Here is a 144,179-nt window from a genome sequence, read left to right as displayed (position 1 = left end):
TTGAACTCCGATCACCACATTTTCCACAGACCAAAGCCGGACACATTTGTCACTCAGCCTACATGTATCAAAGCTTGTGCAATATACTATCCGTGTCAAAAAGTTCAACACAACTGTACTATCAGATTTGTTATATAAATCAACTCCAGTCACCCGACTGTCCGAGTCAAACCGGGACAGGTGGCAACCTATACATTGGCTGGGTTATTTGCGCAGGGTGCTAACCACTGCACCACCACTCCAGCCTGTAATGGTATATAAAACTACAGTATCGAGCTAGAGATGTTCCAAAAATAGTGACTTAAAAAATTCAAACTAAGTTTGGCAGGACTTTTTTGTTTTCACATGGGTGCAGTTTTTACATTCTGAAGGAAATGTTTACACTTCATGGGGAGTAGTTTTGCGGTTATATAAGACACGCCACAAAAAGAAGCTTAAGTGCCACCGAAGCTACGAGGTGTACACTGCAAGTTGGGGTTTAATTTTATTTTGTTTTCCAAATTCAACTCCCCTTTCGCCCGGAGATAATCCTTCAGCACTGCAAAGACAATCGCCCCTTTAAACCGGCACGCGAGTGCTTTTCGTCGTTGTTACAAAGCACAGATAACCAGTTCTGCAACTTCTCAACCTTCTACACAACGGCGGTCATTTTAAATTCCAAAATGGCCGCTTGAGGACAGGGAAGGTCAAGGGCAGAGGATGTGGGGGGGGAGTGAAATCATATTTATTTTATACCAGAGGAATCTGATGAGCTACAAAGCAATTTTTTGTTCACAGACGTCCAGTAGGGGGGATTACAACGATAGTAGTATACCTGTCACACCCTTTTCAGTGCCTACTTATTACAGACCAATTCAGACATTATCGGTCACCCCTTATAAATCTCAACGTTCATCCTACAAAGTCCCATCACAGGGGAGAAACACAAATAGACCAAAACAATGTTTGCCCGTATGGAAACGGCTGTCAGCCGTATGGACATGAAAACTCAATTCCCATGTACAAGAATACGGGTAAACCGTATGGGTTGACAGGTACGTAGTAGTGCAAAGCACAAGAAAGATAAAACAAATCACCCGAACGCATACAAATACAACTAAACCATTCCCCATCCGAGCAGGCAAAGCCCACTGAGATTATTAACTTATGTTTTCCGAAGCGACCTGGCTATCCCGAATGAAAGCCACTCAACAAAGTGGCCCATCAATTGGACATTCATTTTATAGTAGGCTGCAAAATAATGAGGTGGGGGCAATTGTGAGAGGCGGGGGTGGGTGAGGTGGGGTGGGGGCTGGTGAGGTGGGGGCTGTGAGGGGTGGGGGAGGGTGAGGTGGAGTGGAGGCGGGTGGGCGAGGTTGGGGCTGTGAGGGGTCAGGGCGGTTGATTTGGGGGGGAGGGTCGCCGAGAGGGGGGGGGGTGTTAACTTTGACATGCCATCAAGAAAAGAGGCGTGCGCCGATCAACGCGCACCAACCAATCACCCGCGTCGCTTGTCGAGCGGACCACGCCCATACATGACTATGTTTGGAACCGGAAACAACGTGGGCGTCTGCCCCATCTCCAGGTGGTACGACTCACGTGGTTTGTGTGGGGGTGAGTTGGGAGGGGGGAGCCACTGTCCCCACTGTAAAGCATAGGTGGGCACAGGTGAGCACAGGTATGCGTGTTTGTACCCCACCCAAGTGAAGTATTCGCCCAGGTGTGTTTGTTGCACAGAGCGTGCTCGTGCGCAGTGGTGAGCGTCACACTGTTCAATGTGAGGCAGGTGAGGTCTGTGCGTGGTGTGTGAGGTCTGTGTGTGTGTGGTCTGTGTATGTGTGAGGTCTGTGTGTGTGCGGTCTCTGTGTGTGTGTGGTTTGTGTGGTCTGTGTGGTCTGTGTGTGTGTGGTCAGGTGTGAGCGTCACACTGTTCCAGGTGAGGCAGGTGAGGTCTTTGTGTGTGTGTGAGGTCTGTGTGTGTGTAGTCTGTGTGTGTGGTCAGGTGTGAGCGTTACACTGTTCCAGGTGAGGTGTGTGTGAGGTCTGTGCGTGGTGTGTGTGGTCTGTGTATGTGGTCAGGTGTGAGCGTCACACTGTTCAATGTGAGGCAGGTGAGGTCTGTGTGTGCGTGGTAAGTGTTGTGTGTGGTGAGTGGGGGAGCGGTAGTGACACGAACCCGTTGGGATACCCGGGTTCGATTCCAGCTCAGGGCCAAGAGCAGTGGCGATTATCTCAAATTGTCGTGGGCTTCCTCTAAGTCTACTCGGCTTCAAATGAGTACTTAATGTGGTGCGTCAACATCAACACTCGGGACTCAAAGGCGGCCGTGCTTGGTTCTCGCTAACAACACTTGCCCCAAAAGTATTTGGTGAGTGACACAACTGGGGTGTGCGTGGTGAGTGTGAGTGACACGGTTGGGGTGTGTGGTGAGTGTGAGTGACACGGGGTATGTGTGGTGAGTGTGAGTGACACGGGGTGAGTGTGAGTGACACGGGGTGTGTGTGGTGAGTGTGAGTGACACCGTTGGGGTGTGTGTGGGTGAGTGTGAGTGACACGGTTGAGGTGTGTGTGGTGAGTGTGAGTGACACGGTTGGGGTGTGTGTGGTGAGTGTGTGTGACACGGGGTGTCTGTGGTGAGTGTGAGTGACACGGTTGGGGTGTGTGTGGGTGAGTGTGAGTGACACGGTTGAGGTGTGTGTGGTGAGTGAGTGACACGGGGTGTGTGTGGTGAGTGTGACACGGGGTGTGTGTGGTGAGTGCGAGTGACACGGTTGAGGTGTGTGTGGTGAGTATGAGTGACACGGGGTGTGTGTGGTGAGTGTGAGTGACACGGGGTGTGTGGTGAGTTCGAGTGACACGGGGTGTGTGTGGTGAGTGTGAGTGACACGGTTGGGGTGTGTGTGGTGTGAGTGACACGGTTGGGGTGTGTGTGGTGAGTGTGAATGACACATTTGGGGAGTGTGTGGGTTAGTGTGACACAGTTGGGGTGTGTGTGGTTAGTGCGAGTGACACAGTGACAGTTGGGGGATGTGTGGTTAGAGTGCCATAGTTGGGATGTGTGTGTATAGTGTGAGTGACAAAGATGGGGTTAGTGATCTTGTCTTTAGGTGTGTGTATGTGGTTAGTCTGAGTGACACGGGGTGTGTGTGTGTGGTTAGTGTGGCACAGGCGACGTGTGTGTTATTGACGAAGCGGAGGTGCCAGTGGTTAGCCATGTCATTCATGGTAGTACATTGTATTATACCTTACAACACACCTTGATAGAGGCAGTTGTGCCCCGCTTATGAGAAACAAAGAGCAGATGTCGCGTTCAATGTGGCGCAGGTGGCCAAGTTTGTTACAGCAGCAGCTTCTCTAAAATAAAACCTCTCCGACCCAGATGGATGGCGTACTGCAAATAATACAATATGACACATCATAACTTAGTTTGAATTACAATATTTAGGTTTAATTAATCTGTTTCAGTAACGCTTGAGTCAAATAAATTGATGACTACTCTGTGTGGATGAATACTCCTAAGCAGTGGAAGGGATGAGATGAGATTCACTGATTGTGAAGGGCTAATGAGATTTTCTGACAGGCTTGAAGACATTTACAGGGTCTTTATTTTTTTAGTTTATTATTAGTCTTTCACGTGGTCTGATGCTGACCTTGTGTTCACGTTATACGGTCGTATTAAATTTCTAATAGGTTTTAACAAAGATAAAAAAAATACTAATTTTATGTATATAGCCAACCTGCGCTAATCAGCAGTGCAGGGGGAAAAGGACAACACACTTAAACACACAAAATATTCAGTTCTAAAGATATTAGTTTGTCAAGCTAAATGATTTAAACCCGCATAGCTCCCATTGGCTTCCTAATCTCGGAAGGGCAGAACATTCCAGACGGCCGCAGAAGCACCGCGCCGATGCCGGCGACTGCCGTCTTTGTTTCGATGGCTTCGCTTAAAAACGACTGCTATTTCATGTATTTGTAGTGTCATTGATGAGGGCACCGTAGTGTAGCGACAGTACAGTGTGAGTGGTACTGTATGGGCAGAGCCTCCTTCGGGCACCGGATGGGCGTACCAAGGGAGAGGCTGGGTAAACAGTAAGGGACACGTAACCGGATGAGGTGGAAACGGGGGACCAGTGTGAGGGTGAAATGAACACGTGATGTGGGTCCTGAACCCTCGGGAAGGATCTGGGGAAATGGGCGTGGCCAAGAGCGGGGCGTGGCCAAGGGAGGGGCCGCAAGAATAAAAGCCGAGCCCGGGGGGGGGGGGGTTCGTCCTGGCTGAGAATAAACCTTCGTAGTCTCTGGGCGTCATGCACGTGGACCAGGCAGCGTGTGTTGGCTGTGCTGGTCCGATTTAGTAGTTGTCCCATCCAAAGTGTATATAGTTAAGAATAGGAGAGGTGGGTTACCACCCTATGTCGTTATCCCGTTAGTGTTAAGAGTTGTGTGATGTTAGTTAATACGTGTTGCCTCCAAGTTCTAGTGTGCGCCTCGATTGACCCCATTGCATATTTCTTCAAATAATAATCAGCGCAGTAGCAAGGACAGGGCAGCTGGGGGCAGCCGCCATAGGTTGCCAAGGGGGGTGGGGATAGCGCGGCGTGCTCTGTGAATGGCTGATTGAAATGTTGCAAAATGAAGCGAGTGGTGACGGACCGAATGGGCGGATGTTGGTTGGTTTAAATAATGACCGAAGAGAGCAGAGTGTATAGCCTTGTATCAGCAGTGGACCCACGTGGTAGAATGATGCATTCGAATTGACCACGCAGATAACATTGTTATGCTGTCGCGCACAGAGAATCATTTGTGTGCCCAGGTGGTTAATTTGTTACTTTATTTCACTTAGTTTGGTAGCCTTTCTGGCTTGCCCCAAATTTCCGGCTCGGTCAAAGTGCTCGACTGAAGGTACTGTTTCATAGATAACATATCAAAATACAGATTTGAAGCTTTCGTGACTGCAGAAATCCATACTCTTTGGTTCTTTCGCTAAAGTCACGTAGTTAGAAATAAAATAAAAACAAATCACGACGTTTCAATTGCAACACAAGCAATCATCACCAGGTGGGAAAACCACAGCAAGGTTTTTTTTGCTGAAGTGGGAGAGAGTTGCCGTGGTAAGAGGTTATATAGGTAAGAGAGGGGGGGTCAAGGGGGGAGAGAGAGAGGGGGCGTGGGGTAGGGGGAGGGGAGCGTTGCGTGGACGCTAGGAGAGGGACGTGAAGCTAGACGGGGGGAGGTGGGCGGGGCTGGAAGTGGGAGGCCGAGAGAACTGGGGATGCAGGGGTGGGCGGAGTTAACTCGGAAACACGGGCAGTGCACGAGTGTCAATGCAGCAACAACGCCAATGCAGCAACAACGCCAATGCAGCAACAATGCCAATAAAGCAACAAAGCCAATGCAGCAGCAATGCCAAACGCTGGGGATGCGGGGGGGGGGGGGGAATTAACTCTGCAAAATAGACTAGTACCCAGCAAATATGATGAGATAACCATAAACAGTTAAGGTTTTACCTGGTTAATAACATCCTTCCAATGCTTGCTCAATTTGTATCCATCTTCTCGGTTGAAGTTATGTCTATGTTTATATATCTGGATGGCTTCATGAACAAACCTTTGTGATTTGTTTTTTTAATTTATTTCTAACTACAGTACGTGACTTTACCGAAAGAACCAAAGAATATAATAATACATTTGTAGGAGATTTGGAAAAGAGAATCCTCATCATGGGAAGATAGCCCATAGATGTCCACTGCACATTTACATCATTTGTTTCCACTTTCCTCTGTCTTTGTGCCAATATGCGTCAAGTAGTTGCCACATCTTTCTGGCATCAATCTCTTTTTATCGTTGTCCAGCCATTCTCTGTTAGGTCTTTCTCTCTTTCCGGTTCCTTTCATTTTTACGAACAACACACTTTTAATTTTCCTGTTGCACCCATCCTGTGTGTCCAGATATTGCCAGTTTCCTTCTCAATCACTGCCTGCATCAGGTCTTCTTTTATATGCAACCTTTTTCTTACTTCTACGTTGGTCGCTCTTTGGGTCCAACTTAGATGCAGTAGGAAAAGAGAATACGGGAAGGAACTTCAAAGGCTAGCGATACAAGAGAAAATATCTGAAAGACAAGTGTGTTTGAACTGCAGTATAGTGGTTGAACATAGTATGGATGAGGTGAAACCAGTCAGTCTGGTAGACCGAATGCTCAACATGGGTGGAGGGTGGCTAAGTGACTGGAGTGAATTGGTTAGTGTTGGCCCGCTTTGCCTCACATAGGCAATGTTTACGCTCTGGCGGTCCCTAACCTCCTCCCATTAACACGTATTCCTTTGGGGGAAAAGTTCCCGTTTCCTATATCTGTAATATGTGAAGGGAATGAAACCGCATTTTTTGTCCGATGAAAGAGCATGGTCTTCATCTTGGGGGGGGGGGGGATTTAGGAGCAATTTAGTGATGACAATTGATGGTCAATTAAATGGAAAACATGTTTGGAGACTCTTTTTGACTTTGTTTGGAGATTTACCCCATACTAGCATGGCAGTTAGATGTGTAGGGCACGGACAGCGGGGGACAAGGACAGAAGTCAAACGTAGTTCTACTACGACTACAAAAGTAATTATTATTTTGCCAGGTAAAGCCCACTGGAGTTATGAGCTCTTTTTCAGTGGTGACTTGGCCCACATGGGAAGTGGCTTATCGCATGTGGGGAATTTATAGTCGCCAAATAATCAAAAAGAATGGTTCTAAACGTTGAGGGAAAAACCAAGAAGATCCGAAGAAAAATCCACACGACCACCCCCAAAGGGATGATGAACCGAGTCTATCCCCACCCAGGATTTTTACTTGCAACCTTCCGATTGCATAGCACTCACTATACGGCTGAGCTCCCAGGGTAAGTCAATCAGTTTAACATCTTTTTTTTTGACAAATGAGAAATGAAATGTATTTTATTTAAGAGAGTAGTGTCCAAAAAAGGGAATTAATATCATCACCAGATGGCTTACTTGGTAGACTGATGCTTGCAGATCGACCACGGAACACATCCGACTACACGTTTTCATTTATTTTTGAAAAATCATTTCCCACATACCCCGAATTCCGGCTTACTTGAGTCCGGTTTTTTGGGTTTCGACATAGGCGATGTGTACTTTGCACTACTGCTGTTGACAACGATAACTTGCCTTGTCAATGGAACTACTTGTCTGTTGCATGTAACGTGAGTTCGTGACACAGGTGAGGTATGTGGGTGTGTGCTTCTTGCAGCTTGTGACACTGGAGCTGTTTGGTTCTTGCCAGTTATAGATTGAGTTGCGGTGTTCTGTCTTACGCTAGTTGCTTGACACGTGCATTTTGAGGGCAAAGATCGTGTCTCCATTGCTTAACAATGACACAGGTGGGGCGGGTTTGTTCGATGCGTTTTGTTTCCGTTACAGTTGTTGAGCAAAGGCCCAAAACGCCAAGCGGTTTTACAGCAAACGGCACTTTTAAAGTTGTCGTATGTAAGAGTTTCATACGTTTTCTTGAATGTAATTGAGCAAGTTTGTACGAACTTTGGAGAAATTAAGAAATATAAATGTTTTGACCTTGTCAGGTGGTGGTTGAACTCTGTATGGATAAGACTGAACAGTCAGTCTGGAGGATCGAGTCCTCATCGTGAAAGGAGGAAGCCATATCTTTCTTTCTTATGGCAGCGTGATAAGCAACGTTATATTTTGATGTTCAGAGAGCCACTTGAGGCCTTACAAGAATTATGTTGTGAATGTCTGAGATGTTGAAGAGGGCATTGTTGGTTGACGTGTTCCATCACCTGGCTACGAACAGCCCCAGTTGCAATTCGTGGGCTGTCTTTTCATCTTTCACCGGAGTAATCGGTGGCCACCTGCCTTTCGATGTTCCGATGTGGTTCAAAGCAGACCAAATGATCATTGGCAAGTCCATTCGAGGGAGGGCTCTGTAGTGCAATCGACGATGAGGCTGTTGTGTTGGACCATTGCCGTCATTGAGAGCTTTCACCTCTTTCCAGAGTGGAACCAATGTGTGAAGTTCACGGGAACAGTAACCACACTAGCAGCGGTAAATTAATGAAAAGGACGCTACTACTGACCATTAGTAAATCGGAGAGCACTGGATCATCAATCCATGCGTCTGCTTTACATTGAGCGCTGTCGAGTACGGTGAGGTAGGATCTAGGTGCTCCATCTCGGATATATAATAACATTATTCTAACTTCAGCTGCATTTTAGCTTTTTATATGAGATATAAGGGATAATTGTTCAGAGTTAAAGATGACATTTGCTAACAAAAGTTAAATCAAGTTTTTTCGATGCCGCATTAGCCAAATCAACAATATAACCATCTGTGAGAGGTCAGAGGAGATTGTTTTGTGAATCAGATAGTTATTTTACTACGGCTAGGAATGTAATTAAGTATTATTATGTTTGTTTACCTAGGAAATCTTCGCTGTCCCAAGACCCTTTTTCGAGAGGGCCCTGTCAAGTTTTTGCGGATGTGGGCGATGTTATGTATTATCCCAAATTATTCACTTGTGGGTAATAGTTCAATGGCCTACTCGTGTAAATCTAATGCATATTTATAGGCACCTTCACTCAGGACGCTTGACATAGCTTACAATATTGTGACAGTATAAAATTATTTAGATGTCAGGGGCATGCACGGATTTCCGAATGAGTGAGAGCGATAGAGGGCTGCTTAGGGATCACGAAAGGTTTGGGGAGGGACGGGAAGGAGTGGAGGGGTGAGGGGAGGGAAGAGAATGAGCAATAGAGAAGAGGTGAGGCTTTAAAGAGAGGAACGGAAGGAGGTTAAGGAGGGGGAACTGCTCAATGTACAGGGGCAATGTTGAGTATGGGCAGTGTTGAACCTACGCGCAGTGTTGAGCTTACAGGCGGCGTTGAGCCTGCGGGCGGCGTTGAGCCTACGGGCAGTGCTGAGTCTATGGGCAGTGTTGAGTCTACAGGTAGTGTTGTTCAATGTAAAAGGGAAGTTTATTCCAGTGGAGAGGTGCAAGGAGGGAGAAGGACCGAAGACGGGATTGGGCACAGGGAGGAAGGACAGAGTAGAGAAGATTGGGAACGAAGAGGACGAGGGAGGGAACATGGAAGGAGGTGAGAGAGGCAGAATAATGTGGAGCAAAACAATGAGGAGATTGAAAAACTTTTGTCAGATATTTGAAAAGGCAGCGGTAGTAAACGGGAAGCCAGTGGAGTTGAAAGAGGTGAGAATTAAAAGGGGGTTGAAAATCACTCGTGCAAAAGCAAATGACATATCGGGATCTTAAACGTCCACTGTAAAGCAGACAGGACATTTCTTTTTACGGTTAATGCCCCTTCCTGGATAATTCAGGGCGACTGCTGGATTTGGACCGTGAACCTCTGTTATAAGCGACGAACACGCCATACTACTAGGCCGTGTCACCATAGGTTCGACGCTTCCACGATGGAGGAGCTGATTGTTGGTGATCGATGGAGACACTTTGCCAAGTAACGAAGTCAAGGTGATAGGCCGATACTTACTTGCATGATATGGATCGCCCTTTTTTGTGTGGACTGGCAGTCCCCTGCCTAATTTCGCTGGTACAGCCTTGGTGCTATATGAGAGCTTGAAGAGCCTTTTAAGAACTGGTGCAAGTTATGGAGCACACCTATTAAGCACAATGCTTGGTTTACCATTGGAACTGCAAGTCTTAGGGGGGTATTCAGTTTCGTATTGTAACCCCTTGCTTAATACGTGTTCACACAATGCCTTTTCGCTGTGATGCCGTTCTTCCGTGAGGGAACACTTCGCCCAACATGGAATGCGCACCATTATAGCGCAGTTTCTAAGTCATTGTCGACGACCTACTTTCTTGAGCTATGTGGCTGAACGGAATGATACAGTAGGCAGAATGATACAGTAGGCAGAATGATACATTTCCCTCATACTCAATTCTTTTTCCCGCCATGGGATGACTGAAGGCTGATTTTGAAGTGCAAATGGGATTCGGTAGCAAATGTGATTCCTCGCTTAACGCGGTTTTACGTGTTAATGCGGCGCCTTTCAGGAACGCATCTTGTGCTAAAAGCGAGGAGTTACTGTTTGCATGCATTGCAAATCTTAGTTTCATCTTTTGTAAGGAATCGTATTAGAAACACATGTTCTGCTAATATATGAACCAAAACGATTTGCCATGTCTTTTATGTCAAGAATGGCAGTTGAAGATCCACCCCTTATTGGTGTAATCTTTTTTAAATTATCAATGCTTTTCTAGGAATGACCGAGTGCCAGCTAGGCAGGATGCCAGCGTCCACTGGACAGGATACCGCATTTACAAGCGTCAAGTTTCAGTGACTGGCGACGCGCGCTTCGCACTGTAAGTGACGATGCAACAGAAGCATGATGTCTGCTGTGTGTTCGTTGAGTTGTTGACGCAAGTAAGGCATGTGTGTGTGGTGCTGTTGAGGTTAGTAATGAGTGTATGTTAAGTATGTACAGTATATGTCTCTTGGAGTTTGTGGTAGCGGTTAGTACACTGCGCTACGAACCTGGAGGCCTGAGTTCGATACCTGCTCGTGGCTAATATCAGCCATGATATCTCAACCAGTTCTTGGCTCTCCCCTGGGTTGACTCTGCTTAAATGAGTACGAAGTGCAGTGCGTAAACATCAGCACTGGGTAGGGTTGGGGGAAAGACAGCCGGACATAGTGCTGACTACACCCCCCACCCCTTTGTGCACTCTCCCAGCCTAACTAGGTGCTCTCTAACAGCACTTTCTCCAAACAGTCTATGTATGCTACTCTGGGGGGTAATTGTCCTTGTATCGGTTAGTGTGTTGTGGACCAGTGCAAGTGGCTGGTATACCCACGCCCTTAAAATGGTTTGCCAAAGGACCATGAGGTGAAAAACCCAAGCATGTGTTCCGGAGGCCCCGATGGAGCAGGTGTCCCTAAAGTCTCCTGGTAAAATTCCTTTTTTGGTGGATCAAGGGGACTGACGCTCCCCCTTCAAGAAGCTTCCAGAAATAAACATATAGTTGCTACGGCTGCCCACGTGGGTATGTCTGAAACCAGGGGCGGTTTCTTCATTAGGGCGATTGGGCGACGCACCACCAATGTCATTCAACCACAGAGTCACGCTAGCCGTCACTGTGCCTCTGGATATAGTCCAATCAGCGTCATGCTACGTTCTGTGGAGTACCGCCTCTTTTTGGGCGATTTCCCTCCAGCTGAAAATCGCCCCGAGTGGTCCCATAGACTTATATTCAAAGATGTTTTTTTTCAAACGGGGGCGCTGCAATGCATTCTCTATGGCTTCCGGGAGGGCTTGCCCTAACGTGCTTACGTCATCATACGTGCTTACGGCATCATACGTAAGCACGTTTCATCCAACAATATAATTTGTCACCACCTAGTGGAATCTTTAATAAAATAAACTTGAGTGGTTTGTTTTAATAGTGAGTATAGAAACAAACAAGATGTATTGTAAGAGTCACTTTATTTTTCATTAATATTAAAGAAGTGAAGTTGCCTTTACATGTGTAGGGCTGTTACGGGAGGGCTGTAAGTGCATACGATCCAATGGGTAACAAACACAGTGGGCGGAGTTACGGGAGTACACGGGGGGGGTGCCCGCAGCGACGTCCGCATCAGGCAGCCTGGGGGGTTGTGATCCTGTTGGGGGGTATAAAGGGGGAGGACAAAGAGAGCTCGGGGCTCAGTCTGGGAACGAAGGAGGAAGAGTGAAGATCCTCTAGCTAGAGCCCTGGACTCCCCTCGACGCCGCCCTTGTCAGGGCTGCAGAGGAGCGAGCCAGAGGCGTGGTTCCGTGAACCAGGGTTAGACCCTGGGACTCCGGAGACCGTAGCCCGACTCACCAGTGTCGGGCCAGTTAGCCTCCCCTAGCTCGTTAGAGGAGGACTTGGGGATAGGTGAGATTAGCTAGGGGGTATCCCCAGTTATCCGGGTGAGGGGGCCGCTACCCCCTCTAGTGTTGTCCTGTACCGATAAGCTGAAATAAATATACGTGTGCCTCAACTTGGGTGTCCAGCGTCTTCACCGGTACTTCATCTGGTGTCAGAAGTACTACGGACATGGAAACACGTCAGACAGCTCGAGCCAGAGTACCGGAGGAGGACACTGCTGAAGTCGTTGAGCCCGAGGCGGCTCACCAAGACATGGCGCAGCCGGGGGCCGACGCGTTCCTACCGGGGCATCGGCATGAAGAGGGGCCGCAGCCAGACGCGCTACGGCTGGCTCACGAGAGACTGGCGGAGCTACTGTACGCCGCTGCCGCCACGCTGGAAAACATCACGCGGCTGGGGGCTGGTGGTCCACCACGGGGCGAGGGGAGTCGTCAACCTGAGCGCCTTCCCGCCATTTCTGAAAACTCAAACTTTGAATTTCCCGCCATCGTCACGGCAGCTGCGGAGGGCGTGGCCGGGCTCAACCTTGGGTCCGACACCGCTCTCGCTGGGACAGCTGCGTCATCTCCAGCGGAGGGAGCGTCATCACATCCGCGACAGGCGATTCCATCTGCCATTCGCGCCGACGCACAGCCGAGTCCCGGGGATAGCAGCCTACAGACGTCCAAGGCGAACGCTGCGCTACAACAACGGCTGCCTCCGCTGAAAGAATTTGTTGGTGCAGAGGGCGACTGGGGCGGCTTCCAGCGACGCTTCATCGCCCACCAAGAAATGGCAAGGTGGTCCGACGATGAAGCCCTCTGCGCGCTGCCGGCGCTCCTCGACGCAGACGCGCTCGCCGCCCTCACATCGGCGCCGAAAGAGAAGCGGTCTACTCTGCCGAAGGCACTACAGCTGCTGGCCGGGGTCTATGGACCTTCAGCGGAATGCAGAGAGCGGTTCTACGAGCGCAAGCGGGGTGAGAAGGAGTCGCCCCTGGCATACAGGACGAGCCTCCTAGCGCTGGCTAAGACGGCTTTTCCCCGTATGGACGACGATGGCGTGGACGCGATGGTCACGGAGAAAATACTCCTCCTGGCAGACGACCTGGACATCGCTGTCGTCGCACAGGAGGACGCCGAGATGACCTCTCTTCAGGCGGCGCGCCTCCTTCACGCCAACCTTCTGTCCCTGCGGCGGAAAGCCAGCAGGGCATCGGCAGGGCGTGCGGTGGCTGCAGCCACCCTTCCGACGGAGGAGCTCTTCGCCGTCGACCATCGACGGCAACAGGCGCAAGAAGTACGGTCGGCCCGGGACGGGTCAAGCCGTTTCAACCGCCCGTCGTCTCCACCGGGGCTCCCGCGGTGTTTCAACTGCGGCGTCCGGGGCCACGTCGCCTCGGGGTGCCGCTCTCCTCGACAGCGCGGGACGACGGCTCGACGGGACGCCGGGCCTCCTCCTCCCAAGCTCCAGCAACATGACCCGGTGCACCGGGAATGACGGGCTCACGCCCTGGAACCCCCACAGGTGATGCCGACAGTCGCGCGACTTCAATCGCGACCTCACCTCGCATGGGACAGCCGCCACCGGATGGTCCGCCGTCCGGGGTTGCCCCGTGTGACGGGCCTGCGGCAAGGACGCGCGCTAAAATGCGCAGACTCTTATAATATACAGCAGGAAGAAAAAGAAAAAAAAAAAAAAAAAACTTTTCTTATTTATTTTCCTTCACGTGTCATGGTTACTGTATGCTGCGTCGGTGGTGTGCTCCTTGCACACTGAGTGTGTTGTGTTGTGTGGGCGCGGTGTGTGTGTTGTGGGTGCGTTGTGTGTCGTGGGTGTGCTGTGTGTGATGGGGGAGTTCCTGGCTAGTTGTACATACGTGCTTACGGATTTCGTATTTATGCGGGGGGGGGGGTGCGTCGGACATTCCCTTCGGGGGTATGGTTGTTGTTCTTGTTGTTGTTCTTCTATTTGCATTTTGTTGAAAAAATGAGGCACACACGGGGTCGAGGGGTAATTGTTCCTTTATTTGGAATTGTTGCAGCCGGGACGGCTGCGAGCTGTAATGGGGGGGGTGATGTAGGGCTGTTACGGGAGGGCTGTAAGTGCATACGATCCAATGGGTAACAAACACAGTGGGCGGAGTTACGGGAGTACACGGGGGGGGTGCCCGCAGCGACGTCCGCATCAGGCAGCCTGGGGGGTTGTGATCCTGTTGGGGGGTATAAAGGGGGAGGACAAAGAGAGCTCGGGGCTCAGTCTGGGAACGAAGGAGGAAGAGTGAAGATCCTCTAGCTAGAGCCCTGGACTCCCCTCGACGCCGCCCTTGTCAGGGCTGCAGAGGAGCGAGCCAGAGGCGTGGTTCCGTGAACCAGGGTTAGACCCTGGGACTCCGGAGACCGTAGCCCGACTCACCAGTGTCGGGCCAGTTAGCCTCCCCTAGCTCGTTAGAGGAGGACTTGGGGATAGGTGAGATTAGCTAGGGGGTATCCCCAGTTATCCGGGTGAGGGGGCCGCTACCCCCTCTAGTGTTGTCCTGTACCGATAAGCTGAAATAAATATACGTGTGCCTCAACTTGGGTGTCCAGCGTCTTCACCGGTACTTCACATGCTTAAGTTGTTAATTTATCCATTGCATGGGTGGACCTTATCCTTATCAATCATCCAGACATTTGCCCCCCCTGAGATATTTTGCAGGAGCCGCCACTGTCTGAAACCCTTGCTGGGAAGGAGAGGCTTCCGTTACTCTGGTATTGCCTGGATCTGTCTGGACTCTAGGAGGTGCATTTGACTTGTTGTAGCTACTGTCACCACAAGAGGTAGACAGTCCTCTGTCTACTCAAGAGCCAACAACAGTGAGGGCTCTTTCAATCAAGGGGCCTGGGAGTATGGTGGTGGGTTACGGGAGGCCGTGAACCCCCAGAGATGTTGTGCTCACCTTCCCATATATCAGCACGAAGCAAGCAATGCTGGTAGTTGGTGGCCTTTGCCCTCACTGAAGACGGACATTTGTCATTGGATGCAGGCAAGGCTGATGATTTGGATGTCTTCTTTGACCTTTCCTCGATATTTACTAAATTGGTTCTACAATACAAAATACAGCAATCTTAGTTGGTGTGCCCAAATGGATAACAATACTTGTACTTGGGCAGGAGTTATTGGAAGGCATGGGGCAGATAAACTCAACAATACTTGCAGGAGGTTGCTAGATTCTTCTGCAACCCATGGACTTGTAATTCCCTAACGTGGTTCCATCATTGGCACAGTCACACATTGGACCCATGCCGTGTCCGAACAAGAACATCTGCTGGACTATGTAGTGGCGGAACGGTGAATGTGTAGCCATGTCCTTGACACCAGGACCTATACCATTGAGGTGATCTGACAATTGACCATCATCGGCTTGACGCCATTATTTTACTGTGGCGGTGCGCATCCCACCCTGGATCCCATCTAAATTCCAAGATACCGTGGTCTCAGCTTCTGTAAATTGCAAGTGAGAATTTGAACAACGCTTTCAGTTGGGATTGGCATCTGATACCAAGAGGAAATGTGGATGAGCTTCAGGATTCCTGCCGGAGTAGGTGTGCAGATTTTCTAAACAAATTTATGAGGACTTAGGGCTGAGGATCGGGGGAGAAGAACCCCAAATAACAATGGGACAAGGGTGGCCTGACTGATGGTTGTGGAGACATAAAGGTTGGAGTAGCTAGCCAACTTCAGCTCACGAGTTACTCGATTGATGTGCCATCTGCTGAAGCGGTGTGAAGAGCAATCGAGAGTCTGAAACCACATACAGTAAATCACTGGAGAGGAATGTCTCCCAAGCATTGTTCTAGGAGAAGGTGGTGATTGTGTGCAGTCTGCTTTACCTTAATATTCCTGTAAATTATTGGACAACTGGCTGAGTTCTGCAGGATTGAGAGGATGCTGTAGTTGTGCCCAATTTATAAGAAGGTGAACCCGTGCTTATTGTAACAGCTATCAGGATATCGCCCTGCTTAAATATGTCAGGGAAAGTCTTGCTAAGTGTCACCCAGCATCATCTTGCGAGGCACACAGAAGCTTTGCTGAGCCTCATTGTGTGATTTTTCACAGAGGGTTGGTCCTGCATGGGTGCCAAATTCTCTGTCCACATGCTCTACAGCAGAGTGCTAGGGAAGTTCAACAGGGCTTACAGCTTGATTGACCTCGCCAAGGCCTATGATACCATCAAGGGTCAGACCTTTGGGTTCTTCATGCTTGTCGGGTCCCTGAAAATTAAGGATCTTCATGATGGTGGGCTGATCTTGGTAAAGCTTAAATGGCTGCCAGTTTACAGATCTTCCCTCTTCACTCTGGTTTGTGACAGAAACGTCCTCTGGCCCTTCTACTATTTAACAAATTTTCTCACCGTATAGTTTGACAAGCTTACCATGTCTGTGCAACTTTCATCTGTACCAGTGGAACTTCCATCTCGTACAGACACGGTGGCAGGCTGATCAATGCCTCAGGTGAAGTCTAGGGATGGCTCCCTACTGGTCAACCATGTTAAGTATGCCGATGACTTGGTACTTGCTGAGAATGTGTTGGAGACTCTGCTGCTGAAGCTGTGGCTCGCCACAAAGATGCAGTGCCTTACTATCAGCCCCACTCTTTGAGTGGTGAGGTGGTGTAGAAGGTGAAGAAGTATCCATACCCAGACAGTGCTCATAACCAGCTGCGGTTTGACAGCAGAACTCTCACTGTGAATCAGTCATATGACATTTTTATCAGTTGCGGAACATTGTGGTCTTGTCACTCAACACAAACTGCTGGGTCTTTTTGGCCACAATCGTACCCTATCCGTCCCTATCCGTCCCTACGCTTATGAAACACTGACCCCTTTACATAAACACAACATTCCTGCCTGCTTTCCCACAGTCCATCCTGGGTTCATCTGGAGTGGATTGTGCGAAGCCTTTTGTCGATCTTTTAAAGATACGGACGTTGTCCCATGAGTGAGCTTCTCCGGCAGAAGAGGATGTGTTATTCCAATTATCATATGTGTTTACCCAGGCGAGCCTCATGACTTTTTTTAGGAGAGTTTTGCCAAGTCTTCTCTGTCGGCAGTGATGATTGCGATATATACACCCAATTAGTATTTTGCGGGTAATTTATCAAATTTAGCAAACTTGGACTATGACCTCGGCACACAAATGGTCTGCTCTTGCCAACTGATACGACTGAATCTTTGATGTCCGCTTTGAAGCAGAAAGTGTTCGTGAAAAATGGGTATTAAATTAATCATGGCGGCTGGTGGATCCGAACCGTGCATCTCTGCAATGAGTGGTGAACATGCCAGAACGCCATTTTACCAGGGTACATACCATGGAGCCATGTTGTGGCTGATTCATGTAGCCCACTTGCCCAGCAATAGCATTCCAAAATAGCTTTTTGTTTCGCCAGATAGAGGGGGGGGGGGGCTAAGTTGACAGTATGGGCTAGAAAGGAAGATGGGCTGATGTGGTGCCCGTTGACCTGGAGATGTGTGGACTTACTATTGACTGGTACCAGTGATGTCAAGGTTGACCTTGTGTGGATGAGGCTTATAAAAAGATGCTGCTGGGAAATTGGACGTAGTTGCCCTCCAGCAGAGGGTCGGGTGGATAAAACATGGCAAGGTATCAAAATTGGGGTGCGCAGGTGGTGGTGCATCTAGGACATTTTACTTGTGACACCTGAGACTATTGTGACCTGCCAGCAAGCCTTCAATACTTATGTAGTGACACAGTGCTGACTGTTGTACAGCAGCTGCAACTGCAGGTAGACACTTGGCGAACACTCCGTTGAACATATACACGGATGTGCCGGCAGGGCAGAGTAACTGGGGCAAGGGTCATGGTAGACCTTCTGGGGAGGCCCCTGGAACCCTCTGGTGGCTTCGAGAAGGGAGGCACGGCTAAGGCGGAGCCAAGCCGCACCGAGGGGAATAAAAGCAGCGGAGAGCAAGAGCTCCGGGCTGCCGGTTCTGGGAGTGGACTCGTCTCTTCATCGCTGTCGCCTTTGTCGCTGCCGCCTTCGCCCGATCATTGCGCGGCCGGACAATAGTTGGCTGTCTCGGTCGACGCAACGCAGACATGGTCGTGTCTGGGCCGGGTCGTACGGCAGCGTGGTCGTGAGAGAGGGGGCCGGAAGTTGGTGGCGTGAGCACAATAAAAGGGAAGGACGGTGCCTCCTACGACTACCTTGTCTCCAACTGAGTGTGTGCGTGGCACACGCCACCCGCACACACACAAGCCTCGAGGAGGAGGAAGAAGAGACTTACACTTACACTGGACATCTGTGACAAAAGAGCTTTCTAGCTCATCGGATTCTTCCAGTACAAATATATATTCTGATTCTGACTTCACGTGGCCTCACAGTTGCACCTAGCCTGGCACAAGTGCTGTGATGATATCGCTGCCACTTTGTGGCAAATAGAGTGTGTTCCTGTTGATAGTTATAATAGAGGGAGAATATTGCAAATTGTCTTGGACCGCCCCTGCCCAAAACCACAATGTTGCATAATCCTTGCCGGGACCTCTCCCGACACACTTGAGGGGAAATGCCCTGGTTATTGTTACAATAATCTCGATCGCTTCTTGTAAAGAGGAAAAACTACCTGAGTTAGTGGTTCATGTGAATTAGTGACACAAGTGTGTGTGTGTGGTTAGTCTGAGTACGAGTGTGTATGTGTGATTTGTGTCTGTTTGTCACACAAGCGAGTGTTCCTGTGCAGCCCAGGTGAGTGATGCTGGTATGGTCAGGAGCGTTTCCTGCAGATTTCGCAACACACCCAATGTCTGCTGGTCTTTTTTCAGGACACAAAGATGAACACTGTTGCACGTGTCGTGCTTGTTGCATGGGCAGCTTGCCTTACTGTGATGTTTGTAAGAAGCATTCTCTATTAATGTGTTGTTGTTCTGCACTTCAATTCCAGCTTTGGTCGTGTGTGACATTGGCAAAGTCGAAAAGGGTTCAAACTTCTACTGAAAACTTCCACTGGGGTGGGGCGGCGGAATGGCTTGCACGGTGTCCACCCCGGTGCTGGAGGCAAGTGGGGACTTCCCGGCGTGGCTGGAGGCGCAGGGCGTGAACGCGGAAGTGGCCCGGGCCATGGACTCTGAGCTGGGCATCCGGGACTACGGGGTCCTGCGCGCTTGCGTCGGGGATGGACTCGTGCGGGCCGAGCTGCTGGCCGCGGCGCGCGACCGCCTGCCCTTCGGCTTCTACGCCGTGCTGCGGCAGGTGGTGAAGGCCCTGCAGGGCGCCGAGCCCCACGACGGTGGGACACCGTCTATGGAGGCATTCCATGGCGTGGACGCTGTGCTGAGCAGCCTCGTGGATGTGCTGGTCATGCTGTTCAGCGGCCTGAGCCGCGAGCTGTCACTGTCGGTGCATCGTCTCGGTGCCATGGAAGGATCCGTAGGCAACGAGGGAAGCACCATTCCCACCAGGGTCATCCGATTTGGGCACAGGTGCAGTGAAGAGCAGCAGCAACAGCAGCAGCTTCAACCACAACAACCGGTGCAGCAGGAAGGACTGGCGATACAGACCAACCAATGTGAGTTATCTTCGATTGGAATGGCGCCGCGTTTTATCTGACCACTTGGGTCTCCTTTTCAAATGCAATAAAAAAAAATACTAGTTGGCCTGTATGCCACATCTGTGTCATTAGAAGTATGCTGCCTGCCGCACGCATTTTATTCTATGCTTTTATTATCTTAAATCAACAGTGAAATGCAACCTCTGTTGGCCCTACTTCTTCCTCTGTCAGACCCGACCCATCCTCTTTATGCCCCACCCCCTTATTTTTTAGGCCCCAATGCTTTCTGACATGGGACCCCCATCTCTTCCTCTTCCGGCTTTGCACCTTTCCTTTGTAGGCCCCACCCCTTCTTTTGTAGGCACCACCTCTTTCGGTTCAGGCTCTGTCCCCTCCCCCAGACGTGGTGTTGAGCTGGTTTTGGTAGTTTTGGGGATTGTGGAAGGGGTGGGAAAGTGCGTCGGGAGCAGTAGCATAACGGTTAGTGCGCTGCGCTACGAACCCTGCGATCCGAGTTCGATGCCTGCCGACTCACGGCCAACACCAGTGACGATTATCTGACCCGGTCATGGGCCTCCCCTAGGTCGACTCGGCCTCAAATGAGTGCCTGGTGTGGTGTGTAAACATTGCCACTGGGGAGACAAAGGCAGCAGGCCGGCCGACCAGGAATGGTGCTGGCCACCCACCCCGTCATGTGCCGTGCGGACCTTCATAGGTGACCTTCATAGGTTCTACTCGCAAACAGCACTTACCCCAACAGTTTGTTAAGGCTATACGGGGGATCTTTGTCTTTGGGGGAGTGTGTACAGCAGTGGTAGTGGTGCGGGGAGGGGAGACTGTAGGGGTCGAGTTGGGGTGACTTCACGAGATGACCAAATTCCCTCTCAAGAGCAATATAATTTTTTATATTTTTTCCCCCCACAGTTATTTTTTACTATTACACACTTGATTGAACTTGCCGTGTTGTCCGTTTCTATTCTTTGGAATCTTTAACGCTTAATATCTTGGGATCTACGAAGCCTAAAGAGCTGAAATTTTTACACAGACTCGCCGCCTCGCTTGACAATGAAACATTTCGTAATAAGTATAACCCGTAAAAACAAAGTTTTTCACTATAAATCCTTTATATGCGTGGCAGCGAACTTAATATAAAGGATTTAAAAATATATTCGCCTGTGGAGGACGCGGGGATCGATCCCACGACCTTTGGCATGGGAAGCGAGGGCGCTACCAACTGCGCTACTCCGCCACGGCCTGTGGAGGGGTTACGCTCTGGGCTCTTACAATGTGACGTTCAGCCAAAGCCATGAATGAGTTCTATTTGAATATATGTAAAATAAAAATTTTTTGCCTAAAAGTGTAAAATTTTGGGAATTTTTTTTCACGAACATTAATTGTCTCGCACAACGAGTCTGTGTGGAAAATGTCAGCTCGATTGGATCACGGGAAGTGGGTTAAAAAACGACCGAAAGATTTGCACGGTCGTAAGCAAGCAAGCAAGCACGCAAGCAAGCAAGCAAGCGAACTTAATATAAAGGATTTTAAAAAAAGGTCCAGATCCCGCCCATCGTGGTCCTATTCGTGTTTTTAACTACATTTTAATCAATAATTGCACATTCCACCCCAACTTTTTTTAAATCATGTATGGTCGCGCCCACACCTACGACGGCAAGCGTCTGGTCCAATCACAGCGGCTGTTGCTGGCCAGCCTGTAACCAATGAAAGGAGCGCTTTTATCGCCACTCGTCATTGCGCCGGAGCGGCGCTATGGCTTGGTTGTTCCTTTGTGCGAGAGCAACAAGTACACAAACAAAAATTGGTTAAAAATAAGATTTTCAATGCACACACTTTTATTTGCACTACAAAGTAGAAAATACATTATTTTGTCCCCGGAATTAATCAAATTTCATGTGCTCACTAAAAGTGGGTGGTCTTCCTTTTGATGTGTATAATTTTCTTTATGCGAACCACACACTTTTATTGAGCACATCAGATTCGATTAATTCTGGGGTCAAAATAATTATTTTCTAGTTTTGAGCGCAAATAAAAGTGAAAATCTGGGGGTTTTTTACAAAAAATTTCAGATTGCGCTATCGGTGGTATGTCAGGGAATTAAAGAATACCTCTTGGGAATCCTCATTGAGCAGCGCAAACCCTCTCGTTAGAGAGTGACCCACCGATGCAGATATGACCAGGGCTCCCTTTGAAAGTCTAATCTGGTCCACACTGTAGTGGGGAGAAGGGAGGTGGGGGGGGCAAGACTTTCCCACCTGCCCTGCCACTCATCGATGACCAGACTGAGACAACTCCCTCCGCTTGAGAATTTAGTTTAATGGCAGGCAGGCGGCTTCCTCTTTTCGACAAAAACATGTTTTAAGCATAGATTTGAAGCTTTCGTGACTGCAAGGATTCATATTCTTAGGTTTTTTCGGTAAAGTCACGTAGGTAAAACATTAAAATTAATGAAAGTAAAATAAAATAAAAATCACGACGTTTCGGAGGCAACACAAGTCTCCGTCATCAGGTGGGACCGTCACAGCCAGATTTGCTGCATCAAGTGAGGCAATGATTCAAGATGTAATCCCTTAAAAGTAAGTTGAGGGGGAAGGAGAGGGGGGCGGAGCTCATCAGAATGTGGTAGCCAATGAATGGAACGTATCGGGAGGGAGGGGGGCGGGGCTCAAAGACGGCACGACGTGCCACGTAGAACGCATCGGGAGGGGGAGGGGGGGCGGGGCCAAAAGAATACACGACGTGGTACACGTCGACGGTGCATTATTTTGGCCCCGCCCCCCTCCCCCTCCCGATGCGTTCTACGTGGCACGTCGTGCCGTCTTTGAGCCCCGCCCCCCTCCCTCCCGATACGTTCCAATCATTGGCTACCACATTCTGATGAGCTCCGCCCCCCTCTCCTCCCCCCTCAACTTGCTTTTAAGGGATTACATCTTGAATCATTGCCTCACTTGATGCAGCAAATCTGGCTGTGACGGTCCCACCTGATGACGGAGACTTGTGTTGCCTCCAAAACGTCGTGATTTTTATTTTATTTTACTTTAATTAATTTTAATGTTTTACCTACGTGACTTTACCGAAAAAACCTAAGAATATGTTTTAAGCATTCCCAGCTCAGACGCTCTTGATCTCCGAGCCACCCACGTAACTCTCACGTGTGCAAAGACATTGAGGAAGTAGCCACGCATTGTCGCAGAACCCTTGGGGGGGGGGGGGGGGAAGACCTGACCTCGTTTGACACTTCCCTCGATCAATAGTTGTTGATAATGTGTTCGCTGTTAGCTATGGACGTATTGCACTACGTTGTGATTTGGTTAGGGCGCTTACTTGCAGTTTGGAATCAGTCATCCTCTTTGCAGTGGCTTTTAGTTGGCCATCGAACAAAGACAGTCACTGACATTGCGCTTTCGGATGCGCTTCTGCGGCCATCTGGAACGCTCTTCCTTTTGATATTAGGAAACTACTGGAGCTACGCACTTAAGTCTAGACTAAACACCTCCACTTTTAAGTCTAGATTGAAAACGAATTTCTTGGAAACTGCTTTTAGTGTTTAGTTTGTTGTCCTTCCCCCACACCTCCGATTAGCACTATTGGCTATGTACGGTTCCAAATAAGTTCAACACACATACATTGCAAGTTCAAATGCCAGTCGGTTCATCATTTTCTCACTGTCATTAAAATGAGTGCGACTTTGTGGGAGTTCAGTGGTGGCTGTCCCGTTTGTCACTCAACCGGGCTCGTAAACCTTTCCTTTCGTTGTCCTCCCCTCCTCCACGAACTCACCACTCCAGCAGCCAAGAAGACAGCGAGCCCCCAGTCAACCTTCGCTCAGCAGGTCACTCATTCCTCCCTTTGTTTACCTCAAGACTTGTAACCTCCCTTCCTCTAGCAATCCATGCTGTTGACTCCAATCCTCTGTTTAAATCCAGGCTCCAGACCTTGCTTTTCACCTCAGCCAATCACCGAACAAACACTTTCTGTCTCATGAATAAATATGCCCTCTCTTCTCGTAGACACGACAAACCTCCAAATTTGTATTGTAATTTACATAGTATGTCGTGATTTACCGCATGTGGGTTTTGCCACTTTGCTCACAACGCTGTGTAGCCATAAAAAAGTCAAACGCCTCCCCACTGAAGATGGAGGTTGCTGCTCATTGATGTCGCATTTATCGCTGCTCACGAGTGCAGCATGGCGCGAAGCCGTGAGATTCCGGTTTGGCGAGGAAACGAGTGTGGCCCCCCCCATCTCCTCTGGGTTTTACAGTGTCAGGTGAAGGGTGTGGGTTGTTTGGAATGTGCACGAGTTGACGTGAGCTGTGGGGTGTGTACCTTCCTCCCCCTGCCTCTGCAAACACTAAGCCACTGGCTGAATGAGCCCCCCCCCCGCTCTCAATGTCATGTGAGCCTGTAGGGCTTGTTTGACTGTACCTCACCGGGGGCTGGTGAAGGTCGATGAGCATAAACGTGGAAGCGTATGAGTGCGGTACAACGCGAGATTTGGCTACACTGCATCCTGCTGCCCACAAATATTTATTTTATTTTATACCTACGTGACTTTACCGACAGAACCAAAGAGTATGGATCCCTGCAGTCACGAAAACCACAAATCTAGATTATTTACCCCTCTGTTTATAACACCTGTTGTGCATGGTGGTTGCACAGCCAGCCCATCGCTTATCCAGGCTCAATCCTGCTAAACTACAGACATCTGATGAGATCGGACACATTCTGGGTTGTAAAAACCCGTCACCACCCAACACAGCCACTTAGTAAGGTTTGTCACGTAAACAGAACACGCCAATTCGTTACTCGTGTAGAGGAGTATTGTGAGTAACCAATGAGGGGGCGAACAGAAGGAGGTGCGAGCGGGTTGACGGTCAAGAATGGCGAAACGTCACGGGTTACGAATGGGGCTTTCGGAGAGCACTTTCAGGAACATGGACTGAGCCGAGCTGGGGGGAGGAGCCGCCCAAGGGGTTCGTAAGGGGGACCCGTGACGGAGGCGTGGTCGTTGTGGGGAGCCAGGGTAAGGATCGGCTGAACAGGGTCTCTTTCCTCGTTGCGGAGCGGTGTTGGCTGAACCCCCGCTCCGGGCAGATGAGTGGGAGAGCCCAAAGGGTAGCCAAGGGTAGGACCCGAATAATATTCAGTGTCTGAGGTAAAGGACCGTGATAGAGTGCACCTACACGGTGTGAGTGTAGGATGTCGAGTGTGATAGTGGTTTAATAAACGGCAACGGCCTTTATAGTATTTCTCATCTCCGCGTGGCCCTACTGCACTACGCTAGTATAGCACACCGGTGTGTTGGAGAGTAAATTCACAACATTTACAATTTGAGTACGACGTTTCGCCAGTAATTATGAGCATCATCAGGCGGCAGCCAGATTTGTGATCTGGATTTACACGATCTAACCCAAAAACCTCTTATGGATAATATTCGTCGCGAAAGCCTATGCGTTAAACGGCATTCTATGTTGTTTGGTCCTAGGTAGCTCTAAGCAGTAGGTGAAGCAATTATCGAACTTCAGTTCTTGTTTGCGTTCATTTCTTACCGTGATGTGTACAGGCTGATGCAATAGCATATAAACCATTAATCTTATGCTGGCTCAATAGCCATATACATGGGGAGTAAAGTACACTCGTCGTATGCAAAGTAATCCGGGGGTAACTATTAGAAACTATCCTTTTGCCCGTCCAAGGAAAAGCAGACCGCAACGTGATATTCATTGCATCCATTCGTGTGCAATTTGTAAGGCCGCGGTGACACAGACTTATTTCATTTAAAGGTTATAATCCCTTGTTCATCTTGACGTCCTTTTTACTTTGATGTCATGGAGATTGCGTGACGTGTAGTGAGGGTTATAATTTGACACTGAGGAGAGGGGAGGAGGTGCCTCGCCCCCCCATGTGGAGTGACGTCACCCTCTAATTATTATTAATGGAGGGGGGCGTCCATTTGGAGGACGTCACCTGTTCATGATTATCAATGAGGGTGGCTGGTCGATGTGAAGTGACATCACGAGCGTTAAGAACAAACATTCCTCGGTGATTGTAGTAGGTATAGCCTGTTATCTGTGGTAAATAATCACCCTATCCGCATAGTTAATAATAGTGTAGTAGAGTTCACGACTCTTGGACGCCGGAGTTGGAGGCACACGGGTTTATTACACACAGCACGGTTGTGGCATACAACTCTAGAGGGGGTGTCGGCCCCCTCACCTGGCTAGCTGGGGATACACGCGCTAGCTACTTCTAGCCTGCCTCCTAGTCCTCCTCTAACGGGCTAGGGGAGGCTATCTGGCCCGACACTGGTAAGTCGGGCCCGGTACCCTGAGTCCCAGACCAGCTCTTGACAAGAGCACCGGCTCTGGATCTCGGGACCACGCCGCTGGCTCGGTCTTGTTCGGTCCTGATAAGGACGGCGAACCAGGGGAGTCCAGGGCTCTCGCTAAGACGTCTTCAGTCTTCACTGGTTAGCTTAACATGACTCCCGAGCCCTCCGATACATCCCCTTTTATACCCAACCCCCCGCTGAGGGGTGGGGCCCCGGGGGATCATAACTCCGAATCAGCCCCCCCCAGGGTGCCTGGCGCGGACGTCGTAGAGAGCACCTCCCCGTGCACTCACGTAGCCCCGCCCACTGTGTTTGTTTGCCATAAGCTGCCATGCATAACGGGCTCTCTCTCTAACACCCCTACAATAGGATCAATTAGCTGCCTTGTCATGCCCTTGAACATAACGGTCAGGATCGTGGTCCTCGACTGGAAAAGTGTAACAATAGAGATCTGAAAATTTTCTGCTAAATGCTTGGGAGGAGGGCGAGACTTGAGATAAAAAAAATAGGAACAGCAGGGTATTTGAAAACGTGCCAAAGTATAACAATGCACATTTTGAGCATTAAGAAAAGTGGGCTTTCGGGCGAAGGTGACTGAAAAACACCTATTTTTTGGGTCTTTCGGTAAAGTCATGGAGATAGGTTCAAAGAAATGTTTTAAAAACCACGATGTTTCGATCACAACACAAGCGACCGTCATCATGAGGCAAAAAAGAGGGGGAAAGTTTCTAAGGCAGACTGTTTTAAAGGTTTAAAATGGGTGTAGCCCAAGGGTCCTAAACGAAGTTGGCGGGGCTAGTGATGATAACGTGAGAGATTAGCATGTTAATGTAAGATCAGAGAGTGGCCTCCTCCACGATGAGGGCATGGAGGTGGCTATGTTAATGTGAGCGATTAGCATGTTAATGTAAGATCGCAGAGCAGCAATGTCGAGCTCGGCAAGCGAGTAGGCTGTGTTAGTGTGGGAAATTGAACCTGTTAATGTAAAATCAGAGCTGAAATTAACAACTAACATCGGAAGGTGGTAGGATGGGAACATCACAGCCAATTATGACTTGAACTTGTTGATAACGTCCTTCCAATGATTGCTCAGTTTATACCCATCTTCTCGATTGAAGTTGTGTCTGTATATGTGGATGGCTTCATGAACGAATCTTTGTAGATAGCCAGTGGGTTTGCAAAGTACCGTATTTTCCCGCATATAGCCCGCATACACATATAACCCGCAGACACATATACCCCGCAAACATAGCGTTTTGTGTAAAACAAATTTCAGATAGCCCGTACCTCCATATACCCCGCATGCATTCATATCTTTCACGTCATTACCGCAGCTTAATTCCATCATATTAATACAAAGTTTACATTTGTAATACATTCCACGATCAATTGTTAACATTAAAATCATAACGTGCACAAATAAAACAAACTAACCGGAAACGAGTGAACTTAAAACAGTAAATAAGTAACAAAAGTAAATATTCAATAAATAAGTAACACATAACTGGTAGATCTGAAACATGGTAGTACCTCTCTTTTCAGAAGCGACCTGGTCACAATTGATAGCTCAACGAAGTGGCTTATCGTGTGGACACAGCCAAATGCTCTAAACACCTATTCTTTTTTAAATGTGGAGGGGGAAAAAACGAGTGATGATGATGAGCTGCTGCTTCCCCCATTTGTTTCTCTCATGTGCAGAAACATTTTTTTAATTTTATAAAGTAGCTTTTTGTTGACTCTTCACCCTGCTCGCCTCCTAAGGGAGGAGATAAGGTGGCAAGGCACTGCAAAGTGACTTGCGGTGGTTTGCGCACATTGACCGAGGGGGCGAGGGTTGCGCAACACGGTCCGACTCAATGGACACGTCCTGTTGTTGGACAGTCGGGGGCGGCGCAGCTGTTGCTTTGGAACGAATCGAACATTCTGTGCCTGGGGTGGGAGGGAAGATCGGCGGTTCAGATACAGTCATTCAGAAGCCCGCTTAAGCGGAAGAAGGGAACTAAAACCCTGCCCAGCGACAGTGTGCCGGTGTGTCACGGCCGTCCTCCACAATCGGCGATGACCAAATCCGCTGTTGGACGGAGGCCTCGCCCAAGACTGTCACCGACCCTATCGCCTGCAACAAGAGTTGATTGCATCGCTACTCCTTCTTTGCGGCCGGCGCACCTCAAAGGGCACGTTCCCCTCCCTTGGCTGCCACTGTCGTTCTCCATGACACGTTGGGCGTCGTTCCCCCTAACGACGTCCTGCACAAACCCGCCTCACTTTTATGAACAGCAAAAGTTGTCCGGTGTAACTACATTATCTTAATCCACGTGTTCCTATTTCCGTGCCACTCTGCACACTTTTTTTTACCCTTTTCCGGCTTTGCCGTCGGTGTCAAATGTATCTGATCAATGTGTGCCGTAGATTGCAATATGCAGTGATCAGAATTGTATAACAAAGCATCTTTGGAGAGTAACACATTGACGAAAATAGCAACCGATCAGTCAATAAGGATTGAGTGGTTTAGAGCGAGTTGCTCTTACCGAGACCAAGCATGAGCTCGGCTGACCTGACGGTTGAGACGTGTTTGGTGTTATCATGCCGTTGGGTAATAAAAGTATATAAGGCCAATAAACCACGACACCAATAGACCGAGTAATATATTTTCTTTTAATGTGAAGCTTCAAAAAGGTACATTGATATATTATATTCAGAATCAGAATGTTTATTTATACTGGAGGAATCCGATGAGCTACAGTATTCGGTAGGGGCACGTGGTTAGAACGTTACAACAATACAAAGTATAAAAATATGATAGCAGTGTAAAGTACAAGAAAGGTAAACAAATCACCAAACCACATACAAATAAAACTAAACCATCCCCATCCTACCAGGCAAAGCCCATGATTAACCTGTCAACCGTGCCGCCTCTTAGTAGAATGTTAGTAGCAGTGAATGTATCCCCACATCCGTTTGCTCCCCTGAAGCATTTTGCATCTTTGACGTCACTGCACACACCGCGATGCTATCAAATACGTTTCTATCTATTTACACCCTGCTGATCTTGTTTCATCTACGCAGTCGGACACTTTCTGGACGTCGTGAACAGGCCCCTGTGCACACCTCCATGAATCGAAATTTAAATGAAAACCACAGCAGCGTGACTGTGACCATGCAACCCAAACTATGGTGCCCGTATCCTTCAAACCACTGTAGTCTGCGCTCCTTCAACGGAGGAGGAATAGCAAAACCACACAAGCTCTCCCGAAGCCCTCTTCCTAGTGGCCAGCAGCAGACCTCGACATTGGCGTTCAGCTCCTGAACCATGTTTGCCGTACACAAGGATACAATATAACAATATTTATTAATGAATAATACCAACGCCATCGGCGTGGCTTTCCTGGGCCGTTGGGCACAGTGTACCAACATTTCGCTCCTCTTGCTGGGAGCTTTCGGTTAATTTCCCCGAAGAACCTTCCAGCAGCATGTGGAGGTGGGCGAAATGTCGAGACATCGTGCCCCCAAGCAACATGCCGCGGACACAACCCGGAGACACGTTAGAGACCTATAACGGCACAACTGTTTCTTGACGCTCACCTGATAACCGCCCATTCCTGTGCCGCCAACAGCCGCTGCTGTCATAGCAGAGCCTCCCCTGGCCCGTTTGCCCATGGAGACGAGCGTGGCCTTGGACCTGTGCGGCCACTACTCGCCAATCTCGTCGGCGACGTCTGAACATGGCATCACGACTGACGACTCCTCCCGGCTGGAGGAGGTGGTGGATGATTCTGTGGAGAGAGAGCCGCACACATGTGCTGGTGAGCCGCCGTTCATTCATTCTTGTACACCGACGTCACAATGATACGTGCCGTGCCTCCCATGCAATACACATCCGATTAGTTTAGCGCATATTAGGCTTGCGCGACCAATATTATCATGCATAATAGAGGTCTTTTTTTTTGGGTTAGATTGCGTGAGTAAAAATGTGTCGTGAAACCCGCCACCACCCGACGCAGTCAATTAAGTAAGGGGTTGTCACGTAAACAGAACACGGCAATTCGCTACCAGTTCAGCACACCGGTGTGTTGGAGAATAAACCCACAACATTTACCAATCGAGTACCATGACGTCTCGGCGGTAATTACAATCACTGCTGGCTACGTACGGTGCGAAAGAAGTTCAACGTATATGTCAAGGCACCTTGCGACAGTTTAGCCCAAGGGAACCCCCCCCCCCCGCCCCCGTAACAGCTGTCCTTTTGTGGCACAAAAGTGAACGCAGTCACCGGCCTGTCAACGATGGGCATGAGCCCATGCCATTATAGGGGGCGATGTCACTGTGTGGCTTTTCCCAATTTAGTGATTTGCACATTATTTATGAAGTCTTGCAACTTTGAACCATTTGCTGCACGTGCCCTTCTTCGCAACAAACGCCCTCTGTTGTTTCTTGTGCCGTTGTGAGATCTTTATTGTCCACCGTAGAGCAGATGGTCGTTTTTCACGGCTAATGCGCCTGGCAGCATTTGACCAGGGCGGCCACTGGGCTAAAAAAAAAGCATGGTGGTCTCCAACAAGCGGCGATTGCTCCACCACCGAGCACCGTCAACGCCCATATATCCCACTTAAGTCAATCCGCTGCTGGACGAGGGGCCTCCCCGTACAATGTGGATCACTGTCGGCGGGGGGGGGGGGGGGCTACTCTGTCGTACTTCACCACACGTGGAGCCAGTGGCAGCGGCCAGTGCAAGCCACGATTTCAGTTTGTCGAGGGACCGACCTTTGCACCGGGTGATGGGCGTGGATGGTGGAATGTGACCAAGTTGCCTTGAGCCAAATCGCCGGAGAATTTGTACTGTACACATACAAACCTCTGCGTTGTTGGATCACTGCTCCATTAGGGGCCTCCTTAACGTCGTGCAGATCACAAATATGTTTAACCAGTCAACATAGGTGGCAGCAACTTTGGGGAGGCCTTGAGTTGGCTGTAGCCAGGATTTTTATTGATTTGATTACGGCTGATAATGATGATGAGCTAGAGAGGCTACGATGAACAGACAGTAAATCTAACCAGGAGGAAGGTGTCGCAAATTTTATCGCAAATCCCAAAATGCAGAGGGGGGGGGAGTGAAGTGGCTTCTGCAAGAAATCAAGTCTGCGTTCACCACGAATACTTGTGGTGAACATGCAAACAAGCATGCTCTGGTAATAATATAAGCATTGTCTTTGAAACTGATTAGCCTGCACCAGAGCCTTCTTTATGGTCCAGTCTCACCACCAGTGTCGGACAAGGGAATGCCAAAAGGCAAACAGTATAAAAACAATGAACGTATCAGAGCATTTACAGATCGGGGTAAGCATCTTAACACCAGTTTTATTGCCAAAAAGGGTAAAAACCTATTCTTATTTTTTATACTTTGATACTGGCAATAAAGGTCCCCATGGTGAAGTGGCTTCATCACCAATATTGAGGTCGTGAACACACGACTAGTACGACTAAGGGGAGAGGAGGCGTGATTGTGAGTCCAACCGAGTGCCTTGTTTTGTTGCTGGGTGCAGGAGAAGCCTCCGAGTTGTTGCAGGAAGTTGAGGAGGAGCTGGACCAACCCGAGCCACAGAATCTAGGACCTGTGGCAGAAGGCCACGCCACCAGCTATGACGTCCCTGAGCGGGAGGGCATAGAAGCCATGACCAGTTTGCCATTGTCTGCCGCCGGCGCGCACGGCGCCGTGCAGGAGCCGCAGGACGCCGCCGCCGGCGCTTGCGAGGAGGAGCTGACCTTTGTGGAGGAGGATTCCATCGGCGGTCCACGGGAAGGGGCAGTCGCGGGGGTTTCGCCTACCCCCGTCATTGCCACCGCCACCAACCCCAACATGGAGACGATGGAAGCAGCCGCCAGCGAGGGAACCGGGGAGCTGGGTGACCCGCTGGTGAGGCCCGCCACCAGCGCATCTTGCCGTGAGCTGGACGAGCAGATGTCCGGCAAAGAGGAGTCTCCGATCGATGAAGAACTTCCGCAGATGGAGAAGCAATTGCCTGCCCCCGATGCAAACAACAGCAGCAGCAACAGCAGTTGGGAGGATCTGGTGGCCGTGGCGGTCAATCTTGCCATCGGAACGAACCTCACCGACTGGAAGGAACAAGTAGCCGAGGCGGAAACGACACCTGCCATGGATGCGCGCAAGACACCGGAGGCTCCCGCGTGTGCGTACCAGGAGGAGTCGGCAACCGTGGCGAGCAAATCTGCCACCGACGTCAACGACCCCAGCTGGGATGAAGATTGTCCCGTAGCAGTCGTGCCTGCCATCGTCCCAAACCAGCCTGGGAGGAGGAAGGAGTCGGGGGCTGCGGGAGACGCGCCTGCCATCGGCACACGTGGCTCCGTCTTGGTGGAGTGTGCGCCTGGCATGGGCTCCCACCACGGGGAGGAGGTTCAGGAAGTTGCCATTGACCTCGCCATCGGATCACGCCACTCCGAGCACCATGAACGCGCGGCCATAGGGGTCCCGCCCCCCAACGACGTATGCGACCCCCCTGTGGGGAAACCGCCGACGGACGTGGTGCTTGACCTTGACACGAACGCCCGCGTCCACAGATGGAAGAAGCGGGCTGCCGTGGCGACGCTGCCTGGCACCAGCGCTCTGCGCCAGACATGGACAGAACTGATGACCACCACCACCAGCAGCAGCAGCAACAATGAGAAGGAGCCGAGAGAGGTAGCGGAGGCCCCCGTCATCGCCACTCGTCCACTTGCATGGGAGGATCGAGGGTTCGTGGCAGAGACGCCCGCCACCAGCGTTTTGGCCGCAGGGCCTGCCACCAAAGCACACCGCCCGTGGCCGAGGGAATGGACGTCCGCTGCCGAGCATCCCACCGTTGTCACCTCTCGCTCCATGGGATGGGAGACCGTGACGAGCCCCCCTGCCAGAGAAGCGCAAGACCAAGATATTGAGATGCTCACGACTGGCGCCAGCAGCTGCTGGCAGGACCCGGGTGATGTGGCGCTAAACCTCGCCAAGGGTAGACACCGCCCTGAGTGGAGGGAGGAGGTAACCGCTGTTATTCCACCTCCCAAGAGCACACTGCCAGCCAACAGCACGCAACCCGAGAAGGAGCAGAGAGGCTTGTCGCTGGCGCCCACCACCAAAGCGCAAGATGCTCGTTGGATGGAGCTCAGGGCTATGACTGCTACACCTGCCATGGACGCACGCCTCGCGCTGTGGGCAAGACCAGAAGCTGCCATGAGAGGACATGAATGGCAACCAAATTCCACTTCGGGAGCGCCGGCCACCAGCACGCAACGTCTCGGGCAAAGTGAACAAGCATCAGACTTGCGATTGCCGCCCGCTACCAACACACACGGCTCTGGTTTGCAACAATTGGTGGCGACGGCTGTGGACCTTGCTGTCAACACGCACGTAGAGGACCTCCCTGCCACCAGCACCCATGGCCCCAACTTGCCAATGTTGGGGGAGACCACCAGCCAGCACCAGGAGACGTTGAGATCCCTGCTAGCAAGGCTTGCCACCAGTGCACGGTGCAACGTACAGGATGATCATCTGCCTGCCATCGATACGCAATCCCCCCAGTTGGCGGTGTCAGGTGCCATGATGGAACCGCCTACCGGCAAAATTCAGAGCCATGGTTGGGAGGAACTGTTAGCGGTGGCAGTGAATCTTGCCAGCAGCAGCACGGCACGTCCCGGGTCGAGAGAATCGGCAGAAATGCCCACCACGACGGACGAGCACCACCAGCAAGTGGAGGAAATGAGATCACAAGAGTATGAGGAAGAAGAAGCCGCCGTCGTCATGCACGAAGAAGATCCAGCAGCCTTAAAATTAGCACCCACCATCGGCACACAGAATTCTGGCTGGATGGAGGACCTAGGAGCAGTGACGGTGGCGTCAGTATCTGCCTCTGGACCTATTCTTTGGCAAGAAGCCACCACAGCTACCACCAGTGTCCACCAAGAAGAGCCGAGAAACCCTTTAACAAATATTGGCACCAGTGCACAACAGGAACCCAGAGATCTGGCGGAAGTACATTGCACATGTGCTCGTAGTCCGGGGTGGCTGGAGCCGGCGGCTGTCATTGGCACTTTCAAAGAACCGCGGGAAGCTTTACCGAATGAACCACCTGCCATTGCCGACACCACGATGGCTGCTGTCGTGCATGGCACTGCGTGGCAGGAGAACGGTGCCATGGCAGAGTTGCCTGGCGAAGAAACTGACGAACAAGGATCGAGGCCGCATTCGCCTATCACCACCATTCACACTGAGAGTTTGAAAGACTTGCTGGACGTATGTCCCGACAGCACACCGTGGCAAGGGCCCGCGGGGGAACAAAGGGTTGTGGTGGAACTGCCCTCCAAAAGCACAGAGCGCTATGGCAGAGTTGATTACAGGCCGTTAATGCAAATTCAGATCGGCAATGTCACACATTTGCCTGTGCTAGAGGAACAGAGAGCTGTGATGCAATCGCCCACCGCCATCATGCCTCAGCCTGTGCCAGAGATACGGACAACTGTGGCAAAGTTACTGGCTACCAGCAAACCAAGTGATGAGCCAATAGTACAAACAACTGCAGCAGAGTTAGCTGTCAATGTTATTCCTTGTCCTGTGCCAGAGAAATTGAATTTATCCACCACCATCACGCCGAGCCATGGGCCAGAGAAACCAGGAGCTCCAGCAGAGAAAACTGCCACCAGTACACCGAGCCATGGACGACAGGATCCAAAATCTGTTGCAGAGTTATTAACGACCATTGCACCAAGCCATGGGCCGGATAAAGATAAATCTGTCGCTGAGTTAGCCACGACACAAACGCCAAGCCTTGGTCCACAGGAACAGAAATGCATTGCAGAACCGGCCACCAACATCACGTCAAGCCAGGGTCCAGAGAACGATAAATCCGTGGCACACCAGCAAGGCATGCTGGAGCAGAGTCCCATGTTGGAAATGCCTGTCGGCAGCACCCTACGCATCCCTGTGCTGAGAACGCTGGGGTCGTCGACGGATCCGCTTATCCACAGCATTCTCAAGAAGAGGCCACTGTCGGAAATCCCCATGGATGGCCCCGCACGCATCCCCGTGCTGCGCACCCCCGGCGTGGCCACCAGCAGACAGCGGCAGGAGCTGAGGGTGCTGCTCGAAAGGCCCATCATGGGCACCAGATTTTCGTCTGGCCTTAGGTTTGAGCACAGGGCCATCAAGGAGGTTCCCATCAGCAGAATCCACAGCTCCGGCATGAACAGTGGGGGGGAAGGCACGATGTCCGAGTCGCAGAGCAGCGGGGGAAGTCACCAGCATGGCTCCCTGGTGGACAAACTGCCCTCTGGGAGGCATCCGCGTAATATTACGAGGGTGCAACAGAGGCCCATAATGGAAATATCCATCGGCGACATCTACCCACAGATGTTTGAGCGTTCCACAAGTACTAGCACGTGTAGCACCAACACTAGCAGCACAATCAGTATCAGCAAACAACAGCAGAAAAAGTCTTCCACCAGCGCACGCCACCACGGGAGCGACCAGCAGGAATCTGAGTTGGAATTGACTGCCGCCGGCAAACAGAGCAGCACCACTTCTGGTACCAGCACGAGCAGCGTCACTATCGCCTCAACCTCTAACATCAGCAGCAGTAAAACCAGCATCAGCAAGCACCTGCCACAGTTGAGGACCTTGCTGGAGAAACCTGCCACGACCTCACATTTCCACATAAAGGATCAGCAGGTGCCCACATTGGGATCACCTGCCATTTGGAAACAGGGCTCTGGACATCAGATGTTGGAGGCTGGCACCACCGCGCATCTCTTGGTGGTGGAGGAAGTTGAGGCGCCAGTAGCAAAATCTCCTGCCAGCAACGTGCATGAGGAGAAGGCGAAAGCACAAGCGCCAGACCCCACCACCGACAGCACTCGAGAGCCTGGCCGGAAGGAGCAGGCATCCACGGCAGCGGTGCCAACCTTTGCCGTCGACAGGCGGAATGGACCAAGTGCCTCCACAAGCGCTTGCGCTGAGGGGCTGAGAACCGCTGTGGGAAAGCCCTCCGTTGGCGCGCAGCAGGAGCCGTCGGGCAACGCGACGGAATCGTTCACCAGAAATAAGAGCCGCCCTCTGTGGGATGAGTTGGTCGCTGTGGCGGTGAACCTTCGCGATTCCGAACAGCAGGAGCAGGAGACCATGTCAAGGGCGCCTGCCGTCGTCAGCATAGGCAGCCCCGACGGGAGGAAACTGGTGGCTGCAGTCGGAGAGCCCGCCACAAACTCACGTTGTTGTGGCCTGGAGATGCAGGGAGCTGCCATGAATATGCAGCAGCAGCAACAACAGCAGCAGCAGCAATATCAGCAACAGAGAGGCATGGTGTCGGTGGCGGCACCCGCCCTGAACTTGCACAGCCCCACGTACAAAGAGGCTGCGGTGGACATGTCTGCCATTGGCGCAAGTCAAGGTGGCGGCGGAGGTGAAGTGGGGGCTGCGATGGTGGAACCGACCACGATCCCCATTTATCACGGCAGAGATGGTCCGCAAGCCACGACCAGCTTCACCGCAGATGGAGGTAAAAGGTTTTAACACTGAAAAGGCAACTAACAATCTCACAACAGCCGCCATTCACCACTAAGTGGTGGTGACGTCACCACTACGCTTGTGCCAGGCATACACATGCACACACGGCCCATGTGCAATGCTAATTATTAACCCGGCAAAGTCTCAAGACTCCTGTTTGTGAGGGTTCTACATTGGGATGGTTGAATCAATCCACAAATGTATGATCTTTTTGGACTCATATGGACAGGAAACCGGACAGCCCACACCGCACACACGAGGGGATAACACTCAAAAGCTCCACACACAAACAGATCCAGTTGGTTGAATTTACCTGTGGATTGATCCCATCACTGTGCTGCTATATCCTGCCCACCTCTTAAAGCCCATGTATACAACAGCACCTGACTTAAGTGCTGGCCACAATGCTTATGGTCAAAATGCAAACAAAAAACATACTCTGATAATATATGCATTGTCCTTGAAAAGGATTGGTCCACACCAGAGACAGCTTTCTTTTGAGCCTCGTCTCAAACGGTGTTAGACCAGAGGACGCCAAAAGGCGTACAGCCCAAAGACAATGCACTATCAGAGTAATGAGAGGACAATGCATATATTATCAGAGTATGTTTTTTGTTTGCATTCGGACCACAAGCATTGTGGTTAATGCAGACATGATTCCTTGTAAAAGGTTTCAGTTTGGTGTTTTAACATCTTAACACCTGTTTTGTTGCCAGAAAAAAGGGGAGAAACCTATTATCATATTTTGGTACTGGTAAAGGAGATCCCATGATGATGAATGGTGTTAGCACGTATTTTGTTATGAGAGCTAGCTACCACATTGTTCATTGGCACAGGAAGACATTCTGACTATTATTGATTCTAAATTTTATGCAGTGTGTAGACGTAGTAAGCTGCTAAGTCATCAATCTATCAGCTCCATTGAGGTTCTGCAGATCGCAGAACTGACAAACGTCACATGAATCTACATTTAAACTCTTTTTTATATATATAATTTAACTTAAACTCCTCGATTACCAATTTCACAAAATGTGAAGTTGCTCTCTGTAATAATACAATCTCTTGCAGACAAGGACATGGAGGGATTCGTCATCCAAAACATGGGCTCATCGCAGGGTACCCGCTTCCTGCTTCTCCAAACTGCGTGGCTTCACCAGAGCATGCTACAGGACAGCACTAACCAAGACTGCTTGAACGTGGCCACGGTTATCTCCCCGCCCACCAATGTCTGGCCGCCCGTACCGAGCAGCGTGGAATCCACATGCAGTGCGCCGCCGCCACCACCGCCACCGCCATCGGAAGCCGTCGCCAAGCAGGCCTCGGACGCCAACAGTGACAGCGACGACGGCGGTGGCCGCGACAAGCCCCAGCTGCGCTGCGTGGATTGCGGGCGCATGTTCCATTGCCATGAGTACCTGTACTCGCACATGAAGCTGCACACGGGCGCGCCGGGCTACCCGTGCGCGGTGTGCGGCCAGGTATACATGACCGAGGTGCAGGTGAACGCCCACGAGCGGCGGCGGCACCCGGCCGAGCGTCCGCACCGCTGCAGTGTGTGCGACCGCATGTACCCGGAGGGCGCCGCGCTGCGCGCCCACATGCGGCAGCACGCGGGCGAGCGGCCGCACGTCTGCACCGTGTGCGGACGCTCCTTCACGCAGATGAGTAACCTGCGGCGGCATCACGTGGTGCACACGGGCGAGCGGCCGCACGTCTGCGCCGTGTGCGGGCGCTCGTTCGCGCTGCACGAGGACGCGGTAGTTCACGAGCGGGCGCACGCCGGGCCGCGGCCGCACGTCTGCGACGAGTGCGGCCGCGGCTTCACCTATTACTGCGAGCTCAAGATCCACATGCGCAAGCACACGGGCGAGAGGCCGCACAAGTGCGACGTCTGCGGTAAGGCATTCGCGCAGCTCAGCAACTACAAGCGCCACCGAATCAAGTGCCAGGGGAGCAGCAGTAGCCTGCAGGCGAAGGCGGCTGACGGGAACGGGGCTCGGCCAGGCGGGCTGAAGGATCAGGAGCCCGGGGAGAATCGAATCGAGTCGTGGACACACGATCTTCAGGATGCCTATATTCAGCACAAAAAGGCTCGAATGTCCGAACATGAAGAAAGTAGGCAGCAGCAACAGAGTGAGACTCGTACAAACGAGCCCACAATAAGCCAGATGGAATCGAACGACCCCAGGAAGAGTGAGTCGAGAGGGAACGTCCGCAAGAGGAAAAAGCCCGTTAAAAAGATCCGTCCTGAGGACATGCCTCAGCCCAAGTGAATTTCAGAACAAACTAAGCCTGGAATTGAAGTATTTTCCCCCATTTTGTAATCATAGGAAAGCTACCCTTCGTTTTTTTTCCACTTGATGAACACCTCCAGACATAGTGTCGATTGTCGACACCATTTAATGATGCTCAACCGTATTGTGGAGCATGGTGGGGATTGGTGAAGGTTAAGAGGCACCCAAGATTGATTCAGATATCTCTCACTGCTGATGTTAGCCTTAGCTGGTATCAAACTCTGGATAGCTGGGTTCGATGGCCTCGGTAAGTAAGACCACTTTGCCCCTGCCAATTAACGGGGCTTACCTTCGAAGAAGTATTCGAAGAAGTATTTTCAATTTGCGTGGAAATTTATTCCATACGATAACAAAAAAAACACAGGAATTGCTTCCCATGGAGAGAAAACAAATCTCGAAAGCAATATTACAATAACTGTGGTGATAAGTCTACTACTGAGGCTTAATTGATCTCTTAAATTGACATGTATGGACGCTGGTCTGTTTAATTTGTGTCTTGCTTTTTTATATTGTCATCAATAACACTTCTTGTGCCACCGCTTAACTTTAAAGAACAGAAATTACTTGCCTGAATTGTAAATGTTTTGCTTTTTAAAATTGCATTATCCAAACTTAAAAATCCCCATGCCGCTGACGTTTGAAAATGTAAATGAATAGTGCGATGATAGCAGGGGCAGCGGATATTCCTGTAAAAAAATTTCCTGTAAAAATGTTACGTCAACGCATGCGACGGCCTTTGAGAAATATGGTGAACGTTTAGGCGTGGTCAAAGTGGCGTCGGTGATACTTTGGGTTATAATGTTTAGTTTTATTTTGCTAATAATAACGTTTTTTTGGGTGAGATCGCATAAACGTGAATGTGTTGTAAACCCACCTTGTCACGTGAACAAAATATACCAGTTACAGTAAATCCACACTTCACAGTACAATTTAAGTACCGTGACGTTTTGCTGCTGATTACAGCCAGCTTCATCAGGCGATTTCCATAATTGTGAAGACGTCTTTCTGTTTCCGGTCTTAATTAGAGTAAAGGCGACGTCATCACTGAGTGCCTATAAGGTGCAAAAAACCCAGGGGGTTTGTAGACATCACCTTACTCTATTTGAGACTGTAATAGTAACTAATTGGCACATTTTGTTCACGTGACAAACCTCACTAATTGGCTGCGTCAGGTGGACGTGGGTTTTTATAACACATTTACACGATCAAACCGAAAAAACTTTGAGGAATAATATTGGTTTGGAAAGCCAACGTGGTGTTACATTTTATTTTGCCTTTTGTGAAAACTAACCATTATTCAGCCTCACAACAATTTAGGAATGTGTTTTTTTGTTTTCATGGGGAGTTTATAACGTGATTTTACTAAACTTTTGCCAACGCTCCTTGGAATCAGCATTCTAAAAATCCACAACATCACAGCCCTTCTTAGAATGGCTGATGTAGAGCAACACAGCTATAATTTTACATTAAGGTGGTTGAGCCAGATGGTTGCGTCAGGAGTAGCGCGGAGTGGGGTATCGCTGTGATGTTGCCGCCTTCATATTTGTGAATCAGTCCATTGAGTTGGCGCCATGGTGGCGAGATGTTAAATACCTCGCCTGGTAGACAGGAGTTAGTGGGTTCGATCCCGATACCGACACCTGTATATTTTGAGTTTGCATGTCTTTCTGTCTCCCTGAGGTCGTGTGGATTTTTATCCGGGTCCTCCGGTTTTTACCTCCGCATTTAGAAACAACGTGCATTTAGAGTATTTGGCTGCAAGAAATGTACACATGATAAACCACTTCGTTGAGCTACATTTGTGGCCAGGACGCTACTGAAAAAGAGCTATATAGCTCAGTGGGGACTTACCTGATAAAATAAAAAACATTTTAATTTTTGTTATATGTTCCATGGTTCTGTTCTGGGTGACCAGAGTCGCTACACACTGCTGGAAAGTTTATAATTTTCCATTTGTGCTTCAAGTATCTGATGTGGCCCATAAGCTTTGCAGAAGATCGAAGTCGGAGGATCTTCAGCATTGGGTCTTTCACAGCCCTAAAAGATAATTTATGTTTTACAGTCTACACATGAGTGTAAATGTTTCTTGAAGTTCATTGAAATCCTTGGTTTAATAATTATGACCACTTACACTGGAATTACCAATGTTGGCCCTCAGGCTTGTGGTTACGATTTTAACACATTGTTTTAAATATTAGAAGGACATTTGACTTTCATTTCAATTCACCGTACACAGTATTGCACAAAGGCATGCATGCACGCGTGCGTATGCACAACCAAAATTCCAAGAGACGACGGCCCTTCACTGCAATTTCCGCGGGGGTTTTGATGCATATTGGCAGGACAGTTTTTTTCTCTCTCACATTTTTGACAGTTATGAACAAAGCCTATGATAAATGAGCTGCGGGATTTCGCATGTTGAAGTCTGCGGAGGGAAGGCGTACCAGAGATCATTGGTTGAGAATACTTTAAGGAAATGTATAATGGGGTGAAGGCAGTGGTTATGGACAAAGAGGTGTGGTTGGAAGAGTTTGAAGTTATCGGGGTTATGCCAGATATCAGCGTTAAAACCATTGCTATTTGTCATCTCTGTTTGCAATGCGTTGAGTGAGTGAGGAAACTGAAAAAGAGGGTTGTTGTGGAAGCATTTTGTTTGCTGATGTGGCTGTTATGGCAGTTGCAAGGGGAGCTGAACGCCAGGTGGCTGTTATGACAGTCGGAAGGGGAGCTGAAAACTAGGTGGCTGTGATGGCGCAAATGTCTTGGAGTAGGGAAAACGAATTGTCATTTCCCAGAAAGAAAGAGGCCAGCGGTCCATAGGAAAGGATGACGTTAATATTGTGGACAGAGTGATGCACATAAAGTGCAGGCCAAAGTAGTTTTAGAGTAGTTAAGTATAAAAGAGAGGAAGGATGGTGTGAGTTGGAGGTCAAGGAAAGAGTTGAGACAGGATGGCACAAATGGATAGAGGCTTTAGGAACTGTACGTGACAGAGAGATCCCAGTCAAATTTCCGCTTGTGCTGATGAAGGTCGCGGTGGCATCATGTTGAGGAGGACGGTCCAGATCTCCCTTTCCCTCGCCACAGCTCTTCCTAGGGAATTTCCAGGCGTTCCCAGGCTAGCCGAGCAACATAGTCCTGCCAGCATGTCCTGGGCCAGCCCCGGGGTCTTCGCCCAGTCTACTGGGGGGCATCCTTACCAGGTGCCTAAACCACCTCAACTGGCTCCTCTCGATCTGGAGGAACAGCAGATTCGACTGAGGTGCTCCCGGAATACCGAGCTCTTCAACCTATCACAGAGTGAGCCTGGAAACCCTGAGGAGAAACCTCATTTTGGCCCCTTGTACCTTGCGATTTCATCCTTTAGGTCATTACTCAAAGCTCATGACCATAGGTGAGGGTGGGAATTTTCGATCGACCTGTAAATTGAGAGCTTTGTTCGAGGACTCAGCTTCCGCCTCACTACCACGGAACGGTACAGCGCCCAGAACACTGCGGACGCCGCACCAATCCGCCGGCCGATCTCCCGCTCCAACTTACCATCACTCGCGAAAGAGACCCTGAGGTACTTAAACTCCTCCACTAAGAGCAGCTGTTCCCCCCTCACCTGGAGGGAACAATTCACCATCTCCCGGGAGTGAACCATGATCTCAGATTTGGAGGTGCTGATCCTCATCACAGCCGCTACGCACTCTGCATCAAACCGTTCAAGTGCATGCTGGAGATCAGAGAGTGGCAAGGCAAAGAGGACAACGTCATCTGTAAAAAACATCGACGCCACCTCCATGCCTCCATACTGGATACTCTCCATACCTCGGCCTTGCGTTGATATCCTGTCCATGAACATCACAAACAGGAGTGAAGACAAGATGCTCCCTTGTCGGAGTCCAACACCCACAGTGAACAACTTGATTTAAAAGCAAGAATATGGACACAGCTCTCGCTCCAGGAATAGAGGGTTCGGATAGTGCACAAAAGCAGCACCGGTACGTCATCCTCCCGCAGCACCGCCCACAAGACATTGCGGGGAACACGGTCATATGTTTTCTCCAAGTCTACAAAGCAGAGGTAGACTGGAGAAACATACTCCCATGACCCCTCATATTTGTGAAAGGGAAAAGAGGATGGTCCATTGTTCCACAACCATGACGGAATCCGTATTGTTTCTCCTGAATCTTGACCACCGCGCGGAGCCTCTTCTCCAACACTCTGGCATGGGCTTTACCTGGGACACTGAGTAGTGCAATTCTTCTGTCGTTGGAGCACACCCTTTGGTCCCCTTTTGAAAAAAATGGGAACCATGACCCTAGTTTGCCAGTACAGTGGCACTATACCCACTTTCCATGCAGCATTGAAGAGGCGTGTTAACCACGACACTCCTACACAGTTCAGCGCTTTTAACAATTCTGGGCGAATCTCGTCCACCCCAGCAGCTTTGGTGCTATGAAGGCCCTCGACCGCCACAGTGACTTCCGCAACCGTGATGAATCTGACCACACCAGTTGTTTCTTGGGCTGCATTGTGAAAGGAGGGCATGTATATCGGGTTGAGGAGCTCCTCAAAGTGTTCCTTCCACCTCTCGACGATCTCCTTAGTGGAGGTCAATGTTACGCCACCCTTACTGAAAACAGCATGGGCCACGTCCCATCGACCCCCCCTAAGGCGTCGGATGGTTTGCCAGACTATCTTTGAGGCTGCCCAGTAGTACCTTTCCATGGCCTCTCCAAACTCCTTCCACGCTCAGGCTTTTGCTTCAGCGACTGCTGTAGCTGTCACCCTCTTGGCACGCCGGTACCTCTCAATTGGGTCAGGAGACCTTTTTCCAAGAATAGCTCGGAAAGCCACCTTCAACTCGACAGCTTCCCTCATCACTGGTGTCCTAGGGTTGCCGCCATGACAGGCACCAACTGCCTTCAGAGCACAGCTTTTCGCAGCTGCATCCACAATCGAAGTCCTGAACATTGTCCACTCGGACTCGATGTCCACGACCTCCCCTCGAGTGCAGGATAAGTTTTCTCGGAGGTGGAAGTTGAAATATTTCTGCACTGGGTCCTTCCACCCAAACTATTCGTTTGGGCAATCCACGTCTAACTGATCCCCAGGTGGTGATCAGTTAACAGCTCTGCCCCTCTCTTCACTCAAGTGTCTAGAACATACGGCATTAGGTCCAATGATACAACTATAAAGTCAATCATTGACCTGCGGCACCAAGGGGCACTGGCATCAAGTACACTTCTGAGCATCCTTGTGTTCGAACATGGTGTTTGTTATTGGCATTCCGTGACTAGCACAGAATTCCAATAACATCTCACCGTTCAGGTTCACATCAGGGGGGACATTCCTCCCAATCACACCTCTCCAAGTATCTCCATCATTTCCCACATGAGGATTGAAGTCACCCAGTAAGACTATGGAGTTGGTAGGCAGCACTCTGTGGAGGACTGCACCCCCCACCGTCTCCAAGAAGGCCAAATACTCTGAACTGCTGTTTGGTGCATAGGCACAGACAATAGTCATAGTTTTTCTTTCTGAGACCAGAAGTCTCATTGAGGCGACCCTGTCATCCACTGGGGCAAACTCCAACTGAACAGCACCCAGCCAGGGGCTTGTGAGTATCCCCACACCCGCCCGGGGCCTCTGACCAGGGGTTACTCTGGAATAGGAGAGAGACCACCTCCGAGAAGTTTGGTTCCAGTGCCAATGCTCGGTGTAGAGGTGAGACCGACTCTATCTAGTTGGTACCTTTCCATCTCCACCAGCTCTGGCTCTTGGTCAAACTGAATGGGGAAAATATATCAAGTGATACGACCCAACTCTGTTATGTGGTGCAGAGATGTGAGCCCGAAGGAAGAGTTCACAAAAGTGCTTGAAAGGATGGAGATGAGAGATGATATTGGGGATGTTGTGATTTGACAGCATGAAGGAGTTTTAAAGTCTTCACAGTGGTTACAGACATCGCAAGACGGTATGGGAGACTTCGATGGGTTTGGGCATGTGTTGAGAAGTGACAAAGTGACGCTAAGGAAGAATAACAAAAGGTGCTTGAAAGGATGGACATGAGAGATGGATAATTGGAGACATTGTGATTGGACAGCATGAAGGGGTTTTAAAGCATTCACAGTGGTTACAGATATCGTACGACGGTATGGAATACTTTGATGGGTTTGGGCATGTGTTGAGAAGTGACAAAGTGACGTTAAGGAAGAATAACAAAAAGTGCTTGAAAGGATGGAGATGAGAGATGGATAATTGGAGACATTGTGATTGGACAGCATGAAGGAGTTTTAAAACTTCCACAGTGGTTGCAGATATCGCAAGACGGTATGGGAGACTTCGATGGGTTTGGGCATGTGTTGAGAAGTGACAAAGTGACGCTAAGGAAGAATAACAAAAGGTGCTTGAAAGGATGGACATGAGAGATGGATAATTGGAGACATTGTGATTGGACAGCATGAAGGAGTTTTAAAACTTCCACAGTGGTTGCAGATATCGCAAGACGGTATGGGAGACTTCGATGGGTTTGGGCATGTGTTAATAAGATGATGTCATTCAAAGGACTATGGAGAGAGATCCTGGTGCATAGGGTCGAAAGAGTAGAGGGAGACCGAGGGTAAAATGGAAGAATGTGGTGGAATGAGATGTAAGGATTATCGATGTGACAAGAGAAGAAACACAGCGTAGAGGTTTGTAGAGAAAGAATCTGAGCACCCAATCCCGTGCAATAATGGGACATTTGTCTTTGAAGTGGAAGAAGATTGGCGGGACAAGTGGCGGTGATCGCGTAAATGTATAAATGTGTCGTTAAAACCCGCCCCCACCCGGCACGGCCAACTAGTAAGGGTTGTCACGTAAACAGAACATGGCAATTCGTCAAAAAAACTTCTTATGGATTATATTGGTCGCGAAAGCCTACGTGTTAAAGTGGCAGTGATTTGACCATTTTTTTTCTGTCAACAAGAATTAGGCCCAGTGCATCTTCTGTAATATTGCGGTCACATTGCCAAAATTGTACATTAAAATAAATAGACACGGCTTGGTTTGACCACAGAAAATAAACTGAAGATTTAGGTCCATAAACTTTGATGGGAATTCTGGAGCATTGTTTTGCCGGCAGAATTTGTCTCAAGCGACGGGACTCATTTTGACTTTATTAAATCTCATCAGCTTCAGGGTTGCCTCCGATGTTGTATTGTTACCCATTGCTTTTTTTGACCAGGTGGTTTTAATGTTTGCTCACCGGGAGTGATGATATTTGTTGTGTTTTACCACGTATCTATGGAAGACCACGTTGAAGGTTGTCGTTTTCTACCCCACAATTGCAAATGTAGATATGAGAATAAAAGTTTTTTGTGAAAATGTATATATTTAAGAGAATAAAAATTGGCAAAGGAAATGCACGAAAATGAATAATGTTCAACATGTCAAATGGCACTTAATGTACAATAATAATGTACAGTGCCTTGTCAATTCACTGGTGGATGAAGACCTCCCCATGCCTTGTCAGTCATGGGGGATTTTTTTTTGTAACCATATTTCAAACACACTCGCACAGTGCATCTGAACCAAGCTAACAAGGGATCTCATTGTATAAGGGGCGGTAAAGGTATGGGGGAGTTGGGGGGGGCGGACTATGGCCCAGGACCGGTTCGAATAGCAATCACCAGAGGTGGGACAAAGTCATTGTTATGCAAGTCCAAGTCGAGTCGCAAGTCATCAAATTCATGACTCGAGTCTGACTCGAGTCCAAGTCACATGACTCGAGTCCACATCTCATAGGTGGGACAAAGTCCTTGTTATGCAGGTCCAAGTCGAGTCGCAAGTCATCAAATTCATGACTCGAGTCTGACTCGAGTCCAAGTCACATGACTCGAGTCCACACCTCTGGCAATCACCACTATTGTTTGCCGTAGCCAGGAATCAATTTCAGGTAGTCGGCACTATCGCTTCGCCCCGTTATACATTATAATCGTTTTTTACGGACTTTCTCTCCTTGTTGGGATATTAGGACGGGGGTGTATTGCTGAGACAGCTGACTAGATGAACATTTACTGTACTCTACAGTCCTCAGTCCATTCATGATGCGGTTGTCTTGTATATATAGTTCATGTGGGTTGCCTTTTTTGTATGACTGAAGTCGAATAAAATTACTGCCTAAAGTGAAGTGTTTATAAATATGTTTGTCATGTTTTGCTCTCACTAGTGAAAAGGTTGCAAGGAAGGATAGGGCAGCTATCATGTAGATCAAAGCAATCCCACTCGTGAAAAATACATGATTATGCAAGCTAATTGTAAAACATCTATCTTGTAGACAAGTGTAATGGAGGACTCCGGAGACAATAACTGTGTCGAGGCACCTTCTTTATTTATATTACTCATACTCACACTACACGACTGACTGAGCACAATGTAACGCTGACCGTCAAGCTCGACGGCGCTAACTGAATGGATATCTGGCTGACTATCCAGCAGTGGGAACGTCGGGTAGTTGTTTTCCTCGCACTTTCTGTTTATAGGTGGCGTTGTCTCTCCAGTGTTGCCGCTTGTTCGAAGTGGAGAGACCAAATGCTATGAAAGCGCTTGCAAATGGCAACATCAGCCCTCGCACTTTTGCGACGTCGGGTCGATGGCAAGGACGGCAGCAACGACGAGGTCGACTTCCATGGCGAGACGACCCTGATTCCTACGGACAGCCCTGAGCTCCATCTCTCGCCCCCTTTTATGCTTCCAGCGGGGCCCGGCCCTGCCCTAGCCACGCCCCCCTTCTCGAACCTTCTAGCTGGTTCTGGGAGCTCAAAGATGGATCCCTTCCATGACCCTTGGCCCAGTTCTTATCCCTTGCACCTTCCCCTGTATGCTGTCTCCCCTTGGGTGGGTACACCCGCAATTGCTACTTCACTCTGCCAGTCGGCGCTGCTACACTACACAAGTATTGAGGCTAGGGTCTGTCTACAGATGGTTTTAAGATTCGTCATTGAGAAGGAATAAAAACCCCTTAATAATACACCTCTAAGCAATCCGATGATTGGATTGCATTATAGACATCCAATAAATACATCAGATGATTTCAATCTAATCAAATTTTCAGCCGAGGTCTGAAATCTCAACCAAATCTGACCTAACCAGAAACTTTTTGGATTGAATTAAAAAAAGCACAAATAGAATTAGTTTTTTAAAATGCAATTAATTATTTTAATTGTAAGGATTACTATCAAGAGTAAATCACTACTTTTTGGTTCTTTCGGTAAAGTCACGTAGGTATAAAATAAAATATATCACGACGTTTCGATCGCAACACAAGCGGTCATCCTCAGATGGAAAAAAATATAATCCAGCAGTGGAACTGCTAAACCAGCGAGAGAGCTGTTACAACAAGGTTATATATGTGGCGATGGGCAAGCAAACGGGGTCTGAGCTGGAAAGTAATTCCATCCACGGACATAAGCACGTCAGTTGTGTTAATGGGGAAGATAAGGGAGAGAGGGATTAGGGAGTGAGATTAGCATGAATGAGCTTCCGTCAGCGCATAAGAGTATCATGCCCGCATATGCGCACAACAGCAGTATTAATGAGAGATTAGCACCATGAGAGTGCAATCCAAAGAACGTGAACATGAGAGTGCAATCCAAAGGGCATGTGAGCCTGAGAGGTGCAATCCAAAGGACATGTGAGCATGGGAGGTGCAATCCAAAGGGCATGTGAGCATGGGAGGCGCAATCCAAAGGACATATGAGCATGAGAGTGCAATCTAAAGGACATGTGACAGATCTAAGAGAGAGGCATAGAGAAAGAGACACAGCGAGTCGGAAATAACAGCTGACATTGGCAGGTAGGATGGAAACATCACAGTCAGTTAAGACTTTACATGGTTAATAACGTCCTTCCAATGATTGCTCAGTTTGTACCCATCTTCTAGGTTGCAGTTGTGTCTATATATCTGGATGGCTTCATGAACAAATCTCTGAAGGTAGTCGGTAGGTTTGCAGAGTACCTCCGCCTTGGAAAAATAAATTTCGTTTGAGCCCACAGCGTTAAAACAATGATCAGCAACGGCAGAGGTATTGGTCTTACCGTGTTTCAGATCTGCCTTGTGTTCATGAACGTGGTCCGAGACATGTCGTTTCGTTTCCCCAATGTAACTTCTGCCACGACCACAACTCAGTTTGTAGACACCAGGGTATTGCATGTCCAAAATCGGTACTAGCTAAAGGGTTGAATTTCGCAGTCACCCCTAAACATATCCCAGTGGATTATATAAGTGCCCAGGTCGACGTAGCCCTCAAAGGCTTGGGACACATCCCGGAAGACGTTGCTAGATCTGAAATTGCTGCTATCCTCAAAAACGCGAAGAAACCCATTAGTAACATCAGCAAGGACGAGCGTTTTGAATTCTCTAAATTATAAAACAGAGATGACATTGTCATCCTCTCAGCCGACAAGGGCAATACCACTATCATTACGGATTAAACCACTTACGACAACAAAATTAAGGACCTTCTTAATGATGGCAGCTATACCAAAATCAACAGAGATCCCACCAACTGCCTAGCCACAAAAACCAACAATATCATTACTAAATCGACTTCTCTAATCGATCAGACCAGGCAGAGCTCCCTAAAACATTTGGCTGCTACACCACCCAGATTTTATGGCCTTCCAAAAATCCACAAAGTAGGTAATCCGTTCCGTCCTATCGTCTCCACCATTAACTCACCCACCTACAAACTGGCCCGATTTCTGTCTGAGACCCTGCTTCCTTTCACGGGCAAGTCCACCTCAGCTGTACTTAACTCAGCTCACTTGGTTTCTCTAATCAAGGACATCTCACTGTCTCCAGATTTGCTTGTCAGTTTTCATGTAGTCTCTCTGTTCACCAATGTACCTGTACTTGACACCATTGCAATCATTGAAGACGTGGTCCAATAATGACTTAATCCTGATGAACCAACTTTGGTAAGGCATTGTCTCACTAACATATACGTCACATGGAATGGTACATTCTACAAACAAAATGAGGGTACCCCAATGGGTTCTCCCTTATCGCCAGTGGTAGCGAATGTTTTCATGAAGACATTTGAGACAGATGCCATCCAGACATCCACCCTACGTCCTTCCTTGTGGAAGAGATACGTAGATGACACGTTCGTCATCTGGCCACATGGCCTGCCAGCACTGAACTAATTTCTAAACCACATCAATTCCATACACCCATCTATCAAATTCACCATGGAGGTGGAAAATGATAGCAAGCTACCATTCCTAGATGTTTTGATCGAGAAGAGACCTGATGGCTCGTTGGGACATTCGGTATACAGGAAAGCCACCCACACGGATGCCTATCTAAAGCCTGACTCCCACCACCATCCAGCCCAGAATAATTCCCTCATCAAAATACTATACCATAGTGTCCGTTGCATCTCCGACCAGCACCACTTAGCTAGTGAGTTGGAGCACGTACACCAAGCCCTCAGGATGAACGGATACTCGGACCGTACAATCCGCAAAGCTGCCTCCCCAGCCATGGGGAGACAACATTCTGAGGATCCAACCAAAACCATCACTTTACCATTGTTTAAATGCATGCCTATACAGGTCACCATACTTCAATAGGGAGTACCATTGAACAATAACAGGTACGACTATTTTAGTGCATACAATGGATAGGAGGTACATAATGCGCATGAATTATGTACATTGATTACCATATTAATAACCCAACCGGCAATGGATACCCATAGTCATTTATATGCATTAATTAATCCCCCCCTGACTTCACGCAAGAACTGCTCACAAGTGATTTCATCACATCTACCCCTCTATTTAAAGAATTAAACAGGAGGATTTCTCCACAAATGTGGCTGTTGATTGAGCAGTGTTGTAATTACTGGCGAAACGTCGTACTCGGATTGTAAATGTTGTGGCTTTGCTCTCTAACACACCAGTGTGCTGTACGAGTAACGAATTGGCCACATTCTGTTTACGTGACAAACCTTACTAATTGGTTGTCGGGTGGTGGCGGGTTTAATGACACATTTTAATATTTACGCGATCTAACTAAAAAAACAACCTGCATGGTGGATGATATTGGTCGCGAAAGCCTACTACGCATGAAACAGTTTAAGCGCGGGGGTGGGATTGGAACCCAGGACGCGAAGAACGTGCCATCGATTCCGTGTGCCGAACGATGGAATCCTTTTGAGTAGCCAAGTTGGAAGCCACCGACTGTGATTTATCGTGATTTACGCTGTTGATATTACTTGGTGTATGTGTATAAACCAGAGGACCGTAATTCAAGGGAATATAATTTTTAAAAAACTATACAAACCAACCCCCGTAAAACCCACGGAAATGGTATGCCCCGTGTTGAAACATTCCTCCCTCCGGTGAAAAGAATGAAAATGGTATGACCCGAATTGCGTAATCAGTCACGAGGAGAGGGAGGCAGACGGAATCCAAAACAAGACCGGTTTGACTTGGAGCAAACAAGTGGAGTTGATGCATGGCCATCTCTCAAGACAATCTGTGATGTTTTGGGTCAAAGGACAGTCCCGGCCTCACGTGGATGCGTCTACAGCTCGGCCGAGAACGTAGCCGGGTGTGAGTCAGACACCCCCCCCCCCCTGTAGTATGTGTTAATTTCCTCGCCCAGGTAGAGCGAAGGTCGTGGATGCGATCCCGACCCTGACGCCTGCTGAGTATTTTGGAGTTTGCGTGTCTCTCTCTTCCTCGTGGCCGCGTGGACTTTTCTCCGGGTCCTCCCATTTTTCCCTCCACATTTAGAAACACGCTCTTCGAGTGTTTGACTGCAATACATTTGCACGTGATGATAAGGGGCCGTCCATGAATGACGTCACGCGCCTAGGGGGGGGGGGTCAGACATTTGTGACGATGTGTGACGAGGGGGGGTTTGAGAAATGTGACGTCACATCAAAATGCGCAACTTTAAATAAATACAGACAACACGTTCTACTTAATTAAATAGACTTTTTAATACATGTTTTCTCCTACAACATCAGAGTGCAGCGCCACATTAAATACGCACTACAATGACAATAGTTTAAAGCGATTTGAAGCATGTTTTTTTTTGGGGGGGGCAGAGCTTTGTGACGTCATATTTGAGGGGGGGTCTGACTTTTTGTGACGCCGTGTAACGATGGGGGGGGGGGGGAATCGTCCAAAATCGCGTGACGTCATTTAGGGACGGCATCTTACACTCCCTTTACAACAGCTGCGTCTTACAAACTGAGGCGGCGCCTAGGGGCTGCTGTCAAGTGAACGTTTCTAAAGAAGTGTCAATGTCTTGCTGTGTGACGATGCTGTTAAGAGGGAGGGTTGTGTGTAAACTGAATTGTTGGGGCCTTCTAGAATTGAAGTTTTCGTGACTGCAAGGATCCATACTCTTGGTTCTTTTGGTAAAGTCACGTAGGTAAAGAAAATAATAAATTCAATAAAAGATAAAAATAAATATAATTAAATCACGACGTTTCGATTGCAAACACAAGCAATCATCATCAGGTGTAAACACAGCAATAATTTGTATACTAAAGTGGGATAGATTCTAGGAAGCTATATAAGTCAAAGAGTGGGGAAAGATGTTATTAACCAGGTGAAAAAATGTAATTGTTCATAGTTGTCCCATCTTATTGATCGGATTCCAGTCTATTTTACCGAGTTAATTGCATCCCCAGCGTTTAGCTGTGCTGCAATTCGCTTTGGGTGCCCCCATTGGTTTTGGCTGCAGTTCGTAGCTGCTGCGTCGCCCACGCATCTCTAGTTCACTCTGCCTCTCGCTTCTGGCCCCGCCTACTTCCCCCTCCACCCGTCCATTTTCGCGTTCCCAGTTCCTGGCGTCCACGAGGCGCCCTCCCCCTCGCTCCCTATCCCCCCACCCCTCCGTTTTCATCCCCTCTTTGACTTATATAGCCTCCTGGCATCTTTCCCACTTTAGTATACATTTCTTGCTGTGGCGTTCACATCTGATGATGATTGCTTGTGTTGCAATCGAAACGTCGTGATTTAATTTTATTATTTTTTATATTTTATTTTATTTGTATGTATTATTTTCTTTACCTACGTGACTTTATCGAAAGAACCAAGAGTATGTTGGGGCCTTGTTTGGCGCATAGACAAAGTTGTGTTAATTGCTGTTATTGTGCTCCCGGTTTGATAGCAATTCTCATGATGCGCAAATGTATGGCCTTCTGTCAAATCTCCACCCATGCGTGCGCCTCACCCATCACATGCTGCAACGCGATTGGTTATCTGGAGCGTGGTAAACAACCCTTTGTGACGTCATTTATGCCCAGCGGAGTGAAAGACGAAAGCCGATCGTTGACTGTGATGTCAACAAAACGTGGCGGACGGTGCCATATCTGCAGATGCGTTTAGATTATTTAGTTGAGATGATATTCTCAGGTTTTTTCGGTAAAGTCACGTAGGTAAAACATTAAAAGTAATGAAAGTAAAATACTTTCATTACTTTTAATGTTTTACCTACGTAATGTTTTACCTACGTGACTTTACCGAAAAAACCTGAGAATATGAATCATTGCAGTCACGAAAGCTTCAAATCTAGAATTAGTTGAGATGAGTTGGCTGCTCTACATTTCCACACGATAAGGCACTTCGTTGAGCTATAATTTGTGGCCAGGGCGCTTCTGAAAAAGAGCGAATAGCTCAGTGGGCTTTACCTGGTAAATAAAATAGTTTTTTTCAGATGCATGGATATCATATACCTTGTTTATGAGGTTTACCAAGTCACTTTTTTACAACATTTTTCGTTCTCTGCTCACACATAGGTGTCGGTGGAGCGCCACCGTTTTCTCGGATTACAGTATTGGTGAGTCGATCTTAGCTTTCCAGAGAACTTTTTGTAGACAGACGTGTACCTGGAATACAGAGACTGAACCAAGACAGACTGGGCGTAGTTCAATTTCCAGCAGTATTTGTGAGATTCAAGCTTTTAGAGAACAATGCTTGGTGGCGCTGTTGTCGGTGTTGATTGTAAGAGGTTGCAGGGACGTAGACATCAAGCCTGTGATGGTCTTGTACAGCTGAACCTCGGTGCCATCGTTGGTCTGAGTGATAGCACGCTCAGCGCCGCATCGACATGATACCTGCAGGGCCGGTCAGAAGCAGTTTGCATCAAAGGGCTCCCACGAATGGCGTTCACAAGTCTCGTACATCAGCGCAGCAGACGGCTCAAGGTTTATGGACGACTGCACAAGTCGGTGGTCAAAGCTACGATTTGGGCCCCCCTTGACAACCATCATGAGATACATTTTCAACAACAGTGTAAAAAAATAAAAACGCATTAAAACGCGGTTTAAATATAAATGTGCATTAAAAAAAACAATCTTTAAATTACGTCCCACGTTTTTATTTTCATTTAATTCAAATAAAATATTAGGGACCCCCCCCCCCTTCCCACCTGACCGATCGCCGCGCCCCACCCCACGATTGCTTTGTCGCCGATGACCGGGCGCTCGACGATTGCTCTGTCGCCGATGACGGAGCGCTCGACCATTGCTTTGTCGCCGATGACGGAGCGCTCGACGATTGCTCTGTCGCCGATAACGGAGCGCTCGATGATTGCTCTGTTGCCGATGACGTTCTCGCGAATCAGCCGGCGCGTCGATAAGGAACTCGAGCCCCTCACCACCAACGTCAGCTTCCCGCGTGTTAATGTTAATTGCCTTCGCTATTGTTACTTTTAATATTGTCGTTATTAAGCGTCGCTCGTTTTTCTCGCTTGCCCAAAGAATACATTCAGTCAACGTTAATACAGAAAAAAACAACAACAGCGAATTTATCTCGCTGCGGGCCGGAGTGGGTGAGTTTTGCGATGTTTATTGGCGTTCTAAGCGGACGTTACCTAGGCCTGAGGCCTGCTAGTACGGTTGAGTAATAACACAATTAAACATTGACAACGATAATAATACTAATTATCAGCCGTGCTCTCTATATATAAACTGCTGAGTTAAAGTCTTCCTCTGGTCGTTGCTATATCCTGCAGATGTTAATACCGACACAATTAGCCGATGTTATAGCCGCTGTTATACAATGTATATCCTGTTAAGGGTTATTGTCCGAAACGTCGCCTATATATGCTTGTGTTTTTAAGGCAGCGTTGTTGAGGAATGTATTGCCTTTTGTATGTGCTTGTGCACCATTGCCAACGAAAGTTAAAAATATATTTATACCGGAGGAATCCGATGAGCTATAAAGCAATATTTTTTCACGTCTCAGGGGCACTGGGTCATAAAGTTACAACAAACAAGACTGAAATACGATAAGAGTGCAAGGTATATAAAAGGTAAATACATCGCTTAAAGTATATGCAAATAAAACTAAACAATATACTGGGTGTTTTAAAAATATGGACCCGATTTCAAAACAGTATTGCTTTGAAATTGGGTCCATCTTTTTGAAACACCCTGTATATTTTTATCTTACCAGGTAAAACCTAGCGCTAAGCTATTAGCTTTTGTGTGGTGGTTTTTAGTGGCTAAGTTAATTTGTTTTTCTTCAAAAATCTAAATATTTCTACTAGAGGAATCTGATGAGCTATGAAGCTCTTTCACAAACGTCAGAGGGTGATGTTTAATGATGTCACGGAATTTCAGCGTATGTTAGGGGATGTGACGATGCAATGATTATCCATAATAGAGGTTTTTTGGGGTTTGATCGCGTAAATATAAATGTGTCGTTAAACCCACCACCGACAGCCTATTAGTAAAGGTTTGTCACGTAAACAGAACGTGGCAATTCATTACTAATTAAGCACATCGGTGTGTTGGAGAGTAAAATTCACAACATTTACAATTCGAGTACGACGTTTTGCCAGTGATTACAACTAGCATCATCAGGTAATATAAATGCGTCGTTAAACCTGCCACCACCACCCAACACAGCCAATTAGTAATGGGTTGTCACGTAAACAAAACGTGCCAATTTGTTACTAGTACAGCATGCCGGTTGTGTGTTGGAGAGTACAATGCAATGATTAATCACGTGTTTTTTGCCTTTTTTTAACAGTCAATGTGATGTTTATAACTTTGGGATTTCCTGATTAACGCATTACAATTCCTGTTGTCGGCATCACATGCACACCTATTTTTGTACGCAGCTACAGGTACTCTACTTACGAACGAGTTAGGTTCCAGAGGTCTTGTTCATAAGTCGATTTGTTCGTAAGTCCCAACTTTACCCCTGACGATTCCAAACGTGTTGTACGGCATGTACACTAAACACGGGGAATGGCTTTAAAAATGGTATAATCTGTAGATGTAGATGTCATTGGTTCTTCACTTTCTGCAGATGTAGATGCCACTTTCTTCACATTCTGTAGATGTAGATGCCACTGGTTCTTCACATTCTGCAGATACCACTGTTTATTCATGTTCTGTAGATGTAGATTCCAGTGGTTCTTTATTATCTGTAGATGCTGCTGGTTCTTCACGTTCTACAGATGTAGATGCCACCGCCGCCATCTATCGCGCGGCAGTTGATCTTACGACTCTCGGTCCAAACAGGCAACTGGACGTACTTACCAAGTTTGTTTGTATCTCTGAAAGTTTGTAAGTAAAATTTTCGAAAGTAGAAGGGTCCCTCATAGGACCTGCTTTGCCAGTACCAAAATATGACAATAAGTTTTCCCCTTTCATCTGGAAACAAAACTAAATAGGAGTCCCTGTACTTCGCTCGGCTTGGATTATTGCATCGCATGATCGGTGCAAGATGGCAACGGGCTTGAGGAGGCCTTCATCTAACGGTGGATAGATCTGGGCCGATGCGAGCTTTTGAACAATGACAGTAAAATAAAATATATTTATTACTAGCAGGAAGTACCCGGCGTTGCCCAGGGGAAAATATATTTCAAAACTTGCTTTCTCTTAAAAACGTAACATTCATACACAAATACTAAGTTATTGTGAATGCCCAGCATTCTGTTTGTCCATTTGTCCGTCAACAAAATGATAAGAGGCTTGCAGAAGTCCTGAATCAAAAAGAAATAGAAAGTGGGGTGTAAATAGTTGATCTTAAAGGTTTCCAAAAATTGTCGACCCCCCCCCCCTCAAAAAATATTTTTACCTCCTCATAGGCATTTATACCTACACACCCTACATTCAATAGTGAGTAGTATCGAGTGATTCTAGTAGTATCTGGCTCTACAGTAGTATCTACTGACTATAGTAGTATCTATTGACTATATTAGTATCTACTGACTCTAGTCGTACCTGCTGACTGTGGTTGGAGCTACTGATTGTAGTAGTACCTACTGATTCTACAGTATAGTAGTCGACTGTACAGTAGTATCCACTGACTATGGTAGTAACTAGCAGTATCTGCTGACTATAGCAGTATCAGCTGACTATAGTAGTATCAACCAACTCTATTGTAGTAACTACTGACTCTAAAGTATCTAATGACTAGTAGTATCTACTGATTCTATAATAGTATCCACTGACTATAGTAGTAACTACTAACTCTATAGTAGTATCTGCTGACTATAGCAGTATCTACTGACGCTATAGTCATATCTACTGATTCTGCAGCAGTATATACTGACATGAGTAGTATCTACCGACTCTACGGTAGTATCTACTGACTCTATAGTGGTATCTACCGACTTTAGTCGTATATATCGACTCTATAGTAGTATTCTAGATTTTAAGTTTTCGTGACTGCAGGGATCCATACTCTTTGGTTCTTTCGGTAAAGTCACTTAGGTATAAAATAAATTAAATCACGACGTTTTGATTGCAACACAAGCAATCATCATCAGGTGGGAAAACTACAGCAAGTAATTTTTTTTGCTGAAGTGGGAGAGAGAGTTGCCGTGGTAAGAGGTTATATAGGTAAGAAAGGGGGAGGAGCAAGGGAGGAGAGGGAGGGGTGGGGGTGTGGGGTAGGGGGAGGGCGAGCGCTGCGTGATGTAGTAGTACCTGGCAGATATGATAGACGACAACGACTACAAAGCAGTTAGGGTTTTACCTGGTTAATAACATACTTCCAATGATTGCTCAATTTGTATCCATCTTCTCGGTTGAAGTTATGTTTATATATCTGGATGGCTTTATGAACAAACCTTTGATAGTAGCCCGAAGGTTTGCAGAGTACCTTGGTCTCGGAAAAAACAATATCACTCTAGCCCACAGCGTTATAACAATGGTCAGCCACGGCCATTGTTATATCTACCGACTCTACAGTAGTAGCTACTGACTCTACAGTAGTATCTAGTGACCACAGTAGTATCTACTGACTCTATAGCAGTAACTACTGACGCTACAGTAGTATCTATAACTCTAAAGTATCTTCTGACTCTACAGTAGTATCTACTGATTATAGCAGTATCTACCCACTCTACAGTAGTATCTACTGACTCTATAGTAGTAGCTACTGACTCTTCAGTAGTATCTAGTGACCACAGTAGTATCTACTGACTATAGCAGTAACTACTGACGCTACAGTAGTATCTATAACTTTAAAGTAGTATCTACCGACCCTACCGTAGTATCTACTGACTCCAGTAGTATCTACCAACTCTACAGTAGTTTCTACTGACTATAGTCATATCTATCGACTCTACAGTAGTATGTACCAACTCTATAGTCGTAACTATGGTAGTATCTAGTGACGACAATATCTTCTGACTGTTGTAGTATCTAGTGACTCTATAGCAGTACATACTGACTACAGTAGTACCTCCTGAGTACAGTAGTACCTACTGACTCTACAGTAGTATAGACAACTATGGAGCATTGCACAGGTGAGTCAGGGAATGCCGTGGTGTGGCCTAGTCCCACAGAGTCTCGCCGGCCTCGGCTAGATTGCCCAGCCGGCCGAGGTGGCATCTTGGCTGGCTGGGGCTGGGCTGCTACCCCCCCCACCATCCCCCGGCTGCTGTACAGTAGTACCTACCGACTTTACAGTAGTATCTAACGACTCTATATTAGTAACTGCACACATTGCGGTGGGGGGGGACATCACACTGTTGAGAATTTACCTCAGTGTTGTGCTTCTGTATTTTTTTCTTCGCCTTTTTAACGCGAGGAGAACCTCTCTCCCATCGCCGCTGAGCGAGCTGGTGTGCATTGCTAGGGGCAACCGCGAGTCAGCGTTTCCGCACATGCACAGATGTGTGCTTTGGTGCCGCGATCAGCTTAATATAAAGTGTGATTTAATTAGTTAAAATTTGACGGAGGTGAAAAACAAAGGGCTTTTTCGTCTGGGGGCTTAGTGTGTTGTATCTGTGTACTTTGTTGAAACGTAAATCCAACAGTTTGTCAGTTAAAAGCGTCGCAAGGCGTGTGCGCAGACATATAGACACAGACAGACAGACAAAAAAATACTTTTATAGGTAAGATAAAGCGAATCGCAGTATATTTGCACAAATACGTGCGGTTGTCAAAGTAGCAAATTGAGTGTGGAGCTGCACTCGTCTTTATTGGCGGGCCCTGTCTCAGGGCAGGGCTGTTCCCGTCCATAGGACGATCACTATTGACTTGTCACCCACTCTAATGTTATGGTCTTGCATTAAGATGTTTGGGCAGCTCCGTTAATGAGCAACGTACAGTAGACACTTGATTATCCACGCGAATGACTGGGAGGACGGTCGCAAATTCAAAATCGCGATAATCCAAAAATAGCCATTTTCCTTGGATCTCTATGCCAAACGCCACTAAATTAGGTATAAATTATGTTTAAGTTAAGAAAATTTAGTTTGTTACTTAACAAAACAAATGTGGAATAAAAGAAAGTATTGATGCGCGTGATCAGTGATAACACTTTCCTGCTCCCATGCAGAAGACTCGGCCCATTAAGTGGATAGCAGCAGAGCTACGCCAATCAAAATCAATCCAACTCCGCCCACTGTTGTAAAGATATACAACTACTGTACTGTAGAGGCGATTATGTGGATTACGGTTTAATTGCAGCACATAATTGTTCGGTTTAAGCTAGAGACTTGTAATACACATTTTCAAGAATAACAATTTATAACTGTTTTTAAATAATTAATTTGGGCTTAAGGGAAAATCTATGAGTTACTAATTTATGTCAAAATCTCAGGTGCACGGTTAATCTGCAAATTGGATAAACCGAACGCGGGTAATCAAAAGTCTACTGTACATCAATCAACGTATGCCCCGGGTTTTACAGGTGACAGGCGTGGGCGATGGAATGTGACCGAGTTGTCTTGGCCTTGAGCCCAATTCTCACGCACAGCCCTTTCATCAATCCATTGCTGGATGAGGGCAGTCCCATGCCGTGTCCAATATGCAAAAATCCATGTAATGCCTCATTTCACGCGAGCTGAATTCATCGCTCTGTTTCTCAGGCACGTTCTCTTAAGACGTCCTGTCAGATATGTTGCCTTCTTTAGCTCAACAACCAGCCATCATCCCTTCTAATGACTTGCTCTGCCCACACCAGGCACCAGGGTGAGGGTCTTCCAGGCTGAAGGTGCAGGTAGAGAATCAACGAGGTCCAGTTTTTTCTATCGTGGTGTGTGAACGCATGTCCATGAATACCAAGCAACTGCCAACAACATAGTGCTTGGATTTGGAATCATCATCATCACGATGCATGGGTAGATAACCATAGTTGTCCACTGCACATTTTGTCATTTGTTTTCTAATTACCTCTGTCTTGTGCCAATATGCTCAAGGTAGTGCCACATCTTTCTGGCACCAATCTCTTTATGTCGTCGTCAAGCCATTCTCTTTCCGGTTACTTCCATTTTTCCGAGCAACACACTTTAAAATTTTCCCCTGGTGACCATCCTACATGTGTTCAATAGATAATAACTAATAATTGTATTGCATTGAGCAAGGTCATAGCAGCTTGGAAAAAGAGACGATGGGATTTAATTCCAATGTCCAGCAACATGATTAAAGAAATTCCACATTCGTATGCTGGGGCCAGTCTTTCCTGAGGAAATAATATTCATCTGATAACATGTCGCTGAAATGTTAACCGTTGCTCGCATTCTACTTCCTTCCCTCCAGGTCTTTTAAAAAATGGCATGTGCTGCCACTGCTTCCTGGAGCGAGGACTTCCCGGCATGGCTGGAGGCGCAGGGTGTGAACCCGGAGGTGGCCCAGGCCATGGACTCGGAGCTGGGCATCCGGGACTACGGGGTCCTGCGCGCCTGCGTCGGGGACGGCCTCGTGCGGGCTGAGTTATTGGCCACGGCACGCGACCGCCTGCCCTTCGGCTTCTACGCCGTGCTGCGGCAGGTGGTGAAGGCCCTTCAGGGCGCCGAGCACCACGACGGCGAGACGACGGCGCAATCCGAAACAGCTGCTCTACGCATGGACCTGGTTCTAAGCAGCTTGGTGGATGTGCTGGTCACGCTCTTTGGTGGCCTTAGCCGGGAGCTGTCAATGTCTATGGAGAAGCTGGGCTCCATGGACGTCGCATATGTGGGGGGTTTGTCTACGCCGAGCAGCAGCGGAGGCACAAAGTACAGACCGCCTGAGGGTGATCATCTCGCGGCAAAGCTGCCCAATGATTATTCAAACCACAGTAAGTGTTGCTTCTGCTCAAAGAGCTCTGCAGTCCATTTGGTTTTGCGAAGCAGAACAATTATGCTTTGACTTCTAAATTCCTTTGTTTTTCCCACTCATGTGGGCTTTGCCATTCTGGTTCTATCGTTCCACTCATTCAAGTCCTGGGCCACATCCACTTCAGAGTTCTTCAGATCCTGGTTCAGCACTTCGAACCACCTCTTTATCTAGGCCTGCCTCTCGGTGTTCGTTCTGCTGCTCCCATGTTCCTGGTGCTTCCCATGCGCTTAGGGGTGACACATGGTGTGAACCATTGCACTGCTATCACATGCGTGCGTCTGTTTTCCATCGCACAAACTCACAGTTTCCTGGCACAATCGCTATACATGCTGTTACGTATTCAATTTAAATATCGTATACAAATTGATATTTTTTACGAAACGTGAAAATTCCCCGTACACATCGTGATCTAGAGCGCTGTTTGTGATGCATGTAAAGGGAATCCGTTCCACCGGTGAAGGTTAACACACGTGTCCTGTTTCCTGCTACACTCAGATGACACATCCGAGTTCACAAACGCCGAGGACGAACCGCCGTCGGCAGTCGAGGAGTTTGAGGAGCGCGACTTTAACGGGGAATCCGGTGGGTGCGAGGTCATGGCGTTGCCGGTGATTTTTCTTTCAGCCGAAGGTTGCCACCTTGTTCTGGTTTTCTCAGAATCACCCACTCTTGTGATGTTACTAATGTTATATCACCATACCTGTCAACCCCTTATCAGTGCCTGCCTTATTACAGACCAATTCAGACCGTATTGGTCACCCTGTGTCCTTATGAATCTCAACGTTCATCCGACAAAGTCCAATCACAAGGGAGAAACACAAGCAAATGTACAACAAATATTTTTGCCCGTATTGAATTTTCCTGTACAAGAATACGGATAAACTGTATGGGTTTACAGGTATGCATGACTTGTGATGTAACATTAAAAGTACTGGATTTTGTTAATTGCATAATAATGCACCACTCAAGAAAATGCATTTTAAAAAGGGAAGAACATGTAGCTTGGTCTCTGATGGTGTATGTAGGCAATGGCCAGATTCATCAGTTTCTAATGTACTTTCTAGGCACTGTGGCGAGATGTTAACTACCTCGCCCGGGATACAGGAGGTCATGGGTTCGATTCCGACCCTGACACATGTATATTTGGAGTTTGCATGTTCTTCCTGTGGTCGCGTGGATTTTTCTCCGGGTCCTCAGGTTTTACCTCCACATATATAAACATGGGCTTAAGAGTATTTGGCTGCTATAAATGTCCACGTGATAAGCCAATTTATTGAGCTATCATTTGTGATGGCCAGGTCGTTTCTGAAAAAGAGCTGTATAGCTCAGTGGGCCTTACCTTTCCCGCATCTCCGATTAGCGCCATTGGCTACGTACGGTGCGAAAGAAGTTCAACATACATACATAACCTTGTAAAATCAAAATTGTTTGATAGTGTAGTTTGATGTAAATAGCACGCATGGGATCGCTTTGTGACGCAGTGCTACCGGTTGCTGTCTCGGCAGGAGAGGTGCCGGAGGCATCAACGGGCGGCGTGGCTACAGGAATTAGGTCGGTGGAGACAGGAGTCACCGACCAGCGCTCGTGGTACGGGGTGAAGATGGAGGCATGCGAAGGTGACGCCGCGTGGCACTAACGTGTCAATTTTTTTCTGAATAATCCTACGTGATCAGTCAATGACTGGATGGAGGCCTTTCCAAGCCCATCACCATCTCTCGCGAAAACCTATGATGTAATGGTCCACGTAACACACATACAAGGGCTCATTTAATTGCTGCATCTTCTCTGTGTACATCCTCTCGGCATGTTCGCTTTTGTTATGCTCGCCAAATGGCCACCGTCGCTTCTCGTGACGCGCCCTGCAGATTATCACGATGTCTTTCAACTTGCATCTGTTTTCTAATCGACGTTTTCCTCTTGTGTATATATGTAGAACGTTTTTTCGCACCGTACATAGCCAACCCTGCTCATCGGAGGTGTGGGGGAATGACAACTAACTAAACACAAAAAGTAGTTCCAAAGAAATTATTTTTCGATTTAAAAGTGCGTTGCTCTAGTGGCTTCCTATTATCGAATGGAAGAGCATTTCAGACGTCTTTGTTTGATTGTAAGCCAAAAGCCGCTGCTATGAGGATGACCCGAGTTCACATGATAGTTTATGCTCCTTCACAAGATCAGCAAGGTATTGTCGTTCATTTGTGGCAAGCACTTTGTGTGTAATGAGCGTGACCTTATAATCTTTTCATTCGGCAACCAGAAGGCAATGCAGCTCAGCGAGAACCGGACGGACATGGCCGGATCTTGCCAGTATCCGTCACGACACGTGCCAAATAATTTTGTACAGTTCAGATTTTTCTATGTGGTCCACCCCGCGATTTGCTTCTGTGGGGAGTTTCTCACCCACCTTTGATGCCCACGCTGATCTCGGCACAGACGATGGTGATGATGGCAGGCCGACGGTTCTCGCTGCAACTGTCGGTTGCAGATGAGCGAAGTACGTCGGCGGCGTCGGCGGCAGTGGAGTCGACGGCGCATCCGCCGTCTCGACGGGGTGCGGAGGGTGGCAGCCGGCGTCTGTCGTGGGGGGAGCCGGGGCATCGGATGGACGCCGCGCCCCTCAACGCCCCCGCGGAATCGGTCGGCGGCAAGGGTGGGGGCTTTGGCCTGGCGAGGGGTGAGCATCTGCGTTGTTTTAGTCGGCCGGTTTTGTGTTTTACATGTGTATGCATGTTTGGACTTTGGACTGGAACATTTCAGAGGACGTTATGTAAATGGATACAAAAACTAATCTTACATGGCCTCGAACAAAACACGAAAACAATATATATAAAAAACAAGTTAAATAATTACAAATATATATGTAAAGAAGGTATAAATACACTCGGCGTGTGTCTATGCACAAGCACCGTATGTATGCATGTTGAACTTCTTTTGCACCGTACGTAGCCAATTGTGCTAATTGGTGGGTGTGCGGGGGGAGCGTGCAATTCGAGCAGCATTTATTTCAAGACAAGCAAAATTCTGGACCAGAGTCTGTAAGCTTGACTCATGATGTGTAGTTGTGTGTGAGTATGTTGAACTTATTTAGCACTGTACGTAGCCAACCGTGCTAATTCGAGGGGCATGGGGAAGGACAACAAACTAAACACAAAAAGCAGTTGTAAAGATATTCGTTTTTAATCTAGATGATTTAAAAGTGCATAGCTCCAGTGGCTTCCTGATAGTGGAAGGAGGAGCTTTCCAGACGGCCACAGACTTGTCTGTGAAGTCTGTTTCGGAGTTTTAATGGTAGTCTTCATTCTGTTGGCGACAAACCCATGAAATATTAGTTAAATCTTAGTGTATGAATTTCGTTTTGGTCATCGCCTTTGTCGAGTCGACTAAAGCAGTCAAACGTTTAGTCCATTCACTTGTTAAACGTTGGTGTGAGTGGTGCACACTTTTTTCCTCCACTTCTCTAACATCGTCAGGTCGGCCCATAGATTGAACTCTGGAAATCTTTTCACATCTATATAGCCATTTCACGTGTTTGGTCTTTCTCGGTGCACTGCAGTCTCTAATAATGTTAATGAAATTATCTCAAACTCGTTTGTTTCGTCTCATCATTCACGGTACGGTGGGAAGTTGACGTAGTCTTTGTCGCACTCTGATTTTCGTCCACTCAGTCATTGCTGACTACAATAAAAAAAACATTTCCGTCAGCAAACTTCGTTCACAAAATTAACGCAAGGGATGCATTGCGTCCGAGATGACATCCGTCGAGACGTTGGAGCGAAGCGATCAGTGTTTTTGTCCAGATGCTCGACATATTTTTGCATTGCAGGGTCATGAGAGGTGGCGCCAGCGGCCTTGGAGGTGCCTTCATCCTCCAGTGGATTGATCATGGCTCATGAAGATGATGGCAGGGGGAGAGTCTAGTCCAGACAGCGCACGGTTGTGGCGAGAATGTAATGGGGGTGTTGAGCAATCAATTCAGTAAATCGGTGTCTCCTCGAATTTACCGAGGGCATCCATTGAGGTCTGTTGTCTCTACATTCTGTTTAGATGTACGGCCCTTTTGTCAATCAACTGATGCATCGTGAGTGGTCATTATTTAACCATACGCTGGTTAGTTCAGGTTGATGAAGACAGGGAGCATAGACATGACGGAAATGGATATTTCTCCACTTTGCTTTGCTGTCCGCTGTGTAGCACAGCCACTAGGCTGGCTTTGGTACCATCCAGGCTCAAACCTGCTTGGCTTCCGAGATCTGACGAGATCATCGGCGTATTAATCTCCCTTGTAAATAATACATTTTGCAATAAAATGGATTATGGGAACTGTAATAATGGGGAGTAATTCTCTGTTGAATGTTGTAGGTGAAGCATCATCGCTGGAGTTTGCGCCGGGAGGAGACGAGGGCAACCACCCCAGCTGGCAGGGGCCGGGAGACCCAGTGGCAGTGGCAACGACCAGCACGCAGCACGCAGGCAAGAGCACAGAGACACACGGAGACACGGAGACACACACGGGAATGAGCGGGGACACGTAGAGACATGCGGAGACATGTGGAGACACATGGGAACGGCACTGCGAAAGGCGGGGATATGCGGGGACATGCAGCTAACATGGACACAAGAGGAGATGAAGAGACCCCCAAGAGATTCCCTGAGAGACACAGACTCGCACAGCAAACTGGAACATGGAGAAACACGCATAGACATACAGAAAACTGGAACAATATCGAGACACATAGAATACTGAGTCACATAGAGACCCATGGCGATGTACAGTCAACACGGAGATATGTATGGGATATACAGCGCACCGGGACATATGAGGAGATGTAGAGACACGTGATGCCCTGAGACGCACGGGGACTGGTAGAGACAACGCACAGGGACTGGTAGAAACAACGCACAGGGACTGGTAGAGACAACGCACAGCAGGCTGAGACACAGATGCGCAGAGTGCACTGGCAAACGCATAAAATGCATAGGGTATACATGTGGAGACACAGGAGATGGGGACACACAGGGACATGGAGCAGGTGAACCACGTGAACATGCAGAATACGTAGATATTTGTGCATTGCTGTCAAATTTTCTGCGGTATATAAAGCTGGTAAACATAATACTCTCTCTTCTTATAGGGTATTTACACTCAATAGACGGGAGACCATTTATTTCTCACCATCAGCCGTGCCCGTTTTAAAACCACGAGCACATCAACACACGCGTATACTCCACTACATATACCAACAAGAAACGGTGGGCAGTTCACCTCTTTTCAGCTTTGCTACGAAGAAAGTCGTGTGACACGGTAAGCCACAAAGAGTCTCTGCTTTCGGTGGTGTGACACGAGATGTGCTGCTTGTCAGGGGTGTGATCGGGCATTGCAGTTGCATTTCATTTTTTCAGCGGTTCACAGAGCAGTGGCAGTCATAAAACAACGTTCTATTGCACCCGTGTGTGATTTTTACAGCTTTGTATTAGGCGTAGACGACATTGTTTTTATACGGGAAGAACCCGATAGGCAATGAAGCTCTTTTTCACGTGTGTCCAGGCCAACGCTGGTGTCGACAATGTTGGAATGTTGCAGAGGTAGATATGTAGATGGCTACATAAAATACTCGTGCGTAGCTTTCTGGGGAAGGCTTGTGTATGGTGGCGTTGAAATATCGTTTAAAAAATTTTTTTCCATCGTGCCACTCGTATCCTTAGCACATTTGCATCCTCACATCCATCACACACCAGAGCCTCTTCATATTGCTTCTTTTATTCTTTGAAGTGAAGATGTCTGCCCATATTTTTCACATTTTTTTGTTTTGCTGGTTTTTCGTTGCAGCATCTCTCATGTCCTTCATTGGTCACTTGCTTGCGTGGGCCTCTTTAAATAGTCCGTAGCAGATTTTAAAGCTCTGTGCTGGTAAGACGCCCTTTGTTGGCCTTGATGGATCATCGGCAAATCGCTTGGTGGTGCCATTGTGGTCAAGCGTGCGACCATCGACCTGCGTAGACGGTGACTTGTCCGCTGCGACATGTGATGCGGTGCATGACTCCCACGATGCACTGCGATTGCTTTTTAAGTCATGTGTCTTGTCTGAATGACAATCACTTAATGCTATTTCACATCTTAATCTACTTTGTTGGCCTTAGTTTGTTCTGCTCTGGAATGTTTTTGGGCGTCTTAAGAATGTATGGTTTGCAGATGCGCAGAAACTGTATATGTTGAAATTTCATTTAACTTTTTAGATGAGTTTGAGCTGTCCTGACATGTGTATAGGTATAAGACTTCCTTCCTTTGGCATTTGAAAAGCAACAGACGAGTTTATAAACGTGTGATACGTTTTTAAAAGCCATTCCACGGCAATAGGTATATGTGTGTGTGTGACTAAGCCAGAATGGGTGTTTTCAGTCACTCAACCTTTCTATTACCAATCGCCGCCAGTCACTCAAAAATCAAGCTTCAGCTTTGGCACCCAGCTCCACTAGTTTTCAACCCAAGTGGCCTTGGGAAGCCAAAGCCAACAGTTATTGCTCTGTTGACAAAAAACACTCACCGTAAGTTTTTTTTCCTTTCCATCGCTCAGTTTATTTCGTCAAACGTGCTTCCCTGCGGGTGCGCACGCGCACCAGCGCTTCAAACGAGCACTCCGGGGAACGAATCGTGCACCTGTGGAGGGGGAACTGGCTGAAGACAAAAAAAAATAACAAAACACATGAAGACACGTGGAATTTGTTATTCGGTGCTCAAAGTGCACCAAGCTCTGGGCGCAAGCATAGAACGTGGCGATCGGAAGTAATCTCCAAAAACCTCTCAAGACCGGGACGCCATGACATCACGCAAATCTGTCACCACTTGCATCGTCTGAGCACTGTGCTAAGGCTCAGGCCCAGGTCAAAGAGTCCCTGATGCCTTGCAAAGATCCCAAGCTTGACATTGCAGAGCTGCGCTTGAGTGGATGACGCCCCCATATCCTGACGTTGCACGCGATTGCAGTGGCAAGCGCCTGTCTTTATGCCTTGGCTGCGGATGTTGTTTATCTGCTTCGCGTACCAATCTTGGCGGCGATGCTCCACTTTGCATTTGAAGTGCCTCTTGGTACTTCACATTTTTTCACGGGGACTTGGCAGAGGCGCAAAATACTTCCCAGTACGGTGAAATGTCCGTCCGGTAGGAATGTCGCCCGGCAAACATTTGGCCCTGTGTGGAATATTGTGCCCGAACGCTGCTGTCTTCAAGAGACGGAAGATTTTTTGCGGCCGTCCTGATTGAGGGTCTGGTTTTTGCAAGACAGGCGTTTGGTATTTGTTGCCGAGCAACGGTTTGTTGAGGTTCCACGTGAAATCACATTTCACGAATGACCACACTGGCATGTGATTGGATGTCATTTTCAAATGTTTTAAAATCTGTATTCCATTATTTTGATGGTGCTAAAGGAATGAGGGCTTTACAACCTTTGTGACTTTGCACTGAAATTCTTAAGTAAATGCATGCGCGAAAAACCACCTCTCCGTGGTGACTTAAAACAATCGCTCCCCGGCATGCGAGCCCAAAGCGCACTTGTAGCACCACTTTGACGTCGAAATAGCTCACCTGCCGAACATCTTCATCTTCGCCAGCTGGCCGTAAAACTAAACAATCCGAGCCCTTGCTGACGAATAATCAATCAGGGGACAATAAAAGAACAAAAAAAAGTCAAACAAACTAGCCCGCGAGTTGGCGATGCACCCCGGACCGGCGGGGTCTACGCTTCTTCTAAAGTCTGTCCAATGTTGTCTCCTGTAGGGCAAGGGACGCCATTGCATTCCGGATTCATCATCCAGGAAGTGACGTCACTGCAGGTGTCCACCACCCAGCGCACTCGAGTCGCGAGGGCCACTAGGCTGCCCGCCAGGCCGGTCCTGCCGGCGAGAGGCAAACTCCAGTGCAACTCGGACGACCCATTAGTTTCGGCGGCAGCAACCGCCACCGACCCCGCCGCCACCAGCGGCACCAGAATCTCGGAGAGAGGAGCGAGGCCCTACACGGGCGCGGTGATGGCGCCCGCGCGGTGGCGGTGGCGCGGCAGGAGGGCGGGCGCCAGCATCGGTGCGAGCGGCGACGTCGGTGGAGAGCGGCGGCACACGTGCGCCCAGTGCGGCTGGCGCTTTGCGCGCTCGGACTCGCTGACGGTGCACATGCGCACGCACACGGGCGAACGGCCGCACGTGTGCGATGTGTGCGGGAAGGCGTTCTCGCACCGCTCAAACCTCAAGTCGCACCGGCTGACGCACACAGGCGAGAAGCCGTACCGCTGCCGCTCGTGCGACCGCGGCTTCACACGCTTCTCCACACTGAAAACGCACCAGCTGCGGCACGCCGAGAGGGACGTGCTGCTGCTGGCGCTCGGACGGCATGACCGTGGGAATGAGGAGGCGAGAGAGGAAAGGCGGGTTGATGAGGTGGAGGAGGAGGAGCCGTGTTCCACGTTTTATGCCGATGTCGACGTGGCGAGCATGGAAGGCGGGCAGAGGTTCGTCAGTCCGTGAGGTCGGCAGATCGAGGAATGTTTCGCTTTGGTGGGGTAAAACGGGGGGGTGCCTTCTGATTGTCCCATGGAGAGACTATTTTCTGCCAGAGCAATGTGGAATTTCGATGACTTGATCAAGAGATGAGAACTGCCCGATGTCCACTTAAGAGGACAGACTCGCTGATATTGGTCGCGAAAGCCGACATGTTAAACGGATTCACTGATGCGCTTCTTACCTTGCTACGTTGATGAAATAAATTCACTGGGGTGGTGAATTGTCATTTTAAGCATTGAGCTATTCTTTCTTGCAAACCTGTTTAGGATTTTGCGTGGATGGTTCTTGTCCGTAACATCAGGCGAGCCTGTAGCAGTGTTTTAACAGGGCAACAGGCCCTGTTTATGAGAGTGGTAGAAGTTCAAACTCGTCAGAAGTCTGAATTTTTTTTCAAATTAAGACCATAGGTGAGGTTCAGTTTAGCTTGTGTTGTATGTGTCGGAGTTATGAATTTTTGATGAAAATAATAAACATTAAAAATTTTCCGAAAAATGCGCAAATCACGTTAATTATGTTAATGTGTGTATTAACATGCATAAATTATGATAATGCGTGTGATTATATGCATAAATTATGATAATCGCTGAGATAATCGTAGTAATTTATGCGGATGCTTGCGACGATGTTAATGTGTGCAGTTGTGATAATTAGGCTCAGCTTCGTTTATCCAGAGTTGTCAATCAGGATAACACGATTATCATCGATTAAACGTTTACCGATTATCCTAGTGTGTGTTATGATATTTAAGGTCACCAGTTCAGATCTCATCAGGATACAGCTCTTATGAATAAGACAGTTTTGCATAGACTTGGAAAGAAGCACTCGAACAGTTGGTGTTAAGCAATTTTATTCTAACAAGCATGTGACATTCTATCATGCAGGTCAAACATGCGTCAATAATTCATGAATAACCAACTGTTATGCATTGCGATACTATGCATTCGATTAATATGCATAACTAAAATTCTTATGCAATTACGAGGTTATGCAATTACCTAATATGAATGACTAAACATTTTTTTTATTCATTGGCGAAATTATGCAGTTAACGAAAATGAATGACTAAAACATTTCTTATTCATGTAACTCGACGGCAGCAACTGCTTTGCACGATCAGTTGATATTGAACGCACCACCTCGAAATGGCAACCCTTTTTGAAACGCAATGACAATTTTCTTGTTCGTGTGCGTGCTGTGTGTGCGTTGTCCCCTCGTAATATTAATTGTGTCGTTAGCTTGTGTGGTGTAGGAGGATACAACCAGCGGCCAGAAGTTCTCTGGGTTGGGCGTGGCCGCTGCTGCTCCCTCGCTCAGCGTGTCGCTCGGCTTGTGCGCTCTCTCTCTCTCTCTCTACCGCTGGATGACGAGTTGGCACGACGCTCGGTGACGCCCGGTGACGTCCGAGTCGTGCTGCTCTTGCGCGCTCTCTCTCTCCACTGCTGGATGACGAGTTGGCATGACGCTCGGTGACGCCCGGTGACGTCCGAGTCGTGCTGCTCTTGCGCTCTCTCTCTCTCTACTGCTGGATGACGAGTTGGCACGACGCTCGCCGTCGCTCTGGACGTCTTGTCTGTTTACACTGGTCGTTGGTAGGTGTGCCCTCAAACACACGGCGCATTCGATGGCGCTGTCCTCTTCCTCACAGCCGTTTGACCAGGCTTTCTCCACTGCTTCGCGCTCTCTGCTTTGCTCGCTTGGTCGACGCTTGGCGATCGCCGCCCTTTTACAGGTTGATTGCTTGTCGTCGCTCGTCACTCTCTCTGCTCCGTGCTTCCCTTGTTCGTGCAGCTGCCAGCTTCACTCGCACTTAACTTCGTTCTGCGAGAAGCGACACCTGCTATCGGCATCGGTGTTTCGTTTCCTCACGACGCTCTGCCAGCCGGAGCACGGCTGAAACCCAGCCCTGACCCAGGTTGAACTCAGACTTCTGCGACTCGAACGACCCCTCCTCGTTCCATCACTTCTCGAGGCACAACCGCCCCAGCTCTCTTGCGAGCCCCGTCGCAACACTGCGTCGCAAGCCGAGTTGTGAGACTGAGCGCGATTCGGACAGACTGCTCTCAGACTGTCACTTTAACGATGTCTCGTCGTTCCATCTCTCCTCGAGGCACGACGCGCCTCCGCTCTCTTGCGAGCCCTGTCGCAACACCGCGTCGCACGCCGAGTTGCGAGACTGAACACGACTCAACCCAGACTGTTCTCAGACTGTCACTTTAACGACGTCTCGTCGTCCCATCTCTCCTTGAGGCACGACTGCCACACCTCTCTTGCGAGCCCCGTCGCAACACCGCGTCGCAAGCCGAGTTGCGAGACTGAGCACGACTCAACCCAGACTGACTGTTCGCTGTGTGCGCCCGTGCCTAACTCAAAACGTGACTCCCCTCTGCGCATTCCTTGCGAGCGGGCAACAAAACACAAACAGAGCGAGAAAAGGCAGACATCCCCGCGTCCCCTCCTCGCGACCTTCCTAACCCTCCAAGTATTCATGGGTCATCTGTTTGTGCTGCGGGGAGACAAAGGCGGCCGTGTTTAACTCAAGCGTGAGCACCCTCTCGTCTCTCCGCGTCTCTTGCGAGAGAAAACAAACCATGTCAGCACAAACCCCCCCCCGCCCCTTGTGACCTTTTTACTCCCTCTTTGCTTGTCAGGCCCTGCTGGAAGACAAAGGTGGCTGAGGAGATGTTTGTAATACATTTATGTGGTCCTGTGTGTTACATTTATTCTTGAATTATATTTTATGAGTTCCTTCGGTCTTAGTATCGTGGTAATCATTCGTCGATGTTTAATGAATATTCGTAATGATTCTCGTCACATTATTATTTTGGCTTCGCCAAGTTTAGTTCTCCAGAGATTGCTGTTTATTCTGAGTTATATTTTAATGTCCTGAGGTTAAGCGTAATTATGTTTCCACTTAAGCTTTCTGGAATTCGTACTCTTTAGTTTTTATTTTTTTTGGAAGGTCGTGTAGGTAGGAAACATATAATAATAGAAAAAAATATTATTGTTTGTTGGTTAATTATCTTTGTTAAGTTTCTACTTTTCGGTAAGGAAAACGTTAAGAAAACGCGAAGTTTCAACCGTTATTTATTCTGCCCTTATCTGTACATCTCCAGATGTCTTGGGAGGCTAGTCCATACATCTTTTGTCCATCTGGATGTCCATGACCTCTTTGTGACCGAACTCTCAACATTTTAACCGCCCTCCATGTTTCATGGATTCCTGGTGTTCTTGTGAGGAGAAGTGAGTTGTTTTCATTAATTAATTAAAAAAAAGGTATATATATAGATTAAAAAAAATTATTATATTTTTTTTAATTGTTCTTAATTAAAAAAAAAGGCATAGACACAACACTTGCCAACTTGTTAGTAGGTTTTAATGCAATTTTAGTTTTGTTCAGCCACCGATAAAATAACCACCTGTGTTAAAGTTCATCGGGACAACGACGACAATGATGTTGATGACGGCAACCGTATAACGATGTTGACGATCGTTGTCAGTGTGACCAAACTATTCCACACTCATGGCTTAGAACTAACCGCCACCGCTCGGTACTGCACCGTTGCCTATCTCCAAAAAGGATGGTGTGTTTCTTCCAGCCTGATGAGAATATTGACATCAAAATTATATTTTTGCTGTCGCCATTGTACCATGAAGGAGAGCCACGGTGTGAACCGTCGCCTATTACGCATATATATCGGTTCCCTTTAAGGCAGTGCTGTTGAGCGACGAGAGTGTTGCTGATTACTTATCCACCACTGCCAACGCAGCATCACAAAATGCATATAATTATTATGCAGTTTGCTCAGTGTTGTTTGCCGACGCAGTCGGACTTTGGAGAAGTTGAGTGTTGTTGGTTCTTGCTAGACAGACTGCCCAAGATCCAGGTTCTTCCTCTTTTTTTTGTTCGTCGGACTCACGGGTAAATGCTCTGCTGCCGTCGTACATGCGCGCACATATGAGTGACGCGCGCATATCGGACGTGCAAAACTAAACTCTAAACGATTTTTATTGAGCTATGCAGCTATTTTTCAGAAGCGACCTGGCCACAAATGATAGCTGAACAAACATTGGTTTGTCATGTGGAAATCAATAGCAGCCAAATACTCTAAAACGCGTGACGTTGATTCTAAATGTGGAGGGGAAAATCGGAGGACCCGGTGTCAGGGTCGGGATCGAATCCGCGACCTCCTGTACACCAGGCAGGGCCGTTAACGTCTCGCCACCGCGGCGCCCATGCGTTATGAGCCGCATTCGTTGCCAGTGCTCTTCTGCGTACGCTTGCTTACATCTGCGTCTAATCGTATGTTGCGTATACACGTGCCCAAATGTCAGCGGCCTTCAAATGTATTTTCCGGAGGGCCACACAGGTAAAATGTGCCGGCGGGTCACTTGAAGTTACATGTCATGCGATGTGCTTAAAGTCCTTATTTCACGGGCACAGACGTTACGACATCTTGTGGTGTCCTAGACATAATATTTGTATGTGATACTTTATCTGTACCTCTTATGTCCGGGTCTTTCATCTCTTCTCTAGTTAAACTCGCAGTTAGTAATCTTTGTGATTTGTCTACAACTCCCTTATCTCTGCATCTTGTTTATCACACTTTCATCTCACTTATCTGGATATTTATAGCCATATTTCTCGGTGAACTTGAAATGCCTCTGCAGGCCACATCTGGCCCACGGATTGCCATTGAAGGACTGCTTTTTGCGTTTAGTTTGTTGTCCTTCACCACCCCGCAACTCCGATTAGCACAGTTGGCTACGTATTGTGTGAAAGAAGTTCAACATACATATGAAGTACCCTGCTGAGATACTGAACCTGTTGTGTATGGTCTCGCAGCGCCATTTGCCACTAAGTGTCAGCGATGTCGCCAGTGTTTCTGTGCCGGGCTAATTTCGCTCTGGATAGACGATAGATGGATAGATATGTAGTGGACATATTGACAATGCACGCACTTGCCTGAACATCCTTGCACGTACAGTGAAACCCTAGGAAACTTGAGCCCAGCGTGTATTTTTTTGTTATAATATTTGGGGGCTCTGAAAGGTACTGTACTCTGACTTTTGACAACGTGATACATGTTTTTTTTCATGTAAAAAAAGGGAAAGGTTTTTTTTCTAATTACAGCAGACTCTCGATTGTCCGTGCGAATGACGGGGAGGATGGCCGTGGATAATTAAAAATCATGGATGATCCAAAAATATTCCCATTTTCCGCGGATCTCTGTGCCAAAAACCACTAACGTAAGTTTAAATTACCGATCGATGCACATGCTCAGTGGTAACACTTTCCTGATTCTGCGCAGAAGACTCGGCCCACTAAGTGAATGACAGCAGAACCACGCCAATCAACATCAATCAAATTCAACCCACTGTTGTAAAGATATGGCAACTACTGTATTGTAGCGGCGATCACGTGAATTTCGGATTAACAGGAGCGCATATTTGTTCGGTTAAAGTACGTGACTTGTAATCGCCATTTACAAGAGTAACAATGCACAACTGTTTTTAGATAATTAATTTGGGCTTAAGGGAAAATACACGAGTTATTACTTTATGTCAAAATCTCAGGTGCGTGGTTATTCCACAAATTGGATAAACCGCACGCAAATATTCGAGAGTCTACTGGATATATATTTTAACTTAGTTTTTATTAACTGCATATGAAAAAGTGCTGCCAGGGTCATGTGACTGGGAGAAGCCCTGCCCCATTCTCATCCATTTCACACATCAGAATATGTATTTATACTGGAGGAATCCGATGAGCTTTCAAGCTCTTTTTGACAAACGGCAGAGGATGGCGATTGATGATGTCTCAGACTTTCAGCATCTCCTAGGGGGTGTGACAATGCAATGATTCATCGCGTAGTATCAATGCGACACGCATTGAATTTTGTGTGCAAGAAGCCAACTCTTTTGATTAATTTCCATTGCACGTAGTGGGTTCACGCGACCCCTCCAGCCACTAGAGGCCCTGATACCTTCCGCTGAAATTATATGAAAAAGGAATCGAATTGTGATGCTTCATAGAATGAAGGTGGTGGATAACAGGTGGGCGGGTTGATCCCAAATAGCACTCCCATTCCATGTGATGGGTTGGGTTGGTTGCTACAAAACATGAATCGGCAAATGAATACCAACACAGAAGTCGCAGAAATTTGAGGGAAAAGTACATTAAATATGTAATTAGCGACGTCTTTGGGAGGTGGCCTTCATCCAGCAGTGAATCAATAATCGCTGGCAATGAGGATACAATAATTCGTTACCACCCTGCGAACAAAACTTGTAATACTTGAGAACCTGATTTAATATTAAGTGACCCGCCGGGAATCCAACCTATGTGTTTTATAGGTACTGGTCCCATTGTTCAAACACACGAAAAGTTTAGTGCTCTTGAGCATCCCACCATCTTATATGGTGTACCTATGACCACTTAAAACTGGAACGGCCAATTCTAGAACTGGTACAAATGGGCTTGTGGCGGTCTTGACTTGCTAAGCGAGTTGTAACCGGGCCATGCTGCTCACTTACGCTGGGCCACTTGGTTGTCCTTAGCAAAGGGGGGCTGCTCACTTTTAGCCAGGCCACCCTCAAAATAGACGTAGAGTTTTCAGGGTTGCCTTGTAGTAGGTATTGTCCCTCGCTTTAGGGTCAGCTTCAAGGCCTTAGTTTTGTTTTTAAAACGTGGCAGAAAATTGTTAAAATATTTAGCTTATGGTTACCGTAAGCTAATCCAGGGGGGTCAGCAACCTGCAGCTCCTATGGACTGCTTTGTGACGTAATTTATGTACGTACTGTACGTATGTATTCGCATGCATTGCGGAGCTCTTAAAATCTTGAGTTTTTGTACCAAAGTCGAAAAAAAGTCTCGTTATTTTTGTTACCGACCCCTGAGCTAAATTCTAGAGTGCGTTAAACGTTGGTTTAAAAAAAAATGGTTTCCCATCCATTGTGAAAGGGAGGGAGAAGTGGGATGGGAGGTGAGGGTCTGAACTCATCGGGACAAACTCATGGGACAGGAAATTAATCGTTCAGTACCAAGAATCGCCCGGCGCGGCTTGATTCCGTTTTTTCTAATTCTATTTACCGTGGAAACGCAGCGTGCTGTAACACGCATGGAGCGAGTGAATGCTGTTGCGCGTTATAAGTTTGAAATTATTAGAGTGTTTACGCGTACTACTTTTGGCGATGGAACTTTAACTTTTGTATCGACATTTTTTGAAGGCTGAATGTGTGTACTGGTATGATATTTCCCAAGCACTTGTTGTCACTTGGTTAATTTATATAACAAAAACATTCTCTCTTTTTGCCTATAACATGCACTTGTGTTAAGCTTGGAATAAAAAGTGTTCATTTGAAAGTCCATTGTTGAGTGCGATTGAATGCACGGGCTTTGTTATACCGCTGCATTTTCTCCCATTGAACCCGGGCGCCTTTTTCTAGTGAAGCCTTTTTCGTGACTTCCCGCAAGCACTGATGAACCACCGTTTTCGGACAACGGAGAATGCAAGCCATTAGAGCTGTTGCAACAACGATGGTGTCCCTTTGTGCACGGTTGGGCTGGACAGCAGCTTTGCTCCCGTACTTTAAGATGGCCTGAGGGAGGGTGCCACGTTTTCGAAGTAAGCTGGGTCAATGAGGGTCAAAGGCAGGGAACATTAAAGTACGGTAAGCAATGTTTTTGTACTGCCCTTTTCTGCCCGCCGCGTAACCCCGGAGCCACCTATATCAATCCACTGTGCATGGCGGTCGCCTATCCAAGAACCTTCCAGGATCAGATCTCACGAGAGATCTGAGTATATTCCAAACTCATTTAGTCAAAGGCACTTTATCTCTTTATTAACCCTTTCCCGTTCCGAGACGTCTGCAAGTTGCAGGCTGTGGTTGTCCTGTTCACGTCTGAATCTCGGAACGCGCAAGCGGCTCGGCGTGAATTTTATTTAGATGGGCGTAATAGTGCCGTTGTTTTTCAAGACATTGTTACTCACTGCAGAGAACCGTAGCGACATGACCGTACTCTGATAGCTGGTGCCCAACTGTGCCACATGGCCTTGTGGGAGCCTCGGTGCCAATAAAGTTATTTTAGTTTTTCGTGTACGTCATTGGAACGAAATCGCAAGAAAATCTGATGGTGTACGTCATCGGAATGGGAAAGGGTTAAACATGTTATGCAGCAGCGACACAGCGTATAAAGAAGCGCTGCAAATATTCTATCATTTTTACCTACCGCTATATTTTATCACGAACTTCACTGGCTTGCAGCTAAGTACAACAGCAATGATGAACGCACGCCATCAAGAAACTCTTGCAAGCAAATGAACAAATAGACCTTGAGACGCTTGTCTAAATTCTGCTGGAGTTTCTAGAGTACCGTGTTTTAGGAAGAGTTGCCATTGGAGATGCTGCTGGCCTTCCATCCAGGAATGTGAACTCTCCATCACTGTCTCAGGGCTGCTACTGATGATGAAGATGTGCGCAGCCCCATATTCCCTGGTGCAGAAGCACCCTGAACATTACCCGAGGAGAAAATGTAAACCTGAACTAAATTCGAGATGTCGGTTATTCGAATTTTTTCCGTGCCTGGCCTGCGCAACATGCTGGAGGAAAGCCACCCTTGATGCAGATTTCCGAACCTGTATTACCCTGACGATTGGAATTCTCGACGCTGCAACAACATGTAATTCTTACTCCAACCGTAAATCCATGCGGCTAAATTAATCTTTCACACTTTCTCCTGTAGGTGAAAGTGTGGAAGGCCGCTCAGGTCGCCTCCCCTCCTCTTCCTCCTCCTCCTGCTCCTCGTTCATCCAAAACACGTCGATGAATCGGGACTTAGGGACGCGGCGCTCGCAAGCGGCAGATGCCGTCGGTGGCGGCACCTGGTGGCCCCCCCAATCGGCGCGAGAGCACGGCATCCCTAATCCGGTGGCACCGCTGCTGCATCCACCACCACGACCGCCAACACCACCGCCGCCGGTGCCATCGGCGTCATCGCCACCGCTACCGCCACTACCTGGCACCTGGGACCCGCTAGGGGCGCAGCACGAGTGCGGCGTTTGCGGGCGCGCGTTTGCTCAGCACTCGTGCCTGCGCCGCCACCTGCGCACGCACGCCGGCGACCGCCCCCACCGCTGCGTGGCATGCGGCAAGACCTTCCTGCAGCACTACAACCTCAAGGTGCACTGGCGCACGCACACGGGCGAGAAGCCGCATGCGTGCGCCGTGTGCGGCCGGGCCTTTCGCCACAGCAATGGGCTCAAGCGGCACGAGCGAACACACCGGGAGGTGCAGGGGCGCATAGCGGCGTCATAGAGAGTCTGCGTGGCTTACTTGAGGAGTCCCCCCCCACCCCCCCCCGCATGGAGTTTACTGAAGTCGCTGTGCCGCTTGTCTTGAAAAAAGGATGCTGTTTTTCCCCGAACTCGGGAAAAAACAACCGGACAAATGAATGGCTCTTCTCCGATGTGTTTTCACATCACTTGGCATGGCGCGCGCGATGTTTCGCTCCACGTTCCAAGAGCTCGCCAGCAAATGTAACGGCATGTTAAGGACGGAAAACAAGACTTTCGATGAAGTTTGGTGGCGTCACATGGATTCTGTTTGTACCTCCTACAAGGGCACGTGTTGGCAACGACCGGTGGCGATGTTTGCGATGGATCGCACTTCTCTGGTTACAATTAGGTGATTCTGTAACTCCTCCGCTTGTGGAGGAGGTAAGTGTATCTCCCGTGTGCAGTTCTAACGTGGCATTGTGTGCATTCCCGTGTTTTAGAGATGGGGAGGAAACTTAAAATCAGAAGGTCTCAAGTTCAAATCCTGGTCAGGGTGAGACTTGCCGCATCTATCGTCATCTTTTATTTCAGGCCTGATGAAATGAGTGTTGCTTTGTGGGACGATAGCAGTTTGGTGTCATGGTAGCGAGATATTAACTACCTCGCCTGGTATATAGGAGGCCGTGGGTTCGATTTCAATCCTGACGCCTGCTGTATATTTGGAGTTTGTTACTCCCTTTGTCGTGTGGAGTTTTTTTCCCGGGTCCTCCAGTTTTTCCCTTCACATTTAGAATCAACATCATGCGTTCAGAGTATTTGGCTGCTAGAAATTTCCAAATGATAAAGCCCACTTTCATTGAGCTATCATTTGTGATAGCCAGGTTGCTTATCAAAAAAGATTTTTCTAGCTAAATGGGGCCTTAACTGGTGTAATACATTTTTTTAAAATATATATTTAGTTTAACTTCAATGTCTGGCACCATTCTTGCTCATGGGCCATGTACCAGTCCGTACAGCAGGTCGTTTTGTGGCCAAAGGTAGCTGCGGCTGACTCGTCGATATGCATGTGTAGTATTACCATAAATCCATGATTAGCCCACTTTTTCGTGGGCTTATCGACGAAACACCGGTGAAGGGGGGTGCCCACTTGAGAACCTGGTGAAGTCCTCACTCAGCTCGGTCCCAGTTAGGGGAGTAGTGCCTTGAATGAGGAAGAAGGGAGGGATTGATTGAAGTGCCATCTGGCCCACAGAAATGCTACAGGGAAGTGAGTACCTGTCAGGTGAGCCGGTAGCGATGACCGCCATCGTATTTCGGATATATACATACACACACGCATATACTATAACAAGTAGAGAGCGTGTACATTATTTCTTTATTTTAACATTGGCTCGAGATGTATCAGTGAGAGGTGAGCAGCACGGCAGCCTATGTTGGAATGCAGAGACACTTTGATATTGGCCACCAGGCCGGTTCGTTCCCGAGCACTTCCGCACCTCCTGTGCCCGGTTTCTATCACAGAATCTGAATCTTTATTTTAGACTGGACGAATCCCGGATCTGCTCCGAAGCTGTTTTTTGCATAGATGTTCCAGCGGTCGCGTGGGAGGAATCCGGGGTCTGGAATCACCCCCCCCCCCCCCCGTGAAGGCTGCTACTGTGGGGGGAGATCTGAACCAAGCCGACGAGACCCATATGGTGAACTGAGCCGGTGGCGAAAACTGCGCAGGGGGAAAGCAGACGGCCATACCCCCCCCCCCCCCCCCACTTGTGTTCTCAATTGCCGATTGTGTACTGGAAGTCATGTTGAATTTGTGTTGTGTAATATATCTATCCGCTACTGTAAACGAATGTGCAGGTCAATGAGAGAGACAGAAAAAGAAAGCATGAGAGACCCGAGTATTGAGAGGTAGGTTCGTTGAGAGACAGGGCTATAGAGAGACAGGGCTATTGAGAGACATCTGTTCCAAATTGAGGGCAAACACATTTATTGTGATCATCTGTAAAATGCAACAGCACGTGTGTCACAGCAATTCTCAACCGAGTCGCCATTAACCACGTGACTGGTGTACAGGTCCGGTTACTCAATCACAGTTTCCCTTCAACCCAATTCCACTACTGATAAACCATCTTTGTCTTTAATCATAACCTATACACTTCGATATTCGAATATTACTTGAATCCTGAGCTGTATGTCTATCTATACCATTCACTTATATTGATAACTTACACCCATTATCTGTAGTGGATATGTACTGTACTTGTCACCATTGTACAACTTACTACTCTACATGTTATATTCTTAATAGCATTGCAAGTGGTCATATTCTGGGTGCATGGGCATGGTTATAGAATAAACAGTATTAGGGTTAGAGAATTACCAGTGTTAACTACAGTACATCATCCTTTACAGTGTACAGTGCAAACCCCCCTCCTATTGAATATATCACAAAATATCAATTCAAAGCCAAACTTAAATACTAGAACATTTATATAACTATCAAAAACAACATTTGGGGCCTATTCCTGTAAAATGCAACAGCACGTGTGTCAAAAATTCTCGACCGAGTCGCCATTAACCACGTGACTGGTGTTCAGGTCAGATTACTCAATAACCCTGCCAGCCACCTACAGGCCCGACTCAGTATTGCATGCTGGTGTACATACGTGCATTGATGTAGTGCACAGCACATAAGGACCTTCACAAACCCACACTTTACTCCATTGCTGCACGAGGAAATAATAAAAAAGAGTGGTCAATTCCTAATGTGCCACACGGCTATAAAGAGACTGGGCTATAGAGAGACAAGGTTACACGTTGCTCACCGCAGCTATTAAACACGCGGTCACCTATTGTGCGTGCACTGCAATCTGCGTGCTCTTGGTTGCACCGGAGGCTGCACATTTTTTAACGCTTTAAACGTCAAGTACAATAAAAAAAAAACTTTAAGAGGTTGCAAATGTTTAAGATCTTACAGAACGAACACCTGTCACTCCCCATGCTGCGCCCGTTGAGGTTATTTGACCGTACTTCACCAATGCTGTTGGCACGGGTTGGTGCATAGGTGGTACCCAGGTAATCGCTCGTAGATGTCAGTCGTGACTACGGGTTTAGAATGGCGAACGTACGAATCACTGCGCCACTGCTACACCCTTTTACTTCGACAGCCAATTGTGTGTATATAATTATTCAATTTAAAATAACATTTACTTTATGTTCTAACTCAAATCTTGAAGCCTTGTGTTAACTCTTGACTGTTGACATGAATGCACGATTTCGTTGTTTTTTTTAACAATATTTCATTGAGCACAGAATGAGAGTGCATTGTGAAGCAATACCGCTTTTGTATAAGTGGGCTGGGTGTAGATACTGTTAAGAAGTACAATACAAATTGTTGTGCTGCACTTTAACAGCAATGCATCTTACGCAGCAGAGCTTATATATCAACGATATGAACTGAAATCTGTTTATATTGCCTGAACGTGCAATATTTTCAATCGCTGTTCAGAAGCCTAAACCACGGAGATGACTTTCAATGTGAGAAGTGGGGGAGGTGTCACCCGCTGTTTCTTTGAACAGGGGCACCGCGGTGGCGAGATGTTAACCACCTCGCCTGGTATACAGGAGGTCGTGCGTTCGATCCCGACCCTGACGCCTGCTGTATACTTGGAGTTTGCACGTTTTTCCCGTGGTCGTGTGGAATTTTTTTCTCCGGGCCCTCCGGTTTTTCCCTCCACATATTCTCTCCGTGTTTAGAACCATGGATTTAGAGTATCCACATAATAAGCCACTTCGTTGAGCTATCATTTGTGGCCAGGTCGCTTCTGAAAAAGAGCTGCGTAGTTCAGTGGGCCTTTCCTGATAAAATATTAATCATTTTGAATGTATGTTGGACTTCTCTCGCACCGTACGTAACCAACCGTGCTCATCGGAGGTGCGGGGCAAGGACAACACACCAAACAAAAAACAGTCTCAAAGAAATTAGTTTTTAATCCAGATTTGCAAGTGCATATCTCCAGTGGCTTGCTAATATCGGAAAGAGCTACGTAGCTCGGTGGGCGTTACCTGGTAAAATATAAAATAGTTGAGTTTAAATGCCGGTCTCAAGGCTCTCTTTGATGAGGAGTCTGACACAGTGGAGGAATCATAATCATAATAATTATTTATACATGAGGCATCTGATGAGCCTATGAAGCTCTTTGTCACAGGAGGTCCAGTAGGGGCACGGGATCAGAATGTTACAACAACAAACAATACAAAAACACGATAGGAGTGCAAAGTATAGAAAGGTATACAAATCACAAAAATATATATATACAAATAAAACTAAACTATTTTATGTTACAAGGTGAAAAATAAGCTATTAACTTATTTTTCAAAAGCGACCTCACCACAATGATAACTCAACAGAGTGGCTTATCATGTGGACATTTATAGCAACCAAATAATCTAAATAAAATTGGACCTTTTTCCAGTATCAAAGTATGAAAAAATAAGAATAGGGTTTACCTTTTCTGGCAATAAAACAGGTGTTAAGATTTTGATTTAAAGCTTTCGTGACTGCAGGGATTCATATTCTTGGTTCTTTCGGTAAAGTCACATGACTTTACCGAAAGAACCAACAATATAGGTGTTAAGATGTTTAAACACCAAATAGAAACCTTTTGCAAGCATACGAGCTGGTGGGACTACTATCTCCTGGCCCCGTACCAACAACACCAAGCAATCCCAACTGGTTGGCGATTCAAGCACACAACCAGGCTTAAGCCCACTCCGCTTTCAAGCACCGATGAGATCTGCCACACTTTTAGAGTTAAATTGGCCTTAGGCCGAGCATCGTAAGGCACCGCTGGGTTTGAACCACTGCGGTAGGGGTAAAACGTTGACAAATTGATACTAGAAAAGTAACAATATCACATTTCACTGATGCACCCATTTCTCTGCTGTCCAGGCTTCAAATGTCCAATATAGCACCACTGAACTACTTTTTTTTATATACGATTGGTAATTCTCCGATGCGATCACTGGATGGAATTGTCTGAAATTCTCGGCAAAGTTTTATTCTGGGTGCATCTTCGGCTTAGTTCCACCTCTAACGTGCGGTGGATTTGCAAGGATGATGTAATAGTTGATCCCGAGAGCGTGGGAGGGACTACGTGATCTGTTTTTAGCACGAATAAATTATTGTGCATTATGACTGAAGCTCGCTCACTGACCTTTCTGTCTGACTGTAATCACATTGCCGTGCTAAACCCTGTGGGAGCGATGTGCGCACTCTTTCGCCGAAGTTTGTGTTTCGGCTTTCTTTGTGTTTTGCGGATCTCTGCTTGCGTATCAAGTACGATGGTCGCGTTGCAGCCAAATACTCGGAACCCCATGTTTCTAAATGTGGAGGGGAAAAACCGGAGGACCCAGAGAAAATCCACGCGACCACGGGGAGAGAGATCACTTCTTTTGTTCTTGTAAGGAAACTTAAAAGTTACACTTTATATTTGAGGCAAACTGGCTTCTCAACAACACCATTCCGATCCAGTATTCCCTTCACCAGGAATATGGAAACAACCGATTAAGATGAACGTGATCTGGTTTGCAAGGTCGTCACGGATTACTCGTTGGAGGGAACCGAGTGTGTGAAACGAAGGCTACGTGAGAGAGATGATAAGAGAGTTGCGATTTCACACTCGGGTTTCTAATCATCTCTCCGATGGGCTTCTTGTGTCCCCCCCTCAGACAAAACCTTTGAGCGTAACTCAAGCTTCTTCATTCAAGATGTGACGTCCCTGCAGGGTGGCTCGGAAGGGCACGCCATGGCCCGCGGTCTCGCCGCCACCGCCGCCGCCTTGGAAAAGACGGTCGCGTGCCGTCTGTGCGGGCGCAAGTTCGTCAGCGCGGCGCTGCTGGCGGCGCACATAAGCGCGCACGCGAGCGAGAAGCCGTTCCCCTGCGACGTGTGTGGCCGCACTTTCGCGTTCAAGGCACACCTGAGGGCCCATCAGATGATGCACACGGGCGAGAAGCGCTACCGCTGCACCGAGTGCGACCGCGTTTACAAGCACTACAACAGCCTCAAGTATCACCGGCAGACGCGGCACACGGGCATGACGCTGCCGCTACCGCCGCTGCCACCACAAAAACACCAGAAGCAGCAGCAGCAGAAGCAGCAGCAGCACGCTATGCCACGCTGAGACTGGCCTGGCGCGAAGGAGCCGCACGCCACCAGCCGTTCCGATCCCTAGCGCCGGAACAGACGCACGGCAGCCCCCAGACGGGTCGCCGGCTGTGGGGGGGCAGCTTTTACGTTGAAGGGTTTTTTGAATGAAGAATTTGCGAGGACTTTGACGCTCAATCTGTTAAGAACTTTTGACAGAATTTACTAAGTTAGGGAAGTGTGGGTGGGGTCCACAGCTAAGCGATACGTTGTGCAACGCCTCTCGAAATTGGGCAACTTCCATTGCCCGCGGCTGCTTCTTTGCGCAGTGGTGTCAGGCGTGGCTATTTGCAGATTTGCGCTTCCCAACACGTGAAAGACTTTTCTTAGTTTAATTTAAATTTTCACGATGTACGTGTATAATGTTTATATCGAACTTTGTAAGTACAACAGGTCGGTCGCCGCGGAGAATTTGTTGACTCACTCGAGCGAGTGTTGTGACACCTTGACCCATGACTGCAGTTTTCTTGATGCTAATCACGGAGGACATACGGGTTGCGCACGGAAGAGGCGGTCCGCGACGTTCTGCAGCTTACATTCCTCACAGGGTGCGACCCGCACCCCATCATCTGCCATCAGAAGAAGTTCTCTCTTCATAAATGTTGGTCTCGGCTTTCACGTGAGCAGGATCGAACAGCTTGCCGTCGCACCTCGTGTGTGCACAAACAGACGGCCCTCTGCGCTCCTGTTATGAAACGCGCGGATCGGGAGGACCGAGAAGTTGCCGAAAGGCGTTGGGTGCAAGAAACGAGACCCCTGCCGAAAATGTTTATCTCGAAACTGTCGGATGTGGATCCATTAAACTGCAAGCGCTGTGCCAAGTTTTAGTGAAAGGGCGGATCAGGCTGAGAAGTTTTTGGGGGGTGAGGAGGAGGGGGGGGTACCCATTCTTTTATAGAATCTTGTAGAAGCCTGATCTGCTGACCCCTGGTAAAAGATTTTCTGCTCAGCAAGGTAGAGGTGGCTTAGCCTGCTTCTCCGCATTTCTGTTTTCCTCGGGGGAGTGAGAGGATCATATCCGTTGTTGAGCGGCACGTTTTGCTTCGTATGGTTTCAAAAGAAGTCCGACATACATACGTGCATCCCATTGTGCCTTCGGGGTAAGCAACCGCTGAAGTCTCCAGAGCAGCACTCTGACAAAAGAAAAAAAAATGCCGAAGAGGGAAATTCCACGGTAGTTGTTGCAGTCTCCACGTATCAGCCGTTGTTCTTGTGCGGAGTGATGTTTGTATCGCTCCCATCTCGACGGACTGCTCCCCTCCACCAACAGTAGTAACAAGAGGACGTAAATGAGGTTATACAGGAGGTCATACAGATGTTGTATCAGACTGGTTTCCCCACTGCTTGGCAACTCAGCTGGGGGAGATGCCGTCCTTTCTCGGTGCTTCCCTACTCGCCAAGGCTGCCTGTGGCCTGGCTCAGCTACCCGTTTGTTGCCGGCCTCGTCAAGCTCGTCCGTGGCCTCGTTAAGTCCCCAGCATCGTTAGCAGTCGCTCCCGTATGAGAGATGTATCAACTTCTCGAGGTTACAGCTCGAGGTAACGCTCGACTTGACCGCTTTCCCATTCTGATGTGCGTACGTACGTGTAAGCCATTGGTTTTACGTCCGATTCCGTTCCGATCATGTGTACGTGCATGTACGTGTCATCGGAACTGAAGCGTAATTGAAGGCATGGCGGGAGGGGCGTGTGGCACAGTTTGGCGCCGGCTGTCGTAGAGAGTCCGGTGGTCTTGTCGCTACGGTTTTCATTGTAGCAGCGCTACTACTACACCACCTCTCTAGATCAAATTAACTCTGAGTCACTCGTGCCGTTTCGAGATTCAGCGGTGAACGAGGACCACCCACACCCCGCAACTTGCGGACGTCCCGGAACGGAAACAGAGTTCAGCGCTGTGCCATCTGCCGTTTTCTCTCTGTGATCGTCTTGCCATCTCCACGCCCTTTCGAGGGACCAGCATTCTTGACAGCATGGGGAGGCCGACGGCCTTCACGATCTCCTCGTAAATGGCGAGAAAGATTACCACCGTCGGATGCGGTTTGGATTCTTGGCACAAGCCGCTCCCGTAACTAATTTGCATGGCATATGGCTTCCTTTCGCACTGTACGTCCTTGCCGAACCGAGCTCCTTGAGGGTTTCTCGTGTTGGACTGGCATTGTACTTGAGGTGGGTTTTTTTGCTTGTTTCACCAGGCGAAGGAGACGGGGCTCCGCGGTGGCCAGATGTTCTCTCCCTCGCCTGGTATACAGGAGATCCTGGGTTCGATCCCCGACCCTGATGTCTGCTGTATATTTGGAGTTTGTGGTGTATCTTTTCCCGTGGTCGTGTGGATTTTTCTCCGTTTTTTCCCTTCACATTTAGAAACGACACGCGTTGAAGAGTATTTGGATACTGCTATAAATATCCACATGATAAGCCACTTCGTTGAGCTATCATTTGTGATAGCCAGGTCGCTTATTAAAAAAAATACCTTTATAGCTCAGTGGACCTTACCTGGTGAAATAAAAAGTTTAGTTTAGCTTCAATGACGAGCACCATTCTTGCTCATGGGCCTTGGACCAGTCCATACTGAAAGTCCTTTTGTGGCTGCAAGTTAGCTGCAGCTGGCTCATAGATGACCGTGTGTAATATATGACCATGATTATTTGAAATACACTTTGTTTATATTCTACACACACATACGAAAACAAGTGCTTTTAAAATTTTGACTTTTTAATTTAATTCTACATAACTTTGCCGAAAACCAAAGAATATGTGCTTTTTAACTTTTTATTTTGTCCGTTAATGAACTTACCTGGTCTGGCAAACAAGGGGTTCAGCTAGCCCGGGTTTTATTGTTTGAGTATAATAAGTGAGTCATTGGCACGCAATGAAGTTGTGCAATTGATTGCTCAGGTGTGGACCCCGTCTGCCCTTCAGGCAAAGTCCTTCTTTTCCTAGCTATAGCCACCATTCTTAATGTGGGTCACATCCAAAGTGCCCTGTGGTTATGCAATCGTGACAAACCCATTTTTTTTATTTTACCAGGGTGAGGCTCACTGAGCTATATAGCTCTTTGTTTCAGAAGCGACCTGGCTATCACAAGTTATAGGAGTGCAAAGTCTAGGAAAGGTAAACAAATCACTTAAACATATATATAGAAATAAAACTAAACTATTTTTTAAAATTCTTACCAGGTGAAGCCCCACTGAGCGATTAACTTATTTTTCAAAAGCGACCTGGCTACAATGATGGCTCGACAAAGTGGCTTATCACGTGGAAATATATGCAAACTCCAAATATACAGGCGTCAGGGTCGGGATCGAACTCACGACCTCCTGTATACCAGGCGAGGTATTTAACAGGGGATATCTCGCTCGCCTGATACGTAGGAGGGATGTGGGTTCGATCCCGGACCCTGTCGATGCCTGTTGTAGGTTTTGAGTTTTCGTGTTCTCTCTCTTCCCCTGGTGATCACATGGATTGTTCTCTGGGTTCGTCGAGTTTTGCCCTCCACATTTAGAAACGTGCGTTTAGATTTCTTGGCCACGACTATAAATTCCCACATGTAATGATATGTCACTTTGATGAGTTACCATACTTGGCCAGGGTCGCCTTTGAACAAGAGCTAATAGCTCACTGGCTTTACCCGATAGATAAAATATTTTTTGGAGGAAGTTTGCTTCACTGTAAATACAGTACTTCCTGGATGCGAGCATGTGGGTTCAGGACCTTTATTCCTCGCTTCATTCTTCGTCATTCCACTTGTAACTTGAGAGCCAAAAGTACCACGAGGCTGGGCCCCTTTGTACACGACAGCCATTTGGGGCGTCACGGTTGCGAGATGTTATCTCCCTCTAACTTGGTATGCAGGAGACATGGGTTCGATCCCAACCCTGACGCCTGTATATATGGATTCTAGATTTGAAGCTTTCGTGACTGCAAGGATTCATATTCTTAGGTTTTTTCGGTAAAGTCACGTAGGTAAAACATTAAAATTAATAAAAGTAAAATAAAATAAAAATCACGACGTTTCGGAAGCAACACAAGCTTCCGTCTTCAGGTGGAACCGTCACAGCCCGACAGCTGTATCAAGTAATACAGCTGTCGGGCTGTGACGGTTCCACCTGAAGACGGAAGCTTGTGTTGCTTCCGAAATGTCGTGATTTTTATTTTATTTTACTTTTATTAATTTTAATGTTTTACCTACGTGACTTTACCGAAAAAACCTAAGAATATGTATATATGGAGTTTGCATGTTCTCGTGCTCATGTGGATTCCTCTCCGGGTCCTCGGGTTTTTCCCTCCACATTTATAATCAACGTGCATTTTAATCTATTTGGCTACTTCGATCAATTTCCACATGATAAGCCACGTTGTTGAGCTATCGTTTGTGGCCAGGTCGCTTCTGAAAAAGAGCTATATAGATGTGTGTCTTACCTGGTAAATAAACAATAGTAGTTGTGGTAGATGTTCAACATTTTGCTCCATGTCCCGGGAGCTTCTTTAGGAATTTTGATCTGCAAAAACCTACGTAGTGCTAGTCTGGCATTTTGAAGCGGTGGATTATTACCCTGGAGTTTTTGAGTTATTGCCTAATACTCGTACTACTGCTTAGTACTCGGGTGACAAAGCGGAATGACGAAGATCTTTAATTCGATCTTGATTTTAAGCTTTCATGACTGCAGGAATCCATACTCTTTGGTTCTTTCGGTAAAGTCACGTAGTTATATTTAATTTTATACCTACGTGACTTTACCGAAAGAACCATAGAGTATCTTTAATTCGATAGCGGTGCGATGATTTTCAACGATGCAATAGTTTTCACGATTATACTTCTCGTGCCAGGATTGCAATACAGTTTGTTCTCCTATAATGCGGTCCGAGTAGTTGCGTACCTGAAGAACACCGCAGTCCACGATAACGCGTGAGATGTGTAACGCAAGGCTGAACAGAGACTGAGGCACGTGGTGGGTAGCGTCTGGAAGCATCCAGCAACATCCCGCCTTGTGCGACACTATGGTGGGGCAGCCGTTACAGCCGCTAATTCCTGCTCTCGCGACGTTAGTTCCGTTGGCTCGATCGCGTCATGTCCAGTTCGCATCCACGTTATAAAACAAAAATGCGTTCCCAAATACATTCATTGCGCTCTCTATTCAACTGGCGTGATGAAAATAACACATGGGGTTGAAGGACAGACCGTACTTGGGTTTGTGTGTAGAATGCGTAGCCGAGGCTAGCCCCCGTACATCCTTGAGCTGTACTTTTATCTCGGTGTTCCAGCATCTGTGTTGCGTAGATCCGTCCGCTGTGTGAACTGCGCGTCAGATGCGCAAGCCAGTGCCGCAAGCAAATGAATAATAATAATTTGTTCGAAGGTAGAAGCAAGTGAGAGTCACCGAGACAGGTGTGTCTTTTGCTATGGAGACTCGGGATTTGTTAATGCGATACGTACATCCAATGTTGTTTTAATACGTTAAATGTTTTTTGCATGATTTCTTCATCCAGAAAAGCTTTGCTGAGTCTGTAGACCAATTTCTAGGGGATTATTGCAAAGGATGGTGCAAGAAAATCCGTAGATTGTACCGTACTACGCAACGTAAACTACGCTGCCTGCCTTCAATAATCAAAAGTGTGGCAATTTAAACCCCATGACCCCGCAAGGCACGTTGAGGCATATTGTGGATTACACAGGGCCACCTTTGATAACGGTCCAATAGGTCTCTCTCCAACAAAGAGAAGCGGAGCTCAGGTGGTCTGAGGTGGTTAAACAAAGATATGGAATCTACCTCCACTCCAATGAAGCTACAAAGCGTTTTCGTTATCTCTCTGCTTCGCCGTAAAAAAAAGACGAAAAAAAGTTTGTTGTTGGTTAACTGTTCGCGAATAACTGGGGGCATTAATTGACCGACGTTGCAGCGGCCGTTGTAACGACGTTGAAAACTGCTGAAAATAAAGTTGTGAAAGAAAAAGAGACTCGCTTCATGAATGTAAATCGTGACCTCCCCGCCCCCCCCAATACCATTCATTGCCATCACATGAGGAGCGACTTGCTGCAACCGGATGAGTGTAACAGTCCGTTGAATGTTTTTGTAAGCTTTGCAATTGTACCATGATCAGGTATATTTATACTGAATCTCATGGCACATTATTGAATGACAAACAAAAACTGCACTTTAACAATGTGAACACGACACACAACCAAGGAAGAAAAATCACGCTTACACAAATTTACTCTTGCTTTCCAACAAGAGCGGTGTTCTTCATTTAAAGGCCCGCGGGTCACTGGCAGCCCCGGTGGCATTTAGTGCGTCCCCTGACGTGCGGCCCCCCGACAATTGGTGTGGCGGCCCTCGCACTGATTGATGTCTTATCGGAAAAAGTTCCCCCCCCCCTCCTGTCTGAAAATTAGTGAAGGACACTGAATTAGAGAGAGGTAGCAATGGTCGTTTCCATGCCAGATGGGACAACGGAGTTCGGATAGCAGCTCTACTGGGGGATGGCATGGGCAACCCTTGGATTAATTTGGCCGGTTTTCACAGTGAAGGTTCACAATATGGTGCCACGGTGGTGAGATGTTAACTACCTCGCCTTTTATACAGGAGGTCGTGGGTTCGATCCCGACCCTGACAATGCCTGCTGTAGTATATTTGGAGTTTGCATGTTCTCCCCATGGTCGCGTGGATTTTTCTCCGTGTCCTTAAGTTTTTCCCTGCACCTTTAGAAACAACATGCGTTAGAGTATTTGGCTGCTATAAATGTCCACGTGATAAGCCACGTCGTTGAGCTATCATTTGTGGCCAGGTCGCTGCAGAAAAATAACTATATAGCTCTGGGTTTTACCTGCTAGTTTTAGTTTATCAACACAGCCTAACACTAAATGCATTAACCCTTTCAACCTGAGTTAGAAACCATTTAACAAAACCACCATGAAGTGTGAATTATATTATTCTGTAAAAGCCAGTGCTAAAAAAATTAGTCTTAGAATTTGTATCAAAGGTAGGGTGGATTTGTAAAGACATGGCCGGTGGGTCTCCCCGTGGTCGCGTGGATTTTTTCTCCGGGTCCTCCGTTTTTTCCTTCCACATTCAGAAATGTGTGTTTAAATGATTTAGATAATTTTGCTGCTATACATTTCCACATGATAAGCCGCCACTCCGTTGAACTATCATTTGTGGCCAGGTCGCTTCTGAAAAATAAGCCAATTCCTCAGTGGGCTTTACCTGGTAAGATACAAATAGTTTAGTTTAATTTGTATTTTTTAAAGTTATTTGTTTATCTTTCCTATACTTTGCACTTCTTTTGTGTTGTTGTATTGTTTGTTGTTGTAACATTCTGACCTCGTGCCCCCCTACGGGACCTCCAGTGAAAAAGAGACTTCACGGCTCATTGGATTCATCCAGTGTAAATATTCCGATTCTGAATCCGTCACCGTTGTTTTCTTTCTCCCACCCCCCGCAGGTGAGGGGCCATCGAGAAACATGGGCCTCGCGATACTGGGCGTGAGGTCGCTGTGGACTGACCCGGCTCATTTGCCGCCGCAGTCACAGCGCCCGCAGTTGGAGGGCGAGGAAACCACCGAAAAGGTCATCGAGTGCCCCAAGTGTGGACGGGCCTTCTCCAACTCGGCCCACCTGACGGCGCACATGCGCTCACACACGGGCGAGAAGCCGTACAGCTGCGACGTGTGCGGCCGTGCCTTCTCACTCAAGGGCAACCTCAAGACGCACCAGCTGACGCACACGGGCGAGAAGCCGTACCACTGCGGCACATGCGACCGCGTCTTCACGCACTACTCGAGCCTCAAGTACCACCGGCGGACGCACACAGGCGAGAGGCCGTACAGCTGCGACGTGTGCGGCCGCTCGTTCGCGCAGGCCTCGGGCCTCAAGGCGCACCGCTTCACGCACACGGGCGAGAGGCCGTACGCGTGCCACGTGTGCGGCCGCACCTTCTTGCAGTGCCGCAGCCTCAAGGCGCACCTGTGCAAGCCCGAGGAGTTCTGAGTCGTTGGGTTGGGCCAGTGGACAAAATACAACTGCCTCCCAAGGAAAATTGGAATTTTAAAATAAATTGTATTCGTGCTGGTGACCGGGGGTTTGGGCATCTAACAGATGTCTGGCCCGCGGTTCTTCAGACCCTACTGGAAGAGACTACCTCGCAGTGTCATCTCAGGAGCTGCTGCCGTTCACAGTCACGCGTTCCGACCGTTGGGGCCGTGTGCTCTTCTGTACGTACGTTATGTATGCTGAACTTCTTTCGCACCGTACGTAGCCGACCGCGCCAATCGGAGGCGCGGCGGAAGGATATGAGGTGATTCGGTTCCGTGGTCTGGCGCAACCGTGCGGGGGTGCGATGCACAAGCCTAGAGGGACGAAGGTCCACGACGTTGGTCGGCTTTCGAGACGGACGATCGTGCTTCCGCAGCATCTATTTAACACCGGGTCGCGTTATTTTTTGCTACGTCCGGACTTTCCTCTAAACCAGTGGTTCTGAACCTGGGGGTGTGACGAGATGCCCTTTTAGGGGTGCGAAACATGGTCATCGAAAACACAAATTAAGCACATAAGTACAACTACTTTGTTTCATCAAACCCTATGTATTAACATACATTTTTTAATGATTGAGAACCAAAGGGGTGCAGGCTGCAGTAAATGTTAAGAACCACTGCTCTGAACGCACGTTTATCCCATGCAGAGCATGCATACTCCACTGCAGAGTAGCAGTGAGCCGTTGCGGTTGACCCGAGTGTAGATGCATTAGCTCCCCGTTTAGCGTTGGCCGGTTTCAAGACAATGGTACGTTGTGAGCGCAACCGTTGCTGTGGTTTTCTCAACACGTGCCTTGTGTGTCAGCGATCGGTCGGTCGAGTGTTGCACGCGATGGTCAGGATTTGAGCGGTGGGCCAGTTTTGCGCCATTCAATTGCATTTCCGAGCGAGGTACGGCTTCATGTTTTCGTTCCCTTGTAGATGGAAGGTGCACGCTTTGGTCTTATCCAAGTCGGTTCGGAGTTTTTTTTCCTCGCAATGTTACCTTTGTTGAAGTCACCGTCAGGGTTGTTTCGACGTACGTTGAACTTCTTTCGCACCATACGTAGCCAACTGTGCTAATCGGAGGTGTGACGTGGTGAACGTCCTTGTGCCTTGGTCTGTCACAGGGGTTGTTTGTGAAAGTTAAACCTTTGGGGTCCTGGTGGATTGGCCGATAAGATGTTAAAAACGGTGATGGTGCGAGCACGCTGCCTTTTGGAAGACCATTTTCCATTGGTGCCAGCGACTTCGCTTTCCATCCAGTTCTATGAAGAATTGTCGGTTCTTTAGTCGAGTCTGTAAATGAGTTCTTCAAGTCATATCAATCTTGATTTGAAGCTTCAAGTCATCTTCAGCAACTTGTCGAGTAGCCGTCGATAACCGACGGTGTTGTGTAGGCTGCCGATAGGTCTTCCAACAGCTCCTGTAACGAAACCTTTCTCAAAATCTTCCTCGGTGTGCGTTACGTAGGATGGAGCAGCTGGTTTTTTGTGCGTGATTCACCTGGGGCGACTTCCAGCTTGCTCCGTCGCGTCAACACGTCATGCAATATGAATCACCATGAGCCTTGTTAGTGCGGCAGAGCGGGGGAGATGGATCGAAAACTCTTGGCCACCAATGGATCATGTCCCCCGTTTGAGGAATGAAACTCCCTCGGGCTTGCCTCCAGACTTTCAGGATCCTTGTGGGTAGCCACACAACTTGTAGAAGTCCTGAGCTTTCAGCCTGACATCTTTGATTTGTTCCGTCATAATGTCTGTGTGTATGTAGAACGTCGCACCGTACGTAGCCAACCGTGATAATCGAAGATGTGGGGGGAAGGACAACAAACTAAACACAAAGCGGTTCAAAATAAGTGAGTTTTGAATGTAGATGATTTAAAAGTGCATTTCTCCCAGTGGCTTCTTAATATCGGAAGAGCAATCCAGACGGCTGCAGAAGCGCATGTGGAAGCGTGCAATGCGGTGAGAAGTGGTGCTCCCATTGGCTTGCCTCCAGAGTTTCGGGATCCTTGTGAGTAACCACACAATTTGTAGAAGTCCTGGAGCTTTCGGCCTGACATCTTTGACTTGCCCCTTCAAAGAATGTCATGCAGGCTTGCCGCTTTTCCGCTTTTCAATGAGCTCATGCCAGCCCGGAGATGTACTTTTGAGAATGGCTGGGTGAACCCATGAATGTGTGGGTGTTGGTGTTGGATTAGGTGGGTGTTTAGTTTGTCCATTTGGTGCAGGTCTGGTCGAAATCAGCTTGTGGGCAACTTGGTTGGGTGTAATGTTACGATAAATTATTCTTTATTGTTATTATATTAAATCATTTTTTTACAGAAATCCAGTGGTATCACACCTAAATTGAAACAATAATATAACCAATACAAATAAGCAAAGAGAAAACACTGAAACATCCGACAACAGTCCCATGAAAATACGTAAAAAAATAAACACATTGGTTGCATAAACGAGATTTAAAACACCACTTGAAAACATTACTTTAATTAAAACAATTGTCCCCCAACTATTTGCAGCAGGCCACAATAAATTTCAAGTGTTGGCTGGTCACGTGACATCGTGTAATTTCACTTGTAGACGTTATATAACATCGCACAGTTGTGAGGTAAAATAATATCTGTACACGTGACCAATAATATATATATAATTGTCAGCTATCTCATCTGTATATTTGTTTAACACGTAGGCTTGCGCGAACAATATTAAGCATGATTAAGGAGTTTTTTTTGTTCCGGATTAGATCGTGTAAATATAAATGTATCCTTAACTCGCCACCACCCAGCACAGCCAATTAGTGTAAGGTTTGTCCCGTAAACATTTACAATTTACAATGTTTACGTGCTGAGTAGTAACTAATCACCTTTTAACCCCCAAAAATGCCTTTATTTTGGATCTGTATATTTTATCTCACTAATCTGTATTTATTATCTCTCGGTGGGCCATAACTAAGTGGGCCACTCCAAAAGCCTCTCACAGGCCAGATATGGCCCGAAGGCAACCAGTTGAAGACTTCTGCTTTAAAGGACACCTTAAGTGCTTTTAACATTGTCGCCGATATTTTTGGCATATTTAAATGACACATTCACAATCCGCACGATTAAATGGAGAGGACCGCATTCCTGTTCTCCCGAGCGTCCCACGCTTCGCTACACAACGCTGCGCTGTTTTCTTGGTACAAAACTTGGGTGTAAACTGCAGCCAATAGCCATCTGTGTGTGTGTATACCAAGGAAATAGGTGGAAATTATTCTTTTTAAAGGAGGCATAGACTCGGGTCTGAACTGGAGGATATTTGGCCTACTCTTACAAGATGTCTTGGAATAGTTGCGAGTACCCAGACTTTGCCTCGGAGCGTGCGACCCGCTGTTCTACTGTGGTCTTACAAGAGGTGGGGAATTCTGCAAACTTGAGCACCGTTTCTACTGTCGTGCCAGCAAATTGAAACCGGGTGCCCTCTGGATTGGTCGAAGGGCGTTTAAGGTCGAGTTGGAATATCAAGTAAAAAACACAACTCAACGCGGTCATCATTTACACGACATTTTTTTGTAATAAGGTACTATCATATATTGGTGTGGATTTTGGGTTTTAATTTGTGTTAATTTGTTGCTGTATACTACTTCCAATAAAGTATTTCCTTTCCTGACGAGAAACGGGTGTGTAAATGCAACTGTATTGTGTCTCGCCTGGGTCCTAAGTTAATAGTGATGACGATCAGTTCAACACAATGTAATCTATATATATTATTTTTATATAAAAGGGAAATTTGTGAATGCGTGTTTGTTCGACATGCAACAAACTTGAAATTTGGCATGTGGGTATTTTCCAGACTGTACACCATGCAAAAATTATTTTTAAAAATGTATTTTGGGGGGGCGCAATAATGCAAATATTTTGCACGGCAAGTGAGCTGTGACGTTGCATCTGTCATGTCACCCGCATGCGGAAGCGTAACACAGTGTGCCTGCTGATGTCACGCATCCCCCCCCCCAACCCTCCGTGAGTAAAGTGCCATACAAATGTGTTGCAGGTCGAAGGCGTTATTCGCGCAGCATTGGTTTATTATTTCAGTCGTTTACTGCCGTACGCACCCTGAAAGTTGTGTGTGTCTGCTGCAAGCGCATGTATGTGTACCTATGGACACGCATGTTTGTGGGGGGGGGGAGCGGTAGTGTAGTGGTTAGCACGCTGCACTACGAACCCGGCGACCCGAGTTCGATTCCCGCTCACGGCCACCACCGGTGACGATTATTTGAACCGGTCCTGGGCCTCCCCTAGGTCGACTCAGCCTCAAACGAGTAACTCGTGTGGTGTGTGAACATCGCCACTGGGAGGACAAAGGCGGCCGGGTGTGGTGAATCCAAGTCCCGGGCGAAGCTAGGTAGTAAAGCTAGTTGTAGTATAAAATATCTGTAATTACATAAGCTGTTCGACGTGCGTTTGAAGTTTTATCCATTAAAAGAAAGAGAATTGAGAGTCAAAAGCCATCAGTGGCCTGAGTACAGAAAATGCCCGTAAAATCTGTCAGGCTGTGATTTTAGTCGGCTCCGAAAAGCTGCAAGGTAAAACGTAAAACATCTTAGAGTAGTACATATGTACGCCCCTAGTCAGATCGCAAATCTAGGGGCATGGCAGTGGTTGCTAGGAATGTCATCACTTCCACTGCACCAACCAATCAGCTGCTAGGAAGACAACCCCATGCCAAGTCGCACGCCTTCGGTGGGAGTGAGGGGGGCATTTTCTTTCGCGTTAAAAATGCTATTAAAAAACACTAAACGCTGAGCTTAAATCTTCACAGCCTGCCAAAGTTCCACCTCGGCCGGCTGGACAATCTAGGCAAGGCAGGAGGCTCTACACGGGACTAGGCCTCACCACGCCACTCTTGTCAGGTGAGTACTTTGTGCTATAGAGTAGATAAATACTGTTATAGAGTCAGCATGTACTACTGTAGTGATAGCAGGTACCACCACAGTCGGTATGCACTGCTGTAATAGCAGGTACCACCACAGTATGCACTGCTGCAGTGAAAGCAGGCACCACCACAGTATGCACTGCTGTAGTCATAGCAGGTACCACCACAGTATGCACTGCTGTTAGATTTTTAAGAGTAGTTTTGAAATATTTTAAAGAACCGAGCAACGCCAGGTACTTTCCGCTAGCACAAAATAAATTGGAATGCGTAGGCCCACGGTATGAGAACTTGAGAAGAGAGACCTACAATTAACTACGGAAGTAGATGCCGAGAGAAGGCGAGGGAAGCGAAAGATGGTGGAACAAGTGGCGGCAGAATTGACGACATTGCACCGTTCAGAGGGCACTTCTGGACAAGAATGGTTAAGGAAAGGAAGGGAAGAATAAGGCCATCGTCCACCAAAATCAGCAAGGAGCATAAACCATCATCACGCAAATTCCGATCATCCTCACAGCAGCGGATTTTGGCTGGCCATCAAACAAAGACGGCTGTCACTGCCATCGAGCGCTTTCAAACGTACTTCTGTGGCTGTCTGGAACGGTCTTCCTTCCGATATTAGGAAGCCACTGGAGCTATGCCCTATTAAATCATCTAGATTGACAAATTAATTTCTTTAGAACTGCTTTTTGGTTCAGTTTGTTCTTCCCCTACACCTCCGATTGGCACGGTTGGCTATGTACGGTGCGAAAGAAGTTCAACATACACGCATATACGTCCGGCAGTGACAACAGCAACAAGGGTGGCACACCATTCTGGAGCTCAGAGCCTTGATTTCAAGGTGATTAAGCAGGTTTTTTAAATATACAAGCAGACATAAATTGCTGCATTGCTGTGTTTCGATATTATTTCATTAATGTAATAAAATTGTCACAAAATGTTTTATGGGTTATATATTTTTACATCTTACTAATTTTTATTTTTCCCAATTTTGCTTCCAATTGTGCTATTTCCATCTGGTTATGAGATGAAATTCCCCTCAGAACTTACAGAGTAGTGCATCACCCGCGTGCTATGAAACGGCCCGCGAATGCAGATATTGCAGAACTACTTCCAAGTTACTGTCAAAGTCACCTTTTGTATCCACACAATAAACAGCACACTTTCCCACATGCCCACCTAAGAAATGTTCATCAGATGGATGTCAACTCGAAATGGATAAAATGTAAGTTACAAACCAACTTTAAAGTGATATTTTTTTTGTAGTCATTGGTGACCATGCTGAGAGCATACACATGCCCAGTTTAATTATCAGTGCCTGCTGGGATGGAAACTTAGGCGTACGGTGGTCAATGGGATTATTTTTCATTCTAAGAGCTTACATTTTTGCCAAATGAAGTGAAAATCCAACTTTAAGTTTGAAAACAGTCGGGGTTGTAGGCGGGTGAGAAACCCAGACTCAAAACCCAGGAAGTCAAGGCGACCATCTCATCTCATCGTCTATGACCTCTGAGCGACCCTGCCACCAATACCCAAGAAACCCTAATTCGAACACGATTCAAAATTCACAGAGCTGGAATTTAGCCAAATTAAGTTAAAACCCAAACTTACGTTCGTAGTTTTTTTTGTGCGCATTCATTGGCCATCGGGCCAGAGGCCATCAACTCTCTGCGATTGAGAGAACTTAGCTACATAATCACAAACCCGCATTGTCAGCGGTGCTGGCCCAGCATCTCTCTCTATGACCCGCAAACTCCCGGCCCACCCGGCCACCCCCCGTGACTGCAGCACCGCTCATCACCAGCACTTGAGCGTGACCTGGCGCAGGTGCAGCACGAAGGTGATGAGCGTCACTGTCAGCAGGTAGAGCGTCATTGTTGCGGTGGCTTTCGAGTCGGACGCCGCCAGCGTGTCGGTGCACACGTTCACTAGGCCCGTGCACAGGTTACAGATGAGGAAGAAGAACAGCTGGTTGCGGTTGATGGCTGCCAGCAGGCAGTGCTTCGGCGGCGGTCGGGTCGACGATTTCCCTCCACCGTCGGCGCCGCCCGCGACCTTTCCGCTGGCGCCGCCCGCTGTTTCTGCCCCCGCCACATCCGACCGACCAGCCCGGCGCGCCAGCTCGCGGGAGTCTGCGGTGACGGAAGAATGAATCACCGTTGTAATTTACTTTGGTAATTTTTTTTTGTTTTTGCTTTTTCCAACTCGGCTGGAAAGCTTTTGTGCTTTCAACCCTTTTTGACCGATTATATACCCATTATGTCTAATTATACAAGGGTGAAAGTATTAGAGTTACTCACACCTATGACCAAATTTCATCAGAAGTCCGAAGCTAAGCCGGATTGAGCCTGGACAGTTTTTGGATGGGCAGCCACCATGCAAGACAGAAGTTATAGGCTTGTGGGGCTACGTGGTAGGCAGAAGAGCGCAGTTCAGCTAAATCCATTGTGCTGTACTTCTACGCTCCCATGTCTATGCCGCTCCTCGCCTTCAACCCATACCGACCAGCACAGTGAAGTTAACATTTGAAAAAATCAAACCCCTAGAGCTCACACGAAGTGGGGAGAGCCCTCCATCCAGCAGTGGATAAAAAAAAAGACTGTACTTGTACACATTTACATTCACGGAAAACAGCAAGGCTGAGAGCACCCCCCCTGCCCCCCACCCTTTGCCCGGGTCATTGCAGGACTTCTCCCAGTGACCCGGTCAGCGAACCGCCCCATTACCTGCCCAGCAGGGGGCGACCCTTTGCCGACCTTTGTGCACTGGCATCCCGTCGTCGACTTGCGGGACGCTCGCCGCGTGACCACCTCCGACCAGTCGCGTCACGCCCACGAGCAGGAGGTCGAAGAGCATGGCGGTGGAGATGAAGAGGATGCTCTGGGCCAGCTGAGGATGAACAGAAAGGCAAACGAAGTGTCTCGTCACAATCTCTTACTGTCTGATGTTTGGAATTCTCTCCAATTACCACTTCCCTCTCTGCAAGTCCTGACAGATCTCTCACCTCTCACAGAGCAGTGAAATCCCAACCCCATCCCCTCCCTCCCTCCCACCGTGTGGGGACGTACAGTGGCGATATATTAACTACCTCGCCTGGTATACAGGAGGTTGTGGGTTTGATTCCGACCCTGATACCTGTATATTTGGAGTTTGCATGTTCTCCCCTCGTGGTCGTGTGGATTTTTTTTCCGGGTCCTCTACTTATTCCCTCCACATTTAGAATCAACATGCGTTTGGCTGCTATACATTTCCACGTGATAAGACACTTCGTTGATCTATTATTCGTGGCCAGGTCGCTTGTGAAAAAAAGAGCTATATAGCGTAGTAGGGCCTTACCTGGTAAAAAAAAAATGTATTTAGTGTTGGAGAATGACCCACAGAAACGGACATCGCAATACTACTTCCAAGACCTCAGCTCTACACAGTAATGTTGGGGTGTGGGCAGCACTTTTTCACCCAACTTTCTACAAGGGGTTCATCGCAGTTAAATAATCAGTCCAAGGATAATTTGAATTCTCAGATATTTAGGATTCTCAGAGCTGGAAATTCAGGCAAATTAAGTATCGGAACCAAAGCTAATGCGATGGGTTGGGTTTGTTTTTCGTGCAGCCATTGGTTGAGACGCATCTACTCTCTATAATCACAGATGACTGTCTAGATTGGAACCCACGACCTCAGCGGTGCCAGCTCAGTGCTCTGACCACCAAGTCACCTGGGCACCTTTCAATTCCGGTTTGAATGCTTCTCGAATAATCTTGAAATATTTTCTGCAATAAGATCGTCTATCCATCTGTCCGTAACATGGGGGGGGGGGGGGCACGATAACCTTCATAAACACGATCCAATGTGACTGAAACATTAGTATACATTCCACAAGTAAAAAATTGGTGAAATTGGTCAAAGGGTTTCCCAAATCTTGCAGACACAACCCAGAGCTAAAATTACTCTTTACAAGTGTAGTGACATAGAATCAGTCACTTAGCACTGGCTGCTGGGAGGGAAGGGGATCTGCAGCTACAGCAGCCCTGACTGACAGCAGGTCACGTGATAGACCAGAGAGGGGGATGTAGGGGAAAGGTTACGGAAGGGGCTCATCGAGAAACTGCTAGTAGCTTCTAGAAGGGGGGCGTTGCCGGGGCGGAACCAGGCAACGCTGGCAGTATAAGAGGGGCCCTGGGAGGGGACCTCGGGGCTGTCGTTTGGAGAGGGATCCCATCGTGCTGCTGGAGTCTTCGTCGCCGTCACCGTCTTCACCATCTCGGCGTCGCCAGTCAGGCAGTCTGCCAGCTGTCCTGACTGGGAACCGTAGTTGCTAAAGTGTGAACTGTTAAGGCTGTTTGCCTCCTACTCTAGTGTCTCTGAGTCAGTCACTATACAAGTATACAAAACACTATTGACCCTGACAGATACCCGCCGGCTTCCATACTACTAAATAAATACATTCAAAAACGAAAACACGTTGGAAAGTGTTACATAATCCAAGTGTACGTACGATTGTTTTCTAATTCGTTTTGAGAATATTAATACTGCCTTTACAAGCTTAGCACTCACCTCTCGTCCCATCTTTCCTCCTCCGCCACCACCACCGCTGCCTCCATCACCACCAATGCCACCAGCGCTCATACCACCACCACTGGTGCCACCACTGCCACCATCACCACCAACCACCGCCACTACCACCACCGCCACTGCCACCATCACTACCACCACGAACGCCACCACTGCCACCACCACCACCAACACAACGGCCACCACATCCACCACTACTCACCGTCCAGAGCACGAAGGCGAGATTGGCGAGTCGGCGCGAGACGTTGTCCACTCCGCTCCGGCACAAGAGCAGCGCGACCCACAGCATCGTGACGCCGGACAACATCGTGAGCACCACGAGCACACAGTCTCTCAGGCCCAGGCACGAGTGGCTGTGTCATGACACACAATGCGATTTTTGTGATTAAATCAACATCATCATCATTCCAATGGTCTCTTTTCCACTTTAAAACCGAGCTCCAGCGGGGCCATGTTGAGCCAGCCAATTGCAGCACAGGGAGAGTGCCAGGTTGTTTATCCACTGCAGAAGTCAAGCCATGCCGATAACGTCACACACAACACTTGACCTCAGCGCCATATGACGTGTCAGTTCAGTGCAGTGACTGACGGCAATGACCGAAATTATGAACCCCACCCACGTGACCCTGATTGGTCCTGATCCGTTGATTCAGATGGCTTGTGGAAGCCAGAGCTTCACGGTTTGTTTCTGGTGCGGCTTGGCAAATAGCCAGTGGAAAATCACCCATGGCCGAGGTGGGCTCACGCTCAGTGCAGCTCGGACGTGCCAGTGAATGGATGCTTCGTCTCACGACGTGGCATTGCTCGCTGTCGACCACCACCACCACGCAGCCCTGCAGCCTGTAGCCTCTAACACCTGCAACGCATGGTGGTCACCCATTCAAGCGCTATCGAGGCTCCGGCCTGCTTAGCTTCTGAGATCTGATGAGATTGTGCATATTCCAGGTGATTTGGTCATTGGTTAACATCATCATCATTATTATCATCATCATCTAACAAGGGCTAATAAAATGAATACCATATTGTGGGAAGTCGACAGTGGCTGTTCTGTGGACTGAAGGTAGAATTTACACCCACTGCCTTTGGGTCAACATTGGAGATGAGAACTGCCCAATGCTAACTTGAGCTTGGAGACACTTTCAATTTCTTGTCCCTTTAAAGGAAAAGTGAGGCAAAATGCTCTGCCATCCTTAGCCAATTGCCCTTACATCCCTACAAACTGAGATCCATTCTCAGGTCGCTGATGAGTGATTGATAGGTGATAAGACTGAGTTAGTAACAGAGCAACGAATGAGTGACGAATTAAGTGAAATACACGTTTTTGTTTCTAAACTCACACCGCTCGTATTTGCAATTCCCTCCTATCGTTTTTTTACCCAAGTTATTAGAACTCTGCTCAATTTCAGAAACGTATTAATAACTCTTATTTATTACACCCTTAGGAGTGCTGTTTACTGTTCATGTTCAGCAACTATGAATAATAATAATAAAAAATCATCTTGACCAACGGCGTTGATTCCACCAGACCTCACCATCGGCTTCCTTTCGCCAGATTCCTCGCCCGTTGTAAAATTGATACCCGGCCTTCCGAAGGACCGCTCTCACAATATCCCAGTGTCCAGCTTTGGGGTCATCCTTTACCTTGGTCACCAACCCTCTGGGTGCCACTCCAATGCTATCTCGATAAACCTGCCCTCCTCCATCTGCCACACACATGTCCCGCCCATCGCAAACTTCCTCCGTCTCCTGAATATATGTACATCTACAGCACACTTTCCTGACACATTATATTCCAGACTTCCAAGTTGAGAAGACTCTCTTTACTATCTTTATTTCACCAGGTAAGGCCCACTGAGCTATATAGCTCGTTTTCAAAAGCGACCTGGTCACAAATGATAGCTCAATACTTTAAATGCATGTTTCTAAATGTGGGGGGAAAAACCGGAGGATCCAGAGAAAAATCCACGCGACCACGAGGAGTACACGAAAATCCCAAATATACAGGCGTCAGGGTCGGGATCGAACCCACGACCTCCTGTATACCAGGCGAGGTAGTTAACATCTCACCACTGTGGCACCCAAAGTTGCTTGCCCTATCCTTTCACAGCATTTGGCTTGGCGTTTTGAGCCTGTGGGTCTGTGCTCAGCAACTGTGGGGAAAAAAAAACTATAAAACAATGAGTGAAACCCAACCAACCAATGAGCGAGCAGTAGAATCGTCACCTCACACGGTGCAAGTAGCTTCCGACGTGCACGCCGGCGACGTACAGCGCCAGGTATCCACACACGGACGCGATACCCTCACGGTTGGCGCTCAGCAGGTCGTCGCGCCCGCCCGTGCCGTCCCAGCCCAGCAGCACAAGCGACTTGAGGCCCAGGTTGTGCAGCGCCAACTCGTACGAGACGGCCAGCAGCACTGCTGCCACCCAGTAGCGCCGCACGCCGCACGCGCTCACCAGCACCGACATCACCTGCATGAGCGGGTTTGGCGGTGGTGGCGAGGGTCTTAGATTACTTCTCAACCTTAAGTAGATCATCGATTATCCGGCGGCTTCGGGGGGGAGGGGGCGCCGGATAATGTTGGAAGATGGATAATGACACTGCATAATTATCGATGATCATCTGTATATGGTAAAAGTATCAGCCCCCGAAACTGAGCCCCAGAAACACAACTAAGGTTACTAAGGACACAATGCACAGAGAGATCGCATGTCCACGCCCGTAGGCGACACAGTGTTAGAAAGGCATTTGTATTACGTGTATTCGTGCGTTTCGTTGCCGCAATGTGGTGCCGACATTTCCCTGAGTACACTGGTCTACAATTTTTTAGATTTCGTCTGCTTCAGAGATTAAATATGCTGTTTATTATGAATTTTTATATGGTGAATTCAAATATGACAATTAAAACAAATATGACAATAAAAAATTAATATCATGTATGATGCAATACCAGGTTCAGATTGCATCATTCATTGTTTTGCTCAAAAAGCAAGTACTGTCCAAACCCAGTCATAGATTTATTCATAGATCCAGTCACAGATGTATTTTTTAGTCATTTCTGGTTTAAATTGAGATCCCTTTCTTTTATAACTCACTTATCCTCCGCCATTCCCAAGTCAAGGGTCGTATATACTGACCCAGTAGCATATCTTGAAAACTAGAGCCAATAAACAATTTTAAGCATCATTTTCATTATCAGTGACCCAGAATTAGTAAAGTTGGACTACATTTATTTCGGAAGCATTTTGACTGTAGACCAGTGGTACATTTTAAATTTCTCCTGCACGGTACCATGCCGCAGCCTACGCCGCTCTCACCCCCCCTCTCCCCCCCACCCTCCCCCGCTGCATATTGTCCCATGTTGTATCGCGGCCACGGACTCATCCGGGGAGAGGAGGAAGGCACGGGAGGAGAGCGCGGCAATGCGCAACTCACCCGCACGAGCGCGAGGGTGAAGAAGAAGTTCCAGTGGAGGCCGTACTCGGTGACATGCTCCTGGTAATCCATGCCCTTGATGCTCGCCAGCCTCACCAGCCCCAGCAGCAGCAGGGGCCATACTGCCAGGAGCTGCTTCGTCACGCTGCGCGCGCCGCGCTTGTCGCTGTTAAATGTGTTCGCCGATGGGGCGACGTGAGGGAGAATGGAGTAGAGCGGGGACGAGTTCAGACGAGCGAGAAGAGCCGTCGCATTTGACACCATCCACCCTGCAAGTTCTAGATTTGAAGCTTTCGTGACTGCAAGGATCCATACTCTTTGGATTTTTCGGTAAAGTCACGTAGGTTAAAAAAAGAGAAAAAGAAAACGGTGATTTAATTTATTTGTTTTCTTTTTTTCACCCTGCAAGTGTTGCAGAGCTTCTCGGTACAATGTTCTTACGGGTCAACGCTGTAATTTTCATTATAATTTGTAACGGGCTGGTGGCTCGCTGAACCTGCTTGGAAACAAGCCTTCACCCGGCCTGCCACAAGCGCTGTGGCGGCGTCACAACAATCTAGTGGAGACTGCCAGCTGTTGGGTGTGCGTGTGTGTGAGCAACATGTTTCTGTGAGAGCCTGTGTGGGTGTGTGCGGCAGTTGCTCGATAATACCACTTGCCCATACAGTCTGTACAGCTAGATGGGGATTCTCTGTCTTGTGTATTCACGATGACATGCATGTGTGTTTGCGTGTATGTTTGTGCAGTGAACTGCCTAAATGAGTGTGTGTGCGCGTGGTGTGGGGTCCAGAAAAAAACAACTCCATACCTCCTCGTGGTGCCGGACGGCAACGTTGTGGTGGGCAGTGCCGTGGGGGGAGGGCCAATTTAGATTGGCCTTTCCCTTCTACAAGGAATCATGGTTAATGCAGACATGCATTAACCATGATTCCGTGAAGCCTTCAATAGCTGTACCGGAGGAATTTCCATCTGGTACAGATACAATGGGAGGCTGATTGATGCCCAGGTGCGGTCAAGGGATGGCTCCCTATTGCTCAACCATGTTATGTATGCCGATGATCTGGTAATTGCTGCTCACTCAGAGGAGGAGTTGGAGGCACTGCTGCTGAACCTGGAGCTTGCCACTAAGAGGTCGGGCCTTACCATCAACCCCACCAAAACTAAGCACTGCCTGGGTATTTTGTACCATCAGACACTCCACCCCCACAACTCCCAATTGGTGATAGGGCAGTTGTGGAAAGAGTGGAGAGTTTCCCATACCTTGGTAGTGTGCTCATGACCGGCTCCAGTTTAACAGCAGCGGTCTCACTCCGAATCAGTCGAGCGGCATTATCTTTTCATCGGTTGCGTAATGCTGTGTGGAAGCTACCTGGTCTGTCACTCCGCACGAAGCTTCAGGTCTTCTCGGCCACAGTTATTCCCTCCCTTCTCTACGCTTGCGAAATGTGGACCCCCCTAATGGAACATCTTAGCCAGTTAGAAACATTTAGGCTGGCCTGCCTACGATCCATCCTGGGTTTAACCAGGCTGGATTGTGTGAGGAGCTCACATATCCTTGAAAGATCTGGACAAAGTCCCATCGGTGAGCTCCTCCGGCAGGCAAGGCTGCGTTGGCTGGGTCATGTAGCCGCATGCCCAGCCACCGCATGCATAAACAGCTTTTGTTCGGCCGGATAGAGGGGACTAAACGGGCGCCGATTAGTACCAGCGGTGTCAAAATCGGCCTCTTTGGAGGAGGCTCGTAAAGGATGCTACTGGGCAGTTGGAGGCAGTCACCCTCCAACAACAATAGAGGGGGGAGGAGCGATGCTCACAACAACGAGAGGAGCACTGGGTGGCTAAAGCACAGCAAGTTGGCACAGTAGGGGGCACAGGTGGTCCATCAGCCAGTCATCTCAGTCAGTCGACCCGTGCCACCTGGGTCTGCCCCGTGACCTCCTGCCAGCAGGCGGTCAACACTTCACGTGGCCTCAACGTGCACATAGCCTGGCACAAGCGTTGTGGTGACGTCACCGCCACTTAGTGGCGAATGGCGGTTGTTGTTGGTGTGGGGAAAGTGTAGGGTAGCGGTTAGCGCGCTGCACTACGAACCCGGTGACCCAAGTTCGATTCCCGCTCACATCCAACACCCGTGACGATTATCTGAACCGTTCCTGGGCCTCCTCTAGGTCGACTCAGCCTAAAAATGTAGTACCTGGTGCGATGTGTAAACATCGCCTTTGGGGAGACAAATCGGCCGGCCGTGGTGCTGGCCACCCACCTCCTCGTGTGCCGTGCCGGCCTTCATAGATGTGACTCACTAACAGCACTTCCCCCAACAGTCTGTTAAGGCTATACGGGGGATCTTTGTCTTTGGTGGCTTTCGTGTCTGTCCACGTGTCGGTGTGTGTGCGTGTACGTGTCACGGCTACAGCATCGGTAACGAGTGATATCCGGTGATTTGCTGTCCAACCTCAGCACGTTGCGCGCCTCGGGCGACACAAGGGCATTGGAAAGCACGAAGGTTCCAACGCCGAGGTCCATGAGGCCCGTGCCGTGCATCTCCGTCTTAGCGAAGCGGCGCGGGAAGGCGCGGAAGTCGACGGCGAGGATGCACACAACCGTCAGCAGGTTGGTGTAGGCGCGGAACTGGGTGAGGCAGCGCACATGGCCCTCCTCTGACAGGAATAGGTGCTGGCCTGTGCGGGCATGGCGATGAGAGAAACAGGATTTAAGGATTTTTTTTTCTTTTTAAAGACATTTCATAACTGATCTTTTCGAATTTTCAGATAATGTACATTTAGTATTAACTTGGCAAAAGTGACCATCACCCTTCTTGCGTGAAATGCACGCATGTGACGTCATACGTGTGTGACGTTCTTTTCTGTGACGTCATACTTTCGTATCAATAAAATACAAAAGGGTATTTTCTTTTTAGACCATCAGATTTCATACCTAGACCCAATTTTCGGATTTTTTTTCTTTTTTGGGATTAACCATAAAAATTGGGCGCACATCCCTAGCGGGGGGAGTAAGCTCAAAGGTAAAAGTCAAGTAAAACACCTGCACATGATTTCGTGGCGGTGGTGCTCTGTAGCTGCCCTTCCTTCCGATATTAGGAAACCAATGTAGCTATGCCCTTTTACATCTAGATTGAAAATTAATTTCTTTAGAACTGCTTTTTGTGTTTAGTTTGTTGTCCTTCCCCCGCACCTCCGATTAGCACAGTTAGCTATGTATGGTAGGAAAGAAGTTCAACATACATATACAACACAAAGCCATTATCGGAGAGCTCAGGTAAAACTGTTTCTCTGATAAAATGAGTATGAGGTGGGGCCCTAATGTCAGTGCAAGTGATATCGGAAACCAGTCCTGGGCGCCTCCAACTTCTCTTCCCCAACCCGCACTGATCAGCATGTCAAATTATGGCCACATCCAGAAGTGCGTTGACAAATGGCTATGAACTGTTACATTTAATCATTACAGGCAAAGTTACAGGGAAAGTGAACACAAGGAAGAAGATCCCCCAATATAGCCAGCACTGACTATTGGGGCTAAGTGCTGTAAGTGAGCACCTACGAGGCTAACACAGCACACAAGGGGGTGTGCGGTGGTTAGCATCACCTCTGGCCGCTTCTCACTCCCCACCATTAATGTATTACACACCGTACTGTGAACGAATTTAAGGCTGACTTGAACCATAATCAGAATCTTTATTTAGACTGCAGGAATCCGATGAGCCATGAAGCTCTTTTTCACAAATGTCCAGTATGGACGGGTCAGCAAGTTACGACACAAAAACAATTACAAAAAAACATAGGAGTGCAAAATAGACTTGACTTGACCTCACAGAGCCATAGGACGAAGTCAGATATTCACCACCGATGTAGGCCGTGAGCAGCAATCGAACCCGGGTTGCCGGGTTCGTAGTGCAGCGCCGCTAACCGCTACGCTACCGGGACTAAACGATTGAATATTTAATGCTCTCCTGGTGCCACCAAAACCCAGCCCAGCGTGCCGGCATTGTCACCGGCTTTGTCGTTGACGTTTTCAGCATCGGCGGTTGCAGAGGCTGTTTCCGCCTTGCGTCGGCACTTGAGCGATCGCTGCAGGAGCAGCAGCAGGCCCGTCAGCGTGACGGCGGCAGCCAGGAGGACTACAAGCACCGTGCTGATGTGCGGCGCCAGCACCGTCGTGCTCAGCGTGTAAGGCAGCACGAGCAGCAGGAAGTCGCGGACAAACGCCACCCTGTGGGCGCAGACAAACAAATGGGGACGACGCAAGTGAGAGGCACAGGCGCTGGCGTTACCGCAAGGGAAACTCACGTGTACGCAATTAGATTCGTTAAGTAGGTGACCGGGTGACTTGGAGATCAGAGCGTTTCGTCTTCTTTTGTATGGCTGATGATGTGGATGCAGAGCAACAGCTATACAGATATTCCCCGAGTTACGATGGTCCAACTTACGATATTTCGATCTTAGGATGGCGATAGCAATAAGACAAAATTGTAAAATATTTTAAATTTCGCGCGGCAGGCAAACGCAGCAGCGTACGAGGTACGATACTGTACGTTGGGACGCTGCCGGGATGTACGCATCTCCCGCCTTGTGTGATGCAGATAGGATTGTTTCCTGAAAAAACTTTCTATTAAATTGCAGTTCATATAGGCAGGCGAAGAATTTACCTTTTTTTTACTTTAAATTTTACTGTGCAATACAGTATTGTAATTAATAAATACATACAGTATATCGTTTATACAGTACGGTACTGTAAATTGCTCTGTTTTGCTAAATTATCACCATTCTTTAAGACTCCTGAGTAGGCTAGGCCATCTTCAACTTACGATATTTTTGACTTACGATGGGGTCGTCGTAACGCATCTCCATCGTAAGTAGAGGACTACCTGTATTTTCACATTCAGGTGGTAAAGCCAGAAAACCGCGTCAAGAGCAGCGAAGCGTATCGCTGTGATGTCTCCTTCATATTTGTGGATCGGGCATTGCGTCAGAGCGCTGAGCTGCTCCTGCTCCAATTCTGGGTCAAAATCGCATTCTCCACCCCATGGCAAGGAATCAGTCTATCAAACTGGCTGTCTTATCCACCCTTTGCTCAGCCACTTTACTGCAAGTCAACACATTTCTCTATCTGCACGATTTTGGAAATCCCTCCCATCATCCTCTTTCCCAACTTCTTATAGCTCAATTCAAGAAAAGTATTATCTTTTATCGAGTATATCTTCAATAACACTGTTGTTTCTAAAAAAGGGAACCGTTTATAATTAAACTAGGTTGTCAAGTAAAATATGCTTATAGTTGAGCCAATCGCCAATGGCCACACCAAAAGAACATCACATTAAATGTTTCCGTACTTAATTTAGATCAATTCCAGTTCAAAGAATAAAAAATATTTGTTTCGCTGTCATGTGACAATCATTAGTCTCAGTGGCAGAATGGGTGGGGAAGTGCTACTCTGTGAACCAAAGGTCACTTAACAGGAACTCAGAGGTAGCTCTGTGATATCCACATCCACAGGCCAATCTAACACAATGGTTTTGCATTGCTGTGCAGGCGATCCAAATGGGTTCCTTGTTGCGTGATCTGATGCCGATCGTGCAATCGGGATAAAATAGAGGGATAAAAGACGAAAAGTTATATTAGAAGCCCTTTGTTAATCCTCTGTTGAATGAAGGCCTTCCAAAACCGTGTCAGTCATGGGAGTTGTTTGGTCATACTTCACCACGCTGGTCAGTGCGGGTTGTTGAAGGGGGGCCAAGGGTCGGTTGAAATATCACTCATGACAGATGACATACACCATGACCGTAAAATAAACTTCGATCGCCGGGTTAATAGCACAGTGCTCTACTCACCTCCCCCCCCCCCCAAAAAAGCAATACAAACTATTAAAAATAATCCATTGTTAGGTGCACAATTTCAGGTGTGGATTGTGAGCAGGAGTACCGATCATAATCGTCGACACGTCGTTCTGCAGCGACAGCACTCACCCTGCGCTTGCCGAGCCTGCCCAGAAGAGCCCCAGGAGGCCCCGACAGAGGTCTCCCGCAGGGAGGATGGTGAGCAGGAGGGCGATCTCGCTGACGTCCGTGCCATTGAGGTTACTCACGAATGCCTCCTTGAGCTCCTTGTAGGAGGTATCGGGAGGCTCCATTTCTTCTCTACTGCGTTGGAGATCTAAGCGGCCGCGGAGAGGTAATATGTTTAACTTAAAAGGCACAATCGTTGCAATTCACCAGAAATAATGATACTGTCTGTGAGGTGGTGGTATGAGTGAAACTAGAATGTTTTTAAAATGATAAGGAAATCTCTTTGTATAATTCCAGTCTTTTCTTTCAGTTGTTTCTTCACAATGTCAATCCTTCTGGTTATCTACCTTCCTGCTTTCCTAATACATACGCCCCTCATACAATGCCAAATATGACATTCTGCCAGTTTCATTCTCACTATGCTTCAAAACCATTGCAGCCTTTACTCCCGCTATCTTCTCGGTCATCTTATGTCTGTGTTGCTCAAACTTCGAAATCGCGATATGCTCAAGATTATTTTCAGCAGGTTCAATTACATATCAAGCATCTTCTTATATAGCAATGCCTACATTTTTCAATTGTTAACTTTTTTGGTGATTATCAATGGTACCTTTAACCAGTATCAAAAATAATGCATTATTTTAATAGGTTTTACCCTTGGTGGCAATAAAACAGGTGGTAAGAGTTTCAAACACCAAATAGATAACAGTCAGTTTTAAAGACAATGCATATACAGGGTGTTTCCAAAAGATGGACCCGATTTGAAATCGCTATATCTCTGCAACCACGAACGGACCATGAATGAAACTCTTACCACTTGAAAGGGCGGGGGATAGAGTTTCAAATGATTACCGCTAAATGCTTCTCCCAGCGCACAAACAGCCCCTAGCCTCAGACATTCGCAAGACACACTGGCTCAACGTTGGATAGGTCGCACGGGACCCCGAGACTTGGCGCTACACTCTTGGCCCCCAAGATCCCCAGACATCACCACACCCTGTGACTTTTTCTTGTGGGGATACGTCAAAGACCCGTGGTGTTTTCGTGCCACCATTAGCGACTAATCTGGATGACCTCAAAAACAGAATCACGGCAGCGGTGACTTCAGTGGAAGAAGACACTTTGAGAGGCGTTTGGGACGAATTCAACTATCGTCTCGATGTTGTCCGTACAGCAGGTGGAGGGTACATAGAGCATTTATAAAATGATGAGTAAAACTTGATAACTCATTAAACCGTTTGTAACTTTTTGTGTAATTGTAACATGTTGCCATCGTGAAATATACTGCTTTGAAATTGGATCCATCTTTTTAAAACACCCTGTATTATCAGAGCACGTTTGTTTGCATGTTTTTCCACAAGTATGTGTGGTTAGTGTAGACTTGATGCCTTGCAAAAGGTATATATTTTGTTTGAAAATCTTAACACCTGTTTCATTTCCAGAAAGGGTAAAACCTAATTCGTATTCTTCCATCATTTTTTGGCGATAATTTTTGTCTCTTTTCCCCAATGTTTTACTCCATTGTGCAATCGGTGTCATGGCATGAAACAAATAATCAATCTGGCTCGCTCGCAGAACAAGGGCATCCCTTCGCGTTAGAGAATGGCCCACGAAAGCAGAGATCATAGAGCTGCATCTGAGAAGCCTTCAAGTGCCCTCTGGTCCACAGAGCAGAGGAAAGCAATTTTCCAACCGCCCTGCAACATCATAATTTGTTGCACAGCAGTCACCTTTTTTTTTATTGTGAGCTGGGATTGAGCAAATGTTTGCGGCAATTGTGCAATAATCATTCTATGTACAGTTGTCACTACACTTGAGAACCCAATTTAATCACAGGCGGCGGCCAAGATTCGAACCCAGGCGTTTCAAGAGAAGCCGGCTCAGTGCAGTGAACTCTGTGCCATGATACCACACATCCCTTCGAGTTGTAAATATAACCCTTTGAAGATAAAAAACATTCACGACCTCCCAGCCTGACACCGAAGGTTTCTCCCCGCCAATAAAACGTCTCAGTAGAAACCAAACAAGGATCACTGGCGAATGTACGGCACGGACAAATCCATTTGATTGCATCCCTCAATTATAATTTTAAAAAAACGGTATGATCAGTACAACCTGCTGTACGAAGTTTCACAAATGACGAAACTTCACAGTGAACATTTCAAAATAACCACAATACATGTGATGACATTCGTTATGCACTGTAATATCGCTTTTAAAAAATATATTATTTATGGAACATGTCATTGGTTTCGTTGAGCTATCATTTGTGATGGACAGGTTGCTTCTGAAAAATAACTACTTTATGTAGAATTTTGATTTAAAGCTTTTTTCAAATTTTCTTGCTGTGGATTTCACACCTGATGATTGCTTGTGTTGCAGTCGAAACGTCGTGAGAATTTGAATTGTTTTATATGTGCATTATTTTATTATTTCCCTTCTACGCGACTTTACCGAAAGAACCAAGAATATACTTTATGTAGCTCAGTGAGCCTTACCTGGTTTGAAACTGCATGCACCATCACCATCTCAGCGTGAATGCAAAAGTCAGTTTCATCCGTGTACGTCCGACAACCACAGATATTTATGAGTATATCTACATCAAGAATGGTGGACAATACTATGCCCAAGTCACTGTGTGACAGTACTAACTCTTTACGACAATCTCATAAAAAATACCTTCATCTGAATTCATGGACCTGCCTTCGGACATTTATCCAGTCATAGACCAACAATAACAAAAAGGTGAACTTACCACTCTGTAAGAGTTGTTTTTCCGGGTAAGATCGCGTAAATATAAATGCGTCGTTAAACCAGCCACAATCAATTAGTAAGGGGTTTGTCACGTAAACAGAACGTGGCCAATTCGTTACTAGGACAGCAACACCGGTTGTGTGTTGGAGAGTAAAACCCACAAGATTTACAATCCGAATACGACGTTTCGCCCACGCGTTAAACTTACCAAACTCGGTGCTTAATCAAATCTTGGCCGAAAAGGTGCGACTTTTAAATTTTTAAAAGAAAATTGGAGAGAAAAAGAAAAAAAATCACCGACGACTTTCCAGGGAAATTGTTTGTAAAGATAAATAAATTTAATTGCAGCGGTTTCCGCGTGCAGCGATTCGACTAACGCAGAGGGCGGAGCCGAGGCCACTCGACCCAGCAGAAGCAGAAGCGGCCATGTTGGGTGAGGACATGGCGCGTCAAGAATAACCGCACGAAATCCGATGAGCCGCCAAGCTCTTTTGCCATCCACGTTGAGTGAGGGAGGACTTGCTTATAATTTTCTCTACTTTTTTCACTCCTGTAGTTTTGTGTGCGTGTGTGTATTTGCAGCGGTTAGCGCTACGAACCTGGCGACCCGGGTTCGATTCCCGTGGCCTCCTCTGGTGCGGTGCGTAAACATCGCCACTGGGGAGACAAAGGCGGCCGGGCGTGGTTGTTGCTCCACCCCACCCCCTGGTGTGCCGTGCCGGCCTTCATAGGTGCTGCTCGCTAAACAGCACTTGCCCCCACAGTCTTTATTTGATATTTGTTTGCTGTCGTAACTTGCTGATTTTGCCCCCCGTACTGGAGATCTGTTTAAAAAGAGCTTCGCGACGCATCGGATTTCCTCCTCCGCTCCAAATGTTGATTTTGAGTATGAAGTCGTCGAGTAGAGCCCTCGAGAAATAAAAACACGTTTTTTTGTTCCCTATGCAACATGGCGGGCCGGGTCGAATGAACCGATGACGCTATGACCAACCAGCGCGCGACGCGGCCGTACCGGGCGAGCGTTGATTGGTCCGCGGGTAAGGGATGAGGGGGGGGAAAACCCTCTCGGGGCAAGCGATGATTGGTCCTACTCCAGGAAGAGGGGGGGGGGAACTTCTGGGCGTGCGTTGATTGGTCCGGCATAAGCGATGGGTGTGGGGGAAAAAAACCCTCTCGGAACGTGCGTTGATTGGTCCGCTTCAGGGAAATGGGAGGGAACCTCTTGGACGAATCACGACGCGGTTTATTGTCGCGTTAGGCCCGCGCGTGCGTTCCGTGGTGCGTGAGTTCTCCCATAATCCGCGTAAGTACAGCGCCGTTATACTTCGTTGTGATGGTTACTTCAATTATCTGCTATCATAAGTCTCCCCCAAACGTCTGGGTCTCCACTTGAGCTTCGAGAAGGGCGGTGTTTTGTTGCTTTCCTCACGGTTTGGTTGACACGTTTTGAATGTGGTCGAGTAGGCCTCAAACCTTCGCTCGCCTCGGCGAATGAAAGGCGAGAGCCGGATTCACAACGTTAACCGGCTTCTTCCTCGCCCCCCTTCTCTTTTAAAATAATTGCGAAAGGGAAGTTACCCATTGCTTAATGTTGCGATCGTAAACCAATCGACTAATTGCACAGTAACAGTTGTTATTGTATCCATGGCGAGTATCGGTCCGCAATGAGTCGAGGTCGTGTTTTGAATGGGCTATCACTCCGCTCAACACCGGGTGCCGTAAGCTACTGTGGCTCATAAGTGGTGAGCGGCAGAGACTGCTCGTGCAAAATCAGTTATTGTATTGTACTTGTATGTTCCTGCGTCTATGGTGGCCTCTCCCGACTTCAATCCGTAATGAGCAGCGTGATGTGACGTAGGGTCGTATAACACAGCACGGGGAGGTTCTCGTACAGCAGTGGATTTGCAAGATATCCGTACATTCAGTTAACTTTAGGACAACTATCGAATGTGGAGTTTCTCACTTATCGGATGAGAACCGCCCCGTTGCGCGTTTTGAGAATGACCTCACAGTATTATTGAATAAATTGTCAGTAACTCATATCTTACAATAATAATAGGGTTTCCCCCCTTTTTTCTGGCAACAAAACTGAAACCTTTTTACAAGTAATCATGTTTACATTAACCACAATGCCTGCGGTCAGAATGCAAACAAAAACACACTGATAATGTATGCATTGTCCTTCAAATTTATCGGTCCACACCAGAGACAGCATATGAGCCTAGTCTCATATGGTGTTCGACCAGATGACGCCAAAAGGCGCACAACTCAAAGACAACGCACTATCAGAGTAATATTTTGCAACTGACAAAGGAGGCCTCATGATGTAAATGCTTACCCCGAGCCCTCATTCCTCTGATTGGTGGTGGGTTCAATCCCTACCCTAACGTCTGTTAATTTGGAGTTTGCATGTTTACTCCGTTATCGTGTGCATTTTTCTTCGGGTCCTCAGGTTTTTCCCTCCACATTTATAAACGTGCATTTAGAGTATTTGGCTGCTATAAATTTCCACATGATAAGCCACTTCGTTGAGCTATCATTTGTGGCCAGGTCGCTTCTGAAAAAGAGTTATACAGCTGAGTGGGCCTTACCTGGAAAAATAAGAATAGTTTAGTTTTTTAGTTTGACCCCAGTACCGCTTCACCCTCTCCTCGTTGTTGTTGCTGCTGCTGTTGTGTTTAACGAAGCGCCGTTTGCTCCCTCGTTTTTCCCCAGGTGCCGCCATTCCCATCCCAGGCGCACGCGCAGTGACTCCCATCAAAAATGGATTTCCAGCACCGGGCGGGCGGGAAGACCGGCGGAGGCGGCGTCGCCTCCTCCTCCGAGTCGAACCGCGACCGACGCGAGAGGCTGAAGCAGCTCGCACTGGAGACGATTGACATCAACAAGGCAAGTGAAGACACTGCTGGGAACTTGTGCGCATACATATCAAGCAACCTTCGCTGTAGGGGGGTGGAAGATTGGCTAGAAAACCTATGGGACATGTGGGCGTGTTCAGCCCATGACTTGATGTCGTACTAAACAAAAAGAAAATCCCTTGTTTTGTGCTGTGTTACCACGTTTGTGCTTCGAGCTATCACCAACTTGTACTGACCATTGTGGCGAATTACGGTAAAACAACCTGAATGGTGTGGGGAGACCCTGATCCAGCATTTGATTGACAAGAGGGCTGTGCATTTATTGCACATGTAGACTAGACAATAGAGCTATTATGTCACAATTGGTAAGAACTTCACGCTAAGGCCATGTTCGTAGAGGATATCTGTCCAGTTGCATGAGATTGTTAATTCAATTGCATTGTTCAGTCTCGCACCTCTGGAAGTCATTCTGACTAACGTGCCGCGAACGGTCCCCATGGTTGTTGGTGTAACAGTGTTGCTCTTTGACCAATACCCTTACCCGCTTCTTCTCGCACAGGACCCGTACTTCATGAAAAATCACCTGGGCTCATACGAGTGCAAGCTGTGTCTGACGCTCCACAACAATGAGGTACCCGCTCGTTTAAATATAGCTTTCTGTTTCAAAACGTACATTTTTTTACATTTCTGAGTCGAAATCTGATTTGGTCTCTACAATACCCTTGAATAAAATTTCATGTTTATCACTGCCTGGAGTGGTAGGACATGCCTGTAATTCAACTTTTTAGAACGGGATTGGTGCATTACCCTCTGCTTGTTACAACAGGGTTAAGATGTTTCCAGTTGGTGGCAATGGAGAAAATATGTTGTTCATCATCCACAAACAAGTTGTCATCGGGCGATCGAAAAGTCGTGGGTTTCTTGCTTTTATTATTTTCAAAAATAAATTTATTTTATTATTTTTTATTTTATTTTCTATCTACGTGACTTTACAGAAAGAACCAAGAATATGAATACATCAATATGTATTTGTTCATTTAATTGTTATCCCCTCTATGTAGGAGGTTTTTTTTTTATTGCTCCTGTTTCCTCTCCAGTGAAAATATACTCAACTCGGGGAATTGGCCAAACATCCCAGTACAGGACCCTCCTGAAACAAGTCTTTAGAATCAATGCAGCTTTCCCTGACTAATACGTACTTATTATTTAATACACCTCTACTATACATATTCATTTGTGTAATGTCTGTATTATTTTTTTCATTGCAGGGAAGCTACTTGGCTCATACCCAGGGCAAGAAACATCAGGCTAATCTGTAAGTATTGTGTATGAGCCATGGTGATAACCCTTATGACACAATAAGCTTTTCGCTTTGTAGCTAACCGGCACCAGTTATATAGCCCTTCTCTGCAGCAGACTTGTAGATGGGATCCCGCTCGATTTTCGACATATGTTAAGTGGTCGTCATGTGTATTGCTATTAAAAAAAATATTTTTTATTTTACCAGGTAAGCCTCACTGAGCTACATAGCCCTTTTTCAGAAGCGACCTGGCCACAAATGAAAGCTCAACGAAGTGGCTTATCATGTGGAAATGTATAGCAGCCAAATACTCTAAATGCACGTTTCTAAATGTGGAGGGAAAAAACCGGAGGACCTGGAGAAAAAAAAGTTTAAGCTGAATGTAAGATAAATTAAGGCCTCGCATACAGTCTGTTCTACAGTCTGTTCTTCTATAACAGGGGTGGGGAACCTTTTTTCTGCCAAGGGCGATTTGGATATTTATAACATCGTTCGCGGGCCATACAAAATTATCAACTTAAAAATTAGCCCGTTATATTTGGGCAAACATTTTATTAACTCACCCCTAATGTGATGGCTGGAACTGCTTCTCTTTGGTGAGGCGTGTGATGTTAGCTGGTATTGATGATGTTGCTACTCGCAACTGCTTTTCCAGGTTTGCTCCTAGATTGATTGAATTTCGAGTCCTGCCTGCGGTTGCCTTGGCAGGGCCACACCAAATGATTTTGCGGGCCTCATACGGCCCGCGGACCGGACGTTCCCCACCCCTGTTCTATAACATGATAGTTGTGTTCCTGAAGAACACCGCGTTATAATGAATTCTATATAATATAGGGTAAAGCACAGTCCGCGATAGCACGTGAGATGCGTATGCAGGCTGAACAAAGGCTGAGATGCGTGCATAGCATTTGGAAGCATCCAGCAGCATCCCGCCTTGTGTAATGCTATGCCGAGGCAGCCGTACAACCGCTTATTCCTACTCGCGTGACGTAGTTCTGTTCGCTCAATCACGTTATAGCCAATTCGCATTCGTGTTATAAAAAATGTGTTCCCTAATACATTCATCCCATTCTATCCAATTCGCGTTATGAAAACAAGTGTTATAGGAGAACAGACTGTACTTCACACTTGTTTATGTGGGTTAGTAGAGAGGAAGTGGGGTCCCGGGACTGCTTCAGATATCACCTGCTACTGATCTTATGGACCACATGGAAATTAGACACGGGCTGCTGAGTTCACAGCACATAAACCACAGTTCCAACCCCTCGTACGTATGCTGAACTTTCTTCGCACCGTACGTAGCCAACTGTGTTCATCGGAGGTGAAGCATTGAGTCTATGGGCAGTATCTATGTATGTTGAACTTCTTTCGCACCGCACGTAGCCAACCGAGCTGAATGGAGGTGCAGCGTTGAGTCTTTGGGCAGTGTTTGTCTATTGATAGTGTTAGTCTATGGTCAGTATCTATGTATGTTGAACTTCTTTCGCACCGTACGTAGCCAACCGTGCTGATCGGAGGTGCAGCGTTGAGTCTATGGGCAGTGTTAGCCTATGGGCAGTGTTTGTCTATTGATAGTGTTAGTCTATGGTCAGTATCTATGAATGTTGAACTTCTTTCGCACCGTACGTAGCCAACCGTGCTGATCGGAGGTGCGGCTTCCTAAGCCAAAGATATTGAATTGTATTTTTTTTCTGTCTCTCCCCCTCTTCACCTCCCCCACCGCCAGAGCGAGGAGAGCAGCGAAGGAGGCAAAGGACGCTCCGGTGCAGCCGGCACCTGAGAAGGTGAAAGTCGACGTCAAGAAGTTTGTCAAGATCGGACGCCCTGGATACAAAGGTCATTCCCCGCACACTGACGTCTTTGGTCCGTTTGGAGACTGTCATTAACAGATTGTGACTGGTTCTTCCATCGTGTCCTGCCTTGTTGGTGAAGGCAGAAGTTTGGCAATCTTTGAATGCTGATCTGTCTTTTTTTCCCCCACAATTGCATCCTGATTGTGATGTAGGCGTCCTGACAACAAAGAATTCGTTCGCATCTCTTGCAGAGCAGTGAAACCCTTTGTGTTTAACGGCCCATGAAAGCGGATGTCACAGAGCAGCATCTGAGACTTATTTTAAGTGAACTTCTGGTCCTCACAGTAGGAAAGCAGCACATTCCAACCCTACTGCTACTTCAGAACAATATTTGTTTCTCAATGGTGGTCAATCCTATAATTGTAATTCTCAATGAGGCTTTATTGGATAGATAACAATTTTAAAGTAGGCATGTAAATTCATCTGTCCAAGTGGTTACCATAATCAAGAATCCATATTTACCATCTTCTTGGTATTGTTTCTTATTTTCCTACCTTGAGTTTTGTTGAGTTTTGTATCCTAAATGTAACATGAGCATACATACAGTTTTTTTAAATTGTAAGTAATTTATTCGCATCACGTGATTTATGCAACTTATTTTGAGCGTAAGAATTGATTGTAATTAACGAGTCGATGCGTCGTTCAGTTGACCGATACTGACTTGCCCATGTTTTGTTCTTCCTGTGCAGTCACCAAGCAAAGGGACCCCGAATCCAACCAGCAATCACTGCTCTTCCAGGTGGGAAGGGCCCCTCCATCCAGTTAGTCTTGATTTAAAAGAGAGCGCACACGTGTACTATGAAAGCAAGGGTGGGGAAACCTGTAATCCGTGGCCCAGATATTTCCCACAACTTCATCCTCCTCACGGCTGCACGAGGCCGACAATTTTCAAATGGCCTGTAGAGGACATCCGTCACTGTGTCTCTTGGCCAAGTCATTGGGTAATTGAAGGGAATGTATTCGATGTGGCAACACTGTTTCTGAATTTTGCGCCCTCAATCTCTTCCGGCACTTCAAGGGCCGCTTGCAGTGACGGAAGCGATTGAGGTGTGCGAACGCGGTGCTTACTAAGTGTCTTTGAAACTCATGTTGGGTGCTTGGCAATAAAAAGGGTTCCTCACCCTTCTAATTACGTTCTTCAACCTGCAACTGACCAGCATGATGTATGGTCAACCCATAACCAACATACCTTAATTGCAGCAGTAAATCGACAAAGGGCAGTACAATATTATTCGAAAATGTGTCGACATTACCTTCAAAATGACACCCCATATGTAATGTTCAGACTATCTTGGAGTTATTGCCTAAATTATAGAACCCACCCAATATATTTAAGCTGCACCCAGCAAGCTCTTCATTAGAAGCGGACATGGGTCAACTCCATTTTTTATTTGGCAGTTCACAATAAGTGCCATTGCATTGTAATTGTAATTTGAGGTCACATTACTTTTGTCGTAATTATTATTTACCCTATGTCTGGGTGGGGGGGGGGGGTAGAGCAGAGAACAGTGCCGCCAGTATCTCTGGCACCTTCACTGATGGTGCCCTTTTTTCTGGTTTTTTTTTTGCCGTCACAGATCGACTACCCGGAGATCGTGGACGGCGTTGTGCCACGCCACCGTTTCATGTCGGCCTACGAGCAGCGCGTCGAGCCGCCCGACCGCCGCTGGCAGTACTTGCTCTTCGCTGCCGAGCCTTACGAGACCATTGCCTTCAAGGTGTGATGCTGCGACGTCGGCAGTGGTCGCCGTAGTAAAAACAGAGCTCTCGCGTAGGTGGGCTGGTATCGCATGTAGAGGAAGGCGGTCGGAGGGGCGGAGGGGGAGGGTCTTGAGTTTCTCTTTCAGGAGCTGCTGCCTATGTAAAGACAGAGCCAGAACCTCAGAGGCCCAAATTTGAAGTACTCAAGTACGAGTGTGGGTGCAAGGAGCAGACATTCATACCTGTATGTATGTTGACCTTTTGCACTGTATGTAGCAAACCGCGCTAATCGGAGGTGCGGGGGAAAGACAACAAACTAACACAAAAGCAGTTTGAATACTGATCCAATGTAGTGGTGGTGCGGTGTGGTATGATATGGTAAGTTGTGTTGATGGTCTTTGCGTGGCGACGATAGTGATGTGGTGTTGGGGGTGGTGTTGTGGTGACAGCGCAGTGGTGACGGTGGTCATGATCGTCGTGATGGTGCCAGGGGGGGGTATGTTGTGGTGGCGGTGGTATTTTGGTGGCATGAGCAATGACGATGTTGCGAATGGTAACGGTGTAATTGTGCTTGTGATGGCGTGATGATGGGGGGGTTTATGGCTTGAGCTCGTGCATGATGCTCGCTTGCCCGCTCACCTTTCTTTCAGGTGCCGAGTCGTGAGATCGACAAGGGCGAGGGAAAGTTCTGGACGCATTGGAACAAAGAGACCAAGCAGGTGAGTCCATCTGTCAGTCTTGTCAGTCTATCAGTCCGTCCTCCAGTCAGTTAGCTGCCTTGGTGTTATGGCAATTACACAAATTAGGCTCCCTAAAATCATCCCAATAATGTATATGGGGGTGTCAGTTTGAAGGGAATTATCTGTAGTTTTAGAAATGTCTTATTTATGGAATAAATTGGCACTTTTGACACGGATAAAAGATAATTCACCGTCACCATCCCATCGTAGATGGTAAAATATGTTCATCTGAGTGTCCGACACTGAGCATGTGTCTATATAATCTACAAAGGTGGACAAATTATTTCAAGTACATTCATAGTTGGTTGACGCACTATGCCCATGTGAAAAGCCACTTGATTAAACGAATGAGTGCACCTCTGTTGTGTCCAAGCAAGTAAAGGACCAGACACTTTATTTGTCAGATGTTGAGTAAATGCAGAACGTTCAGAAAACAGGTTTAACCTTGTCATTGTGAAGACAAGAGTTTGTTCACATGAAATTTTAATTCTCAGCATTTTACATTTTACACACTTGTGTATGTCACATTATGGATGTGACATACACGGGTCCCACATTCTTCCACCAAAGATGGGCGGAAAAGTGCACTGTATCTCTTGTTGAACTCTGCATTGGCTGTGTATTAGGCAGGCAAGGGGGTAATGTACATTGAGCTTAGCGAATCCCCGACACGACATCTGTGTTACTCACCCCTTCTACCCTTCACCCCCCACAGTTCTTCATGCAGTTCCACTACAAGCTGGAAAAGCCGGTGCCCGTACAGCAGCCCCCACACCTGGCCCCCCCGCCCGTGAGACCCGGCCCACGGGGACCCCCGCCTCCTGGCATGGCGCCTCCCATGAACCACCCCGTGCACATGCCTCCCATGGGGATGCCCATGAACATGAGTATGGGCCCAATGATGGGGACGATGGTGGGCCACATGGGCATGCCCCCTCCGGGTATGGGGCCCCCGCCTCCACCCCCGCTCACCGGGCCCCTCCCTCCGCCGCCGCCGCCGCCCCCCCCTGATGTCCAACAGGCTGCCGCCCCCTCCCCCGCCCCCGTCGGGCATCCCTCCGCCGCCCCCTCCCTCGGGGGGGCCGCCGCCGCCCCCGCTGCCGCCGCCGTCCACGGGCGGTCCCCCGCCGCCCCCGCCACCCGGGGGGATGCCCCCTGGGCCACCCCCACCGGGACCCGTGCCTCCGCCGCCGCCGCCGCCCCCCATGCTGATCCGGCCGCCCCCGCCAGGTCCCCCTCACATGCAGGGGGTCCCAAGACCCCAGGGTGTGCCACCTCCTCCGCCGCCGCCATCGTCAAACTGATGCCGGCGGTAGTGGGTGGGTTATTTTTTTTTATGTTATTCCCCCCGGTGTCCGGGGTAGGTTTGTTACTCTCCGACGTTGCTTTTGGGTTGTTAACCGCGCGCGGTCGTTCGGCGCGATCTCTGGAAACGAACGGAGGTTGCAGAGGCAGCTCTCCCCAGCACTTGGGAGAGAAATGTTCGGACATCGTGCCGAATAACATCTTAGCCCTGCAGCAGCCTACGACACCCGTTTGATACATGGAAGTTCACACATTCAGGCGCTATTCGGGCTCAAGGCCTGCTTAGCATCCACGATTCTGGGCGATTTGGTTCGATGCAAATGCTGTTTAATCAGTCATTAAATGGCAGAAAAATAATTCACCAGAACGAGACGTGATACATGTACATTCCCATATAAAAAATATAGTGAAGACCTCAAGTTTGGCCTCAGACTGGCCTACCAGGTCCCACCAAGCAAGCCCCCGAGGAAAGGGTGCCTTAATTATTTCACTTAACACGGAATGATATGACAGTACATTGTTAAAACTGGTGGTTGTCTCATTAAAAGGCCAAGCATTAGTTTCTTCGTAAGGTAATGACAGGCAGCTATGTTTGCACACATTCTAACCAAAAGAGATCATCTGGAATGTTTTATGGCTTATTTTTATGCTACCCGACTGCCAACTGTTGTGGAATCGGCCATGGTCAACCCACTGCTGGATGAAAGCCTCCCCAAGCCGCCACCATCTCATGATCATATGATCTAATTCTATAACACCTGTTTAATGACAGTTTTAAGTCGCCGAATCTGGTCCACATAGACACTTGTATCATAAACAATTCACAGACTGTACTCGGAAATCTCAATAAAAGATCTTTGTCTAAATGTGGTGTGTGCGACGTGTCTTATGAAGTGAGCCATATTATGCCACTCCGCTGTACTGCCTCTGCTGTCCCGTATATTTTTGTGTCCCTTGCCAGCGTGCTGCATTCTCCAAGAGCACTCCATTCCCATGGTTACCAATCTGTCCTCGGCGTCCCCTCTCCCCCCGAGCCTTTTTACTTCAGCGCCAACTCCATCCCTTCTGTGCAACTATTTTATCCTTCATTCTCTCTCCCACCGTGCCAGTTCCCTCTAATGCCCTGTTTGGGTTCACATCCTCAAAAGCTCATTGTCTTCATACTCATGCTGTCCTGCTGTGATGCCTCTTTAAACGGCTTATCTTTCCAATTTCCTGGCCCGCTCTGTCTACCTTTAGGGCACCACGGTGGTGAGATGTTAAATATCTTGCCGAGTATGCAGGAGGTCGTGGGTTCGATCGCGAACCTGACGCCTGCTATATATTTGAAGTTTGCATGTTCTCATCGTGGTCGCCTGGATTTTTCTCCGGGTCCTCCAGGTTTTCCCTCCGCATGTAATAATATGCGTTTGAGAGTATTTGGCTGCAATGAATGTGTGGCCAGGTCACTTCTGGAAAAGAGCTATGTAGCTCGGTGGGCTTTACCTGGGGTTAAATCCCTCACATTAACATAGTCACTTCCGTGCCCTCGTCGAGGAGGCCGCTCTCCTATCTTACAGTTACATGCTAATTTCTCACATTAACATCACTAGCCCCGGCCACTTCTTTATGACCCTTGGGCTACACCCATTTCAAACCTTTTTAAAACAGTCTGCCTCAGCAGCAGACCATGCTTTCCCACCTGATGACGGACGCTTGTGTTTCACCCGAAACGTGATTTATTGTTTTATTTTACACCGACGTGACTTTACCGAAATAACCAAAGAGTATGGATTCCTGCAGTCACGAAAGCTTCAAATCAAGATAAAAATGAACAGTTTAATAATGGCTCTCTCATCACTGCCTTGCTCTTTTTCCGCAGTTGTGATCTTTAAATGGGTTATCTTTCCTATTTCCTGGCCCAATAATTGCCCCCCCTCCTCCTGTCCCCACTGAATCAAAATTGCAGCCTCTTTCATAACCTGCTCTCATTGGTCATCACACCGGCACAAGAACCGATTTCATCACTTGGTTTTATTGATCGATAGGGTTTTTTTTCGGATTAGTTCCATTCATTGGCTACTACTCCCATTACAGTGATGACGTGTACTGCCCAAGCCCACTTGTCTAGAAACAGTTTGATGGCATTAACCTGCGTATCTTCTGTCATCCACGTGTCTCTTGTTTTGCCAGCGGAATTCAAAGCACGCATCCCACCCATGCTTTTCACATCAGTTTTTTTAATTCAATTTTCTTCAATGATGACCTGTGCTTCTGAGCCATACAGTCACAGCAGGTAAATGCATGCTGATTCAAACAAAGGTTATCCGGGCACATTGCAATGCTGCTCTTCATGAGTAAGCTCAGTTTCCCGAAATTTCTGTTTCTCAGAGGGTTCGTTCAATGGGCAGAGCCCTACAGAGCGCTTCTTTTCCCCCCACTGAACGACCTGTTAGCGCAGAGAGGGCATCGTAACCGGAGCTAATTGTCAAGAGCGTTTAGGCAGGTGTTTCGGATAGTTTCAGAATCTGATTTGGTGGTGAATTTCCACCATCCCGAGACGATCCATCGCGGCTACATAAATCAGAGCTCACTCTCTCTCTCTGATCATGGAATGCATTCCAGTTGTTTCCCCACAAAATATATTCTCAGTTGTTTAGCAAGCGTGGTGTATGTGAGCTTTGTTTAGTTTATTTATTATTTTGAGGTCCACTTTGCAGACTCTTTTTCAACGGGTTTACTTAACTTGATTCCTCTGTTTGTCGTGGTCAAATCTTGTACTAAACATTTCGTCCACTTCCCGTTGTCCAATCAATTCCACATGTTGCACACGTACTCAGATCCGGTGACAATGCATGCCTGTATCAAAATCGGCATCAAGTAATCAATTACTGTAATTCGCTACTTTAAAGCAATTTACATTTTGTGTGGACGCCTTATTATTTATATTTTTTGTGTAGGTTAAAAACGCCGCAGTCCCTAAACGGTGGAATCGGCTCGCACAAAAAGCAGGCACCATTGACGTACTCTCGACCGTGAGTTAAACGAAGTTGTTAATACAACCGTTGTTTAAAAAAAACTATTTTAAAGGAGTTTATTAATAATTATTTGACATTTCATTTTAATAGTGTAATATAAAAAAAATTAAGAATGCGTATGTTATTCGACATGTAAATGGCTCAAACTGTCTACATAATAATTTTCATGAGATCAATTTGCATGGATTATCGATATATCACAACGATGGTAGATAATCTACAGTATTCGCATACCAACTGAGCTTGCTCACACAATAGAGTGGTTTTGCCGGCTTGCTTTTTTGTAATTTTCTTTTTTCGACGGTAAATCGCTACGGTCCCTTAAGGCGTTGAATCAGCTGGTGGCGACACAGCGGTCAACGTCCGCGCTCCGGGCACCCACCCATCACCAATCTTCGACGACAAAGTAACTCGGATTTCATTATTTGTGCAAAATAATAATAATTATCGTTAAATAACGACGGGTATTATAAGTGTCGCTATACACTCATTATACAAGCTGATGTCGTGTTTGTTCGCGATGCTTACGTTCTTTTTCATTCCGACTACGCATTGCAGCACAGTTGGTAGACGTCAACATGATGGACTTGAATTGCGAATTAATGTCGCAACAATAATTATTCCGTGCTGGCTGTCGCAATCTACTGATGAATGTTGGTCACCATGGTGGTTGGGGGAGGGGGGGGGTGTTTGCCCATACTTCACCACGCTGGTCAATGCGTGGGTTTGGTGCAAAGGCAGGGCCCACGTGATTGGGGTTCTAATATCGATCGCCACTGACTGAGCCGTGCCCTGGAATCAAACTCGGGCTGCCGGCATTTATAATGTTTATATTGTTACGTTGCAAGGTGTCTAAATGTGCAGCCTGTGACGAAACCACCGGGTACCCTGATAGCGAGATGTTAACTACCTCGCCTGGTCTACAGGAGGTCGTGGGTTCGATCCCGACCATGACGCCTGCCGTATATTTGTAGTTTGCGTGCCTCTATCATCATCACGGTGGCTGGGAGATGTTAACCACCTCGCCTGGTGTACAGGAGGTCGTGGGTTCGATACCGACCCTGACGCCTGCCGTGTATTTGAAGTTTGCGTGTTTCTATCATCATCACGGTGGCTGGGAGATGTTAACTACGTCGCCTGGTATACAGGAGTTCGTGGGTTCGATTCCGACTGACAATGCCTGCTGCTGTATATCTTGGGGTTTGCGTGTCTCTTGACAATGCCTGCTGCTGTATATGTTGGGGTTTGCGTGTCTCTCATCATCATCACGGTGGCTAGGATATGTTAACTACCTCGCCTGGTATGCAGGATGTCGTGGGTTCCATCCTGACCCTGACACCTACTGTATATTTGGAGTTTGCGGTGCCTCTCACACATCATCACGGTGGCTAGGAGATGTTAACTACCTCGCCTGGTATACAGGAGGTCGTGGTTTCGTTCCCGACCCCCTGACACCTGCTCCTATATATTTTTTGGGATTTTTCTCCGGGTTCTCCCCTCCACATTTAGAATCAACAAGCGTTTATAGTACCGTATTTGGCTGCTATAAATTTCCACGTGATGATAAGGGACTTCATTAAGCTATAATTTGTGGCTAGGTCGCTTCTCAAACGAGCTATTTCGCTAAGTGGGCTTTACCCGGTAAAATAAAAAACTTTCTCCGGTAGTTTAGTTTAGGATCGTGCTCGGATGGGTGGCCATGTGGTCAGGGCACTAGCAAAACCACTTGTACTTCACTATGCTCCAACGTCTATGTCTTTATCCAGCAGTGGATCTAGCCTCTTGTTACGGCAGCCCTTTTGCCCACTTCAGCAAATGTTTCTTGCTGTGGTTGTCCCACCTGATGACGGACGCTTGTGTTGCGCCCGAAACGTCGTGATTTTATTTATTTTATACCTACGTGAGTATGAAAAGGACTTGTGTAAACGTCAAATTGCCTCTGCTCAAACAACGCAATGGGGGCAGTGCTCATCGCCATTGGCGGTCCCTAGCCAGTGTTGGAAATTCCACATTACCATGACAGGATCCTTCCACAGCCCAGACAACTGTAGCTTTCTCACAAAGTGGCACTGTACTTGTTTGATCCAATTCGGAACGACGTTAGGCCTACTCAACACGGATTTACACTCAAAACGCTCCTCTTGGGAGCTGCATGCTCTGACCTCAATGCCACCAGGAAAAGGAAGGGTTGCCACCTATCCTGGTTTTCCAGGATCGGCCTCCTAGTGTAGGGTCTCAGTCTTTGTAATTTGCAAAGTGTACTACTCAAGATAATACATTTACATGCAGTTCTCTCTTCTGGTATTGTGATATATTCTGTCCCGGTTTATTGTATCTCATAAGTGGCTACCCTGAGGCCAGTTTATTAACGTAAGGAGTAATAAATGTCCCCTAGAGCAGTTGTCCCCAACCTTTTTGGCACCAGGGACTGGTTTAGTGGAAAACAATTTTTTCACGGACCGGCGGGGGGGTTCATCATTGGGTCTTTCCCCATTTTCAAAGAAACTCTCCAGCGACGTTTGTTTTTTACTCATTTTGGCTAAGGTTAGCTTGTGGGCTTACCAAAACTGTGACCGAGACAAGTACGGGAAAGAGGTGCGGACGGAAGTGGTAAATAAAATAATGAGCGGGCCACGCGCGGACTCACCGCTCACTTCCTGCTGTGCGGCCCAGTTCCTAACAGGCCACGGACCGGTACCAATCCACGGCCCCGGGATTGGGGACCCCTGCCCTAGAGGTTTTATTCAATTGCAGTATAGACCAGATGTTTTTTTGTCCAATCACAGTCCTTAGGTAGCAAGTGGTCCTCTCCAATTCAGTCATTGAAATATGCAGGGAGATGTTGCTTCGGTTGTTGCATAAGATTAGCACAATAGCACCAAATTCCAGACAAGTACCCAGTATTTTTTGTAAGATTAGGGGGTTTGATGTCGTGGTTTAGAGTAAAGAGTTAAGGTTTAAGTAACGGGTTAGGATTAGGAATTAAAAGCTTAGAGTTAGAGCTTAGGATTCGAAGTTCAAGTTAGGGTTTAGAAGTTACAGAAAGTGGACTGATATTCTTGCCCTGCATTTGCATGGACATTAGTTTCAGACACTTAAATGATATCTACTGGTTAGAATGTCATTTTTCAGCCCCTGCCATTTGAATGTGGATTTACACCTTCGCCTATTTGTTGCCAGAGGAAATGAATTCCGTCGATTGCTCACTTGAGTAAGGAATCCCTTTGAATAAACGTTGGTGTCCCAGATGGCGTGCGAAGTGGCCTCCCCGCTGCTGGAGCAAAGCGGGGACTTCCCGACATGGCTGGAGACGCAGGGCGTGAACGCGGAGGTGGCCCGGGCCATGGACTCGGAGCTGGGCATCCGGGACTACGGGGTCCTGTGTGCCTGCGTCGGAGACGGCCTCGTGCGGGCCGAGCTACTGGCCACGGCGCGCGACCGCCTGCCCTTTGGCTTCTACGCCGTGCTGCGGCAGGTGGTGAAAGCCCTGCAAGATGCTGAGCCCCACGACGCTGGGACGCCGTGCTGGGACGACGCCGCCGCTTCCTCCCCTGGCGATGTGACGCTGGGAGGCCTGGTGGACGTGCTGCTCGCGCTGTTCAGCGGCTTGAGTCGGGAGCTGCTGTTGTCTGTACGGAGGATGGGAAACATTGATAACAAGAGAACGTGTCCTGCTGGCTCGCCTTCAGCCACTTGGGTTGGCCATCCTGAGAACATTGCGATGAATGAAATTAATGATTACACAACAAACGGTAATTAGATCCTCTCAAAACCAGACTATTTTGGGAAATAACCTTTTTAGTTACAGCGGATATCTGGCAAACTACAAACAAAATAATACATGGCTTAATTTTAACTACTACAATCAATTAACATTGAATATATTGAAATAACAATAACTTCATGAATCTTGACTTAAAGCTTTCGTGACTGCAGGAAATCATATTCTTTGCGTCTTTCGGTAAAACTACGTAAATAGAAAAAATAATTAAAATATCACGACGTTTCGACCACAACACACACAATCGTCAACAGGTGAAAAAATAGCGAGAGAGCTGCTGAGGCAGGATGTGAAAAAGGTTTGAGATGGGTGTAGCCCAAGGGTCATAAGCGAAGTGGGCGGGGCTAGTGATGAAATTTGCATGTAAATGTAAGATCGGAATACTGAGCTACTTCCACGACGACGAAGCTGCGGAGGTCGCCATTGTATTGTGAAAGATTAGCATGTCAATGTAAGATCGTAGAGCCACCGCCACATCAAGGAAAAAGAGCAAAGGTGGCTGTGTTAGTGAGACATTTTAACCTGTTAATGTAAATACATTTAACCTATTAATGAAACACCACAGCCAGTTATGACTGAACTTGATTAATAACGTCCTTCCAATGATTGCTCAACCGAGGAGATGGGTACAAACTGAGTAATCATTGGAAGGGCGTTATTAACCAGGTAAAGTCATAACTGGCTGTGATGTGTAGTAGTTATTTTCGACTCTGGTGTTACATTAACAGGTTAAATGTCTCACTAACAGCCACCGTTGCTCGTTTTCCTTGATGTGGCAGTGGCTCTACGATCTTACATTGACATGCTAAGCTCTCACAATACAATGGCCACCTCTGCAGCTTTGTCGTCGTGGAGGTAGCTCAGCACTCCGATCTTACATTTACATGCACATTTTATCACTAGCTCCGCCCACTTCGCTTATATAAATTAAAATGGCCATCTCCGCAGCTTCATTGTCGTGGAGGTAGCTCAGCTCTCCGATCTTAAATTTACATGCAAATGTCTTCACTAGCCCCACCCACTTCACTTATGACCCTTGGGCTACACCCATCTCAAATTTTTAGAACATCCTGCCTAAGCAACTCTCACTATTTTTTCACCTGATGATGATTGCTTGTGTTGTGATCGAAACGTCGTGATATTTTTATTTTTTCTCTCTACGTCGCTTCACCGAAAGACCCACATAATAACTATATTTACAATTACCTTTTACAGTTTCATAATACAAAAAATTCTACGTACAGTTTAATTCTCATCACTGCGTGGCAGAGGTGGAAGGAGGTGGTGCACTGGATGGGGAAGGCTGAAGATATTTTATGACAGGCTTTACATTTTGTTTATTTACAAAATGTACTTTTAAAGTTCAAAAAGCAAGAGTACACCTAGCATAGACAATTACTCAGCTTTAAAATTACCAGTGCACATATGCACACCATTTCCTACTAAACTAACTTAATTAGTGCACAAACAGTGTTATGGTCAGAGTTGTTCTATTTGTAATTTTTTTGTTAATTTATCAGTGGTGATTTAAAGTAGCCTTTGACTTACTCCAATTTCTAGGTTACTCGAGTCTGGGTTTGAGAGGTTTTACTCTATGTGGTGTATGGATTTAGCAACACATCTGTACATTTAATTCTTTGATATCACATCTGGCATTAATATGTAAAGAAATGCTTATTTTTGGGAAATTAAGCTCCTGGTGCATTGTGATTTTATGCAGACGAGGATGGAGAAAACTTAATTTCAGACATGGGAGGCGCGGACGCTGCGGACGCTGTGGACGCATCGTCTTCAATAAAATTGGAGGCCCTTGAAGGTAAAGCCAAATTCTGTGTGTATATACAGATAGTCCCCGAGTTACGATGGTCCGACTTACGATATTTCGATCTTGCGATGGCGATAACGATACGACAAAATTGTTAAATATTTCAAATTTCGCGCGGCAGGCAAACGCAGCAGCGTACGAGGTACGATACTGTACATTGGGACGCTGCCGGGATGTACGCATCTCCCGCCTTGTGTGATGCAGATTGTTTCCTGAAAAAATGTTCTAATTAAATTGCAGTTCATATAGGTAGGCTCAGAATTTACCTTGTTTTTTTTACTTTACATTTTACTGTGCAATACAGTATTGTAATTAATAAATACATACAGTATATAGTTTATACGGTACTGTAAATTGCTCTGTTTTGCTAGATTATCACCATTCTTTAAGACTCCTGGGTAGGCTAGGCCATCTTCGACTTACGATATTTTTGACTTACGTTGGGGTCATCGTAACGCATCTCCATCGTAAGAGGACTACCTGTATGTTGAAATTCTTCCGCCACCGTACTTAGCCAACCATGCTAATCGAAGCCCAAGTTTTACATTTTTCCCTTCACTTAAATATCACGGAAATATTTAAAGTCATATAGGTATGTTTGTAGTTCATCATCATTAGCCATGATCAATCCACTTCTGGATGAAGGCTTTTGCACACGAGATTATTTAATTGCTGCATCTCCATGGTGGACGTCATCTCGGACGTGCTCCCTCCTTTGGCTGCCGCTCTTTTTAGTCTCGACCAATGGCCCTTATCCGCTTTAGCGGAGTGTACTGCCTAAGCCCACTTTTTTTGACGACGCCCACGTACGCCATCAGTTTTTATTCAGTACATCACCGGAACAGCAAAGGGTTAATGACGCATGTTTATGGTTTTCTCCCATCAAAGGTGCTTGTGGCATTGAAGAGGATTCAGGGTTCATCATACAAGATGTGGTTTCTTCAAACGGTGACAACGTTGGTTCATGTTCACAGCTGCAGCATCAGAATCCGCATCAGAGGACTGGAGGTAAAATGCAAATAAACTTTAAAGCAGAAGAGATGCAAGACATGTCCCCGGGTGAATTGTTTATGTCCAATCCCCTAAAGACTCGACACGTCATCGGGCAACAAGAATGCCCGAATGGTATAGAGGATTTTCCAATCGATGGGCAAGTTCCTGCTGCTGATGAGCCCGATGCATCAGACAACCAGCTTTACATGTTAATGGGTGCGACTTCCCGTTCGCCAAAATTGAATGTGACTGCTAAGTCGGTGGATAAGCCATACCAGTGCACGGTGTGCAAGAAGAGCTTTGCTTGGGTCTCGCTTCTGAAGTACCACCATCGCATACACACGGGAGAGAAGCCGTACCACTGCAAGATGTGCAACCGGTCCTTTGCGCAGTCTTGCAATCTGAAGGTCCACATGCGCACGCACACGGGGGAGAAGCCGTACCGGTGCAGGTTCTGCAACCAGAGCTTCGTCTGCAGCGGGAGCTTGAAGTCGCACGTCCGCGTGCACACGGGAGAGAGGCCGTACCAGTGTGATATTTGCAACAGCTGTTTCTCGCGGAGTCATCACTTAAAAGCTCACCAGCGCACGCACAGGCCTTGAGCAAAACAATTACCGGCGCAAGAAATGCGACGGTTGCTTTGCGCGAAGCATACAAGTAGAAACCTTTGTGCCAGAGATTGCCAAGTTTAAGCAGATAAAATCCCTTCCTGTGACCGATGGTCCACACAGTAGAGGGTAGGGAGCACTTTCCCTTTCATATTTCCACTGACAGTCAAAAGCAAATTTTAATTTAGCCAATTTAAGTGCAGAACACAATTTGATGATTGATTTTTTTTGCCTGCAGTTATTGGTGACCAGACTGAGACCCCCAACTCGCGACACTTGGGAACCCGATTTAATCATGAGTGGATAAAAACCTGGATTTGAACCCACGAACGACGTGCAGCCAGCTCAACTACCCAGCCGCCTCGCATAATTATCATTTAAAAACTCACTTGGGGCACCCACATTGAATTATAGGTTTTAATGATGAAATGTGTTCCTGTATAAAGTTTGCATGGTGATGTGTAAGGAATACTAACTATGCAGTTGTGTTTAAATAAAAGCATTACACCCAATAATAACCCCTTTTGGTTGTGGAATTTTGTACAAGACTTGCACGTGTTCATGCCACCGGTAAACATCAAACATTTACTGTCACACCAAGATCAATCTCCACACAAATTGCATGCTACCGGTCCTTTTAAAGAAACGACAGTTCTTCAATGCTTTTCCGTGCAGACATTTAATGTGTAGCCAGTGTTTTTTTTTCCCCATAGCCCATGACGGTAGAGCACCACCACGCCTTGCCTATTATTGGTGAAGCCGAGCGTTGCTCTGGAAAGCAACAGAATGAATCGGTGAATATGGAGGCCTAAATTATTATGTCATGTAGGTGTGTCGCCCCCAAATGAGATTTTCCTGGGCGTCTGCTTGCCCACCTTGGGAGTTGCGGAACAGGAATATAAATAATAGTTCCAATACCATGCTCGACTCCATGCTGAATCCCACACTGAAAATCTACGCTCGTATTCCATTGTACTGTAATCGATGCGATTTAACGTGCAGCGACTACGGAATATACACTTTGCATTGATTGGTTATCGTGTGGCATTGCCTGCGATTGGTGAGATTAGGTTCATGCACGCACAATCGATTTAAATGTCACTAATTCTACCGTGCCATATTGCAATAGTATGTCTCGTTTATGTATCCGTATGATCTTCACATAAATAAATAAATAAAATACACCCTCCCCCCCCGTCAGATCAGCCTTTTCAGAGTGTATAATTTCAGCAACATTGATTGCAAGACATGCAATAATACTCGGGATCGTTATCGACATAACTGTCTCATCAGCACATGATGTGTGATTGGGTGTGAGTGGTGTCAATGGAACTGGTAAACATAACGCGACAACCATAATACAAATCAACAAGATCAAGGTGCACGCACCTTTGAGGAATAAACGTTTAGTTCTGCAAAATGCATTTTTGTGCAAAGACACGCCTTGGCATAAAGCATATCTTAATATATCCGTCTGTTTTTCATGTCAAAAAAAATGTTAAGGTAAAAAAACGTTTTATTTGCACTCAAAAGTAGATCATAAATTAATTTGACCACACAATCAAATTAGATGTGCTGAATAAAAGTGGGTGGCTTGCATAAAGAAAATTAAACATCGAAAGGGGACCACCCACGTTTATTGAGAATGTCAAATTAAAAAAATGTTGGGGTCAAAATAATGTATCTTCTACTTTTGAGTGCACATAAGTGTCTGCATTGAAAAACAAAGTTTTTTTTACCTAATTGTAATAATGTTAATCTTGAACAAATTTATATGCATATGTACATATTCATTTTAAGATCACAATAATTATATATTTGAAATAGTTGCAATAACAAATTAATTAAAAAACATTATTTGGGTCTTTTGGTAAAGTCACATAGATAGGTTCAAAGAAAATAACAAAAAACTACGACGTTTCGATCGCAACACAAGCGTTCATCATCAGGAAAAGGGGGTTAGCTTCTAAAGGCAAACTGTTTATAAAGGTTTAAAATGGGCGTAGCCCAAATGTCAGCAGCATGGGTGGGGCAGCTAATGTTAATGTAAGTGGTGGGCAGCGACCACGATTGACGGTGGGTTTCCACCAATTAAAGGGCTGCCAGGTAACAATTAGCATGTTAATGTAAGATTGGTGAGCGGCTTCCACGGCGAGCGCGCTGAGGTGGCAATGTTAATGAGAGAGATTAGCATGTTAATGGCAGATCGCAGAGCCACCGCCACGTCGAGGTACGGCGCGCGAAGGTGGCTGTGTAAGTGTAAGAAATGTAACCTGTTAATGTCAAATCGGAGAGCCAAATAAAACAACTAACATCGGAAGGTGGCAGGATGGGAACATCACAGCCAGTTATGACTTAAACTGGTTTATAACGTCCTTCCAATGATTGCTAAGTGTGTACCCATCTTCTCAGTTGAAATTGTGTCTGTATATATGGATGGCTTCAAGAACGAATCTTTGTTGATAGCCAGTGGGTTTGCAAAGTACCTTCGTCTTAGAGAAATCAATTTCGTGTGAGCCCACCGCATTAAACCAATGATCAGCCACGGCCGAGGTATTGGTTCTACCGTATTTCAGATCTGCCTCATGTTCACGAACACGGTCCGAGACATGTCGCTTAGTTTCCCCAATGTAACTACTGCCGCAGACACAGCTTAGTTTGTAGACGCTGGGGTATTACATGTCAGGGATCACATCCTTCACAGATGGAATCAGATCACGAATTTTATGTAGTTTGTAGACGCCGGGGTATTGCATGTCAGGGATCACATCCTTCACAGATGGGATCAGATCACCAATTTTATGTACTGTGATCGCCCATCCAATTACTATCCAGGCTGAACACCTGCTTAGCTTTTGAGATCTGGCACATTCTGGGTTGGTTTGATCAAACTGCAGCGGGCTCTGGTTTTGGGCAAATCTCCGCGGTCCCTAGCTTTAAAGGGACAGTGCACTGCTGTACGAGCGCCACCGGTAACAACATCATCATCATCAGCAGCGACAGCACCATCAACTGCAACATCATCATCATCAGGTACAGCAACTACAACATCATTTCCAGCACCATCAACTACAAGATCATCAGTATCATCATCAGCTACAGCAACATCAACTACAGCATCATCAGTATCATCATCAGCTACAGCAACATCAACTACAACATCATCAACTACAACATCATCTACAGCTCCATCAACTACAACATCATCATCTACATCATCATCAACTACAACATCAACTACAGCAACATCAACTACAACAGCATTATCTGCTACAGCACCATCAGCTGCATCATCATCTACGGCAACATCGTCAACTACTACACCATCAGCTACAGCACCATCAACTACAACATCATCAACTACAACATCATCATCTACAACATCATCAACTACAGCATCGTCAACTACAACATCAACTACAGCAACATCAACTACAGCAGCATTATCTGCTACAGCACCATCAGCTGCATCATCATCTACGGCAACATCGTCAACTACAACACCATCAGCTACAGCACCATCAAATACAACATCATCAACTACAACATCATCATCTACAGCACCATCAACTACAGCACCATCAACTACAACATCATCAACTACAACATCATCATCTACAACATCATCAACTACAGCATCGTCAACTACAACATCAACTACAACATCATCAACTACAACATCATCATCTACAGCACCATCAACTACAACATAATCATCTACAGCACCATCAACTACAAGATCATCAACTACAACATCATCATCTACAGCACCATCAACTACAACATCATCAACTACAGCACCATCAACTACAACATCATCAACTACAACATCATCATCTACAGCACCATCAACTACAACATCATCATCTACAGCACCATCAACTACAACATCATCAACTACAACATCATCATCTACAGCACCATCAACTACAATATCATCATCTACAGCACCATCAACTACAATATCATCAACTACAACATCATCATCTACAGCATCATCAACTACAACATCATCAACTACAACAGCATTATCTGCTACAGCACCATCAACTGCATCATCATCTAGGGCAACATCGTCAACTACAACACCATCAGCTACAGCACCATCAACTACAGCACCATCAACTACAACATCATCAACTACAACAGCATTATCTGCTACAGCACCATCAACTACAGCAACATCAACTACAGCACCATCAACTACAACACCATTATCTACTACGGCACCATCAACTACAGCAACATCAACTACAACAGCATTATCTGCTACAGCACCATCAACTGCATCATCATCTACGGCAACATCGTCAACTACAACAACAGCATCATCGGTGTCACCATCAGCAACATCGATATCAACGACAACAGCAAGCAGAGCATCGTCATCATCAGCTACACGACCTGGGTAAACATAACCCGCAATGTGCTCGTCGGCGATTGATCTCAATGAGGTGTTAAGAGGCTGTCCATAAATGACGTCACTCGATTTTGGACGATTTTTGACCCCCCCTCTTCGTCACAAAAAGTCAGACCCTCCCTCAAATATGACGTCACAAAGCTCTGCCCCCCCCCCCCCAAATAAAACATGCTTCAAATCGCTTTCAACTATTGTCATTGTAGTGCGTATTTAATGTGGCGCTGCACTCTGATGTTGTAGGATGCAACATTTATTAAAAAGTCTATTTAATTGAGTAGAACGTGTTGTCTATAGTTGTGCATTTTGATGTGACGTCACATTTCTCAACCCCCCCCCCGACCCCATCGTCACACATCGTCACAAATGTCTGACCCCCACCTCCCCTAGGTGCGTGACGTCATTTATGGACGGCCCCTCATAGTTTGTCATCTCCCTCTTTTCCGGAATTTGAAACCCTTCAGGTGCAAACGGCATTCGTTCTTTGAGGCTCCTTCAGGTAAGTGTTGTTTATAGTAACACGCATGTTCAGTACAGCGTCGTATGACTGCGAGACTTAGGATATTAAAACAAAGACTGGCAGAGATAAGATGATGATGGTTATAATTATTCAAATGTATTATTGTGCCATTCCATCCTCGGATCCCAATGCGCATTACATGGAATGCAGGAACCAAAAACAGAAGCAGGGTGTTGTGTATGTACCCCTTTTTAATTTTTTTAATATTATTTTTAAGAATTATTCTGCCAACAGATATAATATCGTTTTTAATAGACACGGGGCAACGTGGAACGAACACGCCCCCACACCTCCACAGATGCACATTCCTCGCCTTTCAAAAAGACTAAAGGGGGCAATCAAGGTCATAAAACTCCCCGAATTTCACACAGGAGGAACAAGGGAGGGGGGAATGGCAGGCGGGGGGTTGGAATGACACCCTCTCGAAAAAAACCTTGCAGGGCCGGGCACCACGGAGGAATATATAATTATATTCTTAACAAAGGAAACAACATTGACGAAAAAAAAACACAGACGGGTTTTGAACCATGTTAGATAAACAATTACCAACTTAGCCATGAAGAGTAAGCAAACAGTATCCATCCTTACTCCAATTGGAAAACAGACTACAGTCTACACCAGAGTCGCGATTCATCAATTGTTAATTAAATACGGACATTACTTACCTTAAATAATTTCTACGCGGCCGGGCCGAAGCACCAAAGAATAATTATGACTTGAGTCACCCCAAAACAAAATTCCTAGACGGGATACCAAATTAAATAATCACGAAGTCAAATAATAAGTACGGAATTAAAGAAGAAGAGGAATCAAGGGCGGATAAGGCTCTCAAAATTAACCAAACACAACACCCATGGGAAGCGAGCAACACGACCGTCTTTGTCTTTCCGAGAGGATCTCCACACGCAGGCACAAAAGCGAGGAAATGACACCCATAAAGGGGGCAATGGCTCAAAGGAAATTAACACGCTCTCAGAAATAAATAAATAAGCGCATGCGCCGGGTGCTTCCACCGTGGAAACAACCGTCTTTGTCTTCCCACAACACGGACAGCAAAAATTGCACACGCAAGGAAATAACATTTCCATGAGAGATCGGGTCACGATGAAACATCGGGAACACGGTTTCGGCATAACTGGGGCATAATGGAAATAAGTCGCATTTCAACTTCCAAACCAAAACAACTTAAGCTGTGTGAGACAAAAGATATGATCCCCGAGCAGGGGAGGGAATAATTAAGCTCGCTTAACGCGTAGGTTTTCGCGACAAATATTATTCAGTAACAAAAACATGGATTCGAATACCTTTTTATATATAACTCAATGCGAACGCGAATAATCGGTCTGGCTAATGGATAACTTCGGTGGCGCCGTCACGAGGCACCCCCCCCCCCTCTTCCAGAACGACACACAGCTGTGTCTTCAAAGCTAATAAACACACGGACGGACACACACACGAACACAGGAAGGTTTTATGACAGACTTTGAACAACTCGGGAAACTGAGTGGAATTTTCCCATATAAGTCGAAGGAAGATCCATTCAACACAGATCGTCAGGGGCCCTGGCCCCCACCACAGATCGCCAGGGCTCTGAGCCCCATCTCGTCGCCAGGGCTTCGACTCCACCACAGATCGTCAAGAAGTTTTTCGTCATCCAGAATGACGAGGTTCGCGGGTTAGCAACGTTCCGCTACAAGCCGAGGTCTGCACCAACTGAGAAGAATCGCTACCCTGAGTCGCCGAGCTGCGAGTGAAGCCAACAAAGACGCCAACGTCCACCCTGCCACGAACGAAGCATCGCTCCTCGTCAGAGTGACGACCAGCGAACAACCCGCAGGAAAGGCGGAGATCGCCAAGCGAGCGCCACCCAGCGCCAGCAGAGCTGCGCCACCCAGCGCCAGCAGAGCTGCGCCACCGAGCGCCACCGTGCGCCACCGTGCGCCACCGTGCGCCACCGTGCGCCACCGTGCGCCACTGTGCGCCAACGAGCGACACCCAGCGCCACCGAGCGACACGAGCGACCGAGCATCTTCAAGGACAGCATCGTGCCAACTCGTCATCCAGCGGTAGAGAGAGAGAGAGAGCGCACAAGCCGAGCGACACGCTGAGCGAGGGAGCAGCAAGCGCTCGCAGCGGCCACGCCCAAGCCAGAGAAAACTTCTGGCCGCTGGTTGTATCCTCCTACACCACACAAGCTAACGACACAATTCATATTACGAGGGGACAACGCACACACAGCACGCACACGAATAAGAAAAATTGTCATTGCGTTTCAGAAAGGGTTGCCATTTCGAGGTGGTGCGTTCAATATCAACTGATCGTGCAAAGCAGTTGCTGCCGTCGAGTTACATGAATAAGAAATGTTTTAGTCATTCATTTTCGTTAACTGCATACTTTCGCCAATGAATAAAAAATGTTTAGTCATTCATATTAGGTAATTGCATAACCTCGTAATTGCATAAGGATTTTAGTTATTCATATTAATCGAATGCATAGTATCGCAAATGCATAAGAGTTTGGTTATTCATGAATTATTGACGCATGTTTGACCTGCATGATAGAATGTCACATGCTTGTTAGAATAAAATTGCTTAACACCAACTGTTCGAGTGCTTCTTTCCAAGTCCATGCAAAACTATCTTATTCATAAGAGCTGTTGCCTGTGATGAGATCTGACACTGGTGACCTTAAAATAATATAAACACACTAAGATAATCGGTAAACGTTTAATCGATGATAATCGTGTTATCCTGATTGATATAACTCTGGATAAACGAAGCTGAGCCTAATTATCACAACTGCTCACATTAACATCATCGCAAGCATCCGCATAAATTACTACGATTATCTCCGCGATTATCATAATTTATGCATACAATTACTCACACCATCATAATTTATGCATATTAATACACACATTAACATAATTAATGTGATTTGCGCATTTTTCGGAAAATTATTAATTTTTATTATTTTCATCAAAATTTCATAACCCGACACATACAACAAGGGGCAACCGACCAGACGAGAGAGGGAAGGCCACTTTAAAGAGATGGGGTTTTCAAAGCAGACTTCAATCTATCTACCGACTCTGATTGCCCTGATTTCAAGTGGAAAAGCGTTCCATAGCTTGGGGTGCCACGCTAACAAAAGCCTGATCGCCAAAAGAACACAAACCTAGAAACCTGGGAGTGCTGAGCAAGTCATGAGAGTACAGATGTTGGTTTCACTGCAAGGCAACCACGTGTTCGAGGACCTTGGATAGGATGGGTGGATTGGAGATTGAGCGATAGTTATTTGGAACCTCAGAGTCGAGGCCTGTCTTTTTCATGAGGGGAGTGACAGCTGCAAGTTTAGAAGTTTGAAGGAACAATACCAGAACTGAGAAATTGATTGAATTTTTTTTATTTTTAGGCAGAGGAAATATACATTTTGTAAAATTAATTTAGATACATAAATGTCAGTTTTAAAAACATTCTTAGATAAAGCCTGAATATTAACCATGTCCCATCAGGATGGCGTGTGCAGTGGCCTCCCCACTGCTTGAGCCAAGCGGGGACTTCCCGGCGTGGCTAGAGGCGCAGGGCGTGAACGCAGAGGTGGCCCGGGCCATGGACTTGGAGCTGGGCATCCGGGACTACGGGGTTCTGTGCGCCTGCGTCAGGGACGGCCTCGTGCGGGCCGAGCTGCTGGCCACGGCACGCGACCGCCTCCCCTTCGGCTTCTACGCCGTGCTGCGGCAGGTGGTGAAGGCCCTGCAGGGCGCCGAGCCCCACGACGCTGGGACGCCGCGCTGGGACGACGCCGCCGCTTCCTCCCCAGGCGACGTGACACTGGGAGGCCTGGTGGACGTGCTGCTCGCGCTGTTCAGTGGCTTGAGCCGGGAGCTGCTGTTGTCCGTGCAGAGACTGGGAGACATTGATAACACCGGAGTGTGCGTTGTTGGCTCCCCTTCAGCCAAAACGGTCGTCTCCCCTGAGAACAGTGTGATTAATGAAATTGACGATTACACACTGAACGGTAAAGTTGTTTCCTATTCGCTGAACTTATTAAACACGTGAAATATTTATTTAAAGCAGGTAGTTGGTCGTGATATCTCAATTCTTATTTAGTAGTAGATCCTCTCAAAATCAGACTAATTAACAGGACCTTTTCAGTTATGGGGATGTCTGGAATAATGCAAATAAAATAATACTTAAGGGCTACATTTGAATGATATTTACACGAAATTAACATCTAATATATTCAAATAACTATTTACGAGTACATTTTTACAGTGTAATGCAAAATTACATCACTAGGTACAGTTTAACCGGCGTCAACGTCACCATAAAACAGAGGTGGAAGGCTGAAAATAAT

General features: G+C 47.4%; 7 protein-coding genes across 11 annotated transcripts in view; 6 read left to right on the top strand and 1 right to left on the bottom strand.

Annotated features, from left to right (window-relative positions):
- Positions 1-46,175, top strand: part of LOC144953091 (uncharacterized) — a 72,730-nt gene extending 26,555 nt beyond the window's left edge. Inside the window, exons 3-6 of the mRNA XM_078883614.1 lie at positions 18,811-19,434; positions 29,379-29,567; positions 31,305-36,302; positions 37,379-46,175. Of these exons, the coding sequence (XP_078739740.1) occupies positions 18,891-19,434; positions 29,379-29,567; positions 31,305-36,302; positions 37,379-38,583 (6,936 nt within the window). The 5' untranslated portion in view covers positions 18,811-18,890 and the 3' untranslated portion in view covers positions 38,584-46,175. The remainder of the gene's footprint in view (positions 1-18,810; positions 19,435-29,378; positions 29,568-31,304; positions 36,303-37,378) is intronic.
- Positions 46,176-54,211: 8,036 nt separating this feature from the next.
- Positions 54,212-95,699, top strand: LOC144948443 (uncharacterized). The gene is made up of 9 exons (XM_078877922.1): positions 54,212-54,433; positions 60,612-61,131; positions 61,668-61,754; positions 62,678-62,788; positions 63,658-63,846; positions 65,532-65,642; positions 78,466-79,030; positions 86,607-86,662; positions 92,645-95,699. Exons 2-9 carry the CDS (start codon positions 60,624-60,626, stop codon positions 93,187-93,189), a joined length of 2,172 nt encoding a protein of 723 aa, XP_078734048.1. The 5' UTR covers positions 54,212-54,433; positions 60,612-60,623; the 3' UTR covers positions 93,190-95,699.
- Positions 79,046-87,969, top strand: LOC144953028 (uncharacterized). Its single transcript, XM_078883542.1, has 2 exons — positions 79,046-80,905; positions 84,728-87,969. The coding sequence occupies exon 2, from the start codon at positions 84,805-84,807 to the stop codon at positions 85,180-85,182; it is 378 nt and encodes a 125-aa protein (XP_078739668.1). The 5' UTR covers positions 79,046-80,905; positions 84,728-84,804; the 3' UTR covers positions 85,183-87,969.
- A 1,153-nt stretch (positions 95,700-96,852) lies between the features above and the next one.
- PIGW (phosphatidylinositol glycan anchor biosynthesis class W) lies at positions 96,853-115,223 on the bottom strand. Of its 2 annotated transcripts, none has more exons than XM_078883045.1 (9): positions 115,111-115,223; positions 112,110-112,296; positions 110,139-110,356; positions 108,582-108,807; positions 106,130-106,295; positions 104,918-105,165; positions 102,897-103,047; positions 100,852-101,014; positions 96,853-100,257 (listed from the first exon to the last, which is right to left on the bottom strand). In XM_078883045.1, exons 2-9 carry the CDS (start codon positions 112,271-112,273, stop codon positions 99,923-99,925), a joined length of 1,671 nt encoding a protein of 556 aa, XP_078739171.1. In that variant the 5' UTR covers positions 112,274-112,296; positions 115,111-115,223; the 3' UTR covers positions 96,853-99,922. The 2 variants fall into 2 exon arrangements, with proteins under 2 accessions (XP_078739171.1, XP_078739180.1); XM_078883054.1 differs by having other exon boundaries at positions 100,882-101,014.
- A 906-nt stretch (positions 115,224-116,129) lies between these two features.
- LOC144952735 (uncharacterized) lies at positions 116,130-125,525 on the top strand. The gene is made up of 9 exons (XM_078883230.1): positions 116,130-116,205; positions 117,618-117,791; positions 118,320-118,391; positions 119,029-119,075; positions 120,787-120,896; positions 121,603-121,652; positions 122,491-122,631; positions 123,265-123,333; positions 124,070-125,525. Exons 2-9 carry the CDS (start codon positions 117,666-117,668, stop codon positions 124,892-124,894), a joined length of 1,440 nt encoding a protein of 479 aa, XP_078739356.1. The 5' UTR covers positions 116,130-116,205; positions 117,618-117,665; the 3' UTR covers positions 124,895-125,525.
- Positions 125,526-127,862: 2,337 nt separating this feature from the next.
- On the top strand, positions 127,863-135,387 carry LOC144953002 (uncharacterized). 4 transcript variants are annotated; one of them, XR_013640734.1, is made up of 4 exons: positions 127,863-128,082; positions 130,924-131,373; positions 133,178-133,273; positions 135,122-135,387. XR_013640734.1 is itself a non-coding variant. In XM_078883503.1 (3 exons), exons 2-3 carry the CDS (start codon positions 130,924-130,926, stop codon positions 133,196-133,198), a joined length of 471 nt encoding a protein of 156 aa, XP_078739629.1. In that variant the 5' UTR covers positions 127,863-128,082; the 3' UTR covers positions 133,199-135,387. The 4 variants fall into 4 exon arrangements, 2 of the variants coding, with proteins under 2 accessions (XP_078739629.1, XP_078739621.1); XR_013640733.1 differs by having other exon boundaries at positions 134,171-135,387; XM_078883503.1 differs by having other exon boundaries at positions 133,178-135,387.
- Positions 135,388-140,260: 4,873 nt separating this feature from the next.
- LOC144952901 (uncharacterized) overlaps positions 140,261-144,179 on the top strand; it is a 7,197-nt gene continuing 3,278 nt past the window's right edge. The window contains exon 1 of the mRNA XM_078883387.1: positions 140,261-143,840. Coding sequence (XP_078739513.1) covers positions 143,336-143,840 — 505 coding nt within the window. The 5' untranslated portion in view covers positions 140,261-143,335. The remainder of the gene's footprint in view (positions 143,841-144,179) is intronic.

Source organism: Lampetra fluviatilis, chromosome 3 (assembly GCF_964198595.1).
Source record: "Lampetra fluviatilis chromosome 3, kcLamFluv1.1, whole genome shotgun sequence".
NCBI classification, from domain to species: Eukaryota; Metazoa; Chordata; class Hyperoartia; order Petromyzontiformes; family Petromyzontidae; genus Lampetra; species Lampetra fluviatilis.
This window is presented reverse-complemented; position numbering and strand designations above follow the sequence as displayed.

Bases quoted from the DNA above. Each gene is read 5' to 3' on its own strand.
- LOC144952735 (XM_078883230.1), top strand. From the start codon at position 117,666: ATGGATTTCCAGCACCGGGCGGGCGGGAAGACCGGCGGAGGCGGCGTC. The intron at 117,792-118,319 runs GCAAGTGAAGAC...CTTCTCGCACAG, and splicing joins AGACGATTGACATCAACAAG to GACCCGTACTTCATGAAAAA. The intron at 123,334-124,069 runs GTGAGTCCATCT...CACCCCCCACAG, and splicing joins GGAACAAAGAGACCAAGCAG to TTCTTCATGCAGTTCCACTA.
- LOC144953002 (XM_078883495.1), top strand. From the start codon at position 130,924: ATGGCGTGCGAAGTGGCCTCCCCGCTGCTGGAGCAAAGCGGGGACTTC.
- PIGW (XM_078883045.1), bottom strand. From the start codon at position 112,273: ATGGAGCCTCCCGATACCTCCTACAAGGAGCTCAAGGAGGCATTCGTG. The intron at 106,296-108,581 runs GTTGGACAGCAA...CACATTTAACAG, and splicing joins GAGGCGCGCAACGTGCTGAG to CGACAAGCGCGGCGCGCGCA. The intron at 101,015-102,896 runs GTGAGTAGTGGT...GTTCATCCTCAG, and splicing joins TCGCCTTCGTGCTCTGGACG to CTGGCCCAGAGCATCCTCTT.
- LOC144953028 (XM_078883542.1), top strand. From the start codon at position 84,805: ATGGCCCGCGGTCTCGCCGCCACCGCCGCCGCCTTGGAAAAGACGGTC.
- LOC144948443 (XM_078877922.1), top strand. From the start codon at position 60,624: ATGGCATGTGCTGCCACTGCTTCCTGGAGCGAGGACTTCCCGGCATGG. The intron at 61,132-61,667 runs GTAAGTGTTGCT...TGCTACACTCAG, and splicing joins CAATGATTATTCAAACCACA to ATGACACATCCGAGTTCACA. The intron at 86,663-92,644 runs GTGGCCTCGTTA...CACCCCCCGCAG, and splicing joins CGGCCTCGTCAAGCTCGTCC to GTGAGGGGCCATCGAGAAAC.